At 32.9% G+C, this 144,179-nt stretch overlaps 12 protein-coding genes and 1 long non-coding RNA gene across 16 annotated transcripts; 6 read left to right on the plus strand and 7 right to left on the minus strand.

Annotated features, from left to right (window-relative positions):
• The first annotated feature begins 294 nt into the window (after window positions 1–294).
• Window positions 295–5,964, plus strand: LOC137809988 (protein phosphatase 2C 29). The gene is made up of 4 exons (XM_068611085.2): window positions 295–2,433; window positions 2,967–3,080; window positions 3,660–3,924; window positions 5,266–5,964. Exons 1-4 carry the CDS (start codon window positions 655–657, stop codon window positions 5,388–5,390), a joined length of 2,283 nt encoding a protein of 760 aa, XP_068467186.2. The 5' UTR covers window positions 295–654; the 3' UTR covers window positions 5,391–5,964.
• A 1,163-nt stretch (window positions 5,965–7,127) lies between these two features.
• ABCI7 (non-intrinsic ABC protein 6) lies at window positions 7,128–10,277 on the minus strand. Its single transcript, XM_068611088.2, has 3 exons — window positions 8,609–10,277; window positions 8,255–8,514; window positions 7,128–7,610 (listed from the first exon to the last, which is right to left on the minus strand). Exons 1-3 carry the CDS (start codon window positions 9,443–9,445, stop codon window positions 7,301–7,303), a joined length of 1,407 nt encoding a protein of 468 aa, XP_068467189.2. The 5' UTR covers window positions 9,446–10,277; the 3' UTR covers window positions 7,128–7,300.
• A 960-nt stretch (window positions 10,278–11,237) lies between these two features.
• On the minus strand, window positions 11,238–15,117 carry LOC137809989 (aluminum-activated malate transporter 12). Its single transcript, XM_068611086.2, has 6 exons — window positions 14,585–15,117; window positions 14,328–14,468; window positions 13,855–14,127; window positions 13,150–13,271; window positions 12,924–13,067; window positions 11,238–12,004 (listed from the first exon to the last, which is right to left on the minus strand). The coding sequence occupies exons 1-6, from the start codon at window positions 14,889–14,891 to the stop codon at window positions 11,390–11,392; spliced, it is 1,602 nt and encodes a 533-aa protein (XP_068467187.2). The 5' UTR covers window positions 14,892–15,117; the 3' UTR covers window positions 11,238–11,389.
• Window positions 15,118–17,014: 1,897 nt separating this feature from the next.
• On the minus strand, window positions 17,015–20,565 carry LOC137809991 (MND1-interacting protein 1). 4 transcript variants are annotated; one of them, XM_068611090.2, is made up of 3 exons: window positions 20,406–20,565; window positions 18,786–20,145; window positions 17,015–17,781 (listed from the first exon to the last, which is right to left on the minus strand). In XM_068611090.2, exons 1-3 carry the CDS (start codon window positions 20,441–20,443, stop codon window positions 17,278–17,280), a joined length of 1,902 nt encoding a protein of 633 aa, XP_068467191.2. In that variant the 5' UTR covers window positions 20,444–20,565; the 3' UTR covers window positions 17,015–17,277. The 4 variants fall into 4 exon arrangements, with proteins under 4 accessions (XP_068467191.2, XP_068467190.2, XP_090154146.1 ...); XM_068611089.2 differs by having other exon boundaries at window positions 18,786–20,325; XM_090298020.1 differs by having other exon boundaries at window positions 17,015–18,532; window positions 18,786–20,325.
• A 3,211-nt stretch (window positions 20,566–23,776) lies between these two features.
• On the plus strand, window positions 23,777–25,997 carry LOC137809994 (protein LSD1). Its single transcript, XM_068611092.2, has 6 exons — window positions 23,777–23,974; window positions 24,091–24,217; window positions 24,774–24,887; window positions 25,007–25,114; window positions 25,276–25,385; window positions 25,592–25,997. Exons 2-6 carry the CDS (start codon window positions 24,160–24,162, stop codon window positions 25,631–25,633), a joined length of 432 nt encoding a protein of 143 aa, XP_068467193.2. The 5' UTR covers window positions 23,777–23,974; window positions 24,091–24,159; the 3' UTR covers window positions 25,634–25,997.
• Window positions 25,998–28,911: 2,914 nt separating this feature from the next.
• LOC137809992 (phospholipid hydroperoxide glutathione peroxidase) lies at window positions 28,912–31,853 on the minus strand. The gene is made up of 2 exons (XM_068611091.2): window positions 31,480–31,853; window positions 28,912–29,357 (listed from the first exon to the last, which is right to left on the minus strand). The coding sequence occupies exons 1-2, from the start codon at window positions 31,705–31,707 to the stop codon at window positions 29,127–29,129; spliced, it is 459 nt and encodes a 152-aa protein (XP_068467192.2). The 5' UTR covers window positions 31,708–31,853; the 3' UTR covers window positions 28,912–29,126.
• Window positions 31,854–42,772: 10,919 nt separating this feature from the next.
• On the plus strand, window positions 42,773–47,859 carry LOC137809995 (AT-hook motif nuclear-localized protein 8). The gene is made up of 5 exons (XM_068611093.2): window positions 42,773–43,540; window positions 43,633–43,685; window positions 43,822–43,965; window positions 46,933–47,094; window positions 47,246–47,859. Exons 1-5 carry the CDS (start codon window positions 43,129–43,131, stop codon window positions 47,528–47,530), a joined length of 1,056 nt encoding a protein of 351 aa, XP_068467194.2. The 5' UTR covers window positions 42,773–43,128; the 3' UTR covers window positions 47,531–47,859.
• Window positions 47,860–52,526: 4,667 nt separating this feature from the next.
• Window positions 52,527–53,151, plus strand: LOC137809996 (uncharacterized). Its single transcript, XM_068611094.2, has one exon. It carries the CDS (start codon window positions 52,610–52,612, stop codon window positions 52,991–52,993), a length of 384 nt encoding a protein of 127 aa, XP_068467195.2. The 5' UTR covers window positions 52,527–52,609; the 3' UTR covers window positions 52,994–53,151.
• A 10,769-nt stretch (window positions 53,152–63,920) lies between these two features.
• LOC137809997 (AT-hook motif nuclear-localized protein 23) lies at window positions 63,921–65,478 on the minus strand. Its single transcript, XM_068611096.2, has one exon. It carries the CDS (start codon window positions 65,069–65,071, stop codon window positions 64,250–64,252), a length of 822 nt encoding a protein of 273 aa, XP_068467197.2. The 5' UTR covers window positions 65,072–65,478; the 3' UTR covers window positions 63,921–64,249.
• A 5,008-nt stretch (window positions 65,479–70,486) lies between these two features.
• Window positions 70,487–72,426, minus strand: LOC137809998 (uncharacterized). The gene is made up of 2 exons (XR_011080830.2): window positions 72,222–72,426; window positions 70,487–70,896 (listed from the first exon to the last, which is right to left on the minus strand). It is a non-coding gene; the product is annotated as an uncharacterized LOC137809998 (long non-coding RNA).
• A 36,938-nt stretch (window positions 72,427–109,364) lies between these two features.
• Window positions 109,365–111,088, plus strand: LOC137809999 (uncharacterized). The gene has a single exon (XM_068611097.2). It carries the CDS (start codon window positions 109,687–109,689, stop codon window positions 110,449–110,451), a length of 765 nt encoding a protein of 254 aa, XP_068467198.1. The 5' UTR covers window positions 109,365–109,686; the 3' UTR covers window positions 110,452–111,088.
• Window positions 111,089–128,341: 17,253 nt separating this feature from the next.
• On the plus strand, window positions 128,342–133,467 carry LOC137810000 (Peptidase M20/M25/M40 family protein). Its single transcript, XM_068611098.1, has 10 exons — window positions 128,342–128,794; window positions 128,879–129,123; window positions 129,279–129,387; window positions 131,863–132,001; window positions 132,075–132,132; window positions 132,216–132,233; window positions 132,412–132,534; window positions 132,715–132,868; window positions 132,951–132,984; window positions 133,071–133,467. The coding sequence occupies exons 1-10, from the start codon at window positions 128,471–128,473 to the stop codon at window positions 133,172–133,174; spliced, it is 1,308 nt and encodes a 435-aa protein (XP_068467199.1). The 5' UTR covers window positions 128,342–128,470; the 3' UTR covers window positions 133,175–133,467.
• A 1,806-nt stretch (window positions 133,468–135,273) lies between these two features.
• Window positions 135,274–141,208, minus strand: LOC137810001 (uncharacterized). The gene is made up of 9 exons (XM_068611099.2): window positions 140,589–141,208; window positions 137,438–137,589; window positions 137,250–137,345; window positions 137,092–137,154; window positions 136,498–136,566; window positions 136,280–136,382; window positions 136,119–136,190; window positions 135,677–135,765; window positions 135,274–135,561 (listed from the first exon to the last, which is right to left on the minus strand). Exons 1-9 carry the CDS (start codon window positions 141,016–141,018, stop codon window positions 135,415–135,417), a joined length of 1,221 nt encoding a protein of 406 aa, XP_068467200.2. The 5' UTR covers window positions 141,019–141,208; the 3' UTR covers window positions 135,274–135,414.
• Between the last annotated feature and the right edge of the window lie 2,971 nt (window positions 141,209–144,179).

Below are 144,179 nucleotides of genomic sequence, written 5' to 3' on the forward strand. Positions count from 1 at the left end.
TGAAAAATTGAAGAATTACACTGATCAAAGAAGGAAGTAAAAATTAAGATTTAGAAAAAAATTATAGAATGCATTCATATATTTAATTATATATTCCATATCCAGAGTTTGAAAATGAAGTTCCTTAAAAGTGAAGGAAGTGTTTGAATGGCGTGGCATGGTAAAAGTTTAAATGCATGATAAATAATTAAAAGTGCAATTAATGTTTTGAATTAAGTTTAATGGAAGTGTGATTAATAACAGAAATAGTAATAAATGTGGTATAAAAGTATTAATGAGGGATGAGGTGTGGAAGAAGCGTGTTTGAATATTAGGAAAACTGGAAGAAGAGTAATTGAGGAGATGCCAGCTCACATAACCGTCAAACTCGGACAGTGGCAACAAAGTGCACAGAAGACAACAAATGTTTTGATTTGAAAAAAAAAAAAACCCGCAAAAAGGGATATAATATTATTTAAGAGATTTAAGTGTGTGTATTATTTTGGTGTTTGAGTGAGGAAGTGAGTGAGTGAGGGAGAGTGTGTGAGTTTTGTTTAGAGTTGCTGCTTCTTACTTTGTTCTTCTTTTTTCTTTGTTTGTTCCTTTTGAATTTTATTTGATTGTGGAGAGAGAAGGTGAAGTTGGGTGGGGTTTGGTGGAGGGAACTCAAATGTGATGGGAAGCAATGGACTGTGCAATCTCTTTTCTTGTTTCAAAGCTTCTTCAAATCACAACCATGGCCATGGCCATAACCATAACCAGAGTCAGTTGGTTTTTGCGGAGACAGAGCCATTGGACGAAACCCTAGGCCACTCTTTCTGCTACGTGAGATCCTCAGCTCGCTTTCTCTCGCCTTCTCATTCCGATCGCATCCTCTCCCCCTCCAACTCTCTCCGCTTCTCGCCCTCTCATCGCTCCGATTTCCCCGAAACCGCATTCAAGGCCATTTCCGGCGCCTCCGTCAGCGCCAACAGCTCCGTGCCCAAAACGGTGCTGCAGTCTGAGGACGACGACACCACCGTCAATGGCTTCAGAGGAACAGCGTCCTTCAGCGCTCTCCCTCTCCAGCCGGCGCCGAGAGGAGGAGAGACTCTTGCCTCGGAGAGAGAGCGGAGGGCGTTCTTTCTCTCGGGGCCAATTGAGAGCGGCGCGCTCTCGGGACCCCTCGACGACGCCGTTTCGGGCTCAGCGGGAGTGCCTTTCTCTGCTCCGCTCGGGGGTGGAGTGTACGTGAAGAAGAAGCGGAAGAAGAGCATTGCCGGGTTGAGAAAGGCCTTCCAGCGGAGTCTCTCGGAGAAGAAGCGGCCTTGGGTTGTGCCGGTGGGGCGGAAGGGGAAGACGGAGGCGACGAGCGAGACGGAGAACGAGAGCAATGTGCAGTGGGCGCTGGGAAAAGCGGGGGAGGATCGTGTGCATGTGGTTGTATCGGAAGAACAGGGTTGGTTGTTCGTAGGGATATACGACGGTTTCAATGGCCCTGATGCGCCAGAGTTTCTCATGGGTAATCTTTACCGTGCCCTCCACAAAGAGCTCCAGGGTTTGTTTTGGGAACTTGAAGAACCGCAGTCGCAGGTGCAGGGAACTAACCCTGCACCTGAGGTGGAGGATAATGAAGCTGAACCCCGGGACGAGGTGGAGGTGGAGGAAGACTCTAATTCTCTCCGAGGATCGGTTAAGAGAGTGACGTTTCAAGCGGAGGGGACTGAGAGCAGGAGGAGAAGGCTGTGGGAGTTTCTGGCTGAGGAGGATGATGCGGAGAACGGGCTCGATCTTTCCGGGTCTGATAGGTTTGCGTTTTCGGTTGATGATGCGCTCAGTGCTAGCAAGGAGGATTCGGGAGGTAGTAGACGGTGGTTGATTTTGTCTAAGTTGAAGCATGGGTTGTCGAGGCATAAGGAGGGTCATGGGAGGAGGTTGTTGCCGTGGAGCTTGGGCGTGGGGGTGGTGGAGAAGGAGAAGGAGAAGGTGGAAAATCCAACGACGGCAGAGGAGGAGGAGGAGGAGGAGGAGGAGGAGGAGGAGAAGGGTCACGGTGGGAGGAAGCGGAAAGTGGGGCCTGTGGATCATGAGTTGGTTTTGAGGGCGTTGTCTAGGGCGCTCGAGATGACTGAGCTTGCTTATTTGGATATGACGGATAAGCTGATTGATACCAACCCGGAGCTCGCTCTGATGGGGTCGTGTCTGTTGGCTGTGTTGATGAGGGATGATGATGTTTATGTCATGAACGTGGGGGATAGCCGCGCCATTGTGGCACATTATGAGTGTGAGGAGGTTGATGCTACTAGTAAGGAAACGGGGAGTGGTGGAGGCATTGGGTCAAGCGGGGAGTGCATAGTGGAGGAGTCGTCGGCTCCAGACGAAGGTGGTGTCGTGTTAGGGAATGAGGGTCCTGCCCGGGAAAGGAGGTTGGTTGCATTGCAGCTGTCCACTGATCACAGCACCAGCATTGAAGAGGCAAGTTTGTAATTGGACCACACTCCCTGTTTCCGTTCAGACTGTCACATTGCAATACTTTTTGTCTTGTTTTTTCTATATTCATCCTTCCTCTGATAATATATTTTCTACAGTGTCCTTCAATTATGTATTTCCTTTGGTAGCTTTCTTGAATATCATACTTCTATTCATATATTGCTAATGATGCTGCATTTTCCCTTAGTTTTACTACTCCTCATGTGCTGTGATGTGTGCTTGCTTGTTTTGTGTCTACTTGTCTTAGCATATCCCAAAGATCAGGGATGAGATTGTCTTTTGAAGATTTGATCTAAATTCAGCATTCTGTTTTTTTTTTTATCAAGCGGCATGTTGTTTTTGACTTTGTAGCTTTCATTGGATGTTGTATTGGATTTAGATGTTTGCTTTGTGCTTATATGTGGTGTCCTTAATTATAGAAGTTCTGCCTCTATTAGTTTTTTTCCTTTTCCTTCAGTCATGATGTTCTGATCAATTCGTATTCCTTGTCTTGAAAATTGAAGCTTAATGTTTTGCAGGAAATTGTTAGAATTAAGAATGAGCATCCTGATGATAGCCATTGTATTGTAAATGATAGAGTGAAAGGCCGTCTTAAGGTTACTAGAGCTTTTGGTGCTGGATTTTTGAAACAGGTATTGTGCCTTTTAATATTTAAATACTTTCTACTGTCAGATATGAGAAGAATAGTGACTTTGATATCCACTATTATGTGACAGGAGCACTGATTGTTATTTTTAGGCACTGTATAATCTATTTACGACGAATTTGGTCTCTGTAAAAAAAATTCTTTGCATAGAATAGGTTAGAACTTAATGTCAACAAGAAAAGCTTACTTGAAGTTTAAATTATTTTGAATAACCTGCAGCAAATTTTTACATTTTATTTTAATTTTGGACTTGGAGAACTAGTGCATAGCTTTTATGTGTATATGGTTTTTGTGATTGGTGTTTAGATGTGTGGTTGGGTCATCCTTGCTTTTTAAGACTTGGTTTTAGAGTAAGCCAAACTTCCTTCTCTTGCTATGGAGAGACATTTCATTTCGTGCTACCTGACTTTTTTTAGTGCCTATGGCACTGCTGCACTTGCCCATTCTCATTCACACAAAACGGAATCCTGCTTGTTTATCATCCCTCTTGTTCAAGGAAGCAATTCTTAGACTTAAATATTATAAGAAAGTGTATGCTGACTGGATAATTTCCATGTTTCTGCAGCCAAAGTGGAATGATGTGGTGCTAGAAATGTTTCGTAATGAATATATTGGCACTGCTCCATACATATCCTGCTGCCCTTCATTACGTCACCATAGATTATGCCCTAGAGATCAGTTCTTGATCCTCTCATCTGATGGTTTGTATCAATACCTAAGCAATGAAGAAGTGGTTTCTCAGGTCCAGAGCTTCATGGAAAAGTTTCCGGATGGAGATCCAGCCCAGCATTTAATAGAGGAGCTGCTCCTACGTGCTGCCAAAAAGGCTGGTAAGAAGATCTTCTTCATGAATCTTTCTTATATCTTTGCATATGGTCATTTGAACATGTTCAATTTGTTTTACGACAGAAATGGTGGAAATGACAATTCATTTATAAATTTGAATTGATACTTCATTTATATAATTAGTAAAAGCATTTGTCTTCTCTCAATGTTTGCTAAAAGATAGTCGAACATTAAAACTTCTTGGCTAAAGTCTAATAATTGGTCCTTTTTTAATTTGTCATATGTGATTTTGGTTGGTTCCCTTTTTTCTCCCGTGATTTTAGTCAATATTTGCATTTTTGGTTTATTTCTCAATTTTGCATACGTGTTTTTTTTCTTTGATTTTGGTCTAATTGAATCTTTAGATCAAACATTTATTTAAGGTACTTTAAAGAAATAATTGAATTGATTAAAATTAAATTATAAAATAATTAACGTTTGCAAAAGTGAAAATTGGATCAAAATTTTGATTTTTTTTTAAATGTAGGGGACTAAAATTGGAAGAAGATTAAGAGGACCAAAATTACATATCAAGAATTAATAGCGGACTAAAATAGCAATTTAGTCAAACTTTTTTATTGGTTGACTTGGTGATCTATTCATATGCTATATTTCTGGCCAAAACCAGTCATTACATCTGTGATGTGACTCTTCCTTTTGACATTGAGGATATATTTATTTTCACTGGATTTTGCTTGAAAAACAAAGTAATGGATATTTGAAGTTGTCGACACAAAAGTTGCAGTGTATATATTTTGAAAACTTGAATAAACTGTATCCCCCTTATATCTCGAGCATGTGATTTAATGCATATGGTTTTCTTTTGTCTTTAACTGCTGTTCCGCACCCTATTTTTGAGCCCTTTTTCTTTTTTAAAAAGTTGTTTAAAAAATGTGTTGCCTTATTAGTATTGTGTTATTCATAGGGTGATGCTACAACAATATGCTTAACATCTTGGTTTTCTGGAACACTGCTTTACTTGTTTGTGAGCTCTGTGTAGCTACTTTACAATTTTTTATTCTTTAGAATTATCTGACTTTACATATTCACATTTTTATTTTATATCTATATTATCCCTCTTAAGGACATATCCTGGAGGGTTGTCTTGTCTATGTGCATAGGATTGGTTGGTTCTTGTAGAGAAAAGGTTTGATGCCAGTGGGTCAGTTTGTATTTTACAACCCCAGCCTGAGGTGGGGGTTAAGTAAAGTTAGCTAAGACGAGAAAATAAGATGGAAAAAGAAAATTATTAATGCAATATTGGAATTAACTTTTTGCTCAAATGACTGGACTTGTCAACTACTATTTAGAGATTTAGAGTGGTGATTTTTATTCAATTGTTGCAGGAATGGATTTGCATGAGTTGCTGGATATCCCTCAAGGAGATCGGAGGAAGTATCATGATGATGTGACTGTTATGGTGATATCACTTGAAGGAAGAATCTGGAAATCGTCAGGGAAGTATCCGTGAGACTTTGCTCAACTCCCAGTTGGCTATATACATGTGATCGTAATTGAGGGTGCCTCTAAGCCCGTGTCTAAATTTCAAAGTCAAACTCATTTTTGGATGTTCATTCTGGTCTGCAACATTAGTTGTGAATAGAAGAACCGTACATGTTAATGGCAAGAAGCCACCGGTATAGCTCCATTCAGAATTGGGAGATGCGAAATGCAATTAAAATGAGCTTAGGAATGGGCTTGGGAAGTCTCTTAAGGAGAAAGAACCATGTAAAGCCTTTTTAAACTGTTCTTTTTTTTGTTCCGTCATCATCGCAGTCTATTTCTTTTCCCATCTATTGTCCAGCTTTATAGAGATGAAAAATGATAGAAATTTTTAGTAGCGGAGGCCCTTTCCATTCTTTTCTTTTCTTTTTTTTTTGCTCCTTTTCTTTCTCTGGTTCCAGCCAAGAGATGTGGGTGTATATTGGTGGGGATACAAATGTACTGACTGAGCTTAGAGCAGTCACTAGTCAGAGAAGAAAATATGTAATTGAAGGTGGATTTCTACCATTTCGGATTAACATGATTCTGAATTACATGCTCAATCTAATCATGCCATTTAAGTTGTACAATGAAACATTCCCTGCCCGAAACAATAGAGAAGAAAGAAATAAATTGAATGTTTAGTAAAATCATATGAAAAGTAAAAATAAGGCATTCCAAAAAGTTGTATAATTTGATTGATTTGATAGAAATTGAAGAGATGCAAAGAGAAATAGAAATAAAACATTGAGTTTCACTACTTTTCAAAATTATTTACTTCATATTTTTATTCAATCAACCAAACTAAATAAATTATGTCCCTAATCCACCTCTACCAAATAAATCACAAACAATGAGAACACACATTTTTGGGGTGTGTAAACCTTTACATGCAAGACCCTCATTTTGACCCAGTTATATATGGCTTCATTTATGGGAATTGCATATAAGCTTGCAACAGTTAGTTCTGAAAAGAAAATTCTGTGTATTATATAACTGTCATCATGGATGTGATAATAACTACAAACTTAACATCAAGCGAAATTGTTAGATTTCGCTAACGTTATGAACTTCATGTAATTTTTGGATCAGAGTTGTTGTTAGAACCAAACTGGCTTTGCAGAACTGATTCTTTTTATTTTGTTGTTTGAAGCGGGAAAATTGTGTTTGAGATATATAAAATAAGGCAGCTGAAAGCACCAAAATTTTCCAACCCAGAGGCCATCACAACAAACCGTGAATACGTGAGTCTATTTGCACCTTAGGATTTGAGTAAAGGAGAAACGTCAGCAACATAATCCATTAACATTCTTCTTTTCACACACCTAGTGAGTGAATTTTACATGAATCCTATTAAATACCAGATCTCACTCATTTGGTGCTCTAATGTTCAAACTAAGGAGACTCGTTGGAATTTTAATCCATATAATATAATGTGCTGAGAAACAAAACAAAAATGTGTCAAAAGTATATATCACCAACATTCCATTCCATGTGACCTAAAGGCAAAAAAACGGGGCCATAGCTGAATGCAGTAACAGCATTACAGTATTCTGAACACGCTAATATTTCATGATTTCACTAATAATTTCATGGTTCTCAATAAATTTGGGCTAATTAGAGAAGTTTATTTTAGTTCTCCTAGTAAATACCATAAGGATTGTAATTCCTACAAACAAATGCATTATTCAGTAAAAGAGCACATCCACATATCAGTCCTACACGGTGAAGCATCAAGCACCAATTATTTCACTCATCAGCTACATCCAGTACAAGATTACAGTTCAATGTTCTCGAAGAAATGAATTCTGATGAAAAGAATTTAATTTTGATTTCAATTTGTCATTTCATCGGACAACTTAAGATGTGTTTACATTTAGCAAAGGCCTAATATGATGGTCAATTAGAAGATGGATCCAACAAATTTTTAATCTGGCTTCGTACTCTGTCTCTAATGGAAGAACAAGGAAACTTATCAATCACCTCTCCTCCAAAAGCAAAAATTAGAACTCTTCTAGCAGTCTTTTGGTCGATGCCGCGTGCCTGGAAATACAGGAGCTGACTTTCTTCCAGATCACTTATTGCAGCCCCGTGAGAGCACTTGACATCATCCGCCACAATTTGGAGATTCGGTTTGACATTCACGGTTGCACGAGGTTCAAGCAGAAGACTTCTTGTTAACTGACCTGCATCGGTCTGCTGAGCATACCTACACCACAATAGTACATTGTTCATATATTATTTGAAAATAACTACTTTGTTTATATTAAGAAGTGGACTTTAAGTCTAACTCAACTCATAAAACCGGCTTATAAAGTAAAATTTATAACTATTTATATAAAATGAAATATCTTAATCTCTAGTAGGATCTCCAACACACCCCTCACGCCGAGAGTGATAACTCGTGCGTGAGACAACATATTATGAATGGTCTGATAATGATCCCAACAAACACTTACTAGAATAGACTAAAAAATGGCCATGATACCATATTCTTTAATAATTTAGCACTATAAATCAATGAAATCAACTTTTTCACCAAGGATCATCTGTTTGTTTCTCTTCTCAGCTTCTTTTAGTTTTGGAAACCATTTTGTAAAACAATTTCACACTATTATTCAGCAATCAACCTCTCATCTAAAACCGAAAAACAAAAACTGGGAAATTCTATCTCATTTTTTTCCTGTGTTAAAATCTCTCCTTCAATTCCACACTCTCCTACAGCCTCCACCATTTGTCATGTTTAGCAGCATTTTGGAAACTAAAAACATCTTTTGGAAAATAGAAATCAACCACAACCTTAACGGAACTCATTTGAATCACATATTGCAGCACAAGTGCATACATACATACCTGTTAACCTTAACGTTTCCGTCAAAAACTGCCTGTCCCTGGGAATGAGTAACAATGCATTTGTGAAGTTGACGAGAATAGCCCCGTGGATGGTCCAATACAAGAGTGCTATGCAGGTCCTGCGTTTGATCACCCACAGACAAGTGCAGAGAGGATAAGTCGGTGACAGTATCAGGACCCAATTGCTGGATATGAAGATTGTGCCTCCCCAGTTTTCCTCCCGCACTCACCTCTGTAAGTTGATAAGTACTAGACGATTCCTGCAAGAAAACACTTGACACAGAATCTCACAACCCGATCTGGTAAAGTCCACGAATATAAAAGGCAATGATTTGACGAATCCAAGGTTATGACCTGGCGAACGGAGGTCCATTTGATGTGAGCGGCACGGAAAGACTGTGTCTGGATGTAAGAATGAGAAAGCTTCGCACCTTCTCCGATGACCGCCTCAAAAGCAGCGTTACTCCAATAGCGCTCGTTGTCGTTCCCCGGCGCGGCAGAAAAGTCTTCAGTTATATGGGCACTTGCGCCTTTCTCGAGCACGACGAGAACCCTGGGATTGGAAAGGAACATGGTGTCGGAAGAGTGGGTGGAGGGGGGCTGCGGCGGAGTGTATTGGAAGTGGATGGGGTTTTGGAGGTGGCAGCCCTCGGGGACGTAGACGAGGGTTAAATCGGGAGCGGCGATTCCGTTGATGGACCAGAAGAGGTCGGCGTCGGGGAAGGTGTGAGGGAGGAATTGGGAGACTGTGTGGAGGAGGGGGGAGGAGGAGAGGGCGGAGAGGGGGCCGACGTAGACGCCGTGAGGGAGGTGGGAAGTGAGGATGTTGATGGGAGAGGGATGGGAGAGGGGGAGGATGCGGGATTGACGGATGAAGGAGAGGTCGTTGAAGCGGAAGGGCTCTTCTCGGCGGGAAGGCCATGGAGTGGAGAGGAGGGATTGGGAAGAAGCGTTTCGGAGGTTGTGGAGAGGGATAGGGATGGAGGCTGTGCTGGGGATGCTCTCTTCCAGGGTTTCGGCCAGTTCCAGAACGTAGGGGTCTGAGGTGAAGCCCTTGTTATGGGCTTTGGGTTTCACCAATTTCTTCTGAGAAACCCAAGAGAACGGAGAAGAAGAAGAAGAAGAAGAAGAAGATGAAGAAGAAGGAATCAGGGAACTCCATGCCGCCGGAGACAATCCTACACCGTTCATCCTCTCTTCCTCTTACTATCCTTTGCTTCCACTGAATCAAAAACCACTATTACTCATTCCACCTAACTTCATTCAACCTATTTAAAATTTAAAATTTATATATATTCAATTATAGAGTTAGGTTTCACTTGGTTTGATCAATTTGGATTCCAAATTAAATTACATGGTTCAATTGAAATTTCTCCTCAAATAAAAATAATAATAAATTTGACTCAACTCGACTCATAATAAATACTAGAACAGAAGCGAAATCAAAATGAACAATTCATATCTATTAAATATTTTTAATTAAAGATGAAATGTATCAACTCTTCCATTGATTTCAACCGTGAAAAATATTTATAGTAAATAATAAGGGAGGTTTCAATCATAAATAAAGAAGAAAACAAAGGATAAAATAAAAATTAAATTGAGAAGTTGTGAAGGATAAAAGAATACATCAACCTTTAATTAATCAAACCATAGGCGCTCATTGTTGATATATTAGTTGAAAATAATAATTATAGGTAATTGGTCAATCTAGTTAATATATCGTAATGTTTTGATATTGAGGAAAAACTTTAATATTGAGGAAAAGGTTATGCATTGCATGAAGAAAAACCTTCTCAATTTTAACTAAGTGGGGTGACTACCTTATTCAATCCAAATCATTAAGAAGACCATGCAAAGGTTTAAACTTTTCATGAAGAAAAACCTCACATCGGTCTTAACTGGGTGGGCTGCCGACCTTGTTCGATCCAAAGCAATGAAGACCATGTACACGTCTTAACTTGACGTGAAGAAAACCCATCCACAAGTCTTAACTTGATATGATGTCGACCTTGTTCGATCCAATTAGAGTTTTTAAATTTACATCGTGAAGGAAATGCCGACCTACTAGGTGAAGGAAATGTCGACCTCGCTCGGTCTTGTTTGTAAATGAAATGTCGATCTCACTCGTTCCAGTTTATAAGTTTTAAATCATATCTATAACAAGTAAAGAAAATGTCGACCTATCAGGTAAAAGAAGTGTCGAGTCCAAGTTCGGTCCATTATCAAAAGTCAGCTGAAAGGTGGAATCAAGTAATACCAACGAACTTATCAGTCTCATTGGCTTATGCCTGAGGCTGGGGGAACTTTGAAGTCATGGGTTGAACACAATAATAGGGTGAAAGCGGATCTGATACCGATATTTGAGTTTAATGGTTATGAGCTTTTTAGCCTCATTGGCTTACGCTTGAGGCTAGGGGGTTATGAGGGGACTGATCTTGTTAATATGGTGAAAGGTTTGTTGATCTTGGAAGCTTTTTAAGCCTCATTGGCTTACATCTAAGGTTGAGGGGTTGTGGGGTCATGGACTGAGTCGGATGAGGTTGAAAAAGGTGGGCTAATCATGCTAGGGGAGAGAGGGATGTGTTGGAGGTCTATTAAGCCTCATTGGCTAACATCTGAGGTTGAGGAGCTATGAGGTAATGAACCAAGTCAAATGAGGTTGAAGGAGGTGATCCGATCATACTAAGAAAGAGAAGATGTGTTGGAGGCATGTTAAGCCTGAGAATACATATTCAAAAAAAATTCTAAATAAGTAAAAAAATTAGAAAAACTATAATTAGGACAGGAAAACCTATAATAAGTAATTGTCACCTCATAGAGAAATTACAACTCCATTTATTAAAAAGGTAATTAGGACTTTTTGATATTCTTTTATCGTATGCATATGCTTTTAAATAAGTAAATATGGATATTAAAATCAGTATTTATATAATAAAAAAAGTTAAAATAAGATGTATTTAAGAGATAAAAGAAAACCAAGTAATGTGTAAGCATTTTTATAACCTGAAATATATGGTGATCCTGAGAAACATTCCTATATATATGAAAAGCCTAAAACATATATTATTTATATTAATATCCATAATGATTGATTGATGAAATAACAGAGATGATAATGCATGAAGTAAGGGCTCAGTCGACTCCATGAGATGGTAAATGGTTGTGAAAGACGTCAATTCGAGGTTCATCACAAGTGACAACAAACTCATCACCAGGTATGAACTCTTTAAAGCATGCTAATCTCCCCAGTTCCTCAACTTCCTCTATGACAAGATCAAGTTTAGCAACTGTTTCCACAAGCAAAGATGCAAAGGCAGCAAAAGGAAGAGCCTCAGAGAACTCAAGGCTAGTGATTGCAATTTTACTCAGTTGGGGCCTTAGAGACTTTCGTTCTGATTCCTTTGTCTGTTCAGTGCTAACCCTTTTGTTTTTCCACTCCAGCAATGCTGAAGAGTCCGTTTTAACACTTGAAAGAGAGGTCTTTCCATGTCCAACTTGTTCTGCAGCTATTTTGAACATGTTGCTGGCTTGGTTGTGCCTGTGTTTGGGGCCTAAGAAGAGCCGTGGTTGAGATTTTATGGCAGTGTTCAAGTCCTGCAGGGCTTCGTGCAGATGATCAGAGAGTATTTCTGGAGAGCAATGCCTTCGATTCCTTATGCTGTTGGAAAGTTCTATCAGTACTTTCGATACCTCTGCTGCAAGCCGAATGCAAGGGTCCTTGAACATGGCTCTCACAGATCGTGGTGTCTAAAAACATTTTCAAATGAAAGTGTACAAATCATAAGTGTCAGTGGGATTAATTACGCTTAACTATTTCACATTACAGCAGTCAGAATAAACCTCTGTGTGTGTGTTTATTAACAGTTTCAATCCATCAATAAAGAAATAGAAATATTCTGATGTACATATTATTTACAACCTTCTGATGTCATGCTAAATCCTTATCAATTTCAATCCTCATTTTTAAAGATGAAATAATTACTATGTGTATTTAGTTTGGTATCTATTCTTTATTTTGAGAGAAGGTCTTACTGACATCAATTAAAGAAAATAACTTTCAATTTTCTTTTCTAATTAATTCTCAAACTTGTTTACTAATGTTGGAGATCACAACATCAAATAAAGATAAAGACATTTCATAGTATATAAGTGGATGTAAATTTTATCCTAAAAGTTGGTTTTATAAGATTGAATTAAGCTTAAAGTCTACTAAGTCTACTTCTTGATATGGTATCAGAGTCACTCGCTATCGTAACGAAAGTTTATTGACTTTATAAGGTCACTCACTATCGGGCCGCTAACAGACCACTCATAATATATAGTCTCAGACGTAAGTTGGGTGCAAACCTCACCTAAGGTAAAGTTAAATTTAAAGTTAATTTCTTGATATGGTATCAAAGTCATTTATAGTCTATCATAACAAAAGTTTGTTGAATTTATCAGGCCAATAGATGCAAACCTCACCTTATAAGCCAATTTTATAAAATTGAATTAGACTTAAAGTACATTTCTTAATAACTAAAGATTAAATGTAATAAGATATTTACAAATATCAGTACTTCTTCATAACTAAAGATTAAATGTAATAAGATATTACAAATATCAGTAGAGTATAATACAGTGTTAATTAAACTTTTTTTCAGATGTAAAATTTATGAAGCATTACCTGGATTTCTGTTCTCAAACAGCCATGTAAGGCCACCACAGTATAACCAAATTGACGCAGAACAGCTCCAACTTTTACATATTGCTGCCATGGAAATCTATGACAGTACCTCGAATGCCTTGGCTCCCAACTTGCATGCAATGCCTGCCCAATTCAAAACAGAACTGAGTGATTCACTGCATTCAAAGAAAATGAATGTATTTGAATGACTCACTCACTGCCTTACCAGTGTCTCATCAATGGATTTTGAATCCAAAACAGCCTTATAACCTTTGTATATTGGATCCTCAGACAATTTTATATCTCCAGAACCTTCTATTTCTCCATAAAAGTATTCATTCACACAAGCTGCAACATTTTAATTACCTTTCAATGTGTTAATTTAACAAGAAATAGTGAAGAAAACAAGTATCACTAACTAATACTATACTACTTTTGTACCAAGCTAAAATTGCATTTGATCATATAGCTGAATACACTTCACCTTTTAGTTCCCATATTTACAAGAATTTATTTTAATCTTCAAATATGTTATTTTTAATCTGTGTAATTTTAGATAATAAAAAGTAAAATAGAAGTATGACTACAAATGCACACAAAATACATTCACTTTCATAGAAGAAATTATTACATGGTCAGAAATGATAAGATTTCAAGAATCTCTACATGACAAGTTATTAACTGTTTTTTCACACATTCAAACATAGATACTCACAACACACATGCAAAAATTCATCAGCCATGTACATAATTTATATAAATAGAGTACTAATATTAAATTAAGAAAGAGAATATGTGTGTTGTTAGAATTAGTGCAGATACTGTAAAAATGATCAAATTCAAATACTGTTATATGTGTCCAACAGATGTATATAACATGGGATGAGACTATTTTGTAAAGTCCAATTAGTAGTATTAGAAGTTTGTATACCTTCTATGGATTTGGCAAGGCCTTCAAGCTTGTAAACAGTGGAATTATGGAGGTCTTCTCCTGACCAATTTGGAAATACCAGTAGACTCATGAGAAGGCAAACAGCACAGCCTATGGCAATGGTGTATACACGCTCATGTGCAATCTTCAACACATTATCAACCCGGTAGCTTGACACAGCAATCAGGTTGAAAGTCAAGAGAAATATAACTATACCATAGTCATAATTCTTCTTTATATAGGGAATAAACCTCATATATGTAGCTAGAGCTCCTGCAATAAGAGCATTAACTTTTAGTCGTCATCACATTGAATGTATTAGTTATTGTGATAAAAATTTGAAAAAGCCAAGAATGAAGTGAAATTAATCAGAATGTTAACATTGGTAGAATCATTTAAAGACAACCCTTTTGATCAGGAACCTCAATTTTAAGCCTTGATTTCTCATAAAGTTATAAAGCAAATCTGTGCACCTATAGAAAAAACTGCAGCTCCAATGATGATAGCTTGAGAGACTCGGCCACATGCATTTGCAACATACCCAACAATGAATGCCAATAATCCTGCTAACAGTGTTCCCAATCCTCTGTTGAGACCTTTGCACAAAGTTGCCCCTGGAACCATATAAAGATATTAAGCAGCAAGGGCATTATTATACATAGGAAAGTGTCAAGTAATGAGAGTAGTTAATTTTGATCACATAAATTTGATATTTAAGAGAATTACTTGCCTGCTGTGAATTCCAACACAACCACCACAGTCATGACAGCCCAAATAGCACTCTGTCCAATCGTCTTGTAAAATGGCTCCAACAAATACAACAAAGAAACCAGAGTGAGAGACAAACCCACTTTGAATGCATGGATCAACCTTCTTGGATCTTCACGCCCCACCCTCCATGTAGTTTGACAAGCCTTAGTAGGAATTCTCCTCACCCTCTCACCAAAAACATGCACACGTTTCTTCCAGTTACCATTCATTATGCAACTCTCATTCTCAACCACCATTTCCTGGCCAGCATAAACTTTTGGAACCATTTCTTAAGGTGCAAGTTATAGAATGAGACGACACTGTAGTAAAGACCCTGACAACTCGAAATGCAACAAGTTAATAGGCTTCTCAGGGTGTTTCATATTTCAGTAGCCATAACACAAGAAATAGTTTTATAAAAGGGAAAAGGAACTGATATTTTTGTCATTTTGTGGGATAATGGGGAGTCTAGATGCATGAAAGAGAACCCCAATTTTTGTCCATGAAGCAAGTGTGAACTTTATAAGGAGGGTGAAAGCTAGAAGCTGGCAATGTCATTTCTACCTTCACGTGCATTCCATTAAAGTGGCAACGCTTTAAACTGAACATCTCTCTCAACTCTTAAAAAGTTGAAAAAGAGAAGAGAACTCCAATTACACTATTACTATTTTTTGTGGTGACTGGTTCCCTGTTACCTTGATGATTATATTGTCTGTGTATTTTTTATGGAGGTCAAATTATGAGGGAACATTCAAACCATTAAAAATGGCCAAAGAATGCTTCCAATTTTCTCCACCACAACATGCAAGATTATATGTAGAAATACTTGAATTTGATGCTGAATACGGTGAAGGTGACAAGTTGCACCGACCATGTTACGTACATAAAAGTACAATGCAGAACTTAAGCGTTGGTACAATATTTATATTTTCAAATCCCAGTTTAACTGTCTACCTCTGGTTGACCTAGCTCTAACACATTGAGGCTGTTACCAATCACATTTCATTTGCAAAGCAAGCAGCTATGAAATTCTTCATTGAATAATTTCAAATCACATAATTAGGTGCTATTAATCTTTCCTCTTTCTCATAAACTTGAAATCAGAACAGACATAGAGATTGATGAAGACTATAAGCACATAACAGATGTTGAATTAGGTAATAATTTTAGGTTGATAGTTTGATTTCATTGGCATTAAAGAGTGCTGCTGCCAGCTGCAATATGGCAGTGTGCAAATGATAGAGTGATTGTGGCATCGAAAGTTGGTGTTGACTCCTTGTGCTTCACGGGAATACAACCAATAATAGCCATAATATGGTATGAATAAATGGGAAGAACCGTGTGAACTGTTGTATATATTTGATATTTAAGGTAGCTTTTTTGAATCTAAATGTAGTCCTCAAACAGTTGGGGTTACTAGATTTCTTTCTTTTTCTTTTGTTTTGTTATATTAGTAAGCGGTTCTCTCGTGCATTTCCAACTTCTCCATGACTCCATCCGTTTGAAGCTGAGATTTCAACATCTGCCTCCACAAACCAATTGCCATCTGTATTCTTCAATTTTCTCCAACATATTGGGAGAGGGTTGGATCCTATTCTTTCACTTTGGTGTGGAAAAAAATTTATCCAAAATGAGATCATCCTTGCGTACTACTTACATAACTCAGCAAAACAAGATTTAAGCTTCATTTTAACCCAACCTGACTTATGTTGTCAGACCTAAAGTTATCTTTGTGGAGATCAAAGTTGTACACTGTCAAAATAAAGAGATCAAAAGTAAAATTACGTTTTATTGTTTTTATGTCATCACGTACAAAAAAAGCTTTTATATTTTCTCAGTCTTGGTATGGTGGTAGAGGAGGTAGGATCGTCAACAGCTGCACGTGATCCCTAAAGCCATAAGTCGAAACCCAAAATATAATTAAGTCCATGCACAAGCCATTTCCCATCTTCAATGGGTTCTCATCTTAGAGAAAAAGTGAAAAAGAAGAACAGGTTAATCAAGTATAACCATGTTAATACATGGTTTATCATCGTAAAAAATTTCCCAATTCATTCATGTTCTTAGTTTTACCGATAAAAAGCTGAGTGGTAGTCTATTTCCAGATTTTACATGTGATTACTTCTCATCATCACAGGTGAATATTAACTACTCAGTGAAATGTAAAATTCATTTTTTTTAAAATAGCATTTAAAACTCTATTACGTTTAAGTGAAACATTAGATTCTATAAGTTTATTTTATTTAACTATTATTTTGTTTTAGACTTATTAACCACATATATGCCATTTTATTTAATTTTACACAAATTTATAAGATTTAAGGGGTAAAAACCGTAAGCAGCTAACGCAGACAATGCAGCTGCTTATTTCTTAGTATCGTGCCCATTAACCATACAATACAAGAATAGCTATCAGGGAATCAAAAGATCAAATAGTATTTGATACCAAATTAACATTTGTTGCGTTAATAATTCAAAAGTCTTTACTCATTAAATTTTTTTATATGTTATAATCCTTGACTAGTAGTGCCTTCAAAACACTTTTTTTCCCATTTTCCTATTTTCTAGCTAATATCAGATATTAAGACCTTCAAAACGTTTAGTTCACGGCAGAACAAAGCTTTAATGTAAATAAACTACTCCAGATCGTGCTCACGCCCCACGGTAAAAAGACTACGAACTTGCCCCAAATATACGAATTCTCTGTTCGATTGGAACCCAACAGCATGGACAAATAGCTTTGCCATTTCTCCCATACTCTTTACTGCAACTGGCACACATAACTTGGTGTGCACATGGCAAGAAAATTACGGAAACCTCATCTTTTCCACATATAATGCATTCTCTATCAGTATTACCGGTGGCTTCTTTTCCAGAAAAATCTGGCACACTATCTAATTCTTGCAGAAGCTTAGCAATTATCTCTCTGTGGGGCTCTGCACCCTCAGACTCACTTGTAGGCAAAATAGCCAACTGTGCAGATGCTTTAAGACACGAAATCTCCTGCTCCAGTCTTAGGAGATCATCCTTGCGACGCTGGAAATCTATCTCCATCTTCAGGCTTAAAGCCTTAAGATTTCTTTTTCTATTAGCCTCAGCTGCTTCCACAGAACGGCGTTCCTCTTCAATCAGTGCTAAGGCTTCCTCCTTAGCCTTTAACTCTTCACCCTTCATGACCTGTCAAAAGTTATTATTACACAGAATAAAGGATTCAAGACAAGCATATGTTCTGATACATAGATAGTTTAATTATAAAGTATTTCAAGAAAAGAGAAGGCCCACCGAGCAGAAAACTAAGAAAGCACCGGGCAAAAACTGCCATTGTCATAGAAAAGAGGTTGAATGGTAAGAAAGTTGCATTGAGTGCATTCAATGCGGACAAAACTGTATCATACTTATCGATCAGAATGCAATGAACTGAGGAAAAATTAGGCATAACCATAACCAAGACAAAAATATATGATTCACTTTCAAGATTACGAATAAGAAGACACCAAGAAATTGAATGCGTGTATTTAGGATCATCATGGACTAAAAGACATGAATTCTCCACATATCCATCAACGGGTATACAAATACACACTGCTATACCTGATAATTTGGAGCAACTTTCTAATTAACGTAAGCAACTCCAGAATATTAGTATAATTGATGAATTCATTCAAGACAAATCACTTCAATTTTAATTGATTTCAAATAAAAATAACAGACAAAGAACAAAATCCAAAAGCACCAAGCACTTGTATATGCTTTTATAAACATGTCAAGAAGCATATATACACCCAATGTACGAGAGGTATTCAAAGCACCCTGTTGAAGTTGTGGGTGCCATGCTGTGTCTTGCACAAATATCCAACTCAGATACGTGTCTCATTGAATAAAGCTCCTCCTTTTTGCTTTCCATGATTCACAGTGCACATACACTGTTCTGTTACAAGCACAAACATCCTAATGTATGATGAAATGGACAAAAAAGAAGACACGACAAATTTATCAAGTCCCTGATGGTAAATACTACACCAAACCAGTAATATACAAACACAAACTCGATAAACATAAGACAAGTTTCAAAATCACTCCACAGACTCCAAATTCAGATTAGATATATTCAATGGTTCATGAGAAAATAGTTCAAAGCCTTTATGCAGAAAATGTAGATTTCAAAAATGATATGAGCAAACCTCAGCTTCTTTTGCACGTTTTTTAATCTGAGCCAACTCTTCTTGTATCTCCAAAATCTTCTGTTTTTCATCTGAAATATCCTGTTTTATCTTCGCTTCCTGTTTTTCCCAAGCCAGAAGCTTCTTTAAGCACTTTTTCTCCCTTTTTGCAATTTGCAAGCAGCTTGCGACTGACTCTGATGCACTTAATTTACAAGCTTCTAACTCTGCTTTGATTTCAGCTTTCTGCGCCTCAAGTTTTCCGACTCCTGCAGCTGCTAGATCCATTTGACCACAAGCCTTTCTCAAGGCCTCCTCCATTTCTAAGAGTCTCACCATGGTAGGGTCCTCAAGCTCCTCATTTTCCTCTTTCCCCTTCTTCAGTCTTTGATTCTCCTCTTTTTCTATCCTGAATGTTTTCAGCTCAATTAGATAGCTGTTAAGCTTTCTTGCAGCTTGGATTGCCTTCTCATGAGCCCAATCTTTCCGCTCCTTTACCTGTTTCTCAAGATCCTTTATCTGATGCAATAGAGTGACTATCACCGAATTCTTCTCATCTTCTGCCACAAACTCCAAGTTCTCATCAATATTTAGATCATGAAATTTACTCAGCACAGAGTTAAAGTCATCCTGGTCATTCATATTCTGAGAGTCACCAGACAGATCACCAAGGACTGCAGTCACAGAAAAAGACGAAGAGTCCAATTTCGAAACAGTGCTAATCACAGGATGTTTTCCTGCATTTGACTGGACCTGTTTTGAGCTGGCCTTATAACCATCAGCAAACGCTGCAACATTGCTTTTCAGCGAACAAATCATCGCAGGAGTAAGATCAAATCTTTTTGGGAATTCAATATCTCTCTGTAACCGTACAGTCATCTCCTTACCACAAAAGAACCCTTTTAAAGGAATATCTGAGCCTCCCTCTTTTCTAAATCCCCCTTCCTCGCTCTCAAGCTCGGTTAAAGGAGGAGGACACATGCTTACAACAGGAATATGGACGGTAATTGCCTTTAACACATTGTAATCGCTCATGAGAAGACACCACATAGCATCACCCTCACCTAACTCGAGCCTCACTTCTTGCAACAAAAACACAAGATTCATCAGAGTGTACTCCTCAAGCTTCTTCAAATCAGAGAACGCAGGCTTGGACTCATACATGTCCAAGCTCCCCTTTGTCAAACAAGCCAAAGTATTGTGCAACAGGTCTGTTGCCAAATCGTTGGCGCCATAACAATGAACATTGTGCAGAATCGCTTTCACGGCAATATCCTCATTGTGCCCCAAAGCAACAAGCTTTGACACAGTATCGTTGTATATAATTTCCATGCATTTCAACGAAATGTCTTTCATTTGAACCTCGTTGCACAAAACCCATCTGGAGGAGTCAACATTAGGGTTTGAATCAGAAATGGGACCCTTGACATGATAGTATTTATAGGGCACCATCCATCCATTGTCCAAATTGGAAGCTGAATCGGATTCGGATTTCATCCAAAGAGCTTTCCAATTAGCTTGATTGTTTTTATTATTCACACTGAAACCCGTGTTGTTATCCCTAAACTTTCGTGAATTAATTCAATACATAGAGATAATGACGAACTGAAAAGGAAAATGAATAAGAATAGAGACACTCACAGAGGGGTATCGGAGAGAACATTATCCCTGTAATTCATTGCTCTCTTCTATGTTCCGTTGAAGATAGAAGAGAGCAATGAAAATTGTGAGTGCCGAGTTCAGTTTCTATCACTTCTTTCACTCAACTTCACTGAAGCTCACTGAAGCTCAGTGCCACCGCAAGTTTTCGTTTCGGGTTTGGCCAATTTATAGCTTTCTCTATGTGGGCCCACACCCTCAAAAATATTTGGGCCATCCTTCACTCTTGCTTTTTAGCACCTACCTAATTGTTTTCCACACTTCCCTATTCCAGTGAATGACGGAAATATTATTAAACTTTTTCTGAAAATATTATTAAATATTTTGGAAAATATTGAAAAATAAAATATATTACAGAATTAAATTCTAAAATACATTATAAAATATATTACAGAATTAAATTCTAAAATACATTATAAAATATTTATGTTTTAATTTTTCTTATTAATATTAGGAGAGATTGCAATTATGTTTCTCTTGTATATTATAGTAAATAGTAGTCGCATTCTTTTTTAATTTTGTAATAATTTTTCATATTTTATGAACAATTTTCAATACTTAAAGGTACTCAATAAACCATTATCTAAAACGAAAAATCAGTAAACTAAGTAAAATCAATAAAAATAAGTAAAATCAGTAAACTAAGTAAATTCATTTTCAACTACCTCAAATCTTTTTTATCCTTACTTATATGTCTACTTTCTTAATTTTTATCTCTTACTATATTATCACTATTATTTTAGTTTTTTACATAACTTCTAAAGCATATTTTTTTAATGAAAATAAATAATAAAAATTATCCATAAAATAAGTATAGAAATATTTTTGGGAGAAAATTGAAACAAAAGAGTTGGTGGTCCTGTTTTTTTAGTGGTAAGTTTATCCATGCTTCTTCACTTTCTTCCCCATTCAAGTCTAATATTTTACTTCCCCCACGTATATATGCATTTTTTATACTTTATTTTATTCCTTCATATTCCGGAACCCATAAAAAATTCCCTTTTCTTTCTATTAATTATTCTTATTAGATAACTTTTCTTGAGTGAAAAAGTTCTCATTCCATGGAGAATAGCTAGTCAATTTATTTTACTTATATAAAAAAGGTAATTGTGTATGAGACACACAAAAAGTTATTATAATTTTCTCGTACTTACTAAAGTGTAGAGTTTTAAATGTGTGTAAGGATTTTCATATTGAATTTGGATGGTTGATCAGTAAAAGATTATTATTTTAAGATATGATTCTTTATTTTCAAACGAGAAAGATATTTGTAATAATAACTTTAATTTTCTCCTTCAAATGTAAACATTGTTGTTTTAGTTTGTTTTCACCAATTGTGTAATATTTTTTTTTTCTTGTTGTCTTTACTTTATTGATGCTCCGTGAATTGGAAAATTTTATTTCGCTATTTATTATTCCATTATTACGCAACTTTTAAAGTAAAAAAAAAAGGTAGGCATTGAAAGTGGTAAATATTAATGCTACATTGGATTGTGCATAGGAACACCCTCCCGTGATGGAGCCTAAAATGGATTTGACCCACCCACCCACCAAATCTATCGTCAAATTTAGCCCAACACCAATGTTTTTATAGGAAACATGAGAGGGTCACTAATTATTCTTTCCATCTTAGTAACTCAATGTTTCCACATTATTGAGTTTCATGCTTCGTGTGTGTATATATATATATATAGTACTGCATTATCATAACCAAAAGGTTTTAGGTGTGTGGTTTTTTTTCTTATACATTATTTATCTTATTTGTTTCTACTTAATATAAGAGTTTATACTCTAATGGTGATTTCGTCTAATGTGTATATCGGTAGGGATCGAACAATTTTAGAATTCTAGTATCAGATGTTGGTATATCGATATGTGCAAAATGTGTCAAAATAAAAAAAGATAATTAGCACACCTTAAACCGTATAAAGAAGGAAGTAATACACTCTTAAACATGTTATGCATGTTAATCCTTGTCCAAGAGTAAGAGAGCACATCACATCCATATAAATAGACACAATAGACAAAATAAATATATATCATTATTATAGTATTAATTACACCCGAATACTCATTTGAGCATCAGATAACCTTTAATCGGGATATTCTCAACTAAAACTCGAAACCGAACATTAGAAGAGGAAGAGGAAGAAAAACATGAGCCAAAAGAATGAACCAATTCTTCACTTAATAATAATTTCTCAAGAAAATGAATCAACTCTTCACTCAATAATAATTTCTCAACCCCTTATAAAAACAATTTGGTAATAAGTTCTCAAACCCGAAAAATTTGTTTGTTGTAATAAAAAAAATGTATGAATATGACAATTAAAAAAACTATTGTTAATGTTATGAATACTATTAAAAACCTTATCCAAAGTGAAGCGTATATATTAGAAAAGTAATAATGTTAAGTGGGAAGAAAAGGAATAAAAAAAAATGTGAATATTTTTTTGGGAAAAGAGAGAGATTGGAATTTAGGTAAATGGAGTGAGATAGAGGACCACAGTTTTAGATTAAGAGAGCCATGGTCCTTATTTCTCATCTTGTACCTTAGTAATAATAATTCCGAAGGAGAGTCCATGATTTGATTCCCTCTTTTCTGTGTTCCCACTGTTTTTGCCCAAAGGAAATGTTAAAAGTGGTCCTTTACAGCTTCACTCATCATGCAAACTTTTACAAAGATTAAGTAAATACTAAAACATTTTACTAAACAATACTTACCTGGTTAATATGATAACATGAAAGGTAGATCAATTAACGTGAACTTTTGTACTTTAATTAAACATAGTCTTAGATCAAAGTTTTAGACACACTAGGATGTTTTCTTTGCCATTGTTTTTGTTCTTCACCTGTGAAGCTCGGATAAAGTCAAAATTGAACCATTTGCGCTTCCGACACGCCGGCGACGCGGATACGTGACGTGTGCGTGCATGACACGGTGTCGGACGCAGCTGTATGGGCCAGATACGGCCTTCTTTCAGGACACGTCGGAGGAGACACAGTCCACTCCTTGGACACGCCAGAGATACGCGGTTCACTCTGTAAACCCTTATTTCACACAAAATCTTAACTAAAATCTCAAATAAAATCATAAAATCTTAAACAAATCATTTAAATAAAAATATATATAAAAAAATTAAAAAAAATCCAAAAATAATTTATACATAGCCGTGTCCTCTGTCCTATAATTTTCAATTTAGCCATATTTTTATATCCGTATCTGTGTCGTATTCATACCCGTATCCGTCTGGGCTTCATAGTTCTTCACATCTCCTCCTACATATGCTATTACTCACTCACTCACTCTCTCTCTCTCCACTTTCACTTTCAGAGTAACAAGTTGTCAGGCTGTGTTTGCCCCACTTGGGAGTTGGGGACGCTATTTAATTTCGTTTTTTTGGTGAGAGTGTCTCAACTCTTTCTTCTTCTTTATCGCTACTTTCAAGTTGCTTCATGCATGGCTCCCTAAGGGAAAGAAAACTTATCGTTTGACTGTTACGTTATCCTGTCTGCAAATTTAGTTGCTTTCACAATCTGCTTCATAAGAGGTTTTCTCTCTTGCTCTGATTCTGCTGCTGTAATGCCAAATTATAGTTCATTTTCCAAGCTTTTTTATGCCATCTTTATGCTTCATGTGCATGACTTTACAGGATTTTTTTTTCAGGTGTTCAAATGGGGGGAGAAAGAGTTTTATTCTCTAAGTAGAGTTTGGTAAAGATAATATTTTGAGATAATGCCCGTTCCGCTTGCCCCCTACCCTCCACCACCTCCATATACGCCTCCACCAAATGGTATCTTTGCTTACTCTACTCTTTCTTTCTTTGCTCATTCATGTTGGAGGTAGAATGATAACACACTTGATTACTACTTACATAAAAATGAAAAACTCCAATTTTTGCTTCTGATAGTTAATGGAAGAAACGAGTTATTGTTTTCACGACCAAGTCCTTTAGAATGATTCGCATATATAAAATAGAAATGCTCAATTCACTCAAAGGAGGAAAAGGAGAAAGAAATTTCGTTTCCCAAATGGTGGATTGAACATGAAGATGTGTTTAGTAAAATTCCTTTGAGACTTTTAATTTGTTTGTAATGTGTTGGTTGGAGATAATTTGTTAGAATTTAGATGTCTTTTTCACGTACAGTTCTGTATTCTAGTCCAATTTCTCTTCTCACCAGGCTTGCCATTTGAAAAATTGGACCTGTATTAATGGCAGTATGAATGCTAGAACATTTATTGCCATGGCATCAAAGAGAAAAGTTGAAAAAGAAATTGGACTAGAATAATTTATGTCATTTATTTGATACATGCAAATAATTTATGTCAAAACCTTCCTTGGTAACTAGGTGCGCAGAGTCAAGTTGTCTGTTCTGGGTGTAGAAACCTTCTGCTTTATCCAGTTGGAGCCACCTCAGTGTGCTGTGCTGTTTGCAATGCAGTCACAACTGTGCCACCTCCTGGTACGGTGCACTTTCTCTCTCTAATTCTTGTTATTTGGAAAGTTCAACTTGTTACCTATTCCAATTTTTTCAATCTACCAAATATAAGTAAGATGAAATCATAAGTTGCATGTGCACAGAAATGGCCCAGTTAGTATGTGGAGGCTGCCACACTCTCCTCATGTTCATCCGTGGAGCCACAAATGTCCAATGCTCTTGTTGTCATACAGTCAATCTAGCTTTGGAAGGTATTGAACCACAAATCACCAGATGAACTTTAAAAAATAAATTTTTCAAGCGTTTGTGTGTTTTGTATACATATTCATGTTTATATATGGGCAGAGTTTCTTTAGTGTGGTAAGTTGTTATTATTTGAGTCATTACTTTGTGTGTATGAAAATTGTAACAGCAAATCAGGTGGCACATGTCAACTGTGGGAACTGTGAGATGCTACTCAGGTACCAATATGGAGCAAGATCCGTGAAATGTGCCATTTGCAGTTTTGTAACATCAATTGGGGTCAGTACAATCTCTTCTTTACATACTACGAAGATTTCTGCTAACATGACTCCCAAATTGATATGAAATGATCCTTATAAATGTATTTTTATAGAGAAAAGGTGTATTTTTGTTATGCACTCTTCCTTTCTTAGCAACTTAGTGCGAGTACTAAATAAATGTCATACCTGAACGTTTGCTTACACTGTTGTTACTGAATGATGCAGACCTCAACAATCACCACCACAGAGCAGAAATTCAGCACCTAAATGGCTGAATCTATCTTTAAAATTCCTTACAGACACCACGACCTTGGCTTTAATTGTCACATCTCATCATCCTTGAGGAATAACAAGTGCATATGTGATATCAGAGAAAATTCTCCTCAAATGTATAGAACTAATTTTCCCTTGAATGAAATAATTACATAATTTTGGTATCATTGGTGTACCATGTACTGCTTTAGTTGTAAGCAGTGTAAGCCACTAAAAGAATCGATATCGCCCCCAACAGTGTCAATGTCAGTGCAGTTTTTAAAGTTCTCCAATATCAAAGGCATTGTCTTCCTTAAAGCTATTTGGAATAACTATTTGTGACAAGATTATTGATTCTGAGTGCTTTAGAAATTTGGCATCTTTAGACAAGGTTTATCTTCCTTTGCTGATATTTGGTTTATGAAGTTGAAGCAGAATCAAACACATCATTTATTTCTTTCATACAAGAATTTAGTGTCTTTTGAATCAACCAAAGGTCCAAATACACCTAAAGTGATATCAGAAAATTTTAATATATAAGTTTGGTGAAAACCTTAACTTATAAATACAAGACAAACTCATGAAATGTTGCACCCTATTCAATGTATTCTCTAACATTTATTTTAATGTATTTTTTGTTTGAATAAGATTTATAACAGATTATAATTCATGAATTAAAGTTATTAGAGAGTAGTGGTGGACCCATGGCAGAATTCAAGGGATGAAGATGCACCCACTATTTTTTCACCTCCTACTTTTGTAAAAACTTTTTTAGCCGTTGTCAAATTTCGTGATAATGACCAACTTTTTTATGTTTCCTTTCCTTTAACACTCATTAGGTATTTTGCTGCTTTATTTAGTTTGACATCTCAGTTCTTTTTTCAGTTTCCTGCACTTAATTTCTATACTTATATCTTTATTTTCACATATACAATCCTGAATCTGTCACTAAAACAGAGTAAAGTTTCTACTAGAAATACAGAAAGATGCCTACAAATATATATATAAAAAGAGAGGTTTGAAAGGAAAGATGTGCTATGAGCTCATACAAGTCAGCAACATGACCAACATCTTTATCTCTGAACATAGTCACCCTTTTTGGAAGATTAACTCAAGAAACGTGCTATTGGTTATTCAACTTGAAGCTTTCTGAGATAGCAAAAACCGATGAATGTGAATACTGATATAGACATCTCTTCTTAAGTTAATATTGCCCCGTGTTCTTCAACAGCCTTGAATATGTCACTGCTCACTCGGCTTAAAATGTCACAGTCAATGAAAATTAGTCTTTGGTAAGTATAAGACGTGCATCATAAGGTACTTGCCAGTAGTTGTCTCTTCACTATTTCTCGTGTCTTGCTACACAAGATAACAAAAGTGCTTCTGACTCTGGCTGCTGCAAAGCAGTATCTTCTGGTTTGGATTAGATTTGGTTTAGATCAGAAATGAGTGTTCCTCTCAGCTCTATTTTCATTGATGGAACAATCATTTTTCAAACTCGAAGGTAGAAATCTAATTCCATTAGTCTGTTTAATTGGTACAAGGTTAGTGAACTAAAAATTGGATCCTTCATATCATTTCTTCACCAATGCCAAACTTCAACTTGAGTTTTGACTTTGCTCTACTTGAATTCCATAAAAAAAATGTCTGTAAATTTCAATTATCATTTTATTGTCTTTGCTCTACTAGAACTTCACCATCACATGCCTCTATTTATTTATCTTTTTGAACAGGGAATTTCAATAAGGTAATTTTTATAGAAAATTTGAAATCCTTTATAAAAAACATATATGGTTTGGTTAAGGAATTTTTAAATAAATTAAAATTTTAGAATTTGAGGAGAGAAATTAAATTGCTTAAAATAATTTAAATTTCTACTCAAATGAGAATTTGAAATTTTTTTCATATTATTAAATTTGTGTTTTTTTTTTTATACTTTCTTCCTAACATGATTATAGTCGGGTCGCTAACTTGACTAATATTAAGACATATTTAAGATGATTAATTTTTTTAATGATTGTTTTGTTTATGTTGTAGAGGAGGGTTATTTCACTCCTGATATTATTTAAGATTTTTTCGATTAATGTCGATAAGACTATTTTTTTATGTGAATTAAATTTTTTAAGTTAATGCTTGTCATGATTATAATTTTTTTTTATGTTTGTAGTGTTTATTTTTTATCATTGATACTAATGTTATTTTTTTTTTAAATAGTTTATTAGGATTATTTTTATAATGTTAATTTTGGAAATTTTTTAAATATTAACTAAGAGTTACTTTTGCTAATGTAGACTAGCGTGATTTTTCAGTCAACATCAATCGAAAATTAGAAGAAGAAAAAACTCTAACAAACACCGTCATAAAAATAATCTCAATCAGATTAATCTAAACAATTATTGTTGATATCAATAGAAAATAATCTCAATCTATAGAGAGAAAACTTTGTCAATGTTAGTAAAAAAAATATTTACAAACTTTGATAAAAAAAACAACATTAAGCAATATCAACTAGAAAAATCATAAATATTAATTTTTTAATTATTAACAATTGTTTGATATTTAAATTTTAGTGATAATTAAAAATACTTTCTCCAAAAAAAGTAAAGTAATAAATTTAAATTGTCTAATTTAAAATAAAATATTTTAAAAATGAAAAAATTTAAAATGAGATAATTTTTTGCAAAACAAATAAAGAAAAAATAAAATAATGAGAATAAAAACCACGAACCACTTTGAAACTCATGTTTCCACCTCCATGGTTCCTTCCTACACCTTCATATAATTTAAAAAGTCAAATATACCCTTAGCAGTAGACCAAATTAATTTGGACACCTCTTTCATTATTTTAAATACAATCTGATAGTTGAAATTGAATTCGAGATTCTATATCAGATTTTACAAATTAGATTCTATATCAGATTTCACAAGATTGTTTTTATCATTTAAAACCAGCTTCTACGATCTAATTGTAAAAGCCGATATCTAAACAAAAAAAATTGAATTCCAAAATGACAAGTGGAGAACCTTGTCTTCAAACGGCCACCTCGAGCAGAAGTGCTGAACAACAGATAACTAATCTTTATGATTGCAACTTTTCTCGAACTAAATTTCATTTTATTAATTTAATAAGCATGGCAAACAGTTTAAGCATTAGCTAATAGTAGCCAGAAAGGAATAGCAAGTACAAACTTTCACAACGAACTATTAAATGCGTCCACTTTTTTTAAAGTTCAGAATTTAAAAACCAGTAGATCTACAAACCTGACAGTCTGTAATATAGCTTGAACATGAGATTTGGAAGTTAAATTTGTTGGGTGATATTACCTAACTTCCTTAAATTGTGCATTTAACTCCCACACACATATTCATAGCTAGTGAAAGATAGCTAAAAAGCAAAAAGGAATCATCAAGTAAAGCCCAGTTAAAATGTTAGTGTTTAACTACAGATTCCACAGTATGCACAACTAAACAGAAAAAGGCCAAACCAATCAATACTGACCAATGTTTACTACAATCTGCCCTGGTGTTCCACACAATGAGGAATAATTTTCCCATCTAATAGGATCTGTTTGTTCACTCTTACTGCCTTAGTCCCATTCTTCACTTTAAACCTTGCCTGTGTTTTATGATGATCATCTGCAAGTCCTTCTGGCATCGTTGACGACACCTCATCAAGGAATTCATCTGCCACATCTCCATCTTCGTCCATCCTAAGACGCTTAGCATACCAACCCAGACCCTGATGAAGAGAAACACAACAGCCAGAAATATTAAACACCTGCTGGCAGTAAATTACTAGACAAAGGAAAATTTATCTGACCATGATACTTCCTGACTTAATTACTAGGCAATGGAGACAACAAAATGTAAAAGGCACAAGCATAAGGTCATGAATGCCCATATTCCTAGTTTGCAACTATATTTGCTCTCCCCTCTTTCATCTATCATTGATTGGAGTCTTGTGCCTTAAATTCAATATCTCGTACATACATAGTACGTCTAAATGTTGTGAATGTAAAAACAAAAGCTATTCGGCACCAAAAAGGCTGCTATGACAATTCCCAATCATGAAACAAGGACAAGATTCACTGATTATGAGCAGAACAGATTAGATAACTACTTTTGAAACAAGACATGGTACAAAGCAAACTGTCTAAGAATTTGCCATTACCAATTTCAGTTTTAAATAATCCCCTCCTCATACTCCCCTTTGTGTTTGGGTTGAAGAATGTTAAGTACATCCATTCATGTACTCAAGTGAGGGAAATTGACAGGAGATTTAAATTTTAATACTATACATAGATGAACTAATTCCAGTGGATTATGATAAGAATCACCCCTCCTTCAGTGGTAGGACACCTCCAACCTGATTTTGCCATGTTAAAGTCAGTTCAAATAAAAGCCAAATGTTGTCAATTTCATTCTTATGCTTACAAAAATGTTCAGCATCCCCCAAGCTGCTAGAAAGAAGATTGATCCTCAGTAAGCAGAATGAAGCAAGAAAATAAAGACAAAAACAGTATCCACATTGGCACTGCAACATTCCAAAGTCAAACCAATCTACTATTTTCCTGATGAAATCAAATATCTACGACTTGGATAACATCCTCTCAAAATAACTGAAATAATGATACCACATCCAGAACTCGAATTTCAGCTTTGGCAGTAGGAAGTCCAAGAGAAAACAAAGGTCTGCATTATCTTTCCCAAACACAAATATTATAAGATACTCCTTTCAATCTCAAATATAAGAAAAAAATGTTTTTGATAGTTGGATTTAAGTACAAGCAAATTTCAAATATACCTATCTCTAAAATGTCTTCCTTTTAATTGAGATTTTATTTTTCTTAAGAAGTGGACTTTAACCTTAACTCAACTTTACAAAATCGGCGTGTAACATAAAGTTTGCATCCACTTATATATTATGAAATGTTTTTATCTCTATTCGATTTGGGATCTCAAACACACGACCTCACGCCAAGACCAATCAACTCATAGATGGGACTATATATTTATAGATTGTCCGATTGAAACTCAATAAACAAACTCACAATTATATACTGTGAAATGTTTTTATCTCTATTTGATGTGAGATCTCCAACACACGACCTCACACCAAAACCAGTCGGATAGAAACTCAATAGACAAACTCATACTAGGATAAACTCTAAATAAATTTAATACTATATTAAGAAGTGAACTTTAAACTTAAATCAATCATACAAAATCGGGTTTAACTCAATCTTACAAGTCAAGGGGTTTGCAAAATGTCTTTATTTCTAGTGGATATCAGATCTACAACCATTCCAGTGACTCTTATCTTTATTTAGTTTAGGAAAAATGTCTATGTTTCAAATGAAATTAGAACAATTAACTAAACAGATTAACTTTTTTTGTATTCAAGGCCCAAGGGAAGTACTATTTAAAAATAATTATCCATTGGAGTTCCAATCGAAAAAAGGGTTCCATTGTTGCGTACGTACATACACAAGTACTCTACACAGGAACTATAGACTCGTGTTATTTACAATCCTAATAATAAAATTTTAAACGATGATTAAAAAACATTATTAGCATCTGCACAGTCCCAACAATTCACAAGGGCCTCGATGTCCCAAATACACAAAAGTAAGCACACAAGTTTGCTATTTTCCTTTATCATATCCGTGCATTCATGCTAGATTTAATCCCTTTTCTGTAAAGCTCAATTGTGTAGAAAAAAAGGTCAAAATTTACAAATGGGGTATAAGATCGAAGCAATTGTGGTGTCGCTAACATGAAATTAATTTTTAGGTTTCCCAAAATTTAAATGCATGGTCATAAAACCCAACAGAATTGGAACGCTGAGAGAGAGGAAGGACCTGAAGTCCGCCGTCGCCGGACGTAGAGGGAGTGAGAACGGGTGCTAGGTGGTGGCGATCGACGACGACCTGGGCAGGGACGCTGAAGCCTTTACGAGGACCGGTTTCTCTGACTCGATGCGGTGTCGTACGGGGATGGACGTCGTGTTCATCGGCGGCGGCATCCTTGGAATCGTGATCGTGGTTTCCAAACCCTAGAAATCCAACAATCTTTCGCAACAGTCCCATGACTCAGGGAATAAAAAAAAAACGTGGTGTTCGTTTCAGCAGGTAAAGGACCCCCCTGCGCTGCACGCTTTTGCTTGCACTTTGCAGCTGCAGTTATTGCGCAGAAAATGAGATACCATGGGACGCTATATACAACAACCAACCAATCCTTCACTTTCTACGCTGCATCCCTTCATCTTCCATTCTATTTGCTTTTCATATTTTATTATTCTATTTTACAGTTACATTTTATTCTTTTTCTCAAGTAATATGTGATAATGATCTAGATTATTGAATTAAAACTCTATCTATTATATAATTGTATCTAAGCTTTTACTTCATTAAATGTTATTTTTACATTTTAATTAATCTTCTATGATTTTATATTTTTTCATTATTTTTGTTCAATTTTTTATTATTATTACCCCCGGGATTGTTTGTACTATGTTGTAAAATAAAATTATCTAACTATTATATTATATTCGAATACCAATTGAGCATATATATAATCTCATTCCTTCAATATATAATTTGCATGATGAATGGAGTTTGAGAGAAGAATTTTCCATAGGTAGCCATATTTCATCAATATATTACTAGGATAAAAGAAAATAAGAATATACTAACCATTACTTTTCCTTGCCTTCTTGTATTAATATCTATAAATAATGTATAATATAAGGTTAAAAATGTGGTTTTACTATCAAATTAAAATGATAATCAATCTAGATTGTCTAATTAGTGTTATATTGTCTAATATCAAAGAGATGACAATATAAATAATGTTACATGATTTCAAATCGTTTTCTAACGAATCTAATAATGAAATCTATCTATTTTACACAATGTCAAACTTAATTAAATAAGTGTCAATCAAATTTAAGAGCCTTCTTAGCAAAACAAATGTCCACTATATTCAGTATCTTCAACGTCTACTCATGATATGTTTATCTTCTACCTTTTGAATTAAGCAAACAAAAGATTGATTAAAACTAATCGAATTAATCAAGAACTTCAATCAAAGAAAAGAATTGAATTATCAACAAGCGTTCAAAAACAACTCTTTGGACATAAACCAAATTTCAAAAAGGCGGTAATGCACAATTTGTTACAAAGAATTTAAGAACAAAACTTTATTGAACTGGAACCTCAAAATTCATTGCGAAATCACAAGAGAATCAACCCCAAGAAGTTTAGCCTTCCATACGTAGGCAAAACAAAAAGGATTACAACGAAGAAAACTTTATGTTGTGGTTTTTGAATGTCGTTGTCAAACTTTGAATTCCTTCTTGGAGCTTGTATCTTTTTATAGGTTTTTCTACTCCAAAGCTCTTGAAAAAAATATTATGGTTCATATTTGGTTAACAGATTATCAGTTTCCAAGTTTCCAGAATTCTTGGATTTTATTTCTAGTTTTATCACGATTCTGTTTATTCGTACTTTGAAAAGATTTGCTTTCAATTTTGTTTTTGAGATATTATAAATTTTATTCTCCTATTTTTCTCCTTATATTTTATTTTTTATTTTGATTCAAAGAAGCAACTTAGGCTTTCGCATATTGGACCCATTCATAGTGGTAAACGCTTTCTTCAGACCGTCAATCCTGAGAAATATTAGATCGTCTACCCTAAAAGCACATAATTAAGAGAAATAACAGCTAAAGCCCAAATAAATCCAATTAGATTAATTTTAATTAAGACAATGAGTTTATTCTTGATTACATTCCAATAATTTATTTATAAAGCTATTAAGAATACCCCCACACTTATCCTTTTGCACTCCTGGGCAAAACACTTTATAGACTCACAATAAAACTAGGGGTGGCAATGCGGATTGGCCTACCCCGCACTTGGCCCACAAAAAGCGGGTCGGGTTGTCCCGCCCCACATAGAATTTGCGGGTTGATTTTTCTAGCCCGCCCCGCATAAGGATTGGCTCGCGGGCCAACCCACATAAAATTATTTATTTATTTATTTTAAATAATTTTTTAAATAAAAAAAATGATTTTTTTTATTTGGATGCATTAGGTAAATAGTTTCATAATATTATTTGCATTAGGTAAAATGTGAAATATGAGGCTTTATAAAGAAAATATGGGGGTGCAGAAAAAAATTTATGCATTTTAAAGTTATGCGAGTTATGCAGACCAGTCTGTCCTACCCCGCACTTGACCTGCACGGGCTGCGAGTTATGCAGGGCGGACCTAAACGAACCAACGAGTTGAAATAAGCAACCCGTCCCGCGTATTTTTCAGCGGGTCGCGGGCCGGTCCGCACGGCTCGCCCCACTTTGCCACCCTTAAATAAAACAAAGGATTATAGTGCAAATAAAAGAGAAAAATTACAGTAGATTTTAGGAATGCTTAACATCAAGCATGTTATAATTTCAAGAAATCAAATAATCAAGACAAATGTGAATCGAAATTTCTATATTTTAATACACAAACAGTAATTAAAATCAAATGATAAATCAAGAATGACATAACTTTCACAAGTGTTTAAGTTTGTATTTATACTTAACACTCATGTAGAAAAATATTATCATATGCTTAGTAAGACTCTAATATTCACAATAGTTGAAAAATTTGCAATCAAAGATCAAAAGGACTTCATAATGGATATAATGGGGTAAAGGTAAGTAAAATGGGTTTAAAAACCATAGATTGTTATTCAACAAATCAACAAAAGAAAATAGAAACTAAAAATACAAATCAACAAAAGATAAATCCTAAAGTATCATTCTCCTTCCACACTTAAATCTCACATTGTCCTCAACGTAAAAGTAAACAAATAAATATGTATGGTAAAAGTGGGAAAAGAAAAACTTCATCGTCAAGCTTGAGGGAAAGGAAGAACTGCAACAAATCTCCTCAACAATCTCCTCTACAATAAAGACCAATATGTTTGTTAAAAAATCTAGCCAAGGCATACAAAACCTTGTTGTAGCAGTGAATTATGAAGGACATATGTTATGAAGAGCCTTATGCAGTACAGTGGGACTGGCATGGGTCAGGAGGACGAATGTAGGGAGGGTAGAGATGGTTCCATGAGTGGGTGGTGGTGTGTAAATAATAAATGAAAGAGAGAGGCTATACAGTGTAGATAGTCTAATGAGTTTCCTTATATGGGATTGTCTAGGGGTGGCTGTGAGTTGGTGTTGATGGAATCTGATCATTTAATGTTACGCTCAAGTGGTAGTGAAGATGGTTGGTGGGATGATAATGGTAGGTTTGACTAAATGTCTAGCTATTGTAAACGGTTTGGTTGGGGAAGGTTATGGAGAGAGAGGTATGTCATGAAATGGTAGTGGTTGCGCATGAGGGTGTCTAATGCTTAGAGAGACTTCAGTATCTTGCAAATTTTTTGAACTATACGTGTTTGTAGCTGCTTTAGTTGAGCCTGGGCATTTTAGCACAATGATCTCTGCTAGTGCGTGAAAATATGCATTACAACTATTATAACAATCATTAAATGATATAAACTTGTCTATTTGAGCATTTGTACAATCAATTGGATTAGAAAAACTAAAATCTCCAAGAAACGCAAACACATTTTCGTCCTCAATGTTAATATGATATACACAATGATTCTTACCATAATGTCTCATAACGTCTAGTGTCTCCTGATTAAGAAGTTCCAACTCCATCAGTGGTGACTGGACAATAGATGGTAATTGTTCAAAGATCTTAGCAACCTGCAAATCAACTAGGTCAGCATTAAAAATAGTTGTTATGGATGCATCTATGCACTCTGGTTCGTTAGAAGATACTAGTGTAGTAATACCAACATCTTTAGTGAAAATCACATCTTGAGACGATATGCATTTGTTAATCTCAACACATGCTTGATAGATGAATGAACCAATACATGAATCACTAGTAAAAGTATTAGTAGAATACGATAATTCAAATTCTCTTGAATATTCAAGTAAATTATCATCCTTAAAACCTGTAAGTTTGTCAATGCAAAGAACATAGTGATTATGGACTGGTTGTTCTACAATGTCTAGGACAATGGTAGACACTTCAAGGTTAGACATTACATTTAAATCAATGCTTGCACATGCATATGTATTAACAAAATCCTCCTTGACTTGAGCAGTCATATGCACTTCGGGAGTGTCTTCAAAAGCATAAACATGATTAATAACAACATTAGGTTCATCAACATAATTATTAACTTTAGACAATTCATCCATAATTGTTGTTATGACATTTTTTTGGAAGATAGTCTATACTTGGGTAAGGGTTTATACTTAGTGAACAAAATAGAAAAGAATTAGTCTAAAAAGATATATTAGAATCACAAGTAAAGTCTGTATCAAATTTTGAGAAATTTGCTAAATCTAAATTAGGATCATGAAGTGATTTCAACCTTTGCTTAACAATATCTTTAGCCTGTCTAGCCAATTGACCAATTCTCTCTTCTAGTTCTAAAGACTAACATATATGCTTTTGTTGATAATTCATTGTATTTACCATTAATTGTTTCACAAACTCCTCTAAAGATGATTTTTCAAAACAAGGAGGAGTAATGTCAGGTTGCACAAATTGTTGAAAGGGTGGTTGGCTTTGCTCATATTCATCATAATATTATGGCTCATAATAGTATTGACAATATGGCTCATAAGGCTGTTGCAAATTTAGCACACAAAATTGTTTGGAATATGACTTACAAGATTGTTGTGGCTGCTAAAAGTAAGGTTCATTTTATTGCAAAGGATGCTCATAAAATTGTGGATTGCTACAAATATGATTCACAATGCATCACATAGTTGTACTCTTGATCATGATGAGATGAAGAATAATTTCTAGATGAAAAATAGTTTTAATTCATATCAATTTCAGAATAAAAAAAATTAGAAGAAATATGTCATGAAAAACATTTAAACGTTCTATCAATAGATCATTTATTTAGAAAATATATTTCCTTTTTTTATATTGATGTGATCACTCTGAAAACTGGAAAACTAAAAATTAGAATGTAAAAACAAAGTTATACATGTAGAAGAAGAAAAATTATGCAGATACATAAAAAATTATGCAAATAAAGAAGAAAAATGATGATCAAATTCAAATTGGATTCCTCAACAATGACGCCAAATTTGATAGTTGTCATTTTGCTGTCAAATTAAAATGATATTCAGCGTAGACCATCTAACTAGTGTTAGGCCATCTAATACCAAAGAGATTATAGTATATATAAGGTCAGATGACCCAAAGTTGTCTTCCAACGAATCCAATAGTGAAATTAGTCAAACAATGTTCAGAATCTATCTATAAGCAATATTTTTCAATCTTGTGTGCACGAAAAAAAAGAGTCCAAGAAGAAAGAACAATATTCCATGATGAAGAACATCTATCACATATAAATACTCAGAAAAAGGCTTCAAACTTCATCAAAATTCAATTCAGATTTGAAATTTCAAATTTGATTACCTTGTTTATGTAACTGTTTTTCTTCCCAAATTTTCAAATTTTGCAACAGCCCAAAAGCACTTCATTTTTTGATTACCTTCTTTGGGTGCTATGTGATTATGATGCAAAATCTTACCAAAACACTGTCAATTGAAATCATAATTGCTCCATTAAATTAAATTAAATAACATAAACAGATGAAAACAAAAATACAATTTCAAAGTTTAATCAAATGAACAAATGAGATGAAAACAAAAATACACTTTCAACCGTGAATAGACATGAAAATAAAATAAAATGGATGTCGAAATGATACCAATGAGACGAAGAGATCACAATACAAACGAAAAAATGAGATGAAAATTTCACAATACAAATGAAAAAATTGATAGAAATGGCTTTAACAATCTGAACCGTTTTGATATAAATGTAAACAAAACGGATAAAAAAACATTAAAAAAATGCAAAACCAAAAAAATGAGATGAAGATTTCACAATACAGATGAAAAAACGGATAAAAATTGAGCTAACAATCTGAACATAAATTATATAAATGCAAACAAAACTTAACAAAAAAACATTAAAAAACCGCAAAAAAAAATAAAAAATGAGATGAATATTTCACAATACAAATGAAAAAACTGAGAAAAATGGAGCTAACAATCTAAACAAAAATCATATAAATGTAAACAAAATTGAACATGGAATTACCTTCTTTAGGTGCTATGTGATTCTTATGCAAAATCTTCAGCAAAAACATAATTGAAACCTTAATTGCTCCATTAAATTAAATCAATAAATAAATGAGATGAAGATTTCACAATATAAATGGAAAAATTGAGAAAAATGGAGCAAACAATATGAACAAAAATTATATATATAGATGCATCTCAAACGAAGGATAAACACTTAATCCCAAAAAATAGTGAAAAACAAAATGCAGAAAACAAAAAAATGCAATGAACATTTCACAATATAGATGGAATAACTGACAAAAATGGAACAAATAGAATAATAAAATGAGATTAAGGTATCAAAAATTATTTGGTCCAAGGAAAATGGAAAGAAGAAAAGCGAAATCAAAACAATAAATGACTCAATGAAGAACAACCTATATATAATGAAAATCCATCGTTTATGCAATTTCAAAATTCAAGAAATAGGCGTTAAATAAGAACTATCAGAAAAACAAATGTGTAGTGGTGGTTCTTCTCTTCTCAGAATGTGCAGTTGCCGAATTTGTGAATGAGGAATTAGGATTTTGGAAAGTGAGTACATAAGAGAAGAGAAGCAAGAGTGTTGGAGAGAGTGTTTGAGAGGCATTAGGATTTTGGAGAGTGAGTAAAATTGGACCTTTAATAAGTGTCACGTGTCTTCATAGAAATGACCCACGTGTCGATACTTCATTGATTGTTGTTTGCTATTTTGGATATTAACTTTTTGATATATTTTTTTCAAAATTTTCTTTGATTGACACGTGTCAAAAAATTTGTCTTTGAAGTGGTTAGAATTTGTATTGTTTATTGATTTATTGATTGATATTGATTATTTATTTATTGATAAGTTAATTATGATCAAATATCTAGATTGGAAGACATAAATCAATGTACGAGCAACAAAGACAGCAAAGCCTTCATCTCAAAGTTGAGGAAGGATGTAACGAAAAAGGCCCACGTCGTGAATCATACTTTTAACTATAAAATAAGTTACATATCTCAACAACAAACTTGAAAGCGCACTACGCTGACAACAATCACGATGTAAACATTGTTGATCTTGATGTAAACATGGTTGATCTTCATGTAAAAGAAAGAGCAGTCACCAATCTCCCTCACGAGTCATATTAAGTTTGAATGCACAAACAAGAGAAATGATTCGCTTTGATTTTAATTCGTGGTGTTCGAAATTCACATCAACTAGAGATTAGAGTCTTTTATTGTGTATAAGTGGGTGTAAACCTCAAATTTCATTATCTCTTTTTTATTTGCAATTAGGTTCATCAAAACTTTCCTTTTCCATTTCAAGTGTATCCTAACGAGAAAGAAAGCGAAAGGAAATAAATATTATCCAACATCGTCCCAGTAGAGGTGATTGATGAGAACGTCGCCGCGGAGGTTCAAGAAGTATATGGCGGAAGCAGCCACCAACATCTCCGATCCGGCGTATCAGCTTCCAAATTCTCCGACGAAAAGCTTTCGAAGAAGAGGAATTAACGGAGAAGATCTGAGACTAGGACCAGCAGCAAGGCAACACTTCAACCGTGTTCAGCAATGTTCTTTTACAGCACGTGCATCTCCCGTGAGTTTGTTAGGGAACTGATATCTTTTATTTAATTCTAAAAAAAATACAATCATGCTATAAACGTGCTTCAATTCTACTGTTTCGCGTGAAAAATCTATGTAGTTGGCATAAAAAAATGTTTATTTCGTGAAAATTTAACTAAATCATTAATTTAATTCTTTTATTATTTGTTTGTTTAATTTAATTTCTTTATTATTAAAATTTTGAGTTTAGTCTCGAATTTTTTTAAATTACTCCAACGCTATCTTTTTTATCCTGACAAATTAATATTGTTAATAAATAATTATTGATATTTTTTATTTATTTATACGTAACCAGCGAAAGTTGTTGTGTTTGTGAGTTTGTACTAAAAAATAAGTTATTACTAGTAAATATTTAATTATAAAAAAATTATGTTAATGATATATTGAAAAATAAAATTTTAATGATCTTATAGAATAGCTAGTAGTAATGATATAGGAGATATTGAAAAATAAGTAAACGTATTTGCAAAAAAGGTTACAATGTGATTATTTATGATATATTAAGAAAATAAGTCAAATAAAGATGTAGTAGGAAAGTTAATTACGTAGAAGTCTTGGTTATATACTTCCAGGTAATTTTAGAAAAATATATGTACATCAAATAATTAAAATTTTAATATATATATATATACACACTGATATTATCGAAAAATAAGGCGTTAAATTTATAATATATTTTAATTTATCTTCTCTGTTTGTTTTATTTATAATATATTAAAAATAAAATTCGAATAAAATACTATTAATAAAGTTTATACTATACTCAATTTATGTGTGAATGAAAAAATAATTATGATGTTCTCAATCACAAAATTAAAATAAATAAATAACGACAAAAACTATAGTAACTTTTTTAATAGTTATGGTTATAAAAAAATTCAATCATCATTAAAAATATTTTATAGTGTGTTTAATTTACAAATTAATTAAACAACCCACAATAAAAATTGTTGTTAAATAAATATTATATATAAATTATTTTTTAGTTTTATATTGGTTAAAATTTTGATGTAGATTCTATCGATATAGAAGGAAAGTGACATGTGTTTTACACTGATTTCTAACTAATGTAAGATATACATAAAATAAAATACAACGGTTATATATACTAACGGATGTAATATTCGATGTAAAATGAATTAGAATTAACCGAAGTAATATCTAATATAAAATAAATGAATTAGAAATAGTCAATGAGACAATTTAAATTAGTTGGGATCTTAAATCAATGTAATATATTCACTTTGTGCGAAAATAAATAAAAAATTGTAACATATTATATTAGTTGAATCCTAACGAATGTAATATGTTGTAGTTTTTATTAAAATTTGTTGATTTTGTGTTTTTCTCAACTTATAATTGTAAATATACTTTACACAATATGCTATATATGTTTCAATGTTGATTTAGCATAATGAATATCAAAATTTATTTAATTAAAGCACACGGACATTTCAATGTAAAAGCATAACTAAACAAATCATAACTCTTAATAAAAACTAAAGTAACAATGTGAAATAACAATATCTAAGTAATAAACGTAATTCAAATTAAAGTTAGTATTAAATCGTAACAATTAATAATATAAAATTACAACAAATATCAATTAAATTATATTCATATTTCATTTAAACTTTTAATTCTAGTTTGTATTCCATTAAAATTTAAATCCTGTTTTACATATTAATGTAATTAAAAATAATTACAAATTTTTTACTAACATTAATTTAATTAATGTTCTACTATCATCTAAAACATAAATTTTAATTTCATCTTAAATTTTAATATAAATTCATTTTTTTCAAATAATAATTTTAATTTTATTATTAATATTAAATTTAAAATTTCTTAAAATATATATAAAAAAAATTTACATTGTAGCATTGACATCTTCGTATATAGTGAGATTACGGGACATAATGGTGGTGCCCTCTCTATGGGATTTTAGGATTGAATGACACGCTAGGCATGATCTCACTGCAATTACGAAGTGTGATGGTATCCTACAACAATAACTTTGTGAAAGAATGAGGGACCAATGTACAAATGATGATTGTTCGCGAACGATGATGAATAACAAACAATGACGAAGAGTGAATGATATCAACATAGAGCAAACGACGACGACATAACGTATTACATCAGTTATAAGACGAAACAAAAAAACATAAAGTAAAAAGGGACACATGTAACGAAAAGGTGAGGAAGAATATAATATAAAAGCATAATACATTAGTTGTGTTTGTATTAGACTATATTACTTTTGTATATATTATATTTGTTCCCTTTATAATTAATGTGATAGGTATCTCAAACATTTCACTTTACATTGGTTTTGATATAAATAATGTAATAATTGATGTGATCTTCCTCTAATACATGTTGATTCATGTCGATAACAATTAGGTTGATGTTTTGCTTTGACATCGTTGTCGATGTAAAGTCGAGTGCATGCTGGTTCGTGTTGAGAACATTCAGGCCGATGTCATATCTAGATTGATGTTTTGTTTAAACATTGTTGTTGATGTAAAGTCGAGTGCATGTTAGTTCATTTGGAAAACATGTGTCAAGAATATCTAAGTTGATGTTTTACTTTGATATCATAATCAATGTAAAACTCGATGCATACTAGTTCATGCCGATAACATCTAAGTTGTTTGAAATATGTTCTATTAATAGATCCCAAACTTTTAAAGTTTTTTTTTAAAATTCGTGTAACTTGACAATAGATTTTTTATTTTATTTTATTTAAGTGTGAGATATACTCTTATATTTACCCTTATAGAAATAATTATATAATAGGTCTCATATTATGAGTAAAAAATATTATATATTAGATATTTTCCATGCGTTAAACTTGTATAATAATAAAAAATATTATTATTACTTTGTATAATAATACAGTTTTCAAACACATTTTATAACCTACTGTTATAAAATGGGTATGATAATAATCCATACACAGTGCAAGTTGTGCACTAAGTATGGAGTAATTTTTCATGATGAACTTGCTATATCTGTATTGTCTGTAATTAATATAAAGTGAGGATTGCATTTTTAGAAGTAGTAAAACACCTAATAACATTTATGAAGATGATTAATTAAATAATAATGAAGATGATTATTAAATGAACAGAAAAGAATTTTAATATATTATAATTATCTACTACCTTTTGAGTATTTAAAATAAAATATAGTTATGGTAAAAAAGTTTTTGACAGAAAATAAAGTGAGGATAAAATAAGAAGTGGGGAGAATGAAAGAGGGTTAGGGGTAGAAAGGGAAGAAAGAAATTGACAGGAAGCGGCAAATGGGTAACTATCAGATCATATCCAAATAGAAATCTTGAAAGTGTGAGGAAAGTGTGAATAATAAATTGGGAAAAGGGAGGGAATGAAAACCAAATCTAAAAGTAAAACCCTAAATTAATACTATCAGCCCAAAGCCCACATCGGGTATTCCATCTCTGCCCTCTTTCATTCTCTTTCTTATATATACCCTTCCCCCTTCCAATTTCTCTTTTCTTCTTTTCCTCCTTCTTCTCTCTCTTCCCTTCCTGCACTCGCGCACGCACCTCCTTCTTCAATCACTGCGTTCTTCCTCGATCAAATCCAATACCCGTTCTCTCCGCACGCATTCCGAACCCACCACCGCTCTGCGATCCGCATTTTGCTTTCGCCTTTCGCTCTCCGTACACCCGCCATGGATTCTCGGGAACCGCACCAGCAACCGCAATTGCCAAACATGATGGTGGGACCCACCTCCTACCCTTCCATGTTGGCCCCTGCCACCGCCCGATTCCCTTTCATCAACACCAACCACCACCACCACAACCACAACCCTCCTCCTCCGCCTCCACCACCTCCTCCCGAGCCTCTCAACGACATCAACAACAACAACACGTGCGAGGCTGCGCTGAAGCCGTGCGCGCTTGGAGTGGGTTCTTCGGAGTCCTCGAAGAAGAAGAGGGGCCGGCCCAGAAAGTACTCGCCAGATGGCAACATTGCGTTGGGCCTTGTCCCCAACCACGCCGCCGCTTCTTCTGCCGAACCTCCAGCCAAGAAGCACCGCGGACGCCCCCCTGGTTCCGGCAAGAAACAGATGGACGCCCTTGGTATCTCTTTTTCTATCCTTTTCGCTGTTTCATTTCATCCCTTTCCTTTCACGTGTTTTGATCGTGTATTTTTTCTTCTCTCTGTTGTTCAGGAATCTCTGGAACTGGTTTCACGCCCCATGTTATATCAGCCGAAGCTGGCGAGGTATATACTAGGATCGCTCACTCGCTTGTCACAATCACAATGATAATGATAATAACGGGACATGTAGGGTGTTGTTGGTTACTACTTTTGTTGCAAACTATTCTCAGTGGTTACTTCTATGTCTCTCTGTTTGCAGGACATTGCTGCAAAAATTATGGCCTTCTGTGAGCAAGGACCACGAACAGTTTGCATTCTTTCTGCGATTGGTCCTATCCGCAATGTCACCATTCGACAGCCGCCCTCTGCCTCCACCCTGTCTGGCCCTGATGTGTCATATGAGGTATCTTTTACATTCCTTTACCATTGCAATCCTTTAAACACCCATTTTCAACTGTTTGTAAGGTTTTCAATTATGGTTGCGATCCTTGGTTGTGGAAGTTCTGGCAAATGGGGCCACAATTGTGGTTGTGATGCAGTTTCAGTCAGCCCCAAAACCATGTCAACTGTTTAAAAGTTTTGTTATTCTATATTGATTGACAATGATCTCAAGTACTATATATCTGTTTGGTGTGCTTGTGTGCATATTAACTGTACTTTGTCAAGCAGAATTTGAAGAAATACACACACCTATTATCTTCCTGTCCATGTGCTTAATTAAAATTTCGATATTTGAAAACAGAGTATGATCTACGTTTTAAAAACAAAATCTATCGGAAACATTTACTTGGGATTCCACATTTTCCCTTTCTTTCCTTTTTATTCTCGTATCCCTAATTTAATTTCATTTTCCCTTTAATTGCATATTAACTGTACTTTGTCAAGCAGAATTTGAAGAAATACACACACCTATTATCTTCCTGTCCATGTGCTTAATTAAAATTTCAATATTTGAAAACAGAGTATGATCTACGTTTTAAACACAAAATCTATCGGAAACATTTACTTGGGATTCCACATTTTCTCTTTTTTTCCTTTTTATTCTCGTATCCCTAATTTAATTTCATTTTCCCTTTAATTTCATATTAACTGTACTTTGTTAAGCAGAATTTGAAGAAATACACACACCTATTATCTTCCTGTCCATGTGCTTAATTAAAATTTCAATATTTGAAAACAGAGTATGATCTAGGTTTTAAACACAAAATCTATCGGAAACATTTACTTGGGATTCCACATTTTCCCTTTCTTTCCTTTTTAAATTAACTGTACTTTGTCAAGCAGAATTTGAAGAAATACACACACCTATTATCTTCCTGTTCATGTGCTTAATTAAAATTTCGATTTTTGAAAACAGAGTATGATCTAGGTTTTGAACACAAAATCTATCGGAAACATTTACTTGGGATTCCACATTTTCCCTTTCTTTCCTTTTTATTTTCGTATCCCTAATTTAATTTCATTTTCCCCTTTAATTTCATATTAACTGTACTTTGTCAAGCAGAATTTGAAGAAATACACACACCTATTATCTTCCTGTTCATGTGCTTAATTAAAATTTCGATTTTTGAAAACAGAGTATGATCTAGGTTTTGAACACAAAATCTATCGGAAACATTTACTTGGGATTCCACATTTTCCCTTTCTTTCCTTTTTATTTTCGTATCCCTAATTTAATTTCATTTTCCCCTTTAATTTCATATTAACTGTACTTTGTCAAGCAGAATTTGAAGAAATACACACACCTATTATCTTCCTGTTCATGTGCTTAATTAAAATTTCGATATTTGAAAACAGAGTATGATCTAGGTTTTAAACACAATCTATCGGAAACACTTACTTGGGATTCCACATTTTTCCTTTCTTTCCTTTTTATTCTCGTATCCCTAATTTAATTCCATTTTCCCCTTTAATTTCATGTGCTATATTTTTGGGGGATTGTACAATTTTGAATCTATCAGTGGAACTATTTCGGTAGATTTACTCTAAGAATTGTTATGGAAAGAAATATCAGCTGAATTTTGTTTACTCAGTTAGGTTCACTTAAATTCCTTCAGATAATCCTGATTCAACTGTGTGAATGAACATATATAAAGCCATAATAACACAATTGGAGGAGGTTATCTGTTTTGTGAAGGGAGTACCTTCTTTAATGGTTTCCTTTTTATTTTAAAATACCTAATTTGATCTGAAAAAACGTGCCTTGAAAATTATATTTCTATTGTTTTTTATGGAACTGAATGGTTTAAAACATGCTATAGCTCTATAGGGATTCTGTTTCTACTGTTGAATCTATTGGAACCAAATGATCCATCTGTTGTATTGTTTAACAGGCAATGCAGATGAATTAAATTTGATCTGTATTCATCTTGTAGAATAGTATAATCTTTTAGGTATTAAAAGAACAGGAAATATATAGCTATGTATGCCATCTGATTACTAGAAGCTGCAGGCAGGAAATTAGCTGGAAATCTTCTATGTGGAGTTTGGTTCTGGGAAATATGGGTTTTATCTAGTAAAATATGTGTTGGGCCAAGGTAACAGTTGGAATTGGATTAATTTAGGGGATGGTGAAGATGGGTTAAGTACATTTATGGAGTCTGGTCTTCAGTCCTGATCTGTTGGTTGGTTATAAGAATTACTATTTATTTATATTTAGATGCTCCATAATTTCCTAGTCCTTGTAGGTGTTATTGGCCTTCCTCAAACCAAATTCTACTTTGGGACACCAAAGAAGAGCCGACATTTTGCATTAGTTTATGACTTTAACCTAATAAAGCTTTGACGCATCATATCTTTTACTGAACAATTACGTAAAGTTCTGTATAACATAATTACCATGTTCAAAATGACAATGTGAATAATTTTTGAGCTCAGTTTATATAAATTTATATTAACTATGTACAAAAGTTTTCAGACTTCGTGCCTTTCCTATGAAATGAGAAACATGTTTCTAGCAATCTTTAATATTTTATATTTAAACATTTCTTCTGATTTGTTATTTACCATTATTTGTTGTCTTTTTTAATTAGGGCCACAAGTACCCTTAGTAAAATATCTCTTTTAATTGTCTTGATGTTATAAAACATATCTTGTGCACATTTTCTTTTATTCGCATTTATTGAAGGCTACTTCCTCACTTCCATGCACTGTCCTCATTAGTAAAGGTATACTATATAGTGATTTAATTTATTAATGGGGTTTAAACAGATAATAATATTTTTTTTCTGGGAATGAAGCAAATTTATCTGCATCTTTAGTTCTCCTTATGTTTAATTTTACATAATTTCATTGTCAATGTTATTATTTTTACATTGTTGGTTTGTGTTTAAAGTTTAATTCACACCATTTGATGTCTTTTTCATTACAGGGTGAATTTGAGATCATATCACTTTCAGGTTTTACTCAACAATCTGAAAATAATAGTGGTCATAACGGAATACGTTCCTTGAATGTGAGTTTGGCAGGTCCTGATGGACGAGTATTGGGTGGCGAAGTTGCTGGGGCTCTTACTGCAGCGTCGGCAGTGCAGGTATCACTCTCAAATGTTGAGAAATTTATGTCAAATTGTAAACAATAGACCTATATTGGAGCATTTATAGAGAACATTGTGTAGATGGGTTCTTGGCTATTGGAGTCTTTTTCTACAAAAGGATGGATCTAACTTCGATGCATATCAACAGGTAGTTGTGGGTAGCTTTATTGCAGATGGAAAAAAGTCTAGCTCAAGTAACCTGAAATCTGGACGTTCTACGACGCCATCATCTCAATTGTTAACTTTTGGTGCTCCTACGACTCCAACCACTCCTACTTCTCAAGGGCCTTCAACAGAGTCATCTGAGGATAACGAGAATAGTAATTTTATTAAAGGCCCGGGAGTCCCGGGACTCTTTAATAATACCAGTCAGCCTATTCATAACCTGCCGATGTACCATCATCAACTGTGGACTGGCCATACTCAGCAGTGATGACTCCATTTTAGTTTCAACACTGCAGAAGCAGGACATTGCCATAATGATTCTTCATAGTAGTGGCTAGAGGTCAAATTCCAAAATCTAACATGCATTATTGGTTCTGGGACTGATTTTAGGGGAGTCTATCTTAAGGTCTAAATCTATTTATCTTCATTTTTCTGCTGATTAGGATTTTTATCATATTTGAAAGTGTTAGCCATGATAGTTCTTAATTATTTGAGCTTGTTACAGAGTTGGGTCTGTGTGTTCATTAGATATATTATATGCGGGTTGTTTCTCTCTGCACCCCCATAATTTAAGAAAAGGCCAGTGTCCTTGTCTTTTGCGTGTTAGTTTCCCAATTAGACTTTGGGATCTGATGATTGGAGAGGAAAATTGTGGTATGCATAATACAATTTATAATTATAAGGTCGACAACTCTAGATTAAACTTTTAGGGAAAAGTGCATTTTTGTCATAGATTCTGGAAGAGTGGATCTGGATTTTTTTTTATTTCGGAAGAGTTGATATGAAAATATACTTTTTAGTTTTGAAAGACTTCATCTGAATTATTTTTTAGTTTGAAAGAGTTGATCTATAAATATTATTTTTCATGTTCTAAAGGGTGTGACTGTTTTGTTGTGAGTTTTACTAGTTGGATGAACTACATCTCGTATATTGATGCTGTCGATGAATATGATTGCAATACTGAATACTGCAGCTCAAAGTCTTCTGGATCACAACTCTTTTCGATTAAAAATAAATTCCGGATGAAGTCTTTTAGAATTAAAAAAAAAATCGAGATCAAATTCATGACAATGACACCTCTTTTTGGGGGAGTTGAAATCAATTTTATAACAATGTATTAATCAAAAACATAATTACTGTTCTGATCAGACATCAGGAAAGATTCATTTAACATTTTGGAAAAGTCTAATATGAAATTAACACGAAAAAAAAATGAGTGTTATATATATATTTTTAAATTATGGGGGTGCTACTTAGGAAGATTGGAGGAAGAAACGGCCCAATATGAGTTCTGTTACCTTTAGGTTGTTTCTTCCTGCACCTCCGTAGTTTCTCTGGGCACTCCCATAGGTTAGATGAAAAGACTATTTTGTCCTTCAAATGTATATTTTATTTTTTATTTATGTAACTGTCAAATTGTAAAATCTGGAATATATATATATATTTTTTAAAATATTCTTTAATTATAGAATTTTAAAGTTATTTCTGGATCTAGTAATTTTAAAATGTATTCTTAAAAGATATTTTTGGATCACGAAAAAAAACATTAAAACATTACAAAACTTAAATAAATAAATAAAATAATATAAAGAGGTGCATGGAGAATTTACCTACCTTTATCCTACAAGCTCTTTCCTTTCTAAATAGTTTTGATCCGCGTGCCTGTGTGCTTGAAGAGGATAAACAAATTATAGTTACGATAAAAAATAAAAATTAGATTCAAAATCAGATTTTGTTTAAAATATTTAGTGGAAAAGAGATTAAAATTTTGTTTAGATACAACAAAAAGACCAGCTTATATTTAATAAATTTCATAAAGGGTGTGAAGTTGTTGGAGAAAAAAAAAGCAAATTTTTGGATGATTTTATATTAATGTGTTTTTGGGGAAATACTTTTTTGAGAAACAATAATGAACAAATTTTGAGATGTGCACAACATAATTTATTTACAATGACATTCACAAATATATGGCAGCACTCGATTTTCTTTCACCCTTGATTTTTGAAAGAGGAATGCATATTAATATAGTCCTAAAGTGAATTAATTGGTGACACCTATTCATCTGTCAATACCTTATCACTTTAAAGAGGAAATTAAAGTACAAATTATAGAATAGCTGATACAATTAATTAGGCCAATTTAATGAAGTCTTTTAACCATTTAAGTTTCAGGTGATATTTGTTAATGGTTTTTTCAGGAATATTAGTAATTTATTGCCTCCAATTTCTGAGAGTGGTAGGTGATATCTATTTTATCAGTTGCAGTTAGTTATTGAATGATTATCGAATGCAATAGAGGGAAGAACCAAAATATTTTAATATTTTAATTTTAATATTACTTTTGACTTTTTTTTTAATTTTAAATGATATACATGTAAATAGTAAATATCTTCTTTCTTCAAAACAAATAGATGTAAAGGGAAAATCACATCAACATGTATTATTTTCGAATTTATCCTCATTTATTATACTGTTATAATATTTTTATTTTATATTTTTTTTATACTAGCGAAAACACAGAAGCAACCGCGGTTGTAACATCGCAGACGAATTTATTATTATTTTCTCTTGCAAGGATGTTATTTGATAAAAATGTTTGATTTTATTTTGTGTGTGAACATGTATAAATATTAGATTTTGATAGTTGAGAAATTAAATATTGTTTTTGATGTTGGAAAGGTTCTTGAATGTTATGAATTTTTAATGTTATGTGATTGAATGATATGTATCATATATGAATGATGAAAATGATATGAAATTGAATTCATATATTTGAGATAATGTATGAACTCATGTTTGTTTGTTTATTAAGTATTGATGCCTATGTGTATCCTAGCAATATCTAATTCATCAAATATTGCTAATGTCTTTTTCTATATTTATCTCCATATCGATTGTTTTCACTTTTTTATGTACTTTAAAAAATCTTAATCGTTGTTTTTACCTTAAAGAATAATGATGAGAGACTATATACCTTCATAGGAAATAGGTGGACCTATGTGTGGATCAACACTATGTCAAACTTCAATATTCTCAATTTCTTAGAATCGTTAACAAAAAAATCTTACTTGACACGAATTCCTAATAAGTCAATTTATTTGGATTGTGACACTCAATAACTTAGAATACAAGAACATGATATTCTTGAAAACTAAGCATAAGAGACATATGTATCCTAATAAATAAGAAACAGCTAACTATAATTCTTGTTCTATATATAAATAGGATGAATATTTTATTAATTTCTAAATCTTTTTATTATAATCTTCTTGAAAGACTTTGACTAGAACACAATACGAATATGTTTCAAACTTAAACTTTTATTTTCATTATTTATTGAAAAAACAACTTCTCATTTTAAGTGTTGATTTTTTTTTTCAAAAAAAAAAAAAGGATATGAAAGAACAAAGTTTGAAGTTCATTCACCACACTTAACTTGCGAGATTCCGATAAAAATATAATTAAATCATTTGTATTATTAATAAAATATTAGATAAAACAAGATATTTAAATTTTGTTATCTTTGATAATATATTTAAACTAAGAGATGAACAAATAATATATTTAAAATAATTTCTTTATTTTGTTGGGAAGATAATGATGATTCTATTGTATAGATAATATATGAGAATACCAAATAATTATTTTTATTTTATTATATTCTTATATTAGATGAAAAGAATTGTTTGATATTAATATAATTCTTATATTATTTAAAAATGGAATCAATAACAATTTATATATACATTTTTCTCTTAATTTTTCTAATAGTACATACTTATTCAATTATTTGAAAATTTCAAACTGTTGTTTTATTTTTCTTTGAATTAAAGTAATGTGTGGATGGGTTCAAAGTTGAAACACCCATCCAGCATGCATTTATGCAGGATAATACGCGGAATTGACATTTCCAAATTTTGATCACCGACAAACTAAATGGTAACTCCACTCTATAACGCGTTTACCTAATTTCCTAACCACTTCAACTAAAATCACTTCAAATCTTCCTTTTCATCCATTAATTAATAATTACGACTGAGTATGCATGCACATGATTATGTAACAAAAATTGCTCATGTCTCTTTGTAACTTCAAATCTACTCTGCTATGCTAATAGTAATCTCATACCTTAGATAGGAGTAATGGTATCCTATCAACTATCCAAATAGAACAATATTTTGGAGATCCTACATCGATTAAAAATTAGAGTATTTTATTGTATATAAGTAGGTGCAAACCTCAATCTCATTAACTGATTTTATGGGATTGAGTTAGACTTAAAGTTCACTTCTTAATAATAGGGATAACATATTATGAATGATCCGATAACGACCTGATAGCGGATGGTCTGATAAGTCTAACAAACACTCACTAAGATAGACTCGAAAGGACTCTGATACCATATTATAAAGTATGATCTTCAACACAATATTTTATTTTTTTCAACAATGGGAACAATAATATTAATACAAATAATTTCTAAGGGAATAATTTTTTATGCGTTGATAATATATAAATCTGATTTTAAAATTAACGTTTTATAACTTTGGATTAAACCGTACAAAATGAGTATAATTATATTAGATTATTTGGGGTATATTAACGTTTACATATCATAAATACAGTTGTCAACTGCAAAAGAAAAGACGCCCACTACCGATGGTAACATCTCAGTTGGGAGAATAATCCAATGTCATGACTTGTTCACCAAAGTCGGCAGACCAAACTACACCCACGCGCCACCACTACCCCCACCTCTTTACAAAATTAAAAAATCTATTAGAAAATGGACTTTAAACTAATTCAATCCTTAAAATCAGTTTATGAAATAAATTTTACATCCACTTAGATATAATAAAATATTTTAATTTTTAATTAATATAAAATTTTCAAAATACACTTTTTATACTAGGAGTGTCAACTCGTGATACAACTAGAAGTGTCAACTCGTACGTGATAGAACATGGTTAAATTTTAAATCAGATCCAATAGAAAATTAGTTAAAAGTTCACGCGTGCACGCGCTTGTTGACGAGCTTAGGGTACCTCTGTCCTCTTGCAGTCGAAGGGATCCTTTCTCCAACGGCTACTTCCCATTTGCAGAAGTCATCATCCAAAGTATACATCTAAAGTAACCCTTTCTTTTCTCTGTGGTCACCTAAATATTAATATAATAATAATTATAGAAAACCAAAGCTTTATTATTTAATATTTAATATGCTGCAATTAATATTATTGTATGTTTTATATAAACTCGTTGGCAGATTCTAGAGCCACAAGAGATCATCCACTCTCTTCTTCTTCTTTTCTTTTTGACCTGGAACATCGTACCTTGCTTTTGTTGCATCCATGGATTGTTTGGTGATGCCAGTTTCATTGATCCGGCGTCGTTCCACGGGTTCTCGTTACATGGTGCTTCCGAAAGAGGGGTTGGAGGAAGAATCAGAGAAGACGGTGATGGTGGTGGTGGGAAAAGAGAAGAGGGTGTTTATGGTGGAGCCTTTCATATTGCAAGAGAACCCCTTTCGCGTTTTGATGGATATATCCACGAAGAAGGACCCTGCAGCGGAGAAGGAGCACTTCCATTTCACGTCCTCTCAAAGAAGAGTAATCTTTGTGGACGTGGATGACATTTTGTTCGAGCACATGTTGTGGCTCATGCACAATGATGCTTCTTCTTTGTTCCAGCTCAATTTGAAGGAGATTATTGACTTCTATACTCACGATGTGTAAATCTTTGTAATCAATCACTCATCATCTTATAATCACACACTACCTTCGTTTTTCATCGCACCACACCCACTAATCTCTCTTGTAAATTTCAGATACGGAAAAAACACACTTTCTAATATATATATATATATATATATCTTCCCTTCTGTTTCATTTCACTTCTTATGCTCATCTTTAATGAGACCAGATTTAGAGTGTAAATGTTTGGTTTGATTGAAAAACTGGATTCAATGGTTAATTGTTCCATACCCCACCTTGTTATTTCTGCTGTTTGGGACAAAAAAAGTTCCATTTACATTCATTCACCACACACAACAAGAGGTTCGTGGATGTGGGGGAGTAGGTGTTCTTCCAAGTTTTCCTGGCTTCTGATCTATGTTGGTTGAAATGTGTCTATCGACATCATGAACTTGCTGACATGTTTAATTTAAGCCTAATTAGTGTATTTCAATTTTTGTTGCTGACTTCTGAAGGCTTTTTCTCCTGTTTTGTTTACATGATTTTGTATGTTCTGCACTCGTGTTGATGAAGGATGCATTTCCTCTGAATTTAAGAACTGTATTGTGAGTGTTCATCACTCAGAGAAAAAAATATCATAGTGTCTAAAATGGATTGAGAATAACTAAATCCTTCTTTACCATTTCTCTGCCAAAGATGTTTCAACAGAGACACTTGAAAGACATCTTAAAATGTAACTGGCCTCTACTTGCCTTCAAAAGATCTTGTGTTTCTTTATCTTTTATTTTTCCCTACAAAGGCTACAATTTTTTTTTGTGTGGTGTGAGGGTGGTTGTTTTTACAGAGCTACAATTGAAAAGGAAAGAATTTGAATGTTTTTTAATGGTTAAAATTTAGATGAGAGAATAAATAAATATGGTGTCTTGTTTCACCTTTTTTTTTTGGGATTTAAAAAAAAATCAACCAATTAGAGAGTATATACAGAAGGAGTGTAGTTCCAGCATTTCTCAAATTCTAAAAAAACAAAATGTATCTTTTATCTCTGTTGGGCCTAATTCTGGAAACTTGAACTGGTCTTCTTCAGGTAACCAGAGTTTCTTTTTCATAACAGTTAGTTCATTTGGAGGCTATTGCTTCCTGCACATATCAATTGAGACTTCACCCAACATTGTATGGAAAGACAGAATTACCCTCCAGGTTTTGCCTTTCTTCTTTTCAATCGGGTGATTTTGGTTCTCATTTTTTCTCCGTCTTGACTACGTTTTTTGAACTCACTATTCACAGTATTTTTCTTGTAACTTTTTGCATTAATTTTAGGTGCATTCCGTTGTTGCAGAAAAGTAAAATGATTTTTTTTTTAATTCTGGAATGGGAAATAGTGTAATCCGAGAATACATTAGGGAATCCTAAAAATCATGCACTATGTAATCCCATTTTGAAAATACATTTTCAAATCCTAAATCTGGAAGTAAAGAAAAACCCAATCTCACATTTTCGTAATGATGAAATGGGTGTCAAAAACCACCAAAAATCATCACGAACCACCACAGGTCCAACCAAACATAGTAGGTCCAGAAAACGCAGACAAGACAGAAAAAAAATGAGAATAAGGAAGAAGGAAAGTCTAAAGCCAAAACCTGGAGGACATTTTTGTCTTTTCGTATAGTAATGGGTGCAGATCCCATTTCGTATGGTGCAGGAAGCAATAATCTCATTTTGAATATAATGGGATTGAATTTTTCATCCCATACTTTTCAAGTCGCAAACATCTGATAGTGGAATGACAAACTATTTCTTAAAAAAATACATTCTAAATTCTATATTTTAAAATATATTTTCTCAACCAGAATATAAATTTTAGAATAAAATAAATAAAAAAAATACATTTTGAATATACATTCTAAAATATAAATTATGTATTTCAAAATATATGTTATAAAATATAAAATAAAAAATATATTTTGAATTATATATTCTATAATATAAAAGTTGTATTCTGTGTTATATGTTTCAAAAATATAAAACTTTTATTTGATATGTATAATTCAAAATACAAAAATATTATTTTTAATGTTTTATAATATAGAATTCAGAAGGTTTAATACGAAACTGAAACTGCAAATACGAAAACCCATTGATTGATAGTTTATTAAGAAGTGTAAAATTAAAATTTCTATTTTTACGGGGATGCAACTTGAAAAGTATGAGTATGTATAATGTAATACCCTGAGTATCATCTACAATACAATTGGGTCCAACGAAATATAGCTTCACAATTTTTTAACCCATAAAATACATTTTAAATCTAAAATCTAAAATATAATTTTATTTTTCAAATTTTAAATATTTTTTGGATTTAAAAATACTTTTTGAATTTTAAAATTTAAAAATAAAATTGTATTATGAATTTTAAAGTTTAGAATACATTTTTGAAAATAAAATATCTTCCAAACTTATAATTTAAAATACAAAATTGTATTTCAAATTCTAGTGTCAGAAATTTTAGAATTCAAAATGTATAATTTTTTTTATAACTTTTTTAATCAGTGCACACTCCTTTCTTATATAATAAAGGATTTTGTTCACAAGTATCTTCTACCATTTTTTCTTCTTCTGAATAGGGCTTAAGGCCCAATACAAACATAAAAGCTGATCCTGGTTAACATTTGACTATAATAAATTATAGCTTTAATTTTTCAAAGTAAAATTATGTCTTTATTCTTTACACACTCCCTTCTGTTCTAGTCAAACACATTATTTTGGTTTCAAAGTAAGCCACCTGAAGTTTTTTAAATCAATTTTTAACTATTTGCCTTTTTTTTCTTATTTATTCTAATTAGTTACAATCCAAACACGCTTACATAACTTTCATATTTGTATAATCAATTTATTATTTACTTAATTATTTATTATTTATATATAACTTCTTTTGAATAAAATGGTATACTATTGATAATAATAGTCAAGGTTACGTGTACGAAAAAATCGTCTTCATATATTATTACAAAGTGGACTCCTCATTCCATGAACCGGTTTTATGAAGTTGAGTTAGACTTAATATCTACTTTGTAATATGGTATTAGAGTTATTTTGAGTCTATCCTAACGAGTGTTTGTTGGGCTTATCAGACCACTCGCTATTGGACCGTTATCTGACCACCCATAATATGTTATCCTACGCATGAGTTGTCACTCTCGGCGTGAGAGAGGGTGTGTTGGAAATCACACGTCGACTAGAGATGATGACAATTCATTGTATATAAGTGAATACAAACCTGATCTCGTGAGTTAGTTTTATGGGGTTGAGTTAGCTTTAAAGTTCACTTTGTAATATATATATATAGAAATACATTTTATCAAAATTAACCCAATTTTTTTTTTCTAAAAACATTTTATACTTAATTTTATATAAATATTCCAAAATGTATATATACTCTATTAAATTTATACGTTGTGAAATAGTATAAAAATAAAAAAATTAAACCATATTGTTGTAATTTATGAAAATACTAGTGTAAGTAATCATATACACTTAAAAAAACTAACTCTCTCTCTCAAGTAGGTCTAAAGATAAAGTATGTAATCTTCGGTCCTCACAAACTTTATAAACAAATCTGAAGTATCAAGAATCACAAGATTATTCTTTCTTTAAATTATTTGGTATATACTTATTACAACCATGTTTTTGTGGATATAATAAACAAGTTAAAAAACTCTATCATTACCAAAATATTATGACATAAAATCATGAAATTTCAAGTTCTTGTTGATACACGTATATAGCAATGAACATAATTGTTCATCATGGCTTAAATTTAATATTACACTCACTGCCTTTCTAACTTGACCTTTGATTGAAAGGCTCTCAAAGCTACTTCGCAGTGTTTTGACATCATTAGCATTGTGGCCTCATCCATGGTCACTATGCGACAACTCCATTTTTATATAAATAATCCTCAAAACGTGGTTATGTTTAATTACTATATATATATAATTAAATTCAAACACTAAACACTCACTTGTTTAAAAAATATAAAATTCAGCTGCTGCTATAAAGTATTATTATATGGAAATATATAAAAGAAGTTGACAGCTCAAATAAATGGGTGTAAACAGTAAGATGCAATATTATATTGCACCATAAGACTTAGTCAACCTGATTCCTTTATCTAAACCTTATTATATATTTTATTACTTAATTATTAACCACACTTGCACCAATTGTTTATGTTAATTTACAAGAAACAGGAATCTTTCTTCCCAACTACCTTCACTATACCTCTTCCATATATTCTTGGATTGCTCGTTAACCTTTACCTTAATATTATAATTAAGATTTTCATAAATTTGGAATATGTTCCCAAGATAAAAGGTCATTAGTTTTTGTGGAATTATTTCTGGAAACTTATGCGATTTAATTTAACTTTCTTATATAATTCGTTTAAAAAAAATACAAATCCAAATAGCCGTCACTAAATAACTTATATATATATATATATATATGCATAAAAAAATGTTAAATCTTTTACATGAATAAAAGATGTTGTAGTTATAAAATATGTTTTCTTTATATGCACAACCTTAATACATGAGTAGTTCACTTCAAATGGTTATTTCGATTTTATTTGTCTATAAAAAAAATAACATGCTTTGAAAAATAAGGAAAGTTTGACTTTTAAGAATTCCAGATCATAGCTAGCTTAATGGGGATGCAAAACTCTTATTTCAAACTCTGCTTAAAATAAAAAAGGAGACAGAGTCAAATGTCTGCAAATGGCTAATGCTTTTGATATATTTTCAGAACCTAATTGGAAGTGGCCTGAATTGGATGGAGTTGAATTCCGCAGTAAAAATGGAACACTTCCCCTTCGGCCTCTTCACAAAATTGGAATGTTTCAAGTCATAATTTTTCTCAATGAGAAATTTTTGTTCTTTTTGTTCTTTTTAGGGAGATGAAACCTAAAGAACGGTTGAAATTTTCGTCTTCCTCCTTCCTTCGAGCAGGTTGCTAAACTTTGTTGTGATCCTTTTGGTCTTTACGCTACTCTTTCGGCTCTCAGTCTCGGGTGAATACCAAATGGGTGAGATACTTGCAGAAGGCACTCCGACGCTCAAGTCAATAAAGAGGGTGTTCGACACTCAGGTGTGTACACTGATAATGACGTACCTTATTCCTTAGAATGTGTGCTAGTGGAATTGATCGCACTTATGGTTACATTACCTAATTCTTAATGGTAATTTAGTTTCACTGACCTTGGTTTGAACGATAATGGTTAAATGTGTCAGTCGACCAGGCCGTCCGTCTCGGTCAAGGAGACTAAGTCTCAGTCATCTCGGTCTCGTTCCATACCAGTACAATTTTCATTTTATTAAAAAAAAAAAACTAAATTTTGGAAGAGCTCACAGAATTGAAGATATATGACATCTATGTGGTAATATTAAGATATTCACCACAATGTTTAAAACGAATCCAAAATCTGTCAAGTAGCCGTAGTGATATCTCATTCCGTGAACACATGGTGCAAAACTTGGCAATAAAAGCTAATATGGAAAATATTTTTTAATCAAAGTTGTTTGATAAATATGAATGTGGAAGACAGATTTCTTCATTCAACATCGAAATTCTTTGCTTGCAAATTAGGTCTAAAGAATTTTTACACATGGTACCATGTGATTCCAAGGGAGGCCATCTCTTGAAAAATAAATCATGGAAGAAGCCCTATTTAATTATACAAATTGCATGTTCTTTCAGGATGTGTACGGACACATTTACAAACTGCTAATAAACACATACTTTATTACTTTTCAATTATTCACAACTCTCTCTCACCTAACATCTATCATTGCCAACAAAAAAATATATTGAATAAGAAAACACATGAGAAATTTCAATTCATATACAAACATGTACAAAATTAAAAGGTAGATAAAGTTATAGAAATGCATTCTTACACAACAACTCGTATACAACCAACCTACAAAACCCCTCTCTCCAAAACAAAAGTCAGTTTGTACCCACATAACATAATTGGGTAATTTACATATTTAGGATCATTATAGGTTTGTACTCCTAATTTTCACTATCTGTCACACACAACATATTCCTATTGTAGCAACAAATTGGTGAAGATGTGTTGAACTTATTTTAGCTAACTAAACATATCTTTATCATATCTTAAATTGTATTGTTGAATATCGAATGAACTTCTCGACATACCAATCATTTGGCTTAAACTGCACAACAAAGAATGATTCGGCCTTCGGACACAATAAGATGAAATCTTTATAATAAAGATTAATTACAATACAAGTAACTAATCACTTCTAAACAAGATTAAAGGAGTATTAGGACTTCGTAGGCCTAGGATAATCCTCAGGTTCATAGGAAAACTATAAATAAGTGAAGATCCAAAGGTAAAAGGTAATGATTCATTGACTATAATACTTGTGATCTAGACATATTCACTATTGACTTGAGTGTCAGAGTGTATTTGCAGGTACCCATCACCGAGAGACATAAATGATCTTATGCTAAGAAATTAATCTTAGGTATTGAATCCTCCAAATGAGTAACTAGGAGTGAGAGAGAGTTGGAACTGAGATTGAAATAGCTTGTATTTTAGCATTAATGTGTGAAGATGACACTCATGTGACATTTTCTAAAGAAAAAGTCAGGAGTTGGGAACTTCTTGGCCAATAAAAAACATTTAGGTTGAGTTACAATGGCTATACCTGGTGGGAAGGTCATGTTAGTATTATGGTATGAGAAGAATCTTTTAACTCTAATCATCAATCAATGTTCTTTGCTCTCTTAGTATGTTTACCTCAGCTTCTAAAATGAAATCAATGAACATGGTTTCAGATCCCTAATGTTTTTTTTATCAGCAAATAGCAATGAAATTAAATAAGACCACTTCAGGGGTGGTCCAACCCTTATACAACAAAACAGATTTTCTCAAAGAGCCTTTCCATCTACATATCAACCAAAAGACCTCCTACTCTCTATCCTATCTCAATCAATAATAAAGATCCCTAATGTATATTGTTTAATTCTTTTGTCAGTAATGAAAGGTGGAAGATTTTTTTATATTTACTACACATTTATCTTCTTCACAATTCAAAAATAAGAGGGAAGAATCAAATGTCCAAAAATCCTATACAGTAAGACTAAGTTTGAGAGCAATTCATTGCAGAAAAAAAAAGAAGAAGATGGAAAACAACTTCTATTTTATAATAGATTGACTCTAAGATGCAGAAAAACCCACCTTGAATGTTCCCCACAAACATGGAATGTTTTGAAATGTTATTTATCTTTGTTTGATCTTTGATGTTGGATTATGAAATCTTATAGATAACGTTTTGTAATTTGAAGGCATTTAAACTTATATTTGTACAATCTTGAACTTTGATTATAAATGGGTTGAGTACCCCCAAATACTTTTTTATTTCAATTTATTCTTTTTGTTGATAAAAAATATAGAAAAATAAGCGTTTCATAACAAGAATTCATTTATCTTTTAGAAAAACATTTTAACTAGTAGATATCTATTTTTAATAAAACTAAAAGTTAATAATATATTCATTCTTTAAAATGAAATACAATATACTATTACATTACATGTAATATGTAAAAACACTAACAAAAATTATTAAATAGAAATCAATTTTAGAAACAAAAATAATTAGTTACTATATTGATTAAATTATATATTATTTTAGAAACTAAAAAATTAATTGGTATCTAAAGTAGTTTGTATTATTAAAATCTATAAACTAGTTTCTAAATTGATATTAAGATTTAACAGATACCAATTTAAAAACTAATTTATAAATTTTATTAATAATAAAAATTATTTTATATATAAATACTTTTTTTAATCTTTTAAATAGTATCTATTTTAGTCAATCTGATAACTAATTATTGTTTATCTTTAAATTATTTTTTTTTAAAATTCTTGTAGTGGAATGAAAGAAGATAATTTTTAGTATATCAACATTTTTAAGCTATACCATATTTTAAGTAGTATAACAAAGCAAATACAGAAAAGATAAGAGATACATGTTGAGTTGAAGGCTTCCTTGAGACCAAAGGGGTAAATGATAACGGTGTTGGTGAGTCAAAACCCATTAACAAGGATTTGAGTAAGCTTCTTTAGTTGTATATAAGAATTAGAGTAACCAAGTACTTCGTATATAATATAATATAATTTCTTAGCCTATTAAAAAAATACTAATAAGTTGATATCACTGAAAAAATTACTCACACTAATATATTATTATTTTAATCATATTTTTATATTTTAATAAATTATTAATATATTGTTAGAATAGATTGTAAAGTATATCCTTTATGAGTACCCAACTAAATTTTTTTAAAAAAGATGTTGAGTAATGAAATGCAATTATGGGAGAATTAAAACTTGTTGAAGAAAGAGTGGTAGGGCTTCTTCACTCTGGAGCGCAATGAACAATCTCAAACAAGGTATATTATATAATATATTAAGTGGAAATAATTCACACATCACTTTGCAATATTATAATATTAATTTATTGTTTGCTAAGAAAAAAACTTTGCAATATTTTAGTTTTCAGCGCCGGAAACCTAGCTACCTTATCCAATCAACACTTATGATTTGCTGTTCATGGATAAATATATATAATTAATTAACCCCTTCAAGCTACTCAATGAATAAGATCAGAGCGATTTCGGCCCAGAAAAAGGGCTTAGAATGCAATCAATCCCTCTATTTATAATATATATCTTCACAACTATAGCATATTCCAAATCATTAAGCAAATATCAATTAACCAAATCTGTAGGACAACCCATAACCTTTCTTATTGGATGCTAACTAACCGATTTGTAAGAGATAAGTTACGATAAAATGGATAATTAATGCGTGATAAATCAATGATGTGTTTATTAATTATGATTATGCATTAGGATTTGGCAACAAAAGAAAGAATAGAAGCAGCTTAAATATTAGAATTAGAAATAGGAGCCTTTTCTCTGATATAAATCTGGGACAGAGGTAGAAAAACACAAAAGATGAAGAAGGAACTGCAGGAACTACGTGTACTTAAGAATGGAAATGGTTGCAGTTAGTCTGGAATGAGTTTTGGTGGTACTGGTATAAGAATAGGTGCCATAGGAATAGTTAGCACTAAATTGTTATGTGTTTAGTCGAGGATGGTAATGTTTAAGACTATTTTTTTTTTAAAGGGTTAGAAGACTTTTTAAGTGTTTCTTTATTTATTCATTTGTAAAAAAATGGTTATTACAATTGTATAATTATTAGATAATAAACTAAAAATATGTGATTAATATAACAGTAATAGTATTACTACAAGAAAATCATCAAATAGAAACCAATTTTTAGATACTAAAATAATTAATTACAATAATAACTAAATTATAGACCATTTTAGAAACTAAAACAAAAATTGGTTTCTAAATTAGTTTCTATTATTGCTAAATAGTTTCTAAATTTGTATCTAATTAGTAACCAAGTTTTTAACTACCAATTATTTAGTTTCTAAATTTGGTCTCTAAAACCTTGATTGCTAATTAGATACCAATTTAGAAACTATTTAACAATAATGGAAACTAATTTAAAAATCAATTTTTATTTTAATTTCTAAAATAGTCTCTAATTTAGTTACTATTGCAACTAATTATTTTAGTCTTTAAAATTTGGTTTCTATTTCATAGTTTTCGTGTAGTGTATTAATACTAAATAATTACTTAGCATCAGAAAAAAAATCTTTTGCAGATATATTAACATGAAACTTGAACATTAGAAAAATAAAATAAAAGAAAAACATGACAGAAGAAAATAAATCAATTATTTAACTGATAATAATTATTCTCTTAAACCCTTAAATAATATATATCATAATTACCATCTCAAACCACTGTATGTATGAAACACATTTTAAGTACGAAACACATTTTAAGTTTGATTTCGTCGCCACAAGATTAATTGTCCAAGTTTTACGTTAAAGTTGGCCGAAATCGCTCCTTTTTCCTCAGTCAAAAAAAGAAATGTCTTATCAGAAGTTTATCAATTACTAGTAGCCAGCAGCAGCAGCTGAAATTTATAAAGGTTAATAAATTTTGCAGGTTCGACTATATAAGAGGAAATAAGGAACCAATTAGGAGGTAAAGCGAGTGAAACTTCGTGTATAAATAAAAATAAATTTATATATTTTTTAATCTCATTCTCCATTACATTAATGTTTAATAATTGAAAGTTCTTGTAAGCTAAAAGTTAATCAAATTAAGTCACATTGGAATTTGATATGCATGCATAATAGTTGTGAATTTGTGTTTCTAGCCACGATAAACATATACATTATAATTTTAAATTTAAGCTTTTATTATTAAGACTGATGGATGCAGAGTAATCAAGCATAGAGAAGTAGTCACAAGTAAAGACTCGCTGAAGCAAAACAGCTAAATTCATGTTTATGTATGATATTGAGAGCATAATTACGTAGCTAGAAATTCTTCTACACTGACAAGAAAAAACCTTTCTCTTATATATTACCCACTGTTCATTTTAATCAATAAATTCTATGCCGAAAATGGCTTTGTTTGAATTTCTTTAAGAAATATATTAAACAAATCTCACAAGACACCGATAATAGCTATTTTATTAGGGTGCATCTTCTTATGATTTTTAATGTAACTTTAACACCATCTACAACCGGAAAATATTTATTAATTCATATATCTAACAAGACCCGTAATTTTCTTAAAATCCTAAACTATACTTATACATACATACAATGTTATCGTAACTCGTTAAACTAAGTAGAAGCCAACTAAGAAGTTGAAATGGGTGGTTAAGAAGTTGGAAGTTATTGCTTCGTGTTTAACAATTAAGTCCCTTGAAACACGAGGCTAGCTAGTGCACATGCCTGCTTCAAATCTGAATCCCTCAAATTAAAAGAAGAAAACAACAACGAAGCAACTCAAGACATTACATATCAGTCATATTTCATATACATGGCTCCACAAAAGAGAAGGATCTCAGGGGAAAACTCAAAACCAGTGAGACTTAAACTAAAAAATTTAACGACTACAACAACAACACACATCCTTCGTAACAGGAAAAAAAACAGCAAATGTAAAACAGCATATAAATTTATGTTAATACATGAAATGGCTGACCTGAATTGAACCAAACACATCTTCATCGATTGGCAACATCTAATGATATATCAAATAATCTGACATTAGATTAAGATGTCACAGACGCCACCAAATGTCGAAAACGACTCCGTTTAGGAGTGATCAAAATGGTGAACGAGAAGCTGAGTTTCCCGTCCAACCATCCACCGGGAACTGAACATTCATTGGCAAACTGAAGAAAGGGAGTCCCGAAGAAGGATCAGGAAAAGGGTTATTGTTAATAATATTATTATTACTATTATTTCCCACACCAGCACCACCAGAAGATATCTGAACCTGTTCCTCTTCTTCTTCTTCTAAGGGTAACCGTTCATAAGCCACGTTGGTGAACGACGCTGCCATCACAATCACCGGTCCCGCCGCGGTCAACTCTCCCACCACACTCCCACCCACCACCTGTCCCTGGCCTCCGGCCAGGTAAACGCTCAGGCTTGTGGCGCCCGGTGGCGCCGGCGGAGGAAGGAACGATCCCGTCAGGGACAGTATCTCGAACCTCCCGTGAAGAGTCACCACCGCCCCCGACGCCGCCGGCTGCCGCAGGCTCACATTTGTCACGGTGCCGCTGCCGCTCAAGATACAGATCCCGCGCTGCCGCCGCCGCGCGTAGCTGGCAACGCTGTCGAACACGTCGCAGCCGCTGCCCACCTCGAGGATGTGCGCGCGGAGCGTGTTGGCGCTCTCCCTGGTGATGATCACAGGCGGCTTGGGCTTGTTTTTCGACCCCTGCGGCCGCCCTCTTGGCCGCCGCCCGCCCACGTCGCCGGGGCTGCCTTGTTGCGCCCCATCTTCAGTCGAGAAAGGGTCTGACTGTTTGGCGTCTTCCTCGGATTCTTGCTGGTGGTGGTGATGGTGGTTGAAGTCTGGTCTTTGGAGACTTTGAACGAAGCGCGAAGCCGTGCCTAAATCCAAACCAGCCATAGACATATTCACATGAAAGGAAGAGAGAGGTATTCAATTTTTATTGAAAGAAAAGGAAAAAAATAAAATATGGTAGTTTATTGTTTTGGGTTGTTGATATAAATAAATAGTAATACTAGGAGGGTGTTCTCTTTTAAAACTGTTGTTTTTCACTTGCTTTTGTTTATGGTTATTTTAAGGGAAGAGGTATAAATAAGATATATGGATGAAAGTGAAGGAGGTTGAGGTAGCTTGTGTTGTGATTAGTTGAATTGATAAATAGGGAAGACAAAGAGAGTGATGAAGGAGGATGGAGTGCAGGGAAAGAAAAGGAAGATGAGAGGAAGAAGAAGAAGAACCAACCCAAGGTAGAGAGAGAAGGACACAGATACCAAAATCGCAGTCATTTGTTTGGACAACAAAAAGTTCAAAAGAATGGACGTAAAATAATACTAATAATTGGGTCAGAATTTCAATCTTTGATACTCTTCCTTATGGTGGCATGGGAAGAATAGGTTGCAAGTGATCGTCACTCCTATTCCCGGAGCGTGGGTGCTACGCGATGGATCCTAAATTCATTATTGGATAAATTAATGTCCTTAACTTAACTACAATTAATTATTCAACTAATGGATTTTGCTAGATAGATAGATACCAATTACCCAAGTATTCAATCCCAAGCTTGCTGTGTGTTGCAGTTTTCTCTGTGACAAAACAATGGTTGGAATGAAAATAACAAAATTTGGCATAGAAAAGAAAAAGAGAAGAATATTAAATGAATAGAATGTGTGGATGGGGTTAGCCTGAGAACAGTTTTGCACGAATTTGGGGAAGGTGTCTTTGGGAGGTTGACATCAACCATGGTTTATGTAATTTAAGTTGACCATATAGATTGATTGGGTTTACTTAACTTGAATTACTAACTCTAAAATTCTAATTACAATTATTAATAATTAAAAAATTAAGAGAGAAGGTGATGGTTGTCGGTTCCATCTAACCTCATACTCTTCTTTAAAAAAATTGTATTCTCACAAATAAAGGTTAGATTAGTTTGAGTTGATTTGTAAATTACTTTTTTTTTTATTTCACTCATATATCATTAGTATTTTCAAAACACTCTTCTCACATCAAGATTGAGTATATAAATAATGAGATTAAATACTTAATTCTAACAAACTTTATAATAGGTTTTAGCATCATTTTATGAGGTAGAATTTAATTCAATTTCACATTTGAATTTGTGTGGTTATACGTATATTTTTTAAAATATATATGAAAGCTAACTTTTTTTTCAATAATAATAAGAGTTTTATGCATACTACTTTTTTTATTTTAGCATAACAAAAGCTTTTTTTTTTAAAATATGAAAAATAATATTTTTCATTTTACCTCTTCCATTGATAGGTAAAAATTAGTAGAATCTAGACATACTCGTACTTTAAAATAAATACTTGTACTTTAAAATAAATACTTGTACGTGTTCTATGATATGAGAGTTTTTTAATCTTATGTATTACTTATGTATATTTATCCACTACTCACATTTTAGTTATGTATAAAGTCAATAATTAATAATAATAATAATAATAAAATATTTTTATATAGTTAGAATATATATGAAGTATTTTGTTTTATGTTATTTATTTTTTATTGATAAAAAAATAATTTATCCTTTCTTCTCTTTATTGAAAATTCCTCCTGAGACATCTTTTCTAGAGGGTTAGAACACCTGAAAGCTATGTTGTTTAATATATTTATTTATTTTTGTCATTTTTTTAATAAAAAATACACACACAAATATATGTATAGTATTTAGTATACTTAACTTTATACATTAATTTGATAGTTTATACATTTGAGAGTTAATACTACAACTAAAATTTTATATTATTCTTTTATAACATTCAACATGTGATTTCTTCTATCTTGTTGGAGATCCCACATCGATTAGAAATAAAAATATTTCATTGTATATAAGTGAGTGCAAACCTCATCTTATGAATTAGTTTTATGAGGTTGAGTTAGGTTTAAAGTTTACTTTGTAATATTATTCATTGTATATAAGTGGATGCAAACCTACTAATAATATTTATTTATATTTTAATAAATATTTTTTTTGAAATTAAAATCCTCTCATATTACAATAAAATATCTTCGTGGCTTAACTTTGGCTTAGTTAACAGTAGTTTGGAATTAGAAGGAAAATAATTGTCAAATTATTCTACCACGATAAAGGCTTATTAGAACATTTTCGGAACTAGGTTCTTAAAAACAATGGAGTTTTTTTATTTTATTTTAAATAAAACTCATTTTTTCATATAACTTTTAAATAACTTATGTCAAAATTTTACAAATTTAGTTTTAGGTAGTTCTTATAAGTATTCACACTTTTATAATGTTTTATTTACACTTCACCTTTTGATAATTTTAAAATATTGTAATAATTATAATTAAATATTAATTCAGTAAAATATAATAGATTAGATCTCTACTAAATGAGTTAAACATGACATCTTATAAAATTTCTAAAATGTTAAAAACTCTTATTGTTATGTAAATAAATTTACAACAGTTTCTTATAAGACACAATTACCTTTTGTTAAGTAATAATTAAACATTCTGCACTAAAAGTGTTCTTATAATTAAACTCAAGATTGACACAACTACATTAATAATCAAAACCTATTCAAATCTAGTCAATCTGGATAAACTCAATGATACCATCAATTTGTTTTTAGTTTAAAGCATATAAGATTGGATCATAATAAGTAATTTTAAATATTATAATAGGATAAATTTAGTATAATGAATACCACACCAAAGAGCAAAGAGTATAATGAATATTTATGAAAGAAGGAAGTTAGGTTTTTTTTTCAACAATAGAGAAGGAGGTTAGATTAGGCTTGAAACAGTCTATGATGGAAAAAACGATGTCTTCTCTCAATAAAAAATAATAATTTTTTATATAAAGGGTTGTTCCAATCCTTTTATTCTAAACACCTTATGGTAAAAACAAATTTCTCAAACCGCATAAAGATTAACGTTTTGTTGTAAAAAAAAACAAGTAATTGAACTTTATTTTTTAACCAAATCCACATCGATAAAAAGTTTCACTTACATAGAAAGTAGAAAAAAGGGTTTCCGAGGAATCAATTTTCCACCTTCCCCTCTGATTGTTGCCAAAAGTGAATCTGACTTTCACATAATTGCCGTTTCCATACCTGAAACGACAATTTACCAACGAAGAAATTAGGTATCAACCAATCAATATACATCCATTGGTATTGTTCAAAGTGTTCTTCCACATTTTTCCTTATGTTTTACGTGATTCCTCACAAAAGACAGGGGACAAAAATTTACCATTCTCGTAATGATCCTTCTAAAAAAATCATTTTTACTTTAATTATTGGAGCACCGAAGATTTTGTATACATGATATTTAAGTTAGAAAAGTAGAATCTATTTGTAGGAAATGTTGAACAATATGTTTTATGCTAAAATTTGGTAAAAAACAACTACAACTATACGAATTTATAATATGTATTATCATAAGAAAAACTTCGTAAATGAACACTAGATTAATTAAATTGGTTGTTCAAAGAATACCCTTATTAAATACAGTCACCTGAAAATCTCTCTTTATATATTGTGACAATAAATTAGATTTAAATTTACTTTTTAATATAATGATACTTTTATCTTGATAATGTAACTAATCATTATAGCGAAGGGAACATCCAAAAGCATGCGTGCAATTTTGGTACTTCTGAGATAGCTTCGTGCTTCCTAATTGTCGCTACAAATACACGATAAAGGGATAGAAAGAAAAGTTAAAGGCTTAGATATTTGATTTAGTAAATTTAAATTTCAAAATAAAGAAGGGTTATTCTTGAATGGATGAAGTAATTGATATAAAGTAATTTTAAGTTTTAATTAATGATTTCGAATTTAGATTTTAAATATGTATTTTGTATTAAGTATTTTGTCATAGTCATGTTCATTTCGAAGAGGAATAACAATTGTAATCTATTTTATTATATTCTTTGTCCATAAATAAAAAAAGTAATTATAATTTATAAATGATGAATAAAAAGAGGAAGAAAAAGAAATGGCCTCAGTTTTTTACTAATTTTGGCATGTTTGACAAGCAATCAAAATCTGCCTACGTAAGCTGATTTAGCAGTTTGATAAGGTTTGTTGGTGGACTTCTCTTGATGTTGGCTCGGTCTATTCTTTTTTATATTTGTAAACTTTTTTTTATCGGCAACTTTGTAATTTTTTTAGTTAAATATTCAACTATTCATTTTATTTCTTTTGATATATATATATATATATATTGTCACGTATATTATTATTTTTAACTTACTGAGTTAGAAATTAAATTTCATCCGTAGTTGTTGAGTTGATTTTAAGAAAAACTTATTAACTATTTCAACTATAAGCTTGGAAATATGAGGATTACCATATTCATATTGTGAGAACAATTTGTTTAATAAAAAATATTATATTCGATTTTACTATATGCAAAATTTTATTAATTTAAAAACAAGCAAAATATCTCAAAAGAAATTAAAACTATCGAAAATCTGTGCTGGAAACAAAATAATAAGTTTGGGGAAATATGATCTAGAGGGAAAAAAATTGATCGCGATAGGAATTTTTTTTATTTGTGAACATGTTTTGGTATTGATAATATTTGGGATAATTTAATTTTACTATATTATTATCATTTGTTTAAATATTTACTTCATTAGAAATTCTAAATAAAATATATATACGAAGCATGTTATTGGAGAACATGAGGTGAAACATCATTTTTTTTATTGGAGATCATCACGAACAAAAAATCTAAGAAAATGTGTCTGTTTTGTCGTTATTCATCTTTGGTCATTTTTCTGTCAATATCTAAACAAAGCATTAGTGATTATGTGCACCAGGGAAAATTCTTTGTGTTTGTTTGTGTGTGGGAACTGTGACAATAATCAGTAATCAGACCCTTGAATCGGTTAAAAATCATTTATCAGATTTGTTCCTCATACATACACACACCTAATCTTTCTCTCTCACCGCCGAGAATCATAATTAGTTCGAATACTACTATCTTAGGTGTCATGTATAGTTCAAACTATCTGACCCTATTATTCAAAAGAAAAGTTATGATTCTTGTATAATCTAAAAAAATAAATATCCAATAAAAGTGATAGTTATCACTCAAGCACGTAGCAACACACTTTCTAATTCACGTACATTGATGCTATCCACGAAGGTTTGGAGATTTCATATCGATTAGAGATTAAAATCTTTCATTGTATATAAGTCAGTGCAAACTTTAATCCTAAGATTCGATTTTATGGAGTTGAGTTAGGCTTAAAGTCCACTCCGTAATATGATATCATAGCCATTTTGAACCTATCCTAACAACTATTTGTGTTGGGATTATAGAAAAAAATAATAAATTTGAAATATTATAAGGATGTTCTAAACAAAAGTCCTTCAGAACAAAAAAATGCATAAAAGGATTACCGACACAAAGATTGCTCCAAAACAACATGGCTAAAACTGTTGCGTACAAAGAACCACATAGTATTATGCAGAAACCATGTGGATAGGAACGATGATTAGGACCCCCCTTCTGGCTCTACTTCTGCAGATGCAAAGAAACTTAGGGACACCACAACCAAAGTCCAGAGTTTCCAGACATGAGTTCAGGATTCTGCAACATTCTCCCGAATTTCCAACCCCCGTACGTTGTCCCCTTCCAGCTGCTGACCCTGCTATGATCCTTGACATCACCATTAAAGAACGTTTCCTACTTCAACAATTTCTGCATTTGCAACCAACTACTTTCCGCCCCTTAACCAGCTCAAGTGAAAACACATCATGAATTTACAACAACCAGAAAATATAAGGCAATCAAGCAACTACGTAATATCATAAGCATCAATCTGAAAAGGTGTGATTAAAACAAGATAAGATATATTTCATGCATCTCCATGTTTTCAAGTGGCCACATATAGAATATCATCTGCATCTATTCTTGGATCCTTAAAAGTTATATTATTTGTATGATTTCATATTCTCCTTACTATATCAATTAGCAATCCTATCCACACTCTATTCTGTTTCTGGTTTAGTAAAAGACACGGTAAACTGCAGAAAGTGACTGATTGGTGAATAATGGTGAGAAATTTGAACTCCAATTCATCTATCCATACGTACTATTGCTATCCATATATACTATTGCGCTATGAACCGAGTAAGATATTACGTATAAAAGATATTTATATTTAAAAATATTAATGTTGTATAGGTGTAAATAATTTTATTTTGGATAATTAGACTTAAATAAAAGCCGACATTTATTATTAAATTTCGTCAAGCTAGATACAAAGAGGTAAGGTTCAAAGAATATAAAAGAAAGAAAGACAAATTATACACTAGTTAAAAGTTCAGATTTTCTTGACTACAATAAATGTTATAGGTTTGAGATCGCAAATACTCTTGTTTAAAGCAAGTATCAAACAAAAAAATGCAACACTACATGGAAAAAAAGAGATTTATGGATTCCTTAATTCTTTATATTTCAAACATAAAGTATATCTCGATATGTATTTAAGATATATTTAAGTTAATCCCTCTCCTCACATAAAAAGACTTTTGCTTGTTAGTGTCGATCGTTAAAAAAATGTTTTTCTTTTCTTTTATAAGTTTTTACTAGGAGAATGATAGTTTGACAATTCTTGAAGTTGTATACGAACTTTGATGATGAGTTTAAAAATAAATATATATAATAAAAGATAAATTTATAATTAAATAATATAAAAAAGTATTAAAATAATAGTATTGAGAGTTATAATGTTATTATATAAAAATTTGGAGTTTTCAATATATCATTACCCTTCTCAATAACATCTTTAGTATCACCTTTTCTTATTAAAATATGATGAAGTTGCTTAATTTATTTTTGTAGGTCTCTAATTTTTTTTAATAAACTTTATCTAAATGGTGTAATGACTTAAAATTTAAAATACACTCATTCTCAGAAGGATTATAAGCAAACAGTTGGATATTTTTAGGAAATTTTCATTATTGAAACTAATCAAACATTTTACTTTAGAAAATAAACTTATCAATCCAATCATCAATAAATATATAATTGTAAATTATATTGATCTGACCTGACTTGAGCAAGTAAGGTGGCATGGGACGGTGAGTGAGACCTGGACTACTATTTTGGTGGCTAATACTTGCTCTTTTTTAACACTTTTTTGAGCAGAAGAGACTTTTCTCCTTCCACCAAACCAAACTATACCTTTTGCAACATGAGAGATAGTTATGTGTATAATAACTATGTATAATCCCTGTGATGCATGAATGGTGCTTGCATAATGCAAGTGAGGTTTGGGCTTGTTTAAGAAGATAAAGATAGAGATGAATAACGTAGAAAGAGGGTGAATTTGAGGAATAGAAATTAGGAAAGGAAAGTTCCCTGAAATTTAGGCTTTCCTAAATTTTGATGCAGTCACGCTCAATTGTGACCTTCCAACAATGAAGACAAAAAAGAGGACGAGGAAGAGGATTGTTTCCTTATCATAAACTGTAGAAGAAATTGATGAAAAAGAAGAAGGAAATTAAACAACCACCACCACCAGCCTTGAGATTATGATTGGACCCTTCTAATTCTAATCCATCCTTGGAAGGTCCACAACTACCAAATCCCCTCTCCCACCTCTTACTATTTTCCTATTTTCTCATATCACCCATTGTCAAACTTCATGTCAATCCCACATACATGTACATGAATTGTTCACTTTACCAAGAGCAGCAAATTTAGATGAAACCACTTTTTGAGAATAAAGATGTTTGAAATTTGTGATATATGTATAAAAGGGTTGGAGATGTAGTATAGATAAAAATATTTTATTGTGTAAATTTTATGTTATAAGTTAATTTTATAAGTTTGAGTTAGATTTAAAATTTATTTTTTAATTTGGTATTAAAACTATTTAAAGTTTATTATAGTAAAAATTTATTGAGTTTATCAGGTCACTCGTTATTAAGTTACTATTTTACTTAGAGTTGACATGTCTAGTGAAAAAAATATGTTAAAAATCTCACATCATCTAAAGATAAATATATCACCTTATAAATTTATATATAAGATTAAGTTCAATTTAAAGTTCTGATTTACCCTAGCGATGCTATCTCTGGGACTTGAGATCAGAACATTGGCGTCTACCGTGGGGCCGAAGAGACTCCTTAGCCCCTTAGTTAGGGGGAATTCACTTCCCTTAGACCTCTACTAGGGGGTTGTTCCCGTATGCTAATATAGTCTTACATCGTTCAGGAGTCGAAGTCAATGACAATTTATATACTCCCTCATCCCTCAACTCACCGAAACGCCGTTTAAAGACAAAACCGTGACAGAGCACCAACCTCCAAAACAAACAATATCTCGAATGCGATGATTTACGATAGTGATACTATCTTTCGAACTCGAGATCGAAACAAGTTATTTTATTAATAAAAATGAGGGACTCATACGAAACCATAGTCTATCCGAATAACAACATGAACATTGTGAATACAAGCTTTAGGATGCCTTGACAAACAGTGTTTTACAAATAAAATAATAAATGTTGTAAAATTGTCTAACTAAGAAGCATTAAACCAGTAGAGCCACAACCCAAAGATATTGAAAGGGTAAGATTGAAGGAAGAAAATGGATGATAGAACACAATCATGCTTTAGGTTTGAACTTATTTTTTGAACCATTGTAATTAACCGGTACGGTGTCATTTTAGTTTTTTGGGGGTAATAGGAAGAAACAAGAAATGAAAAGTCAAGCAGTAATATTTATGTAATATTATTCATTTTCGTACGTTAGCTTTACTCAAGTGGTGAAAGAAAAACAAAAGGTCACCAAATATATGATCCTTTCAAATATTTAAAAGTGTTATCTATAGTTTTATGCTTACGTGTATGACGTGTTCGTTTAATACTATTTCTTTTCATTTAATTAATGAAGATTATGACAGTGGCTGCAACTCAACTTACACTGAGTGGATCGATTCATTAAACTAATCCTTTTCGGGTTTTTCAAAGCAAATGTTATCTCTAATGCAAATTCACATCACAAAATGGTTTGTCGTTTTATAATAATAATAATGTAAATTAAACATGTTATTGTAATTTATAATGTCAAAGGTTAACATCAGCATTCGGAAGCCAAATAGGTATTAACTTAACCTTATAACACATTTAAATCCGAGGGGTTACCTGTGCTTTAATTATTTTATCTATATTTAAGAATTAACACAATGCTATTATCTTAAATTGGGTCACCTTAATTAATTAAAATGCTAGATGTTGGAGTACTCTTAAAATATTTCTATTAATTTTATTCTTTCTTTATCAATAAAATAAATTATTGTAAAATTAAGAACAGATGTATCCAACATGTAGTTAATATGTTAATTATAACTCAATGACTTTAGTAAATCTTTTAAGAGTAAACTTTCTATATAAAAAGACATTTTATAATAAACAGTAGTTACGATTTTCTTTATGTGTTTCATCATTGTTGTTGGGATGACAGAAATGACATGCCTACCTAGGATATTTCCTCTTTAGGATAAAACATTATAAAAATGCCTAACATAAGTATCCAATGTTGTATTATAATAATAGATAAAAAAAGAGAGAAAAGAATAAGCTGTCAGTTGACTAATTGAATATTTCTATGCCAAAACTAACATATAAAATCATCTTTCCTTTCTGTAATAAAAAACATATTTATCGGTAATTAGTAATTTAGTTCTATTTTTTTTACTTAATTAAATTTTTTAAGTCTATCATAAATTTAGCTATTTTTAATTGAATATTTAGTAAAATTTTATGGTAAGTGAAATATTTAAAAAAAAATTATATTCATCAATTGAGTTTTTATTGTTTAATTTTTTTAATGGGATAACTTTGTTGTTATGTTGTTTATTTGTATCTGCATATTAAATATTAAATATTAAATATGTGAAATTTTATAGTTAATATTTAACAATATTACGATAAATGTAATGAAAAATACTTTTATTAATTTCGTTGAAAATATATCAATAGTAGTGACAACGCGGAGCTCTATGACAATAAAATAATAAAAATTATTTGTCATTCTATATTAATTAACTGTAATATCATCTCATTAATTTTAAAATCGTAAAAATGATAGGATAAAAATAAATCACGTTTGAAAAAAATTAAACGATATAAACATAATTGAAAAATATAAAAACTTTTAGAATTTAATAGACCAACAAAAATTAATAAAAATTAATTAAATATATTTAAATTTATGAGAAAATTCAAATTTAAATAAGTTTTTTTATTATATAATAAAAAATTAAATACATTGTTTTAAAATAATTTTCACCTTATCATATTAGAATTTTTAAATTTTAATTAAGAACGTATTTTCTTTTTAAAGCACTAAGGTAAGTATGTCATTGATATATAGCTTGACATACACACAAAAAAAACATAATTTTTTTAAAAATACCCTAGTTTAGATCATTAGTTTCGTTTGATGTACATAATTAGGTATAATAACCTTCAGTATCATGTTATAGTAGAGTATTTATAATAGGGTAACATTATTATATTTCTTATCTTGCCCTATTACTCTAATATATTTATTATCTTAAAAGAAATATGAGCTAGGTTTATCAGATAAATTCTCTCTCATCTCCTTTCTCTATATGTATTATTTACACATAAATTTATATTATAATAATGATTAAATATAGAAACTATTTTTTATTATTTAAATATATTTAAAGAAAATATTGTGTTACAATATTAATTTTAGAAAAATATTATAATTTTAAGAAAAAGTAACTATATACAAATTAAATTTTTGTATAATTTTATTAGTATTAATTGATATGATAACATATCATAAATTTTTATTTAACACATTATCTATGTATATATATTTATAACCATGGTAACACATAAATTTAAATTATATTATTTATAAAAATATTATCATTTTTGCAGTTCTATTAATTAGATTTGTTCTTTAACATAATCTATATAGAATTAAGTTACACAGTTATTCTGAGATTATGAAAAGTGGTAGCCTTTTGAAGATGTGAAAGAGTTTCATAACTTCAAAGTTGAAATGCAAAATAAGATTAACTGTAAAATCAAAGGGCAATCATCCATATGTGCAACTGTAAAAACAAATCCAATTGCAGAACCTATTAATTAAACTGTGAAACACGACACAGTCTAGAAAAGTCTGTTTCATTGTAACACGTTAATGGCCAACTTGTTAAGAACATAAATTAATAATCTATTGTTCCTTGTTCTTTCCGAGAAAGGGCCACACTTTATTTATTAAAAAGTGCTAAGCACCATAAAAACAAGAGATTAAAGAAAAACAATGGATGCAAACAGTGGACCTCTTGGTGATAATGACACCACATTGTCGTTTAACTATCATAATTAGTATTGGTAGACCTTCTCAATTTGTGTGTTTTTTTTACATCGTTCTTCTGTTGGCACATGCAACAATATTGTTGTATTTATTTGGAAAATAGTTAATTAATTAGGTTTAAGAAACTGAACTCATTATGTACTTCATTTTACAATATACATGTATACTAAACTCAGCATTTCTTGTATAAAAAGTAAGAATGTAGTTTAAACATTTTTATTATCGATTTGGACTGTTTCTTCATGTACTTTAAAAATACCTTCTGTAATATTTTGGATTACGTAATTCATAAATTTTTTTCCAAATTCATAATTAGTTTCCGGATTGTATAATATTGAAGTCCTCTCTCATATGCATGACTATTTTTAGATTATATAATTCAGAAATTTTTTTTGACTTCTGAATTATGTAATCCGAAAGTCTTCTTTTAAATACGTATCCGGATTACATAATCCGAAAGTTACTTTATGATAATGACATAAAAAAAATAAAAAGTCATTTTTCATGTAATAGCAGAAAAACCTACGAAGAAACAGTCTCAATTTGTCAGAAACTGGACTTCTATAAGATTTAAAGAACGGCCCACAGAGTAAAGAGACATAAAGGCTAAAAAGCCCAAAGATGAAGAAAAGCAGAGCAAACATTACACAACCAAATAACAGATGTTTCTTCTTCTATCTCCATAACTTTTTTTCTTCTTACATTAAGATAGATCAAGTAAAAGATCATTTTATCCTTCAAATGTATATTTTAAAATTTAAATATAATTTTTGTTTATTTATATATTTTTATAATTTTAAAAAATATCTTTTAAATTATATAATTTGATTTTTTTTCTTTAAAAAAGTACATTCCAAAATTATAGAATATGAAAATTTGTTTAAATTTAAAAATACTTTTCAGATTCTATGAAAATAATTTTTAAATTTTATAATCTAGAATATATTTTTTAAAATATAAATAAAAAAAATTAATATAATAAAAATATTTGTAATATTTTAAAAAATATGGATTTATTAAAAAAAAATATGGAGGTGGAGAAAGAAACAGCCCCAAAGAATATTTTGATGGTATATTTTGACTAAACGCACATTTTTGTTGCATATTTTGAAAAAACTTTTGTCCAAATGCATAATCAAACATATCTTTAATATATATTTTAATAAGATTTTATCAATATTGTTTTTTGAAAGACAAAAAAAACAAGTTTACACTAACTAGATATGACAAAGTAAAATAAAGTAGATACAAGAATCACATGTTTTAATATTCCAATCCCACCAAAATAAAAATAGTATTACATTGTATCCTCTAAGGACAATGAGTTCAAGCATGTTCAAAGGTAAAGTTTAGTATGTATGTTAGGTTTAGTGTGCCCAGAAGAAGACATTATATTTAACCTTCAATTAGCGTAACTTAATATAAAAACATATATTTTTTTTCTATATAATACTAACTAAAATACACGTGTTGCCTAGAAGGAGACATATGTTTTTATATTATTTCTCTTTCACAGTTTTTTTATATATCACTCTTTTGTTTAAAAAAGAGTAACCGTCCATAAATCCACATTTCACCCCTCTCTCTCCACTCTTCCCTAATAAAAGGCACAAATCTCTCCACTTTCCTGCCAGTTAAGTGAGAACAAATAAAATAAAATTTTAAAATTAAAAATATGCTTATTTAATAAAGAAGAATATCAGTTTAAAACACAAAAGTAACCCATCTCTCCACTCTCTGGCCAGTTAGGTGATAACAAAAAATAAAATTAACGTACTAATCTCTCCATTAAGTGAGAACAAATAAAATATTTTACTTCCAAATGATACTCACAAAAAAAATGATCTTTAACCATAAAAGCTTTTCATCTATGACATCAAAGTATATTAATTTTTCAAAATAATATTAATTATTTATTTTAAAACATTAATAATCAACATCCTTTTTAACACTACCTTAATAATCAACACCCTTTTTCTATAAAATCCCAAACTAACAACGAATAAAAAAAATTAAAAAAACAAATAATAAACTTCTATCTATTGATTTTATTTTATTTTGTTAAATTCTTTTTGTTTTAAAAAAATTAAAATCTACTAACCGTTTTTGTTATTACACAACAATTAAATATACACATTTTTATATTACAAAAATATTGAACAAAAACAATTTAAAAAATGAATGATCCCATTAGAACTCAAATCAACTCAAAGATAATGGTATTTTTAAAAAAGGTTGGTATAGTTACGGAAAAGGAGAGAGACGTAAATAATATATTATTATAAAAGAACGAAAAAAAAGATAAAAAGGAAAGAGGAGAGAGAGACTAAATAATAAATTATTATAGAAGAACCAACAGAAAGAAAAAACGATAGAAAATGAAAAGAAGAGCGAGACGTAAATTATAAATTATTATAAAATAACATTATTATAGAAGAACAAACCGAAAAAAAAAGATAGAAAGGGAAGAGGAGACAAAGATGTAAATAATAAATTATTATAAAAGAACGAACCGAAACAAAATAAAAATAGAAAGGGGAGTCCTTATGGCATTATTAAGCGTCGCCTTGGTTTTTCACAAAATTTCGGAAAAATTGTCCTGGAATAATTTTTTTCTGAAATTCCACGTAAGAATCTGGACTGAATTTGGGACAAAACGCCACAAATTTCACGTCAAATGGATGAGTATTCACATAGGAAAAAAGTCAAACAGTTTCACACACAAACGACCCTTCCTTTCAACCCTGACAGTGATGAATAAAAAATTTGTTGAAAATCTTGTGGGACGAATCTGGGGCTCAAATCTCAGCCAAAACTCAATAAACACAATGACGAATGTCTGGTAAAATTTTCATACCAAATAACGAAAGGAATATGGTGTAGTAAGACCCAGACCGAGAGTGAACAAAACCGGTTTTCCGAAAACAAAATGTCCTAGCTTTTCTTCCTTATATCTCCTTTTTGTGATTTGTTTTTGGACGTGCCTCCTACGCAGGGTGCAAACAGCACATGAAAGTACTTGTGTGAATATTTCAACGCAATTTTTCAACACAGAATAAAATTGTAGAAAGTAGTGCGAAATTTAACAAATTTTACTAGATGATAGCCTTGGTTTTTCACAAAATTTGTCCCGGAATAATTTTTTCCTGAAATTTCACGTAAGAATCTGGACTGAATTTGGGACAAAACAAAACAACTTTCACGTCAAACGGATGAGTATTCACCTAGGAAAAAAGTCAAATAGTTTCAAACACAAACGAACCTTCTTTTCAACCCTGACAGTGATGAATAAAAAATTTGTTGAAAATCTTGTGGGACGAATCTGGGGCTCAAATCTAAGCCAAAACTCAATACACACAATGACGAATGTCTGGTAAAATTTTCAGACCAAAAGACTTAAGGAATAGGGTGTAGTAAGACCCAGACCGAGAGTGAACAAAATCGGTTTTCCCAAAACAAAATGTCCTCGTTTTTCTTCACTATATCTCCTTTTTGTGATTTGTTTATGGACGTGCCTCCTTCGCAAGGTGCAAACAACACATGAAATAACTTGTGTGAATTTTTCTACGCAATTTTTTAACATAGAATAAAATTGCAGAAAGTAAGGCGAAATTTCACAAATTTTGCTAGAGGATAGCATTGGTTTTTCAAAAAATTTCTCCCGGAATAATTTTTTCCTGAAATTCCACGTAAGAATCTGGACTGAATTTGGTTGAATACGTCACAAATTTCACGTCAAACGGATGAGTATTAATCTAGAAAAAATATCAAACAGTTTCACACACAAAAGAACCTTCCTTTCAACCCTGGCAGTGATGAATAAAAAATTTGTTGAAAATCTTGTGAGACGAATCTGGGGCTCAAATCTTAGCCCAAACTCAATACACACAATGACGAATGTCTGGTGAAACTTTCAGACCAAAAGACCCAAGGAATAGGGCATAGTAAGACCCAAACCGAGAGTGAACAAAACCGATTTTCCGAAAACAAAATGTTCTGGATTTTCTTCCCTATATCTCCTTTTTGTGATTTGTTTATGGACGTGCCTCCTTCGCAGGGTGCAAACAGCACATTAAAGTACTTGTGTGAATTTTTCAACGCAATTTTTCAACACAGAATAAAATTGCAGAAAGTAGGGCAAACATTCTAAAATTTTGCTGGAGGATAGTCTTGGTTTTTCACAAAATTTGTGTCGGAATAATTTTTTCCAGAAATTCCACGTAAGAATCTGGGCAGAATTTGAAAAAAAACGCCACAAATTTCCGTCAAACGGATGAGTATTCAACTAGGAAAAAAGTCAAACAGTTTCACACACAAACGAACCTTCCTTTCAACCCTGTCAGTGATGAATAAAAAATTTGTTGAAAATCTTGTGCGACGAATATGGAGATCAATTCTCAACTAAAACTCAATACACACAATGACAAATGTGTGGTAAAATTTTCAGACCAAAAGACCAAAGGAATAGGGCGTAGTAGTCCCAGACCGAGAGTGAACAAAACCGGTTTTTCGAAAACAAAATGTCATGGCTTTTCGTCCCTATATCTCGTTTTTGGGATTTTTTTATGGATGTGCCTCCTTCGCAGGGTACAAACAGCACATGAAAGTACTTGTGTGAATTTTGCAGAAAGTAGGGCAAAATTTCACAAATTTTACTAGACGATAGCCTTGTTTTTCCACAAAATATGTCTCGAAATAACTTTTTCCTGAAATTCCACGTAAGAATCTGGACTGCATTTGGGACAAAACGCCACAAATTTCACGTCAAACGGATGAGTATTCACCTAGAAAAAAAGTAAAACAGTTTCACACACAAACGAACCTTCCTTTCAACCCTGGCAGTGATGAATAAAAAATTTGTTGAAAATATTGTAGGACGAATCTGGGGCTCAAATGTTATCCAAAATTCAATACACACAATGACGAATGTCTGGTAAAATTTTCAGACTAAAAGATCCAAGGAATAGGGCGTAGTAAGACCCAGATCAAGAGTTAACAAAACCGGTTTTTCGAAAACAAAATGCCATGGTTTTCTTCCCTATATCTCCTTTTTGTGATTTGTTTATGGACGTGCCTCCTTCGCAAGCTACAAACAGCACATGAAAGTACTTGTGTGAATTTTTCAACGCAACTTTTCAACACAGAATAAAATTGCAGAAAGTAGGGCGAAATTCCTCAAATTTTGCTAGAGGATAGTCTTGTTTTTTCACAAAATTTGTACCGGAATAATTTTTTCCTGAAATTCCACGTAAGAATATGGACTGAATTAGGGACAAAATGCCACAAATTTCACGTCAAACGGATGAGTATTCACCTAGGAAAAAAGTAAAACAGTTTCACACATAAACGAACCTTCCTTTCAACCATGACAGTGCTGAATAAAAAATTTCTTGAAAATCTTGTGGGACTAATCTGAGGCTCAAATCTCAGCCAAAACTCAATACACACAATGACGAATGTCTGGTAAAATTTTCAGACCAAAAGACAAAAGGAATACGGCGTAGTAAGACCCAGACCGAGAGTGAACAAAACCGGTTTTCCGAAAACAAAATGTCCTGGCTTTTTATCCCTATATCTCCTTTTTGTGATTTGTTTATGGACGTGCCTTTTTCGCAGGGTGCAAACAGCACATGAAAGTACTTGTGTGAATTTTTCAACACAAAATAAAATTGCAAAAAGTAGGGCGAAATTTCATAAATTTTGCAAGTAGTTGGCCTTGGTTTTTCACAAAATTTGTCCCGGAATAATTTTTTCCTGAAATTCCACGTAAGAATTTGGACTGAATTTGGGACAAAACACCACAAATTTCACGACAAACGGATGAGTATTCACCTAGGAAAAAAGTCAAACAGTTTCACACACAAAAGAACCTTCCTTTCAACCCTGACAGTGATGAATAAAAAATTTGTTGAAAATATTGTGGGACGAATCTGGAGCTAAAATCTCAGCCAAAACTCAATACACACAATGACGAATGTTTGGTAAAATTTTCACACCAAAAGACCCAAGGAATAGGGCGTTGTAAGACCCAGACCGAGAGTGAACAAAACCGGTTTTCCGAAAACAAAATGTCTTGACTTTTCTTCCCTATATCTCATTTTTGTGATTTTTTTACGGACGTGCCTCCTTCGCAGGGTGCAAACAACACTTGAAAGTACTTGTGTGAATATTTCAACGCAAATTTTCAATACAGAATAAAATTGTAGAAAGTAAGGCGAAATTTAAAAGATTTTGCTAGAGGATAGCTTTGGTTTTTCCCAAAATTTGTCCCGGAATAATTTTTTCCTGACATTCCACGTAAGAATCTGGACTGAATTTGGGACAAAACGCAACATTTTTCACGTCAAACGGATGAGTATTCACTTAGGAAAAAAGTCAAACAGTTTCACACACAAACGAACATTCCTTTCAACTCTGACAGTGATGAATAAAAAATTTGTTGAAAATCTTGTGGGACGAATCATTGGCTGAAATCTCAGCCAAACCTCAATACACACAATGACGAATGTATGGTAAAACTTTCAGACCAAAAGACCCAAGGAATAGGGAGTAGTCAGACCAAGACCGAGAGTGAACAAAACCGGTTTTCTGAAAACAAAATGTCCTGACTTTTCTTCCCTATATCTCTTTTTTGTGATTTGTTTATGGACGTGCCTCCTTCGCAGGGTGCAAACAGCACATGAACGTACCTGTATGAATTTGTCAACGCAGTTTTTCAACACAGAATAAAATTGCATAAAGTTAGGTGAAATTTTACAAATTCTGCTAGAGGATAGCCTTGGTCTTTCACAAAATTTGTCCCGGAATAATTTTTTTCTGAAATTCTACGTAAGAAGCTGGACTGAATTTGGGACAAAACTCCACAAATTTCACGTCAAACAGATGAGTATTCACCTAGGAAAAAAGTCAAACAGTTTCACACACAAACGAACCTTCCTTTCAACCCTGGCAGTGATGAATAAAAAATTTGTTGAAAATCTTGTGGGACGAATCTGGGGCTCAAATCTCAGCCAAAACTCAATACACACAATGAAGAATGTCTGGTAAAATTTTCAGACCATAAGACCAAAGGAATATGGCGTAGTAAGACCCAGACCGAGAGTGAACATAATCGGTTTTCCGAAAACAAAATGTCCTGGCTTTTCTTCCCTCTATCTCATTTTTTTGATTTGTTTATGGACGTGCCTCCTTCGCTGGGTGCAAACAGCACATGAAAGTAGTTGTGTGAATTTTTCAACGCAATTTTTCAACACAGAATAAAATTGCAGCAAGTAGGGCGAAATTTCACAAATTTTTCTAGAGGTTGGTTTTTCACAAAATTTCAGAAGAATTGTCCGGGAATAAGTTTTTCCTGAAATTCCACGTAAGAATATGGACTTAATTTGGGACAAAACGCCAAAAATTTCACGTCTAACGGATGAGTATTCACCTAGAAACAAAGTCAAACAGTTCACACACAAACGAACTTTCCTTTCAACCCCTGGCAGTGATGAATTAAAAATTTGTTGAAAATTTTGTGGGAGGAATCTGGGGCTCAAATCTCAGCCAAAAGTCAATACACACAATGAAGAATGTCTGGTAAAATTTTCAGACCAAAAGACTCAAGTAATAGGGCGTAGTAAGACCCAGACCGAGAGTGAACAAAACCGGTTTTTCGAAAACAAAATGTCCTGGCTTTTCTTCCCTATATCTCTTTTTTGTGATTTGTTTATGGACGTGCCTCCTTCGCAGGGTGCAAACAGCACATGAAAGTACTTGTGTGAATTTTTCAACACAGAATAAAATTTCAGAAAGTAGGGCGAAATTTCTCAAATTTTGCTAGAGGATAGCCTTGGTTTTTCATAAAATTTGTCCCAGAATAATTTTTTCCTGAAATTCCACATAAGTATCTGGACTGAATTTGGGACAAAACGCCACAAATTTCACGTCAAACGGATGAGTATTCACCTAGGAAAAAAGTCAAACAGTTTCACACACAAACGAACCTTCATTTCAACCCTGGCAGTGATGAATAAAAAATTTGTTGAAAATCTTGTGGGACGAATCCGGGACTCAAATCTCAGCCAAAACTCAATACACACAATGACAAATGTCGGTTAAATTTTTCAGACCAAAAGATTCAAGGAATAGGGCGTACTTAGACCCAGATCGAGAGTGAACAAAACCGGTTTTCCGAAAAAAAATGTCATGGCTTTTCTTCCCTATATCTTCTTTTTGTGATTTTTTTATGGACGTGCCTCCTTCGCAGGGTGCAAACAGCACATCAAAGTACTTGTATGAATTTTTCAACGCAATTTTTCAATACAGAATAAAAGTGTAGAAAGTAGGGCGAAATTTCACAAATTTTGCTAGGGCATAGCCTCGGTTTTTCACAAAATTTGTCCCGAAATAATTTTTTCTGGAAATTCCAAGTAAGAATCTGGACTGAATTTGGGACAAATCGCCACAAATTTCACATGAAACGGGTGAGTATTTACCTAGGAAAAAAGTCAAACAGTTTCACACACAAACGAACCTTGCTTTCAACCATGGCATTGATGAATAAAAAGTTTGTTGAAAATCTTGTAGGACGAATCTAGGGCTCAAATCTCAGCCAAAACTCAATACACACAATGACGAATGTCTGGTTAAATTTTCAGACCAAAAGACCCAAGGAATAGGGAGTAGTCAGACCAAGACCGAGAGTGAACAAAACCGGTTTTCTGAAAACAAAATGTCCTGACTTTTCTTCTCTATATCTCCTTTTTGTGATTTGTTTATGGACGTGCCTACTTCGCAGGGTGCAAACAGCACATGAACGTACCTGTATGAATTTGTCAACGCAGTTTTTCAACACAGAATAAAATTGCAGAATGTTGGGTGAAATTTCACAAATTCTGCTAGAGGATAGCCTTGGTCTTTCACAAAATTTGTCCCGGAATAATTTTTTTCTGAAATTCTACGTAAGAAGCTGGACTGAATTTGGGACAAAACTCCACAAATTTCACGTCAAACGGATGAGTATTCACCTAGGAAAAAAGTCAAACAGTTTCACACACAAACGAACCTTCCTTTCAACCCTGGCAGTGATGAATAAAAAATTTGTTGAAAATCTTGTGGGACGAATCTGGGGCTCAAATCTCAGCCAAAACTCAATACACACAATGAAGAATGTCTGGTAAAATTTTCAGACCAAAAGACCAAAGGAATATGGCGTAGTAAGACCCAGACCGAGAGTGAACATAATCGGTTTTCCGAAAACAAAATGTCCTGGCTTTTCTTCCCTCTATCTCATTTTTTTGATTTGTTTATGGACGTGCCTCCTTCGCTGGGTGCAAACAGCACATGAAAGTAGTTGTGTGAATTTTTCAACGCAATTTTTCAACTCAGAATAAAATTGCAGCAAGTAGGGCGAAATTTCACAAATTTTTCTAGAGGTTGGTTTTTCACAAAATTTCAGAAGAATTGTCCGGGAATAAGTTTTTCCTGAAATTCCACGTAAGAATATGGACTTAATTTGGGACAAAACACCAAAAATTTCACGTCTAACGGATGAGTATTCACCTAGAAACAAAGTCAAACAGTTCACACACAAACGAACTTTCCTTTCAACCCCTGGCAGTGATGAATTAAAAATTTGTTGAAAATTTTGTGGGAGGAATCTGGGGCTCAAATCTCAGCCAAAAGTCAATACACACAATGAAGAATGTCTGGTAAAATTTTCAGACCAAAAGACTCAAGTAATAGGCGTAGTAAGACCCAGACCGAGAGTGAACAAAACCGGTTTTTCGAAAACAAAATGTCCTGGCTTTTCTTCCCTATATCTCCTTTTTGTGATTTGTTTATGGACGTGCCTCCTTCGCAGGGTGCAAACAGCACATGAAAGTACTTGTGTGAATTTTTCAACACAGAATAAAATTTCAGAAAGTAGGGCGAAATTTCTCAAATTTTGCTAGAGGATAGCCTTGGTTTTTCATAAAATTTGTCCCAGAATAATTTTTTCCTGAAATTCCACATAAGTATCTGGACTGAATTTGGGACAAAACGCCACAAATTTCACGTCAAACGGATGAGTATTCACCTAGGAAAAAAGTCAAACAGTTTCACACACAAACGAACCTTCCTTTCAACCCTGGCAGTGATGAATAAAAAATTTGTTGAAAATCTTGTGGGACGAATCTGGGACTCAAATCTCAGCCAAAACTCAATACACACAATGACAAATGTCGGTTAAATTTTTCAGACCAAAAGATTCAAGGAATAGGGCGTACTTAGACCCAGATCGAGAGTGAACAAAACCGGTTTTCCGAAAAAAAATGTCATGGCTTTTCTTCCCTATATCTTCTTTTTGTGATTTTTTTATGGACGTGCCTCCTTCGCAGGGTGCAAACAGCACATCAAAGTACTTGTATGAATTTTTCAACGCAATTTTTCAATACAGAATAAAAGTGTAGAAAGTAGGGCGAAATTTCACAAATTTTGCTAGGGCATAGCCTCGGTTTTTCACAAAATTTGTCCCGAAATAATTTTTTCTGGAAATTCCAAGTAAGAATCTGGACTGAATTTGGGACAAATCGCCACAAATTTCACATGAAACGGGTGAGTATTTACCTAGGAAAAAAGTCAAACAGTTTCACACACAAACGAACCTTGTTTTCAACCATGGCATTGATGAATAAAAAGTTTGTTGAAAATCTTGTAGGACGAATCTAGGGCTCAAATCTCAGCCAAAACTCAATACACACAATGACGAATGTCTGGTTAAATTTTCAGACCAAAAGACCCAAGGAATAGGGAGTAGTCAGACCAAGACCGAGAGTGAACAAAACCGGTTTTCTGAAAACAAAATGTTCTGACTTTTCTTTCCTATATCTCCTTTTTGTGATTTGTTTATGGACGTGCCTCCTTCGCAGGGTGCAAACAGCACATGAACGTACCTGTATGAATTTGTCAACGCAGTTTTTCAACACAGAATAAAATTGCAGAAAGTTGGGTGAAATTTCACAAATTCTGCTAGAGGATAGCCTTGGTCTTTCACAAAATTTGTCCCGGAATAATTTTTTTCTGAAATTCTACGTAAGAAGCTGGACTGAATTTGGGACAAAACTCCACAAATTTCACGTCAAACGGATGAGTATTCACCTAGGAAAAAATTCAAACAGTTTCACACACAAACGAACCTTCCTTTCAACCCTGGCAGTGATGAATAAAAAATTTGTTGAAAATCTTGTGGGACGAATCTGGGACTCAAATCTCAGCCAAAACTCAATACACACAATGAAGAATGTCTGGTAAAATTTTCAGACCAAAAGACCAAAGGAATATGGCGTAGTAAGACCCAGACCGAGAGTGAACATAATCGGTTTTCCGAAAACAAAATGTCCTGGCTTTTCTTCCCTCTATCTCATTTTTTTGATTTGTTTATGGACGTGCCTCCTTCGCTGGGTGCAAACAGCACATGAAAGTAGTTGTGTGAATTTTTCAACGCAATTTTTCAACTCAGAATAAAATTGCAGCAAGTAGGGCGAAATTTCACAAATTTTTCTAGAGGTTGGTTTTTCACAAAATTTCAGAAGAATTGTCCGGGAATAAGTTTTTCCTGAAATTCCACGTAAGAATATGGACTTAATTTGGGACAAAACGCCAAAAATTTCACGTCTAACGGATGAGTATTCACCTAGAAACAAAGTCAAACAGTTCACACACAAACGAACTTTCCTTTCAACCCCTGGCAGTGATGAATTAAAAATTTGTTGAAAATTTTGTGGGAGGAATCTGGGGCTCAAATCTCAGCCAAAAGTCAATACACACAATGAAGAATGTCTGGTAAAATTTTCAGACCAAAAGACTCAAGTAATAGGCGTAGTAAGACCCAGAGCGAGAGTGAACAAAACCGGTTTTTCGAAAACAAAATGTCCTGGCTTTTCTTCCCTATATCTCCTTTTTGTGATTTGTTTATGGACGTGCCTCCTTCGCAGGGTGCAAACAGCACATGAAAGTACTTGTGTGAATTTTTCAACACAGAATAAAATTTCAGAAAGTAGGGCGAAATTTCTCAAATTTTGTTAGAGGATAGCCTTGGTTTTTCATAAAATTTGTCCCAGAATAATTTTTTCCTGAAATTCCACATAAGTATCTGGACTGAATTTGGGACAAAACGCCACAAATTTCACGTCAAACGGATGAGTATTCACCTAGGAAAAAAGTCAAACAGTTTCACACACAAACGAACCTTCATTTCAACCCTGGCAGTGATGAATAAAAAATTTGTTGAAAATCTTGTGGGACGAATCTGGGACTCAAATCTCAGCCAAAACTCAATACACACAATGACAAATGTCGGTTAAATTTTTCAGACCAAAAGATTCAAGGAATAGGGCGTACTTAGACCCAGATCGAGAGTGAACAAAACCGGTTTTCCGAAAAAAAATGTCATGGCTTTTCTTCCCTATATCTTCTTTTTGTGATTTTTTTATGGACGTGCCTCCTTCGCAGGGTGCAAACAGCACATCAAAGTACTTGTATGAATTTTTCAACGCAATTTTTCAATACAGAATAAAAGTGTAGAAAGTAGGGCGAAATTTCACAAATTTTGCTAGGGCATAGCCTCGGTTTTTCACAAAATTTGTCCCGAAATAATTTTTTCTGGAAATTCCAAGTAAGAATCTGGACTGAATTTGGGACAAATCGCCACAAATTTCACATGAAACGGGTGAGTATTTACCTAGGAAAAAAGTCAAACAGTTTCACACACAAACGAACCTTGCTTTCAACCATGGCATTGATGAATAAAAAGTTTGTTGAAAATCTTGTAGGACGAATCTAGGGCTCAAATCTCAGCCAAAACTCAATACACACAATGACGAATGTCTGGTTAAATTTTCAGACCAAAAGACCCAAGGAATAGGGAGTAGTCAGACCAAGACCGAGAGTGAACAAAACCGGTTTTCTGAAAACAAAATGTCCTGACTTTTCTTCCCTATATCTCCTTTTTGTGATTTGTTTATGGACGTGCCTACTTCGCAGGGTGCAAACAGCACATGAACGTACCTGTATGAATTTGTCAACGCAGTTTTTCAACACAGAATAAAATTGCAGAAAGTTGGGTGAAATTTCACAAATTCTGCTAGAGGATAGCCTTGGTCTTTCACAAAATTTGTCCCGGAATAATTTTTTCCTGAAATTCTACGTAAGAAGCTGGACTGAATTTGGGACAAAACTCCACAAATTTCACGTCAAACGGATGAGTATTGTCCTAAGAATAAAGTCAAACAGTTTCATACACAAACGAACCTTCCTTTCAACCCTGGCAGTGATGAATAAAAAATTTGTTGAAAAACTTGTGGGACGAAACTGGACCTCAAATCTCAGCCAAAACTCAATACACACAATGACGAATGTCTGGTAAAATTTTCAGACCGAAAGACCCAAGGAATAGGACGTAGTAAGACCCAGACCGAGAGTGAACAAAACCGGTTTTCCGGAAACAAAATGTCCTCGCTTTTCTTCCCTATATCTCCTTTTTGTGATTTGTTTATGGACATGCTTCCTTGGCAGGGTGCAAACAACATATGAAAGTACTTGTGGGAATTTTTCAACGCAATTTTTCAACACAGAATAAAATTGCAGAAAGTAGGATGAAATTTCACAAATTTTGCTAGAGGATAGACTTGGGTTTACACAAAATTTCTCCCGGAATAAATTTTTCCTGAAATTCCACGTAAGAATCTTGATTGAATTTGGGACAAAACGCCACAAATTTCACGTCAAACGGATGAGTATTCTACTAAGAAAAAAGTCAAACAGTTTCACACACAAACAAACCTTCCTTTCAACCAAGGCAGTGATGAATAAAAAATTTGTTGAAAATCTTGTAAGACGAATCTGAGGCTCAAATCTCAGCCAAAACCCAATACACACAATGACGAATGTCTGGTAAAATTTTGAGACCAAAAGACAAAAGGAATAGGGCGTAGTAAGACCCAGACCGAGAGTGAACAAAACCGGTTTTCCGAAAACAAAATGTCCTGGCTTTTCATCCCTATATCTCCTTTTTGTGATCTGTTTATGGACGTGCCTTTTTCGCAGGGTGCAAACAGCACATGAAAGTACTTGTGTGAATTTTTCAACATAAAATAAAATTGCAAAAAGTAGGGCGAAATTTCATAAATTTTGCTAGAAGTTGGCCTTGGTTTTTCATAAAATTTGTCCCGGAATAATTTTTTCCTGAAATTCCATGTAAGAATTTGGACTGAATTTGGGACAAAACACCACAAATTTCACGACAAACGGATGAGTATTCACCTAGGAAAAAAGTCAAACAGTTTCACACACAAACGAACCTTCCTTTCAACCCTGACAATGATGAATAAAAATTTTGTTGAAAATATTGTGGGACGAATCTGGAGCTAAAATCTCAACCAAAACTCAATACACACAATGACGAATGTTTGGTAAAATTTTCACACCAAAAGACCCAAGGAATAGGGCGTTGTAAGACCCAGACCGAGAGTGAACAACATCGGTTTTCCGAAAACAAATATCTTGACTTTTCTTCCCTATATCTCAGTTTTGTGATTTTTTTACGGACGTGCCTCCTTCGCAGGGTGCAAACTGCACATGAAAGTACTTGTGTGAATTTTTCAATGCAATTTTTCAACACAGAATAAAATTGCAGAAAGTAGGGCGAAATTTCACAAATTTTGCTACAGGATGATAGCCGTGGTTTTTTAAAAAATTTGTCCAGGAATAATTTTTTCCTCAAATTCCACGTAAGAATCTGGACTGAATTTGGGACAAAACGCCACAAATTTCACGTCAAGCGGATGAGTATTCACCTAGGCAAAAAGTCAAACAGTTTGACACACAAACGAACCTTCCTTTCAACCTTGGCATTGATGAATAAAAAATTTGTTTAAAATCTTGTGGGACGAATCTGGGGCTCAAATCTCATCCAAAACTCAATGCACACAATGACGAATGTCTGGTAAACTTTTCAGACCAAAAGACCCAAGGAATAGGGCGTAGTAAGACCCAGACCGAGAGTGAACAAAACCGGTTTTCCGAAAACAAAATGTCTTGGATTTTCTTCCCTATATCTCCTTTTTGTGATTTGTTGATGGAGGTGCCTCCTTCCCAGGGTGCAAACAACACCTGAAAGTACTTGTGTGAATTTTTCAACACAGAATAAAAATGCAAAAAAGTAGGGCGAAATTTCACAAATTTTGCTAGAGGATAGTCTTGATTTTTCAAAAAATTTGTCCCGGAATAATTTTTTCTAGAAATTCCACGTAAGAATCTGGACTAAATTTGGGACAAAATGCCACAAATTTAATGTCAAACGGATGAGTATTCACCTAGGAAAAAAGTCAAACAGTTTCACACACAAACGAACCTTCCTTTCAACAATGACAGTGAGGAATAAAAAATTTATTGAAAATCTTGTGGGACGAATCTGGGGCTCAAATATCAACCAAAACTCAAAACACACAATGACGAATGTCTGGTAAAATTTTCATACCAAAAGACTCAAGGAATAGGGCGTAGTAAGACCCAGACCGAGAGTGTACAAAATCGGTTTTCCGAAAACAAAATGTCCTGGCTTTTCTTTCCTATATCTTCTTTTTGTGATTTGTTTATGGACGTGCCTCTTGCGCAGGGTGCAAACAGCACATGAAAGTACTTATGTGAATTTTTCAACGCAATTTTTCAACACAGAATAAAATTGCAGAAGTAGGGCGAAATTTCACAAATTTTGCTAAAAGATAGCCTTGGTTTTTCACAAAATTTGTCTCGGAATAATTTTTTCCTGAAATTACATGTAAGAATCTGGACTGAATTTGGGACAAAACGCCACAAATTTCAGTTCAAACGGATGAGTATTCACCTAGGAAAAAAGTCAAACAGTTTCGCACACAAACGAACCTTACTTTCAACCTTGGTAGTGATGAATAAAAAATTTGTTGAAAATCTTGTGGGACGAATATAGGGCTCAAATCTCAGCAAAAACTCAATACACACAATGAAGAATACTTAAGAAATTTTCAGATCACAAGACCCAAGAAACAAGGGCGTAGTAAGACCCAGACCGAGAGTGAACAAAACCGTTTTTCGGAAAACAAAATGTCCTGGCTTTTCTTCCCTATATCTCCCTTTTGTTATTTGTTTATGGACGTGCCTCCTTCGCAGGGTGCAAACAACACCTGAAAGTAGTTCTGTGAATTTTTCAATGCAATTTTTCAACACAGAATAAAATTGCAGAAAGTATGGCGAAATTTCACAAATTTTGCTAGAGGATAGCCTTGGTTTTTCAGAAAAATTTTCCCGCAATAATTTTTTCCGGAAATTCCACCTAAGAAATTGGACTGAATTTGAAACAAAACGCCACAAATTTCACGTCAAACGGATGAGTACTCACCTAGGACAAAAGTGAAACAGTTTCACACACAAACTAACCTTCCTTTCAACGCTGACAGTGATGAATAAAAAACTTGTTAAAAATCTTGTGGGACGAATGTGGAGCTAAAATCTCGGCCAAAACTCAATACACACAATGACGACTGTCTGGTAAAATTTTCAGACTAAAAGACACAAGGAATAGGGCGTAGTTAGACCCAGACCGAGAGTGAACAAAACCGGTATTCCGAAAAAAAATGTTCTGGCTTTTCTTCCCTATATCTCCTTTTTGTGATTTGTTTATGGACGTGCCTCCTTCGCAGGGTGCAAACAGCACATGAAAGTACTTGTGTGAATTTTTCAACGCAATTTATCAACACAGAACAAAATTGCAGAAAGTTGGGGGAAATTTCACAAATTTTGCTAGTGGATAGTCTTGGATTTTCACAAATTTGACCCGGAATAATTTTTTCCTGAAATTCTACATAAGAATCTGGACTGAATTTAGGACAAAACGCCACAAAGTTCAGGTCAAAAGGATGAGTATTCACCTAGGAAAAAAGTCAAACAGTTTCACAAAAAAATGAACATTCCTTTCAACCCTGGCAGTGATGAATAAAAAATTTGTTGAAAATCTTGTGGGACGAATCTGGGGCTCAAATCTCAGCCAAAACTCAATACACACAATGACGAATGTCTGGTAAAATTTTCAGACCAAAATACCCAAGGAATAGGGCTTAGTAAGACCCAGACCGAGAGTGAACAAAATCGGTTTTCCGAAAAGAAAATGTCCTGGCTTTTCTTTCCTATTTCTCCCTTTTGTTATTTATTTATGGACGTGTCTCCTTCGCAGGGTGCAAACAACACCTGAAAGTAGTTCTGTGAATTTTTCAATGCAATTTCTCAACACAGAATAAAATTGCAGAAAGTATGGCGAAATTTCACAAATTTTGCTAGAGGATAGCCTTGGTTTTTCAGAAAAATTTTCCCGCAATAATTTTTTCCGGAAATTCCACCTAAGAATTTGGACTGAATTTGAAACAAAACGCCACAAATTTCACGTCAAACGGATGAGTACTCACCTAGGAAAAAAGTGAAACAGTTTCACACACAAACTAACCTTCCTTTCAACCCTGACAGTGATGAATAAAAAACTTGTGGGACTAATGTGGAGCTAAAATCTCGGCCAAAACTCAATACACACAATGACGAATGTCTGGTAAAATTTTCAGACTAAAAGACACAAGGAATAGGACGTAGTTAGACCCAGACCGAGAGTGAACAAAACCGGTTTTCGAAAAAAAATGTTCTGGCTTTTCTTCCCTATATCTCCTTTTTGTGATTTGTTTATGGACGTGCCTCCTTCGCAGGGTAAAAACAGCACATGAAAGTACTTGTGTGAATTTTTCAACGCAATTTATCAACACAGAACAAAATTGCAAAAAGTAGGCCGAAATTTCACAAATTTTGTAAGAGGATAAGCTTAGTTTTTCACAAAATTTGTCAAGGAATAATTTTTTCCTGAAATTCTACGTAAGAATCTGGACTGAATTTGGGACAAAACGCCACAAAGTTCACGTGAAACGGATGAGTTTTTCACTTAGGAAAAAAGTCGAACAGTTTCACACACATACAAACCTTCCTTTTGAACCGTGGCAGTGATGAATAAAAAATTTGAGAAAATCTTGTGGGACGAATCTGGGGCTCAAATCTTAGCCAAAACTCAATACACACAATGACGAATGTCTGGTAAAATTTTCAGACCAAAAGATCCAAGGAATAAGGCGTAGTAAGACCCAAACCGAGAGTGAACAAAACCGGTTTTCCGAAAAAAAAATGTCCTGGCTTTTCATCCCTATATCTCCTTTTTTGTGATTTGTTTATGGAAGTGCCTCCTTCGCAGGGTTCAAACTGCACATGAAAGCACTTGTGTGAATTTTTCAACGCAATTTTTCAACACAGAATAAAATTGCAGAAAATAGGGTGAAATTTCACAAATTTTGGTAAAGGACAGCCTTGGTTTTTCAAAAAATTTGTTCCGAAATAATTTTTTCCTGAAATTCCACGTAAGAATCTGGACTGAATTTGGGACAAAACGCCACAAATTTCACGTCAAATGGATGAGTATTCACCTAGGAAAAAAGTCATACAGTTTCACACACATACGAACCTTCCTTTCAACCCTAGCAATGATGAATAAAAAGTTTGTTGAAAATCTTGTGGGCCGAATCTGGGGCTCAAATCTCAGGGAAAACTCAATACACACAATGAGGAATGTCTGGTAAAGTTTTCGGACCAAAAGACCCAAGGAATAGGAAGTTGTACGACCTAGACCGAGAGTAAACAAAATCCATTTTCCGAAAACAAAATGTCCTGGCTTTTCTTCACTATATCTCCTTTTTGTGATTTGTTTATGGACGTGCCTCCTTCGCAGGGTGCAAACAACACATGAAAGCACTTATGTGAATTTTTCAACGCAATTTTTCAACACAGAATAAAATTGCAGAAACTAGGGAGAAATTTCACTAATTTTGCTAGAGGATAGCCTTGGTTTTTCACAAAATTTGTCCCGAAATAATTTTTTCCTGAAATTCCACGTAAGAATTTGGACTGAATTTGGGACAAAACACCACAAATTTCACGTCAAACGGATGAGTATTCACCTAGGAAAAAAGTCAAACAGTTTCACACACACGAACATTCCTTTTAACCCTGGTAGTGATGAATAAAAAATTTATTGAAAATCTTATGGGACGAATCTGGGGCTCAAATCTCAGCCAAAACTCAATACACACAATGAGGAATGTCTGGTAAAATTTTTAGACCAAAAGATCCAAGGAATAGGGCATAGTAAGACCCAGACCAAGAGTGAACAAAACCGATTTTCCGAAAACAAAATGTTCTATATTTTCTTCCCTATATCTCATTTTTGTGATTTGTTTATGGACGTGCCTCCTTCGCAGGGTTGCAAACAGCACATGAAAGTACTTGTGTGATTTTTTCAACGCAATTTTTCAACACACAATAAAATTGCAGATAGTGGGGAAAAATTTCACAAATTTTGCTAGAGGATAGCCTTGGTTTTTCACAAAATTTGTCCTGGAATAATTTTTTCCGGAAATTCCAAGTAAGAAACTGGACTGAATTCGGGACAAAATGCCACAAATTTCACGTCAAACGGATGAGTATTCACCTAGGAAAAAAGTCAAACAGTTTCACACACAAACGAACCTTCCTTTCAACCCTGGCAGTTATGAATAAATTTTTTTTTGAAAATCTTGTGGGATGAATCTGGGTCTCAAATCTCAGCCAAAACTCAAGACACACAATGAGGAATGTCTGGTAAAATTTTTAGACCAAAAGACCCAAGGAATAGGGCATAGTAAAACGCAGTCCGAGAGTGAACAAAACTGGTTTTCCGAAAACAAAATGTTCTGGCTTTTCTTCCCTATATCTCCTTTTTGTGATTTGTTTATGAACGTGCCTCCTTCGCAGGGTGCAAACAGCACATTAAAGTACTTGTGTGAATTTTCAACGCAATTTTTCAACACAGAATAAAATTGCAGAAAGTAGGGCGAAATTTCACAAATTTTGCTAGAAGATAGTCTTGGTTTTTCACAAAATTTGTCTCGGAATAATTTTTTCCTGAAATTCCACGTAAAAATCTGGACTGAATTTGGGACAAAACGCCACAAATTTCACGTCAAACGGATGAGTATTCACCTAGGAAAAAAGTCAAACAGTTTCACAAAAAAACGAACATTCCTTTCAACCCTGGTAGTGATGAATAAAAAATTAGTTGAAAATCTTGTGGGACCAATCTGGAGCTCAAATCTCAGCCAAAATTCAATACACACAATGACGAATGTCTGGTAAAATTTTGAGACCAAAAGACCCAAGGAATAGGGCGTAGTAAGACCCAGATCGAAAGTAAACAAAATCGATTTTCCGAAAACAAAATTTCGTGGCTTTTCTTCCCTGTATCTCCTTTTTGTGATTTGTTTATGGACGTGCCTCCTTCGCATGGTGCAAACAGCACATGAAAGTACTTGTGTGAATTTTTCAATGCAATTTCTCAACTCAGAATAAAATTGCAGAAAGTATGGCGAAATTTCACAAATTTTACTAGAGGATAGCCTTGGATTTTCAAAAAATTTGTTCTGGAATAATTTTTTCCGGAAATTCCACCTAAGAATCTGCACTGAATTTGAAACAAAACGCCACAAATTTCACGTCAAACGGATGAGTATTCACCTAGGACAAAAGTGAAACAGTTTCACACAAAAACGAACCTTCCTTTAAACCCTAGCAGTGATGAATAAAAAATTTGTTAAAAATCTTGTGGGACGAATCTGGGGCTCAAATCTCATCCAAAATTTAATACACACAATGACGAATGTCTGGTAAAATTTTCAGACCAAAAGACCCAAGGAATAGGGCGTAGTAAGACCTAGACCGAGAGTGAACAAAATTGGTTTTCCGAAAATAAAATGTCCTGGCCTTTCTTCCCTATATCTCATTTTTTTGATTTGTTTATGGACGTGCCTCCTTCGCAGGGTGCAAACAGCACATGAAAGTACTTGTGTGAATTTTTCAACGCAATTTTTCAACACAGAATAAAATTGCAGAAAGTAGGGCGTAATTTCACAAATTTTGCTAGAGGATAGCCTTGGTTCTTCACAAAATTTGTCCCGGAATAATTTTTTCCTGAAATTGCACGTAAGAATCTGGACTGAATTTGGGACAAAACGCCACAAATTTCACGTCAAACGGATGAGTATTCTCTTAAGAAAAAAGTCAAACAGTTTCACACACAAACGAACCTTCCTTTCAACCCTGGCAGTGATGAATAAAAAATTTGTTGAAAATCTTGTGGGACAAATCTGATGCTCAAATCTCAGCCAAAACTCAATACACACAATGACGAATGTCTGGTAAAACTTTCAGACCAAAAGACACAAGGAATAGGGCGTAGTAAGACCCAGACCGAGAGTGAACAAAACCGGTTTTCCGAAAACAGAATGTCCTGGCTTTTCTTTCCTATATCTTCTTTTTGTGATTTGTTTATGGACGTGCCTTTTTCGCAGGGTGCAAATAGCACATGAAAGTACTTGTGTGAATTTTTCAACGCAATTTTTCAACACAGAATAAAATTGTAGAAAATAGGGCGAAATTTCACAAATTTTGCTAGAGGATAGCTTTGGTTTTTCACAAAATTTGTCCCGGAATAATTTTTTTTTCTGAAATTCCACGTAAGAATTTGGACTGAATTTGGGACAAAACGCCACAAATTTCATGTCAAACGGATGAGTATTCACCTAGGAAAAAAGTCGAACAGTTTCACACACATACGAACCTTCCTTTCAACCCTGGCAGTGATGAATAAAAAATTTGTTGAAAATCTTGTGGGACGAATCTGGGGCTCAAATCTCAACCAAAATTCAATACACACAATGAGGAATGTCTGGTAAAATTTTCAGATCAAAAGACTCAAGGAATAGGGCGTAGTAAGACGCAGACCGAGAGTGAACAAAACCGGTTTTCCGAAAACAAAATGTCCTGGCTTTTCTTCCCTATATCTTCTTTTTGTGATTTGTTTATGGACGTGCCTTTTTCGCATAGTGCAAACAGCACATGAAAGTACTTGTGTGAATTTTTCAATGCAATTTTTCAACACAGAACAAAATTGCAGAAAGTAGGGTGAAATTTCACAATTTTTTCTAGAGGATAGCCTTGGTTTTTTACAAAATTTGTCCCGGAATAATTTTTCCTGAAATTCCACGTAAGAATCTGGATTGAATTTTGGACAAACAACCACAAATTTCACGTCAAACGGATGAGTATTCACAAAAGAAAAAAGTCAAACAGTTTCACACACATACAAACCTTCCTTTCAACCCTGGCAGTGATGAATAAAAAATTTGTAGAAAATCTTGTGGGACGAATCTGGGGCTCAAATCTCTTCCAAAACTCAATACACACAATGACGAATGTCTGGTAAAATTTTCAGACCAAAAGACCCAAGGAATAGGGCGTAGTAAGACCCAGACCGAGAGTGAACAAAACCGATTTTCCGATAACAAAATGTCCTGGCTTTTCTTCCCTATATCTCCTTTTTGTGATTTTTTTATGGACGTGTCTCCTTCGCAGAGTGCAAACAGCACATGAAAGTACTTGTGTGAATTTTTCAACGCAATTTTTCAACACAAAATAAAATTGCAGAAAGTAGGGCGAAATTTCACAAATTTTGCTAGAGGAAAGCCTTGGTTTTTCACAAAATTTGTCCTGGAATAATTTTTTCCTGAAATTCCACGTAAGTATCTGGACTGAATTTGGGACAAAACGCCACAAATTTAACGTCAAACGCATGAGTATTCACCTACGAAAAAAGTCAAACAGTTTCACACACATACAAACCTTCCTTTCAACCCTGGCAGTGATGAATAAAAAATTTGTAGAAAATCTTGTGGGACGAATCTGGGGCTCAAATCTCTTCCAAAACTCAATACACACAATGACGAATGTCTGGTAAAATTTTTAGACCAAAAGACCCAAGGAATAGGACGTAGTAAGACTCAGACCGAGAGTGAACAAAACCGGTTTTTCGAAAACAAAATGTCCTGACTTTTCTTCCCTATATCTCCTTTTTGTGATTTGTTTATGGATGTGCCTCCTTCGCATGTTGCAAACAGCACATGAAAGTACTTGTGTGAATTTTTCAACGCAATATTTCAAAACAGAATAAAATTGCATAAAGTAGGGCGAAATTTCACAAATTTTGCTAGAGGATAGCCTTGGTTTTTCACAAAATTTGTCCCGGAATACATTTTTCCTGGAATTCCACTTAATGATCTGGACTGAATTTGGACAAAACGCCACAAATTTCACGTGAAACGGATGAGTTTTCACCTAGGAGAAAAGTCAAACAGTTTCACACACATACAAACCTTCCTTTCAACCCTGGCAGTGATGAATAAAAATTTTGTTGAAAATCTTGTGGGACGAATCTGGGGCTCAAATCTCAGCCAAAACTCAATACACACAATGACGAATGTCTGGTAAAATTTTTAGACCAAAAGACCCAAGGAATAGGGCGTAGTAAGACCCAGACCGAGAGTGAACAAAACCGATTTTCCGATAACAAAATGTCCTGACTTTTCTTCCCTATATCTCATTTTTGTGATTTTTTTATGGACGTGTCTCCTTTGCAGAGTGCAAACAGCACATGAAAGTACTTGTGTGAATTTTTCAACGCAATTTTTCAACACAAAATAAAATTGCAGAAAGTATGGCGAAATTTCACAAATTTTGCTAGAGGAAAACCTTGGTTTTTACAAAATTTGTCCCGGAATAATTTTTTCCTGAAATTCCACGTAAGTATCTGGACTGAATTTGGGACAAAACGCCACAAATTTCACGTCAAACGCATGAGTATTCACCTACGAAAAAAGTCAAACAGTTTCACACACAAACGAACCTTCCTTTCAACTCTGGCAGTGATGAATAAAAAATTTGTTGAAAATCTTGTGGGACGAATCTGGGGCACAAATCTCAGTCAAAACTCAATACACACAATTTCGAATGTCTGGTAAAATTTTCAGACCAAAAGACCCATTTTAGGGATGCTTCAACCCTATTACAAAAAACAGAAAAAATTCATACAAAACCCCAACCACCACCAAGAAAGATTTGCCTTTTAATCCCCATAACCATGCACCAACAATCCTGGTATACAATCTTCAAAAGCATGTGTAAATAAATGAAACACCACCATATAACATGTCTTTTGATGAGATGTAGACTCATAGAGAACTTAACACAACATAAACCAAACTTCTACTGGAAAAATAACTTAATTGTGCATTGATGACTTTTTAGGCAAGTGCACCACATTTGTCAGAAGTCATAATTGTCCTTAAGGACGAATATCGATCACACAGGGAACAATAAATTATCGAGTACAATATTCGCTAAATATAACAATAGAACAATAAAAAGTGTTTTGAGTTGGTTATGTTGGCACTGATCAATAAGAAAACAAACGAAGAATTAGTTGCTTCAATTGGAAAAATAGGGATTAGGTTTCATCTGTCTCACTCTCATGTATTTTGATTAGCATGTTAATATTATGTTCTTTGATTGAATTTGATGCCCATAGAAAATTCATTTATATCGATCTCTCGCATATAAAATGCTTAATAATGTTTCCTAAATATCAATCTCTCGCATACTTATAAAAACAACTTAGAATCACACTCAGACTTTAATTTCAAGTCTATTTCTAGTACTCAAATATATGCTAAGTATTGTTGTTTAGGTTTGAACCCTAAAAATACCTCTCTGTCAAATTTAAGATTTTCAATTTGTCACGAAATTTAAAAGTAAAACAATAATATCAATAATCAATCAAGAACTGAATATTAATATATAAGATATCACCTGAATACATAACAGTTTGAGCAGATTACTCCCAATCCCGAAGATAGTATTAGCCACGCATACTTCTAGCACCTTCCATTTTCCCAATTGGGTTACAATTCACTCTATGGTGTTTTTCTCTTAATCTAACACACTAGGGTTGAGCCACTAGCCCCCTATTTATCTTAGTTTTCTAGGGTTAGGTCGTTTTCTGTGTCGCGCTAATGAGCTAACTGATAAAACATAAAAAATGTTCAATCTATCTCTGCATCTTTTTTCATTCTGGTACCTTCCAACTTTCTCTTTTTAACTCAAATTATTTTCCTTTACTCCAAATCTTCAATCCTCCTTAAAAATCTACAATTAACACCAAATTTGGGAATAAAACGCTCTTATTCAAATAAAGCTCATCCAAAATGTAAAAAAGTATAAATTCATAAATTATGGATTATTTTATATGTAAATTAGCAATAAATCCTCATAAGTACTTATATTTAATATGAAATATTACTGAAATTAAACACTTATCAGACATCCAAAGATAAACGCCTCAAATTTTTTGTTCCAAAAGTCTAAGACTAAAACAAACCTACCCACTAAATCGTGTTCTTGTGCACTATATTATGCATAACTAAGACTCTTCAATGTCACATAATCTTTCATTTCAATGGACTCCTTTGTAGCGGGTGAAATTGCTTGAATCATGTAGCCGTATATATGTCCAAGAGAAGAAAAACGACTAGTAGAAAATTTTCCATTCCTTATAAGGTTATTGGATAAAATCTGTGACAGAACATCTCAAAGTCATCTGTAAACATATTATAGGGTTTAAACACCAAATAGGATAAGTGAAAACATATTTTTATTCAGATTTGTGATAATACCCACATTTTTATTTGTGCTACACTGGAAGCTACAAACACATCATGAATCTCACCCAATCTTTGAAATATCTTAGTCATCTCTGTTAGTTTTTTAGAATAAATCAGAGGAAGATATTTTATTATCTTTGCTAACAATTACATTTATAGGACTTGCAGTAACAAACTCTTAACTAATTTTATGAGCAGTTACCTAGAAATATTAAATCAACAATTAAAACAGAATAATAAAATATCACCTGCATTTATTTGCAGTTAAAAAACAGAATTTCCAACACTCCTCCTTGATGTTTTGAACTGCAAATTCCAATCTTTTGTCTTAAGAACTCAAACTTGTTGGTTGGAAGTGGCTTGGTAAACAAATCTGCAATTTTTATTTTTTTTCATCCTCGCTTTGCTTAATCTCCATTCAACACCTTTTGATTTGACATAAGGTGCAGATTCTAAAAGACTTTTGTCAAAGCCTAAGCTGATCAGATAATCATCAATTTGATTATACCATGTTCTGGGAACATCTTTTAAGCCATAAATAACTTTAGACAACTTATAAACTTTGTGTTCTTTTCCTTCCACAATGAAACCTTTAGGTTGCTCAACAGAAATTTTCTCTTCAAGAAATCCATTTAGGAATGTTGACTTGACATCCATTTGATGTACCTTTCTATCTCGAGGTATGTCAACAAGCTCCCGAGTTTTGTTCTTCTCAATCATATATACCTCTTCCTCCATTGCCTTTTCCGCCTTTGGGTCATTGATAACTTCTTTGTGATCCGTAGCTTCTTTGTGATCCACAGGTTCACATGTTGCAACCTTACGTCTATGATATATGTCAGAGAGTAATTGATTGCCTTTAATTGGTGGATCATCTTCTATTTCAGATTTTTGCATCTTAAGAAGTCCTTGATCAGACGGCTCCTCCTAAAATAGATCTAATGAGAAACTTTTGCCTCTCATTTGTACCTTGAACAAATCTTGTCTTGTAGCATCCTTGATCAAACCGTGGTTATCTTCAAAAAACACCTTGAAGCCTTTTTGTAGCAACTGACCAACACTCAATAAATTTTGGTCTATGTTAGGTACATATAACACATTTGTAATAGTTTTAGTACCTGAATGTGTTGCTACAACAATGGTTCCTATTCCTTTTACTGAAATGTGACCCCCATGGCCTATCTTGACCTTTGAAATTTTTGAAGGCTTCAACTCCTTGGAAAGTTTTTTGTCATAAGTCATGTGATTTGTGCATCCACTATCAATTAACCACTATGCACTTGAAATATTGTTGGAGAAACCAATTGCAACGAAAAGTACATCCTCCTCATTTGCAAATTGAGCATCTACGTCTTGTTGCTGACTTTGGTTTACATTTTGTTGCGCACTTTGGTTTCTACAAATGACTGCTTCATGCCCCAGTTGATTGCACTTGTTGCACTTAACATTAGGTCTTCTCCACCACTTAAACGGTGGATGACCTAACTTGCTGCAAAGCTTACAAGGAGGGTAATTTCTCCTTTTGTTGTTATTGTGTGCAACAACTTCTCCACTTTCTTGTTGGTTCTGCTTGATCTTGCTACCTTTGTTTCTCCATCCACCTTCATGTTTGACTGGTAAGGCTCCTTCTATTGCTCCATCTTGTCTCATGGCTCTTCTTTGTTCTTGTGCTTGTAAAGCATTTAAGAGCTCTGCAAGAGAAATTTTTGATAGGTCCTTTGTGTTCTCTAGGGTTGTTATGGTGGCTTCAAACCTCTCTAGAACCATTACAAGCAGTTTTTCCACAATTCTTGAATCTTTTAACACAGATCCAAGCAACCTCACTTTGTTGGCAATGCTTAGAAGTCTGCCAGACTACTCTTTTACGGATTTTGATTCCTCCATTCTCTGCAGTTCAAACTCCTTGATTAGATTCAGCACTTGCATTCCACGAATCCTCTCATCACCTTCATATTCAGCCTTGAGGTAATCCCAGATTTCTTTTGCTGACTTCATGGACATTATCCTTGTGAATACCATAGGAGATACAGCTGCAAATAGACATGCTTTTGCCTTTGATCTTTTCATCTTCTTTTCCTTCTGGTGATTTTATTTGTGCCACAGTAGGGTTTTCTGGAAGGGACTGAATTTCCTCTTCTACAGCTTCCCATAAATTCAATGCTTCTAGGTAGGTCTCCATACGAACAACCCACATTTGATAATTGTCTTCATCAAAGACAGGTGGTGCCATTGTTGAAAAATTGAAACCTCCTTCCATTGATGCACACTACTAACCTCACAAATCCCTCAAGAAGAGAGCTATGATACCAATTGTTAGTTTTTTAGAATAAATCAGAGAAAAATATTTTATTATCTTTTCTAACAATTACATTTATAGGACTTGCGATAACAAATTCTTAACTAATTTTATGAGCAGTTATCTAGAAATATTAAATTAACAATTAAAACAGAACTAAAACAAAATAATAAAATATCACGTGCATTTATTTGCAGTTAAAAAACAGAATTTCCAACCATTTTTTTTCTCAAAATTAATCGAGAAATGAGAGAAGAAGAAAGATGTACATGTTAATCCCACCAGTCTTTCGTTCCCAAATAGCAGCTTCTATTCTGTTGATCCATCGAGCACTTTGCGTTCTATGACACCCAAATGTCTTTTTCTTATGAAACCAAACGTGTTCTTGACAAGAACAGTCAAGGAAAAACTACTTCAGCTGCTCACTCATTTTTTATTTATTTAAAAATTTAGGAGAAAACGGGAGACATTGTCTTACTTCATTCGGGTAACTTTTGGAGTTAAATATTAATTTTGTTTTTAATTTTCTTTTGTTTCTACTTATTTTTAAACATTTTACACACCCTAATTATGAATCAGAGAAAATATCACACGATTGTAATTTAACAGGAAGAGAAATATACAGGAACAATATTGTTTTTTTATTAATAAAAAAGAATTAAATTAATTGAGTATTTAAGAGCGAACTCTATTAAAAAAAAAAGACTTTGTTGCTTGAGACAGTATAATGATAGATAATTACATCCAGCAATGCAACCAAAACAATGCCTAATTAGATCAGAAAAAACATTGCAGCTACGAAAAGCTTTTATCAACAGAAATTTCAGCAGAAAAAATAATAGTATCGATTGTGATAAATTGGAGAGAAAAAATCAGTTTAAAGATGAAGTCATAATATGTTAACAGGGTGCAAGATTAGTTTGGAATTATTCTTTACGATAGATTAGTAAATTAATTTGACAGAGACGTATGCAAGATTTGTTGTCATGCAACTTTCCAAGAATTGTTCCCTTTCTTCTCCTTTTGTCTTCTTTCTGAGCGACCTTTATCATTGTCTTTTATTGGATTAGTAATATGATATCACATACTCATCGAAGTGCAAAACAAGATGGGAGCTGGGAATTAATGACACCAGCCACGAGGAATATACTTTTGGAATGATAAGGCTAATAATCCGATAAAGACTGACATGGTTTTTTTTTAATTCAAATACCCAAACAATTCGTTACTCACTAGACTCAGACAGTGACAGAAATTGAACCTTGCTTTGAAATGCATTATAAACGTAGCGTTATACTTCTTAAACAAGTAGGATATGCAATTGTTTATTTAATTAGAACGTAACATATTGAGTTCTAGTGCAAAGAGGTTTCATGTCTGTCTGGGAATTTAGTGGCATGAACTAGTGGGACGACATGAACAATGACACTACAACGTATGGAAGGTGTTTCTTGGTTTGTTCGTAGGCGAAGAAAGCTATGTGTTCCTCTCAGGAAATGTTAATTTCTTCATTAATTTCAAGTGTGTGTTATACATAACTTTTGGTTTCAATCCTTAAAGGTTTTTCTGCTGGGGCAGTTGCGTGTTGACAAGGAAAAACCTACAAAAGAGAGCATTAGTGTTGCTCTTTAATTATTTTATAAAACAGTTCATTTACTTTATTCCTTCATATATAAAGACAAGCAGACCAAAAAGCTCCCTGACTTTTATAATATCAGGTTTTTTTATTAAATAAGAAACTGAACAAGAAAATATAGTACATAAATAAGGCTTATGTTTCCTAATTATTTTAATGTTTTAAAGGCTGTCAAGTATCAATTCTGCGTTTTGTGTCTCACCAAAGTCATAGCAGCACAGCACATAGTTTAGCAAAACTTCCATGCACACAGTACACTGCATGGACACATATAAGTAAAATAAATTGGGTTATATATATAGATAATATTTTTTAAATTATTTTATTTACTATTTTTGAACTTTAGATTTCTTGATTAGTTGTAAAAAAAAAGTTATTGAAATGACTCGTTAATATTTTTTTTAAGTAATAAACGAATTTTTAGTGTGTGTTTTATTATAATATTAAAATATTTACATCAGTTTATATGTATTCATTATAATATTCTTTTTACTACTAGTATTAATTTAGATTAGAGAATCAATTCCACAAGAAAGTTTAAAAAAAACATATTTAATAAAAAAAAATTAAAGATGTATATGTTAAAATAAAATAAAAAAAATCTATAGTAAAATTTATAAACGTTTTGTTTGTGAACATTGTGTTTATGAAAGAATTGCTTTCTTAGCCAGACTTATAATGGAATTAAGTAATTTTAGAATGCATCATCTTATTTAAAATATTTTATTTTATTTTACTACAAACATATTAAAGATATTAGTTTTTTTTATCAGCAAAAAATAAATAAAATAAAATGAGACACTTCAGGGGTGTCCCAACCCTTATACAAAACTCCAAAAACAAATTTTTTAGCACCCTACCAACTAAGGATCCAACAACATTGCACTACAAATCAAGATAAAAACCCAGTACAAGATATAGAAATCCAACAAATACAGTTACATCAACCCCCAAAGAGGTCACACCCTCAATCAAGGACATACACCCAACAACTAAAAAGGGTCTTTGCAATCAGGCTGAAGTACCATAATCAAGTGTCAAACTCGACAAACCAATACAAGACACAACATGCAACAACTAAGCCATATCTTTGTAGCAAGCTGAATTGTGCCAAATAACTGTTAACATCAACAAACCGATCCTACGAGGAGGGTACATCAATAAGAGATGACCTGCAAAAGGCACACAACAACTTCCCAACCTGGACACAACAGTAACAAAAAACGACACATATCCATTTGCCATAACTCAAACACCATAAAGATTTCAACACCAAATCGATAAGCATACATAAAAAACACTTCATTTACCGCAGTCCAGAACAAAAACATCAGTCCGACCCTGCCAAATTGAAATGACCAAGACAACCTGCACAAACACACAATTCCTTCCAAACCTGGATAAGTATACACAAGAAACACCAAATATTAATCTTTCAAATACCTCATACAACATTGAGGTTTCAAGCACAGTGATGGTGAATGATGAATATGGTAAATAGATGGTGAATATTTGCAGATAAAAAAATAAAAAATGAAAATGGCGAGTCATGGTAATGATGGTAAATAGATTAAGCTTTGGCATGGTTCGTAGATTGCTGAAATAGTTTTCAACTTTAGATCATATCTCAGAGTTTACAACATATAGAACATACATAGCATCAATTAAGGGGTTGTGATGGTTGTTGATTTTAAGTGATTAGAGAAACCAACTATGACATTGGAAGTGGGAAAAGCCCATACCTCTGAACACTAACGTTTTCACTCAGAAGGTATATCCTCTCCAATATGAGATGTGATTTAGATTTAAGATTATCATCATGAATTTGATTACTTTGTAAAAGATTGGTTATAAGAAAGTAAACTAATAACTAATAATTAAATTCTCCTGAAAAGGAGAGAGCTACAATACAACTACATCAGCAAAATCTTATGCATGTCAGAGCGGCGAAAAAGTTTAGTTCATGCCTCTTTCTCAATGCAAGATATATATATTTTGTGAGATTTGGATGGAATGTCTCAGTTGTTGTTTGGGATTTGATTATGTGATGTCGAATAAAGGCAATATGCAATCTTAGCATTTTCTGGTTTAGCTACATGCAACCAAAAGTACCCTCTTCATAAATCATATTGTTCATTGTTGATTTGTTTTTTATAAGCTGTGTTACTAATTCATTCATCTGTATGACTGGTAAAAGATTAAGTAGTGCTTATTCTAACTCGTGGGATTTATTAGAATTTTTTGGAATTAATCAAATTATTAAGTCTAAGTAATTGAAAGTAAAGTTACCTGGTCGTGGTTATGTATTATTTGTGTTTTTAGCTGTAAAGTATATATGTTTGGGATTTTATTGAAGATGTGTTTGTGTTGTGTGACTAAGGAATAAATTGCGTCACTTTGATACTTTGATGATGTGTTGGAAGACTCACATTCTTGTAATGACGTTGTTAAAATCAATGTAAAGAATGTGACAGTAACGCATCATTAAATTTCAGATAAAAAATATCATTAATTTAAAGTATTGTATATATAGAACTATTTTGAACACTTAATTTACAATTCAAAATTTCAAAAATATATAATAACAATCTAAATTTTCCATTGTTTCTCATTCAAATGTTTTACCCCCTTAATTGTTTTTTAAAAATAAATTAATATGAAGTTATATTTATTAATAGTAATTTTTTTTATAAAATGATTGGTATAAAACTAATTTAAATTTTAATTGACAACTTGTTGTCACAAGTACAACATATCCTTAAGAAATTATGACTGGTTATAATTTTTTTTTGTCTGAAAAATTAAAAATGTCAAATAATTTATTTTTCATTGATTGAATATTTTCTTAAGATAAAGATTAAAATGATATATTTTTTTAAATTTTTAATTTTCTAATATAAAGACGGCAGTCTTTGGACTAACATGACCTTAATATGACCTATGTATATCTTTCAACATAAATGATATTTTAATTGAAAAATAAATTTATTAATTTTTATGGATTATTTAAAAACATTTGTAACCATGGCTATTTATTAGTCCTCAGGCATAAAAAGTTGCATAAAAGTTAAACCCCATAAAAAAAACAAGATCTGGTCTATTTGTGTTCTGGTTTCCGTGGTATAGTTTGATATGTTTGTAAGAATTTGAAGTTATGACGCGAAGTTACATATGTGTTGGTTAGCATCTGAGACAAACAGTGTGGGAGGGAAAAGGATTAAAGATTAAAAGAGCTTTTGAGATATTTGTGTGGCGTAGATGCCAAAGGAATAGAAATTGTCCATAGCAAAGGTAAAAACCAGTTGTGTGGACAATAATAAATTAATCTACTGCTACAATGTCAATCTCACTATGTTCCAACTGCTTACTTCAAACATTGGTGATACTTTCGATTTGATGTTTTAAAGCTTAGTTTTGTCCTGACCCAGCTGCTTAATTACCTCATTCCCCTATTTAACCAATTTAATTTGCTTTTAATTTTGCTCAAATTTCATCCCCATTCCCTGTCCAGCTCTTTATCTTTCTATCTATCTTAAATGTCAGTGTCTGTACCATGGCTGCAGAGATTGGCCTAGTCTCCATGACCCAGATCCAAAAATTATCACAATCCCAACACCTCAAAAACCAACAAACTCAACCAAACCCTAACACCACCACCACCACCACCCCTTCCTCTTGGATGTGGAATCCTAGGGAACAACTGCAGCAGCAAGAAGATGATGATGATTCGTGGGAGGTCAGAGCTTTTGCAGAAGACACAAGGAACATCATGGGAACCACATGGCCTCCACGGTCCTACACCTGCACCTACTGCAGAAGGGAGTTCCGCTCCGCCCAAGCTCTCGGCGGCCACATGAACGTCCACCGCCGCGACCGTGCACGCCTCCACCAACCCCCTCCTTCCTCCTCCTCCACCACCACCACCTCTTCTCTTCCCACTTCTTCACCCTACATCAACATCCCTCCTCAAGACCTTGTTGCAAATGCAGGGTTATGCCTCCTCTACCACTTGCCATCAAGCCCTAGTGCACCACCCTTCCCTAATTCCCCCACTTCTAATGGCCCTTCTTCTTCCCCCTCTCCATCCACTTTTCTCTCTATCTCCTCCTATCCTTCAAACAATTTCCTGATGCAAACTTCCTTTAATTTTCCCAGTGCACCATCAGCTGGGATCAACCCTGCTACTGTTTCCTCTTTCTGCTATAATAACTCTAGCAAAGTGGAACAATCGGCAACTTCTTCCTCTTTCGCTACCGGCCACCTGGAAGAGCTTGATCTAGAGCTCCGCCTCGGGCACAAGCCAACACAAACCTCATAAATCTTGCCCCTAGAAACTCAGAAATATAAATATATAGCTTAAACCACAACCATATATAGTGGTATTATCAAGTGAGAAGAGAAAGTAAAGTCACTGAAGTATTAATTGTTGTTTCGCTGATCTCTTTCTCCGCTGTGTGTGTGGAGGAGATCGAGAGTGATATTATTTGTAGATGTTTGTGATATGATACCACTACCATGTCCAGCTCTGAACTAGCTGATGGGCTTGTGGGTTTTGTTTTGGGTTCGATTTTGTTTTGTTGTTTTTCTTGGTTGATTGATTTCTTCTGTGTGTGATTGTTTTGTGACTGAAGGTGCACATGGAGGGAAGAACAAGGCATGGGTAGGGATGGGAAAGAAGGAGAGAGGCACCACATGTAAATTTTTCAAAAGGAAAAAAGAAAAAATGTAAGTTGGTATTAATTTTTAGAGAAATATTGGCAGTAATTATGGGAGGAGACTAGGGTTTTGGAGTAAGACACTGAAAAAGGTTGCAGTGAAGTGTCATTTTCTATTTTAGAGTTGTCTAAGTACATACATATGTCTGTCTGGGCATACATCTCCGTGGGGATTATTTTCCACCATTCTTCACCTCTTAAGTAAACCTAGTAATATAAATTATCTACACTGTGATCACACCTTTCTGTTTACACAAAACTGCAAATTTCCCATTCTCAGTATATTAATTTAGCTTCATTAATGATATATTATATATAATTGCACCTGCCTTTCTATCTATATATATTTATTTGTACCAAACTTGATCATGTAAGTATAAAGAAGAATTAAACTTCCAAATGTTTCTAATTCTAAGAGATTAAATGCTACCAAACTTTTATGATTATGAAATATGGAACCTAATTAATATATGTTTCACTTACTTGGATTACATATATAATGTGAATTCTTATCATACATATCTTATTTATTTATTTTTCTTTTAACATGTCAATAATATTTTTTTACCCCTATCTTCAATTCACTCCTAAGTCTAAAAACAAAAGAAGGCTATACCTTCAATGTTTTCTTATTATATGTATAAGAATATTGTCAATTTTTACATTATTTTTTAGAAATCTCTCAAGAAACCAATATCTGTTGTTCATGCACCACGCTTTTTTTTATTAATTATTAAGCTTAAATGATTTAAAATGAGTTAATTTGTTGGTTTTTTTTTATAAATCTGTAGATAAATGAAAGTTTAAAATTTATCTGCACTACTCTCATTTAAAAAACAAAAAGCAAACTTCTTACAGCAGTTAGGTCATCTTAATATTCTTAAGACACCATTTGCCTTTTTATTTAATGCATTGTTTATTAAGGAACATCACAGGATAACATAAGGTTGTATATATATTCAGTATTATATCCTCTTAAATTTTTATCTTCCAAATCTTTCTATTTTTTTTAAATAATTACATTTAATACTTTAAAAATTGTATGGCATTTATTTTTTTATAGAAGAAAAAAATTGTAAGTATTACAATTATTCTATACAATAAGAAAACATCTTATAAAGGTTAATTTATCCTAGCTCAGCTATATTACAGACAGTAATTTAATATTATTCCACTCCAATCCCATCTTAGCCACTTCCTTTTATAATTAACATTAGCATGTCTTATTCTACTTTAAATTCATGCAGTTACATAGAGAAAGTAATCTGATTTTGGCTATTTTTTCTCATTTTCTTTTCTTTATTATCGATAAAGGGATTAGAACTATTACAGAAGAATGGTAACTTCTTTAAATTTCTAATGTTTACCTTTCTATTCTTTATTAATTTTTATTATGGAATTTTAGATTTATATAATAAGAGTAATTAATAATCACAACAACAAGCACAGTTAAGCTTGTATTAATTATATTTCTTAATTTTTTTAACAAAACCCGGAACTTGATATAATAATAAAATTAGAAGTGATGTCAGATACTTTTTATAAAAATATCAAGTATTAATTATTTTTTACAAAAATATATTTAGTTACGAGTCATTTTTTTTATTTTTAATAAATACTGTTTTAAATTTCTCAATAATATTTTATATTTTTGAGAGTTTGATTTTGCCTGTACTTTAAAAATTTTATTCTGTTATCTAATATTATAGTCAATGAAAAAAAATCTCATAATATTATAGTCAATGAAAAATATAATTTTACTAATAAAATCTTTAAGACATTATTGTTAAGAAATAAAATAAAATTATTATATGAAAGGATAATTTTTTTTCCTATAAAAAAATATTAAAAAAATGAAAGGATAATTTTAAACATTTTAATAAATATCTTTTTAAAATGGGTGTCCCATTGTCTTGTCAAAGAAAACTCCATATGTATATTGGGAGAATAGAAAAATTCATCACAATAAGTTAATTTTAAAGAAAATAATGTATATCATATCAATATTATATACTTAATTATTTTCATATTTATTTCATAAATAGTTTGACAGGATATTTGTTGTAAACAACTTTAACTGGTTCTTTTACTGAAGGAAATTAGTGAATCGTGGTATATAGTTATTAATTATTTACTATTCTTTGTGTTTTTTTTTTTTTGTCTAACTGTCATTATTGTCATTGAAATAATAAACCGGTATTTTATTGAAACAATAAAAACCTAAAAAAATAAAATAAAAAGGAGAAGTGAATAAAATAATATAGTTTTTCATATAATTTTTGTTTTACATTTATACATTTTTTTTGTTAAAGTCGGAAAAAAAATGTAAAAATAAATAAATTATGAAATAAAATGAATTCAGTGGTTAGGTTTGAAAACCATAATAAAATAATATAATATGAATAAAATTAATTATAATATTATATTTTTTAATTAATTAATAGGTATTTTCTTTATAAAAAGATAAATTAACAATATTATATAAGATTAAGTTAATATATCCATTACTAATAATATTTCCAAGTCTTAAATTAAAAAAATAATTAACTAGTCAACTAGTGTTACTATCAATATGTGAATAAAGTAAGTTAATTTAAATACTTAGTCAAATTCAAATTTTTAATCAAATAATATATATTCAACCTATAGAATTAAGAACTTGAGCGCTATTGTTAAATGATATCCCAAAAATCAGATAAAAACTTATTCTATGTTTTTTTTATTTTTGTAGACAAGTTTTCTAAATTCCTAAAAATCATTAAAAGTTGAAGATTTAATTTTATTACTAGCTCACTTATTTAATTAATATTCAATTGACAAAACATATAAAAGAGTCTAAATATTATTTACACATTCATTTATATTGTTGGTATAAAATGTCAGTTGATAGAGCAAATACTTATACATGATAAAACAATATGTACAAATTTAACTAATTAGAGTTGTGAAAAACATTCAATTATGTCTTTTCAACATCAACTTTAATATATTTTTGCACTGGATTATGTATTTTATATATTAATTGACTTACTCATTAATATTAAACCAACAATGCAGAAATTTTAAATTTGATTAGTTTTTTTCCTTTATTTTCTGCACAACCAAACAAACACAAGATGATCCAAAAACATAAATTAACAACTCAATAATATATATATATATATAAAAAAACAAATTCTGTAACTTCTTGAAATGAAAATCATGAAAATGAATTTTAGGGAAAAAGAAGGCCATTACAATATTACATATTTGAGTTAAAACTTACGTTACTGATTGTTTGGGGAAAAAGCTTTTCTAGTACTATCTACAATTGACTATAATTAATTAATTAATAATTTTTGGATTAAGTTATCTTTACATAGTTAGAGTTCAATATCATCCATCAAAATGAATTTTCAGACCGAAGCACATGGTAACAAAGGAGTTTCATGACAGAAGAGATGGAGCACAGGGAAAAAGAAAGAACACAATGGAATAGAATGATGACTGAGATTATTTCAACAGTTATTAATTATTGCCCACTGCAGATCATTTAAAAGACTTCTCTGATATCATTGCACTGATCTATATACAAATAAAACAAATTAATTCATTTTTAATTATTCAGTTCAATATTACATCTTATTTTAAAATTTTTATCATAGATTACAGAGTACAAAAAGACGAGATCCCAACGTCTTCATGGAGGTAAAAGAATCAAAAAAATCAAAAGAAGATATAAACATATGTTCAAAGTTGAAAGGGAGAAAAAGCTGCAAAATGGGTGTGTACATTCTGCTCCGTCTTCAACAAATTAAGACAACAGTTGCGTAACTTGTTTGTTATCGTAATTATAATGTCTAAGTACCCTCTTTAACTGCAGCTACAAATGCTCCACTCTATAGATTTGCACCTATCTAGCTACTAGTCTCTAAAATGCAATATCCCCAAAATAAATTGCAAATACTACAATATACATACATTAATTCATATATTATTTTATCTATTTTTAATGACATAAGATATTAGTGGATGATTATAAATTTGTATGCATGATTAAGTTTATTGAATTGTGTTAATAACTATAAAAATCGCATCTTATGTGACTTTTTTCTACATAGGTATAATTTGATCTTATTCCTTTAATCATACAACTCAAAAGAAAGATTAAAGTAATGAAAATTAGTAGGCTTGGCCTCTTTGTAAAGATCCACGTCATTGTCTTGCACAAATAAATAGACTAGTATCGGTAGAAAGTTCAGATTATTATTTAAATTTCTTTTAGAGAAGTTAATTTTATATTTGAAAAAAAGTTTTATGAGTACTTGATTATGTTGGGAAAAACGGGTAATTTTCCCACTAAAACAAAACCCTAACAGAGCTACCCGACAAGTGGTATCAAGAGCCGAAGGTTCGCCTTGGGTTGTTTGAAATTATTTGTAATATTGAATATTATATTGTGAGTCTGTAATGGCAAATTCGGATCAAGAAGGGAAGGCTCTGCAAGATGCAAATGTTGCAGAAAGCAAAAGTGATGTGTTGATTGTCTCGCTTTCAGCATCATTGCATCCAGATGAGTGGATATTGGATTCAGGTTGTACCTATCATATGTGTCCCATTCGGGAATGGTTCTTTGATTTTCAAGAACTCGATGGCGGGGTTGTTTACATGGGTAATGATAATCCATGTAAGACAGTCGGGATAGGTTCAATCAAGTTGCGGAATCACGATGGATCCACCAGAATTTTGCGGGATGTACGGTACGTGCCAAAGTTGAAGAAGAATCTCATCTCATTGGGGGCTTTAGAATCTAAAGGCCTAGTTGTGACGATGCGAGATGGAATTCTTAAAGCAACTTCAGGAGCACTGGTGATGTTGAAAGGCGTGAGGAAGAACAATTTGTATTACTACCAAGGTAGTACAGTGGTGGGGACAGTAGCGGCAACAACTTCTAGCACTAAGAAGGATGCTGAGGCAACGAAGTTGTGGCATATGAGGTTGGGACATGCTGGAGAGAAATCCTTGCAAATTCTTACCAAGCAAGGATTGTTGAAAGGTACGAAGGCTTGCAAACTTGAATTTTGTGAGCATTGTGTTCTGGGAAAACAACGAAGAGTGAAGTTTGGCACTGCAATTCACAATACCAAGGGTATTCTGGATTATGTGCATTCAGATGTGTGGGGACCTGCCAAGACTCCGTCAATCGGAGGTAGGCATTATTTTGTCACTTTTGTTGATGATTTTTCCAGGAGAGTTTGGGTGTTTACTATGAAGAACAAAAATGATGTGCTTGGAATTTTCCTTAAGTGGAAAGCTCAAGTTGAAAACCAGACAGGAAGGAAGATTAAGGTTCTCCGAACAGATAATGGAGGAGAATACAAGAGTGATCCGTTCCTGAAGGTATGCCAAGATTGTGGCATAGTTCGGCACCTCACTGTTAGAAAAACACCACAACAGAATGGGGTTTCGGAGCGTATGAACAAGACACTTGTGGAGAAAGTTCGTTGTATGTTGTCTAATGCTGAGTTAGGCAGAGAGTTTTGGGCTGAGGCTGTGACATACGTTCAACATCTTGTCAATCGTTTGCCATCATCTGCTATAGATGGCAAAACCCCGTTAGAGGTATGGTCTGGAAAACCTGCAACTGATTATGATTCTTTGCATGTTTTTGGTTCTATTGCATATTATCATGTGATTGAATCAAAGTTGGATCCATGGGCAAAGAAAGCTCTTTTCATGGGCTTTAGTCCTGGAGTGAAGGGATACCGTTTGTGGTGTCTAGAGGCAAAGAAGACGATTATCAGCAGGGATGTTACCTTTGATGAATCTGCCATGTTAAAGAAGGTAAATCCAGAAGGAGCTGATAGTACTCCGCAACAGGTGGAGTGTGCCCGGAAGCAGGTGGAGTTTGAGCCGACAGTGGTGATCCCAACACGAAATACCACAAGTGACTCTCCTATGGCAGAAGAAGAGTCAGATGAGGAAGAGGTTCCTACCCAAGAATCTCAACAACAATCAGCGCCAATTGCAGTTAGAAGACAAAGACGAGATATTCAGAAGCCTGCTCGTTTCATGGATATGGTTGCCTATGCACTTCCAGTTGTTGATGACATTCCATCCACTTACCCAAAAGCCATTCTGAGTTCAGAAAGTGGTAATTGGGCGGGTGCGATGGAAGAGGAGATGCAGTCTTTGAAGAAGAACAAGACGTGGAAGTTGGCACAATTACCAAAAGGTGAGAAGGCAATTGGGTGCAAATGGGTATTTGCAAAGAAAGAAGAATTTTCTAATAAAGAAGATGTTCGCTACAAGGCAAGGTGGTTACAAGGGCCAAGTTTGAATATTGTTTAGACTTGGTTAATATTTTGCACATTTGAAGTTGGTGCCCGGAGGCGCAAATTTGAAGCACTGTAAAGTTTGTTTTTTTGTTATGTTTTGAGAAGATTTGTTTTAGGTGGGACTTGAAATTAAGCCAAGGTGGAGATTTGTTGATTTTGGCTTAATCCCAAGTCCCACATCGGTGGGTTCATTGTTTGGGAAGGAGGTTTGAGGGTTATATATTAACATCCCCTTCTTCACTGTTATATATCCCAATTTGTAATATCTTCTCTCATAATAATAAAAGGGAGTTGTTTTTGCTGTGCTCGGAGATTAGGCTAAAAGGCCGAACTCCGTTAACAATTTTCGGGTGTGTTTTTTTTCCTCTTTATCTCTTTTATTATTCCGCTTTATTTATTCAATATTATTTGTCGGGTAGCTCTGTTAGGGTTTTGTTTTAGTGGGAAAATTACCCGTTTTTCCCAACAGATTACACTCCTGTACTTTCCACTGCTAGTGTGAAGTTTACAGAAGTTTAATGTAAATTCTGATAGCGTGTTAACAGTAGATTGCGCCTCATTTTCTCAGATAAATTACCCATCCTCTTTCCTTAGTTGTCCCCCACTTAAAAGACAAGAGAACTGATGATTTAGAGACATAATTTTAAGGAATCACGATAAAAAAAAAGAAGACAAACTTAACAAAATTGGCACCAACAAATCCATTCAAGAGGGTCAATAAGGAGTGATTTTTTGGGAACAGAAATGTGAATTCTTGCAAATATAGATTTTTAAAAATTTGGTGATATTTAGTTCAATAAATAAGGGTAGCATATATTTTATTATGAGTTGATGTTAATTGAGAGAAGTATGATTTGTGTCTCTTTTGTATTTGTTTCTGAATGGGGATGTGGACAGGCCAATGCATGTCCACCAAACATTTTCCTAAAACAAACTCAAAATAGGGACTATAAATGTGAGTCAGTGGGCTACAACTATGCAGGGGACCCCGTGGTACATGTGCATGTGTTCTTGATAGTTATTAAGAAGCAGCATTGGCGTGCAATCTTTGTTGAGAAAGGCTTTAGCAGAAATCGTACATTCATATAGCTTTCCAGTTTTGTTGCATACTTCAATATGTATGTGTATGTCTTCTCCCTGCATGTGGTCCTAACTCCAACCCAAATATCCTAAACCTGAATCATACGTGAGTAATCATATGACCTTTTTTGGTTTCATATGATGTCGTTTTATTACACAAAACACATGACCCAGCAAACGCAATCAGCACTAACTCCATCTCATAATATCAGATACTCCTCTCTCTGTGTATATATATATACACACAAGTCAGAGTTGTATGTATATGTATATATACATTTTTTAAAACATTCAGGGAAAGTATATTCCATAAAGGGCATGATTTTTGCTTAATTAGTTTGAAGCCTTCAACTTTCGATAGACTAGGTTTGTAGGATCCAGGTGCTGCTGCGTGTGAATATAGATTGGTTGCGTGCGATTTTGACCCTGACATTCACATGTATGTCTTGACTTGAGTCCATGATTAACTCCAAAAGGTATAATTAAATACTCATCTTGATTTGATTTTGTTTGGGTGTATTTAACCCGCAATATATTTTAATAAAAGAAAGTTTGATAATGTTCTGAATCAATATATGTAAGATCATAGGAGGTAAAAGATTAAAATAAAGTATAATTATGAACTTTGATTCATAAAATAATAATAATTCAATTTTTAATTTAGAAATTTAATTTTTTTACATATTTTTGGATTATAAGATGAATGAATGATTTATTTGTAAATTTGTGTTAATTTCAGGATTTTAAGAAAAAATGGAGATAAAAAGGTTAAAGGAGAATGGACAAGTTAAAGACAAGATGAAAAGACAAAGTTGAAAAATTGAAAATTCACCCAAACTCGGCCAAACAATATCACTCCAAAGACTCGTGCAAGGCTTGCTTAAGCGAGTTCACTCCAGTGAAGTTGGATTTTTTTCTCGTAAAACTCGCTTAAGAATGTAATATTTCCTTAAGCGAGATGACACTTAACCCAAGTTCAATTAGGTTAAATAGAAGGCGTGATGTAAGGACCGAGAAAAAATAGTCTTAGAGTAGATATGGTACAATTAAAATGACACATGAATATTTTATTATTAAAAGGGAAAAAGCTATATAAATAGAAATTTAGTTATTCAGGTTTCATTTTAAAAGAATCACCATCTCTCTAGAAGTTTCTTTTTCCTTTCATCTCCCTTCTCTCTAAGATTCTGACATCCTCGCTTATCAGTTTGATGATCGGAGTCTGCCATTGGACTCCTGGAAGTGAACTCTATGAGATTGCTCGATCAAAATCCCAGATAAAATAAGTTCATTCTTGGCTCATTTTCCTTTTAGTTTAAGTTTGCATGTGAGGTTTTTATCTTCAGAATTAGTCTCTGTTAGGGTCCTAGTGATATAGTTAGATTTTTTTATCAGGACTTTGTGGTGTAGGTTAGATTATCCTTGAGCTTTTGGTGGGTTGGAGCTCTTAGTGAGCATCTGCTCAAGTCCAGGTAAGGGAAGCTAGTTTTTTTAAAAAAAAATAGAACCCTGGGTTAGAAGATTATGAATGTGGGGTTGATGTGGTCACCAATTTCAATTGATTTTGCTTGCATGATTGTCTCTTTTGAAGAGTAAAGTAATATATTAACTGAAATAGTTAAATTTTGAATATTTAATATTGATTTTAAGATGAATAAGTTGTTGAAGGTGTTTGTGATTGAGAATTGAAAGTATTTGAATGATAATATAAATGAGTTGAACTATTTTTTAATATTTTGTTGAATTACTTAAATGAGATGTTTGATGAAAAGTGGTTGTTTGATGTTAGAAGATATTGATTTAGAGAGCATATATTTGGAACTTAGTTATGTGTTTAAGTGAATTTTGAGATAGATTTGGATTGTTTAGAAAATTTAAAATATATGGTGTGATTGAATGGTGTATTGATGTGTTACATGATGTGAAAGTGTGGTCAAGACATAGTATTTTCAGGAAAGAAAATACCGTGTTAAGATTTTTGTTAGGGTGTATTGATCTGTCAGGCCCGTAATGAGACATCCTGACTCTAGTGATATAATGGAAATACATAGATGAAGTTATTCAGTTGGTGAGAGTCGATGGAGATTCATATGACTTTGTCTGGGGTTTGAAATATAATCTGGTCTTTCAAGTCATATGAATTTACCCTGTCATACTAGATGATGAGATAATGAGATGTTTATGCGCATGACTATGTGGATTCACAGCGAGTAGTATGACAGGTGCAAGTCTCAGGATTCTAATTTCAATACACGAGTCTTCCGGAAGTAGAGTCAAATGTCTATGTTTTGTGAGTCAGTAGAAGTTTGACATGTGAAAGATGATTTATGAATTTTGATAAACACTTGATGGTTATGTGAAATGTTAGAAAAATTGTATGAGAATTTATGAATTTTGTGTATCAATTTGAAATTTAAATTATATAGAAAATTTTGTTATAGTTAGCTTATATCAGTTATTTGTTTGTGTTTGTTTCTTTATCTGTGATGATCGTGTTGTACACGGGAGCAGATGAGATTGCAGGTAATAGAGCTCCTAAGTGAGCAGTTGGAGGATGGAGGATGTGATAGTTTTAATTTGAATGCTCTGTTTGTTTTTAAAACTTTTGATGTATATATTAAAATCTATGAAGAGGGATATTTTTTTAGATAATTATAATTATATATATATATATATATATATATATATTCGTATGTTAAGTAGATAGTGTTTTTTTTTACTTTTATTTTATTATATATGGGTAAAAATTAGGGATGTTACATTTGGTATCAGAGCAGTTCATCCTTAAGATGACATGTGGGTAGTGGGTTCGTTGTGTTTCTTCTGCTAATAGATTATTGTTTGAGTTTAAATTAGAAATATAGTGAAGAGTTTTCATATTTTTTAAAAAAAGTGTTTTTTTAATCCTATTGTACTTTGTTGTGCTCTAGTTAAATGTATGTTTAAAAAAAAATCAGTATTAAGAATGAAAGATCTTGATAAAAAAAAGAAAAAAAAAACTTTTAACATTTGCACTGATTTACTTTTATTTTGGTTTAAATAAAAAAAAAAGTTGTGATATTGTAAATCTCTGTTTGTGGTCATTGTTTGGTTACCCAATACATATGCTATAGGGGTATGTTGCATATAATTAAAAGAAGCAGTTCCTTTATGTTAATCTCAAATTTAGAAGGAATATATACCTGCTAGCTATATATATATAGCTGCTAGTTATTTTAGGAAATATGAACAACTAATTTTAAGAAGACAAATCCCTATGATTATGAGATTTTTTTTTAATACATAAACCCTTAGTATTAATTAATAGTGAGATGTGACTATTATAGAGAAGAAAATTACAAGAAGAATAACATATAAAACTTCCTAAGATACACAATTACGACCATAATTTTGACATAGTTAATTATGTTGTTCTCTTTCCTGATACAATATAGATTGTTTGTGTTTCAACTTTTATAATCTCTATGCAAGATGGAAATATAGATTGTTTGTATTTCAACTTTTATAATCCTTATGCATGATGAAACTAGTGTTAGAAATAGGTGGAACACCCTTGTTTCTTAAAATAAATAAATAAATAAAGTTTTATTGTTTTTGCGTATTGTTTGTTATCTTAGTTTAGCATTTTAAATAATTTTAAATATGTACAAATGCAATCATGCTTAGGAATCATTGGTCAGGAAACTTTCTCATCTATGATAAATACTGAAGTAATGGATGTTGTTTGAAGTTAACAAAAGTGATTTTCTAAGTTTGCTATAATGTATTATGTTGAAACTTTGCTTCTTTTATTCTTGTGGTATATTTGATTTAAATACTGAAGTAATGGATGTTGTTTGAAGTTAATAAAGTGATTTTCTAAGCTTGCTATAAGGTATTATGTTGAAACTTTGTTTCTTTTATTCGTGTGTTATATTTTATTTAATTAAGTGTTTATTTATTTAATTGAAAGTTGTCCTTTATAGAAATAGGAATAGAAAACAATAGTTTCAAAATCTCTAGAAAGTAAAATGGATAGTTACCCAATAAGTGTAGAGCAAGTGCAAGTTATATTTAGTTGTGTCAAGGTTTAGTTTCAGATACATATAAGTTATGAAGAGTAAATAAGTTGTATGTGGGATGTTACATTTGATGTGGCTTGTTGAAGTTTGACATTTACGGTGGTGATTATGTTTCGATTGTATGATGGTTCATGAAGGCTTGTTCTGATGTGTATTTGTAATTTGTGTATCATTTTACATGTAACTTGATTGTTTTAAAGTTTTAATTGATTTTGTTAATGATTGCTTACCAGAGTGAGGTTGGAAAGGGCACAAAATATTTAATTTTTATTGTCATTTGTTCTTTGACGAGTAATCATACTAAGTAGTAATTATTTAAGTCACTTAATTATACTGAGATAAAAGTAACATTAATTTTTTTTTAAATTTTAACTTGTTATAAGAGTAATTAAGTTTAATATATATGTCTTTCGAATCAAATAAAGTATATATTCCATAATTTTATTTAACAATAAAAGTATTTAATGACTTAAAAGTAGCTATGAAAGGGAAATTTTAGTTTATAAATATAAATGTAATTCATTTTTTCACAATAAAATCTTAAAAAAATATTTAGTAATATATTTGAATAAAGGAGTATAAGGATAATGAGACTATACTAAAATTATTATTAAATTGAGTATAACATGAGTATAAGATGATTACATACCTCACACAAAATCTACTTTAATTATTTCGAATCAGAAAATAAAATTAAATTATAAACCGCTTCCTGGTATGTTAATATTTATACACACGAATCAATTCAGTGATCTTACATATAAAACAGAAGAATGTTATGTAAGTCTCTCATCATAGATATGTAAGCACTATTTTTCTCATTGTTGCATATGTAGATACTTTTATTTTTGTAAAGAATAACAGATTTGGATATTTGATGACAATAATCTATTAATTACTTGATTATTTTTTTATCAGCAATCAAAAATATATATACACAAGAACCACTTCAGACGTGATTCAACATACCAGGTATATGAGCAGTCTAACTGCATAACACCTTTGAATCATCTAAAAAACAAAGCAGCTCCTGACATAACCTAACAAAACCTGACAGAAACTTCCTCCGACAACTCACTAAAACGAATACAAAAAAACCAAAGGGGCAAAACACCAATCAGAAAATGAAAAACTAGCTTAGGGAAATTTAGATGTGAGTCAAGCCCAAACCTTCAACTGAGCCAAAGAAAAGATTTCAGAGAAGTGTAGAACTCCCACATTAAAAACTATCTTATTTCTATGACGTCATATTTCACCTGACCATTGCAATCCAAATATTACCCAAGCCAAAATTTACCGACTTTGGAATCCAAATATTATCCAAACCAAAATTTACCGACTTTGGAGCATTACTCAATCTGAACTCTTTAAAACTATCTATTACTTGATATAATAATAATTAAAAGTAAAACAAGAATAAATTAAAATACATTTAGTTTATATATAAAAAGTTTCAAATTACTTTAAAATTAATTTTTACGAATACTGTTATGTGTTTTCAAACGGACATTTTTATTGATATTATATCCATTAAACAATAAATTTAATTTTGGTTAGATGATGATCTGAGTGATGAGAGTTAGTTAAAGTTTATTTTGGTCCTTTGATGAGTAGGTAAGAAATAGATTTGTGGTGTCCACATATCATTTTTGTAAAGAGTAACAGAGAGAGTGTGTTTGGGTTAGTAGTTTTTGATGACGATGTATTTCAGAATAGGACAGATTGGATAATTAACGTTACCCTGTCGCGGTCCCCGCGAAAACCATAGGAGCGCAGGACAGCCAGCTAAGAGGAGCACATATATTTATGGCCTCTGCATCACTCTTCAACCTTCATTTCCCACCACACTCACCCTCTCTGCATTGGTCCCCCTCTTCTCTTCTCTTCTCTTCTACCTCTATTACCACCATTCTCATCATAAACCACCATTTCTGTCTCCAGTACTACTTTCTCTACGTCTTTGCATTCATATACCATCTCTACTTACACACATACTCATCAAAACTATATTTATAAACCCTCTCTCACTTATCGACTCTGCATGCATGCACTTCTTAATAACTGCACTAATGTATTAATAATACACACCACTGCTAAACCAACCCTAATAATTCACCATATTAATAATATATATATGATTTTGTAGACTCTAGTTGTTATAGGGTGGAGGGTGTTGCTAAAGGAGAAGTTGTGTGGGAAATGGGACTGTGGTTTAGTCGTGGTCAAGGTGTGGGCTCGAATACCGAGTCAGTATTCACAAATCAATAATGATTGCCCTTTCCTTATGCTTACCTTACCTGCATCTGCATGGAACCCTGTCTCTCTCTTTTTTCTTTCCCTTCCTTCTAAACGATTGACTGTTCTTAACAGTGACACTTCCCGCACAGAAATAGACGTAAACATATATATACATACATTCACATTCACATTCACATTTCTCCTCCCACTCAGACTATGACAATTCCCACTTGGTCTTTTTCAATTTTCAATTCTCAATTCTCACACACACCTTCTCCTTTATTTTTTAATCATCTTCATCATATTCCATCCCTTATCATTTTCTTAATACACAACATATTTCTTTTAACTTAAAAAAGGATCACGTAAATATCTTGGTCATCATTCAACAGTGACGCGTTATTACAATGGTTAAAGATTAATCATCACAAGATTAAGAGTTTTAAAATACAGTTGTGAAATAGCTATTACCCTTCGTGTTTTTCCTTTTTCTTAAAAAAATTAAGAGTTTGTTTGGCTTTATTTTGGACCGTTGAGTGGATTGATATTCAATTCAATTTGTGCTTATCTGCAGAATGCAAATTGAGAAATGTTGATCAAAGTTAAACAAATGCAATTCCACGGGTATGCCGCAAACATCAAGGAAATATTTAAATTATATTTTTATTTAAGAAAATATTTAAATTATATTTTTGTGTATTTCTGTTAAGAATAATATATAATTATGGATAGGTTAGACAATTATTTAGTTATGGATTAGATGATTATCATCTATTTTGAATTAGACTATTATCGTCTACTTTATATGCATATATATGACTGTTAATATTTTATACGTTTATGTTAATCAAATGATACAATTCTCTTTTATTTTATTTTATTTTGTCTTACATATCTTAATCAAATGATACAATTCTCTTTTATTTTTATTTTTTTTGTCTTTCATGTATCAATAGTCTCTAATGACTTATTTTTTTCTCTGTCACGCTCAATTTGAAGTTTTTTCATCTTCAACGTTTACCTTTACCATATCCGTCACCCTTATTTTTAGCTTTCGATCTTCTTGGATAATTTGCCAATCCCTCCAAAGTTCAAGACTTGAAGATTCTCATGCCAACTATATTAATCCTGATTTCACGTCATGAACCGCAAGACCAACTCATCTTTACTTGACTTATTGCATCAATTTCAACTCCAATTCACACTAAAATGGTGAATTTTGAAACGTCTTCTCAAGTTTGAACAAGATTACGCACGTATTACACTTCTCAAACGAATCAAGAAACTAAAACTGCAACTAAAAATACCAAAGAAGAATCGTAATATTAATACATATCTTCTTGATATCAAGAAGACGGTTGATATTCTGATTGTTATTTGAGCTTCCATTACTACTAAAGATCACATAGATGCTATCTTTGATGATTTATTTATTTGAAGATTATGACCATTTCATTATGTTTATTACATCTATCCTAGATTCCTATTCGGTTGATAAGATAGAAGGGTTTTTTTTGCTCAATAAGAATGGTTTGATAAATATTGTATTTCTAATCAATCTCCTTTATAAAGCTAATACAGTTTCTAGTTTGTGGTCTTTCTCAAGTAATCAACAGAATTGCAGTTGCAACAACAGTTCTCAAAGCAGGGGAGGACAAATGTTTTTCCGTTCTAACAATTCTCAACACTCAACTCAATGCGTTTTTCTGGTCCTAAGAATAATAATCGTGGTTCTTTGAATCCTTCTTGGCAAAACAACATATCGTAGTGTCAAATATGAGAGAAACTTGGCCATACAACTTTGGATTGTTGAGAAAGATATAAATAAAGTACATTCTCTAATGTTCATGCTAACTTTTCTCAGTTTTCATCTACAATTAATGAAGATCAAGACGACTCTTAATGTGCCTTCCACCTTGGATGATCCGCTTTACTGTCTTGATAGCGAAGTGTCTCATAATGTTACAAATGATCTTACTAGTTTTTCTACAAAAGCATGTTTTACTATACCACAAACGAACATTGCTTTATATTTGAATAATTTGTTAAATGTTCTTGAAAGTAACAAAAAATTATTACTGTTTCAAAATTTGACAACGATAATCATGTTTATTTTTAAATTTTCTTGTTATTTTAAAATTTAAGCCACCAAGCAGATTGTTCTTCAAAGACAAATTAAGGATGAGTTGTATGTGTTTTCTATGTTTCCGCATTCTGAAGTTTCTGCTAATAATACTACTTTAGTTAGACAATCTAGTTTTAATCTTTGACATTCTAGACTTTGTCACTATTCTTTTCAGATTGTGAAGCAAATTTTAAATCAATGTAATATACAATTGTCAAACAAAATTTCTTTTGTGATTCTTGTGTTAGAAGAAAATCTCATTTGTTATCGTTTTCATCATCTATTTACTGTATTACTGTGCATACTGAACCTTTACAACTTGTGTATATGAATGTTTGAGGAACATCTCATGTGCTTGCGTTTAATGGTTTTAGATGTTATATTTTTGTTTTCGGATGTTTCTCTAAATTTAGCCGCACTTGTAAATTAAAGCGATTGATTTACGAGTACAACTGTTATAAATAGTCGTATTTATAAATAAATTTAATTTCAAAAAAGTTACCGTATTTTTTACGAGTGTATAAAGCCACTCTTATTTGTAATTTCTCCACTAGTGAAATATACTTCAGCTTTCTTACTTTACACTAAATTTCATGTTATTGCTGCTGTTATGTTTTCTGAAACCTTTAAATTGGACACATTGACAATGCCAAAAAATTTCTAGTCTTCAAACTTTATCTTAATGACAATTGTATTTCTCACTATTTGACATGTACCCACACTCATGAACACAATGGAGTTATTGATGGAAAACATATGCATATAAATGAGATGAACTTAACTCTTCTAATTGATGCATCTTTATCTATTAAAATTTGGGATGAATCTTTATCATCAATGTTTTGCCTACGCCTGTGTTGAATAATTCTAGTAATTTAAAAAAAAAATCATTCCAAACCTGACTATACTAAGATTCAAGTTTTTTAGTGTGCTTGTTATCCCATATTATAATAACAGTAGTGATAATCTAGTTTATCATTTTACTTGTTTCTGAGTTATAACTTGAAAAGCAAATAATACATATGTTTGTCAGCTACAAGTAAGACTTATATCTCACATCATGTGTTATTTAATGGAAATATTTTTCCTTACTCAGATTCACAATATTTGATTTGTTCTACCAATTTTACATATGTTTTGTCATCCAGTAGATCTTTCCCCTTAACTATGATTAAATTTGCATCTCATTATTTTAATAATGGTAATACATCTGCATATTAATTCCAGGTTAGACAGTGATCATAAACCCTCTTATGATATTTTACCTCTTGCCTTAGAAAGTATTTTTACTCATTAATAATTTAACTACATTAACATTCTATGTTTACACTTGTCTCTTATCATTATAACTATTATTTTTACAATTTAATTTATATTAATAATTATTTCTTAATTTCTTCTTTTATATACTAATTTGTACTTTGCTGGTTGGAATGCCATGTTTTTATTGGGGTGTTTTCAAAGTACAACCAGCATAAAAAAGGAAACATTATCAATTTGTTATTTTGAAAACCCGTTTTTCAAAATAATTTCATGTTAGTTAGTAGTTAATTTTTCATCCAAAAACTTGTTGAGTTTTAAAATTTGTTTCCCTGTAGATATTCATTCCACTGGCCCATTAAGCAGAATCTGGGTGCCTGATTTAAGATGGGCCGTCGAAGCCCAAGAAAGAAGTGTGAATTGAAACTAAACCAGGAGGAGAATCTTGTGACGTAACTAACAGGTAGGAATTGGATTAGAGTGTAAGAAGAAGAGGAAAAGTGAAAGAGGAAGAACAGAAGAGAAAGGTTCTGGAAGTTCCATGGCGGAGTTGTTAGCAACCTTAGGGGATCTGGAGAGGGACTCATTCGTGCCTCTTCTCTCCAAGCTGATTGGGGAATCGAAGTACGTGCAGAACAATCCGCCGGAGCTCATTCCCGAAGAGGACAGAGTGGTGAAGCACGTGTTGGACGTTCTATTACCCTTCAGCACTACCACCGGCGGCGGTCCCTTGCTCGTCAACCACGTCACCTACTCGCCCGGCCGGGGGAACCTCATCGTCGAGTACCCCGGCACCGTTCCCGGCAAAATCCTCTCCTTCGTCGGTTGCCACATGGATGTCGTCACCGCCAATCCCAACGATTGGGTATTTATTCATTCTTTCTTATTTTTCTGCCATTTACCATCTCACATTATCACCGCTACACACAACCATATCGATGTAATGCAGGATTTTGATCCGTTTTCACTGAGCATTGATGGAGATAAACTTGGGGGTCGTGGAACTACTGATTGTTTGGGCCACGTGGCACTTGTCGCGGAACTCATGAAAAAGCTCGGGCAAACCAAGCCGAATTTGAAATCAACTGTTGTTGCTGTTTTTATAGCCAATGAAGAGAATTCTTCAATTACTGGTATTGGTGTGGATGGGCTTGTCAAAGATGGTCTCCTCAATAAGCTGAAGGATGGTCCTCTGTAAGTCTTTAGTATCTCGTTAATGCATGTCTATATTAAAATTAAAGAAATGCATCAGTAACTGTGAATTGATCTCTTTAAAAAAACGTTATTAGCGATTTCAGTTCCAGTTTTAATATTTCTGCTAGTTTTAATCTTGTGCAGTTTCTGCTTAGGTACTGGATTGACACGGCAGATAAACAACCATGCGTAGGGACTGGTGGTATGATACCTTGGAAACTTCAGGTCACGGGGAAGGTCTTTCATAGTGGATTAGCTCATAAAGTATGCTCTTGCATTATTGTCTACAATCATGTTCTTATTTTTTGAGCAATTATGTTTTCTGTTTGATAAAGTCTTGACATAGGATTGACACAAAGTTCTCTGTGCTGATTATCCAAGAGGCTACGACAATGTGACTGATCCAAGCATAATTGCTAGTTGAACTTTACATTTGTTTATGATTGCGTCCGTGCATTTTTTTGGGTAATGGATGAAGTATGTTCCTCTCAACCCCCTGCCCCAAAATTGGTTTACAATGAAATATCTGTAAACATTTGAAATTAAAAGAAGAATGTCTTGTGAATATGGCTATTTACCACTGGAATCTGTGAAAAAAAATGCTCTGCTTTAGTTCAGAAGGCAAGCAAATATCAAATATAGTAAGTGTTTTCCTCTACAACGGCATGTAAAATGTTGAGCAATCATAGCAAACTTGAAGCTAATAAAATATTTGGGAAGGGTTTGATACTTGGACATAGTAGATAGTGTTTGGTTGTGCGGAAATGCTACAACTCAAATTAAGCTTCACATTTATGCTTACTAATAGTTTTCACTTGATTAACTAGAAGGATCTATGACCTGTCTCTTAGAGCTGAGAACTATGGGAGTACCTTGCCAATACAAATTTGTTTTTACGTCTATTTTAATATTAAATTGAGTCATAACCATTATAAGGCCGACCATGCATCAGATATGTTGCAGTAGCTGTTTTGATCTGGTAGCAATAGAAGATATTTACCAATTCTAGGCAGGGATAGAAGCTAACAACTAATAATCTATTCTATTACCTCATGTCTATTTATTATGCATAAGAGTAATAATATATATTGGTTGTTAAGGAATGAATTCTAGTTAAGCTTATGTGCAAATTTTAACATTATTAAAATTTAGAATGCAGGGAAAGTAATGGGATAAATAAGTGGGGATTTTAAATTTTAATTCTATCCTTTATTCGCCATCAGGTTAAGTTATGTAGACCTTTGATGGTTTGAGTGTTATGGGTAGCCATGTATCTGCCATCTAGGCTAGTCTTAAGACATGTAGCTTATTTGGGCTATATGAACTGCATTATAGGAACAAAAGTATTGGTTGGTTTGTAATTGGTGTCAGGACATCCTGGCTAGTTTGTGGCGTCATTGTTTTGGATTTAAAGGGTTGGGCAGTTAGCATCTTAGAGAGTTATAACAAAGGTTTGATGAAAACTGTACTGGGGTTTTATTTGCAGATATTTAGGCTATGCTTATTTGAGCACAAAATAAGCAGAAAGATGGTTAAGTAGTGTGGTAAAAAATTAGCTATAGTACTTCATACTTGGCATAACAAAATTGTGGGACCATTGGAAGCAGATTGCAACTCTACGTCACTCTAACCCAACAATATTGGTACATACTACCTATTTTCTACGAGTAAAAATTAAATATTTCTGTTGTACTACAGTTTCATCCCTGGTTATACACCTTTGCTTTCACTTCCTACCATATTATTGACAAAATTAATTAAGGAGCATAAAATAGTTTAGGCTGCATCCTGTGCTTGATTGTGTGTGTATCAGGTTACAACTGCTGGGTATTCATTCCTTCAAATATAAAGAAAATGCCAATTCTATATTTGTAAGCTTAATTAAGTTTCAAGTCCTTCATAAATTTGGGCATTTTCAGTTCAACCCTATTAAATTTTTGGTCTTATTAAGTACTCCAAATTTTTATATTTTCAATTGAGTTCCTGTCATTTTATTTTTCCGTTAACTAAGTGACATGAATGTTATCTTGTTTCCACGTGTTCAGAAATGTGAGATTTTGTGGTTAATATAAATGATATTGCGGTTAATGTAAAACAACAAGTGACTTTTACTGTTTTCATTGAAAACATATTAGATCACAAGGGATTGTCGTCATCACCTACATTAATGATGGCAACGGCGACGGTCCATTGGTCGTTGTAGGTGATGACATGGAAGTCATAGAGAGTATGATGACCTCATTATCCAAAACGTTTTTAGTTAAAGCAATAAAAATCACTTGTCATTTTACATTAACGACCATATCATTTTATATTAACTACAAAACCTCACAATTCTTAACATTTTGCTTATTAAGTAAGATGATAGGTCAAGATATCAGTCACTGTCACCCAGTTAACGGAAAAATTAAACGGCAGAGACTTAATTGGAAAATATAGAAATTGAGTACTCAGTACAACACAAAAATTTAATAGAGACTTATTGAAAATACCCAAATTTTTTAGGGATTTAAAACTTAATTAATTATATTTGTATTTTCTTTTGCCATATCCATGCTGCCTGAACTGGACCAAGTATCCAAATTCCAGACAGATAATTGTCTTAATGTTGTTTGCAAAAACATATCCTTAACTTTATATAGAGATTATGAATAATGTTGTGAGGCACTAGTCGCTTTCAAGGCATATTTGCTGTAAGTATCACAGTTGAAAACTTATTTCCCATTTGGTTACTTGTAGGCTATAAATGCATTGGAGCTAGGCATGGATGCTCTAAAGGAAATCCAGTTCCGATTTTACCGAGACTTCCCACCTCATCCTCAGGAAGAGGTTTATGGGTTTGCAACTCCTTCAACCATGAAACCAACCCAATGGAGTTGTAAGTTGTCTGGCTTTTGTTTTTATGAAGAACAAAATCTACAGATTTCATAATTATTACATCCTTACTGCAGATCCAGGAGGGGGGATCAACCAAATTCCAGGGGAATGTACTATTTCAGGAGATGTCAGGTTAATTCTCCTTCTTAGAATTACCATGGGTATTTATTAAGAATGGCATGACATTTCAGATATCTCTCGTTTGTTTGTTGCAGGTTGACTCCATTCTACAAGTAAGCTACATCTTACAGTACGGTCAAATTTTTAGTTTTATGAATGAGTTCAGTTTTTGTTCTTTATTTATTTTACTAGCTTACTGTATTTGCAAATTATATATTTATAGGATGACAGTTTCAGTTTTACTTATTTTATGTAAATAATATCATATCCAATGCGTAATGCTTCGGTCAGTGTAAAGGATGTAATGAAGAAGCTGGAAGAATACGTGGACGATATTAATGAGAATATTCAGAAGCTAGAAAGTAGAGGTCCAGTTTCAAAATATGTCCTACCCGATGAAAACATAAAAGGAAGGTGAGACCTGTCTATCCTCCCTGAACTAGCAAATTCTGGTTTAGCGTTCAACTCCAAATTGTCAGTCTTTTTTATTTTAGAATCTTTAATCACTTATATCTTCTTTGATCTCTTGATTCGGTCGTTTTCTTTAATAAAAATTATCTATTACTGATTTGGCTTCCCTTCTCTTCTTTACAGCCTTACTTTAACTTTTAACGAGGTGCTGTCTGGAGTTGCTTGTGATCTTAATTCTAGAGGTTTCCATGTTTTATGCAAAGCAACTGAAGAAGTAGTTGGCCACGTAAAGCCTTACTCGATTACTGGGAGTTTGCCTCTCATTCGGGAACTACAGGTGAAAAAAAAAAACTCTAATTGGTTCATGAAAGGCGTTTGTATTACTCTCATTCTATACTTAAGCCCCCTCTGTGTCACAGGATGAAGGTTTTGATGTTCAAACTTCTGGCTACGGTATGACATGCTTAAGAACAATTTTATGCACATTGAATTTGAAAGTGATTAAAGTACCTTATTGTTATTCACGTTATGTCGTCCAGGCCTAATGGCTACATACCATGCTCAGAACGAGTACTGCCTTTTCACGGATATGTCCCAAGGATATCGGGTCTTTTCGAGAATCATCTCTCAACTGGAAGATTGAGAACAGCAGAGGAACTAATAAAACTGGTGCCCCATGGAGGGCTGTGAAGGTGTTTCTGACTTCTCTTCTGCATGATAGGGGAAACTAGTTCATTCCCCATATACTTCTCCTGCCAAAGTACCTTTTTTTTCATGAAAATTTAGCGTTCCTTGCACTTACAATGGCAGCAAGTAGCCACAAGGTACACAAATGGTTTGGGTAAATTACTAAAATTCCTTATCATTATCTAGCCTAAGTGGTTTTTTTAAACATCAAACATATGCCAAGTAATTGTCATACTTTTTATTGTGAAATTAGTATTTTAGTTTGTAGAATACATATAAAAGAAATATTTATTTTATATATTTAACATTTATAATAAATAAATATTTTTAAACTTACAAATACTATAATTAAAACTCATAATTGCTTGTTAACATTTATATTATACTTTAAATTTATAATAAATAATTTACATTATGAGCAGTATTTTAAGATTTGGACCAGACTAGTTGATTCAATCAAAAATTGGATCTAGGACCGATCATACTTTCAGATTGAAAATGTTATTAACTGGTATTATTACATATGCCACGCACGAGACTTTTTTAGAAGTAGAATATTTTTACTATGATGAACATAGTTTGTTTGTAAAAAAAAATCCATAACATTATGAATCATATTTGTATTTGAATAATAAATAATAAATTAAAAAAACCATGAACTTGATAACTTATTCGTTTGGGTTGGGGTGTTTCTTCCTGCATCTCTATATATTCTTCTTTCACCTCCTCTTTCACCTCCGTAAATTTTGATATTTTAAAAAATATTTCTTCTGTAATATTCTGGATTACGTAATTCGGAAGTTTTCTTTCAAAGTTGTAATTAACTTTCGGATTACAAAATCTCAAGAAGTTTTTTTTATATGCATGATTAGATGGGAGTGATACAAGAAGAATAAAAAGGTATTTCATTTGGGGGTGGCAGAAAAACTTATGCAGGTGCAGGAAGAAAAAAGAATCCTAATGGACGAAAGCCCAAAAGAATATGAATTTACCAATTTGCCCTAATAAAACATGCTACAACCGTTCAGTGTTTCTCTATACTTGGTTGATGCTGCTTTCTCTTTAGGTATCGCTCGAGTCTCTTCCTTCTCATCATTTCTCTCTCGGCTATGCACACTTCACTTATCGCAAATTCTCAAACTCAATCTCTGCATTTATTTCTCCCCAAGTTCTCTTTTTTTAGGTGTCGTTTATGGATTGAAACTTGGACCCCATGCCCTTGAATTGCAAAAGCATTATTACCACTGAATTAATTCTTTCAATTAAGTGTATGCCAAATTTTATTTAAATATTGATTCAGTTTAATCATTAATATATTATTCAATCAATGACCCATTCATTTGAAACCTATATTGGGTCAACAACTCATCCAATTCTCTTGTCTGTTTTTAGGCAACTTCTTCCTGCACCTCTACAAATTCTTCCTGCACCCTCTCATTTTCGAAAAGACTGTTTTGCCCCCTTTAAAAATTGACTTCCGGATTGTTCTTTCTGAAATATTTCCATAACGTCTTTTCCAGAACATGTTTTATGAATTCCAGATTTATAAATCTGGAAATAAAATAAAAATGTGTTTCAGAAAAGATGTTATTTTTCTCTTCCAAATTTTCTATTATGAAAATATCTTTTGCTTATGGAACTACTATTCCAAAAACATCTAAAACTGTAAAAGGTAATTTTGATATTTTAAAAACATCTAAAACTGTAAAAGGTAATTTTGATATTTTTTGAAGAATGTAGGGATGCAGGAAGAAAAGAGGTGCAGGAGGAAACACCCTTGTTTTTACTTACCAATAGTTTCGTTAAAAAAATCTTTGTTTTGGCAATAAAAAGAAGTTGTTAATTTTATTTCAGTACTGTCTTTTCTTTTCAACTGGTCCAAATACTTTTCCATTTCTTTTCATTGTTACCTTTCTTTTTCTTCTTGTAGAATGGACCTCCTCATTTATTATTATTGCTCTTTACGTTCTGTTCAGCGTTTAGTAATTAGAAAATTTGTTTAGCAGTTGCATTTTAAGGGTATTTTACTAGGGGCAAAAAAGGTTACAACTCTTATTTCGAAAATTCTGTAATCAAAACCTGCATATTCTGTATGTACGAGACAAGAACTACAATGAGTATAAATATATATTCTCTTTATACAACAACTCTAATATACACTTCTTTTTAACCAAAATCAGGCATAATATTCAAAATCTAGTTGGTGTTTTTTTCTTCTAATTTTAACTGTTGGATTCTTTGACGTAGTCTACGCCTGTGGTCATGTATCTTCCAAAGCCCATGTCCCAATATCACAGTGGAGTATATGCCATGTGTGATAATGGGAGCAAGAATGTTATCAGTCTGTCAAATTGACATTCCAAACACAAAAAGAAAAAACAAATTAATTTTTGCCTTTGAAATCCAAGACAACAACCAAATAATTTTGAAATAAATAAAATTTTAAGTTAAAGAATACCTTGATCCACTCCAAACCAAGGTAGAGGGCTAGTAGTCCTTCCAGAAGTGGGGAATAGATTTTTTTCATTTGCCGTTTCTCATACCAGGCTGCATGCAAACCAAAATTAGAGTGATTGAGAACAAGACATCATAGGTTGAAGATGAACTTTTTTTAGTCAAATAATAAATGTTGTTTAAAGAAACTTTCTTGATCAAATGTACCATCATTACTAACAGTAAATTAACAAGTCAAATTTACTCCAAATCTTCTGCTTAGATAAGATGAAAAATTATGTTCATGTAAACAACAACAGGCGCCTCAAATGTAAGTACTTGCAACTTTTATTTTAAGAATATAAATCAGCTGAAGAAAGAACTATAATTCAGTCGTCTAGAATGATAACAGAGAAGGAAAATGTGAACTGATTCTAAACTTCTGCTACAGGAGAAAAGAACTGAACCTTCAAACAGCTTTTTCAAATCTTGACGACCAGAGCGAGATTGTGTAACAGGTGCAACAACATAAGTAGGATCTGAAAGAAAAAGGAAAAAAGGATAACCATTAGGAGAGGCCATTTATAATGAGACTGAGAACATGGTAGGGAAAGTGTTAAAAGGTCACCTTTAGGAGAGGCAGCCATGTAATAGAGAGATCCAGTAAGAACTGCTGTAAGAACAGCTGCAAATGCCTGAGCAAATGGAACAAATGGAGGCAGCACACCAGTCTACATTATACCATACAATCATAAGTTAGCCATTGGAATGAAACTTTGATCTTCGAATACTTGTGGTTGCACCTCATAACATAAGAAAAGACAATTTAAAAATTGGTACACATACCAATGATGCCATTCCTTGAGCATCTGATATAAGATTACTGCCTCTTAAAAATATATCAGCCAATGCCCCCTGTAGAATTGCAATAATAAATCATCAGAGGCACATATACAGTGTCCTATGCATAAAACAAGATTACAAAGCCTGCAAAAAAAAAGTTCTTTCATTTTCACAATGAAGAAATTTTCATCGTACAGCTCTAGTTATTCGTCCACTGGCAAGTTTGAACTAAACGAAATATATACAGGATAGGTGTGACTTTTTCATCAATCTCTACAGAAAAGCAAGGTTTTTCTCTATTCCGAATAATCATTAAGAGGAAAAACACTTGGTGACCTCAGAAATGAATTTAGTGACGGGAGATTTCATAGAGCTCAAAACTGTTTACAGGGCCTTATACTATAGAGTTCAAATATAGAATCCAGCTACACTTGGAGAAATGTGCAACATATATGTTCTTCTGAATATATTTGTTCATTATACATACACCCAAAAGACATTTCATTATTCCCAATTATAAGCTTATCCAAACAATAATTTTCAGACATCTCTTGGCATATATAATCAAAACCAGAGGCAGAAGCTCCTAACACAAACCTGAACAGCAGCCCTGTAGAAGAGCTCCTCTCCAACTGAACTCGCAGCAACCATCAGTATAAACTGTATAGTATAGTACAGTCAATTAGATTCTTCTTCGTCATAGCACTAGATTTCAAACAATTCAGTATGTCAAAGCAAACAAGTTTTATCATTACCTGCCAAGGGGACATCCCATAGAAAAAGCTCCACAATTCTTCATCCTCTACATCTCTGATGGCACGGGCATGGGGTGAAAGCTTCACAACTTCATCCTGTTAATTAACATGTCAACTCGTTAATTTGAAGCTTTACACGAGAAGAAAGTTTCTTTTGACAAAGGCTCAATTCATGTGAACAAACTTACATCGAGTATAAACAAAAGGGCCATAATTGGAGGAGCTGCGTATCCAAGCCCTTCCAAAATGGCATCTAATGATAGATGGAAACCCCCCAGAGAGTCAATTCCTGTAATCGAACAAATAAAACTCCCCGCAACAGCCATGGCACCATAAATCCCTGGAACAAGGAAACTCATCACAATCAACCCATTGTTGATTTTGGCTTAATCCCAAGTCCCACATCGGTGGGTTCATTGTTTGGGAAGGAGGTTTGAGGGTTATAAATTAAACTCTTCTCCTTCACTGTTATATATCCCAATTTGTAATATCTTCTCTCATAGTAATAAAAGTGAGCTGTTTTTGCTGTGCTCGGAGATTAGGCTAAACAGGCCGAACTCCGTTAACAATTTTAGGGTGTGTTCTTTCCTCTTTATCTCTTTTATTATTCCGCTTTATTTATTCAATATTATTTGTCGGGTAGCTCTGTTAGGGTTTTGTTTTAGTGGGAAAATTACCCGTTTTTCCCAACAAGTGGTATCAGAGCCGAAGGTTCGCCTTGGGTTGTTTGAAATTATTTGTAATATTGAATATTATATTGTGAGTCTGTAATGGCAAATTCGGATCAAGAAGGGAAGGCTCTGCAAGATGCAAATGTTGCAGAAAGCAAAAGTGATGTGTTGATTGTCTCGCTTTCAGCATCATTGCATCCAGATGAGTGGATATTGGATTCAGGTTGTACCTATCATATGTGTCCCATTCGGGAATGGTTCTTTGATTTTCAAGAACTCGATGGCGGGGTTGTTTACATGGGTAATGATAATCCATGTAAGACAGTCGGGATAGGTTCAATCAAGTTGCGGAATCACGATGGATCCACCAGAATTTTGCGGGATGTACGGTACGTGCCAAAGTTGAAGAAGAATCTCATCTCATTGGGGGCTTTAGAATCTAAAGGCCTAGTTGTGACGATGCGAGATGGAATTCTTAAAGCAACTTCAGGAGCACTGGTGATGTTGAAAGGCGTGAGGAAGAACAATTTGTATTACTACCAAGGTAGTACAGTGGTGGGGACAGTAGCGGCAACAACTTCTAGCACTAAGAAGGATGCTGAGGCAACGAAGTTGTGGCATATGAGGTTGGGACATGCTGGAGAGAAATCCTTGCAAATTCTTACCAAGCAAGGATTGTTGAAAGGTACGAAGGCTTGCAAACTTGAATTTTGTGAGCATTGTGTTCTGGGAAAACAACGAAGAGTGAAGTTTGGCACTGCAATTCACAATACCAAGGGTATTCTGGATTATGTGCATTCAGATGTGTGGGGACCTGCCAAGACTCCGTCAATCGGAGGTAGGCATTATTTTGTCACTTTTGTTGATGATTTTTCCAGAAGAGTTTGGGTGTTTACTATGAAGAACAAAAATGATGTGCTTGGAATTTTCCTTAAGTGGAAAGCTCAAGTTGAAAACCAGACAGGAAGGAAGATTAAGGTTCTCCGAACAGATAATGGAGGAGAATACAAGAGTGATCCGTTCCTGAAGGTATGCCAAGATTGTGGCATAGTTCGGCACTTCACTGTTAGAAAAACACCACAACAGAATGGGGTTTCGGAGCGTATGAACAAGACACTTGTGGAGAAAGTTCGTTGTATGTTGTCTAATGCTGAGTTAGGCAGAGAGTTTTGGGCTGAGGCTGTGACATACGCTCAACATCTCGTCAATCGTTTGCCATCATCTGCTATAGATGGCAAAACCCCGTTAGAGGTATGGTCTGGAAAACCTGCAACTGATTATGATTCTTTGCATGTTTTTGGTTCTATTGCATATTATCATGTGATTGAATCAAAGTTGGATCCACGGGCAAAGAAGGCTCTTTTCATGGGCTTTAGTCCTGGAGTGAAGGGATACCGTTTGTGGTGTCTAGAGGCAAAGAAGACGATTATCAGCAGGGATGTTACCTTTGATGAATCTGCCATGTTAAAGAAGGTAAATCCAGAAGGAGCTGATAGTACTCCACAACAGGTGGAGTGTGTTCGGAAGCAGGTGGAGTTTGAGCCGACAGTGGTGATCCCAACACGAAATACCACAAGTGACTCTCCTATGGCAGAAGAAGAGTCAGATGAGGAAGAGGTTCCTACCCAAGAATCTCAACAACAATCAGCGCCAATTGCAGTTAGAAGACAAAGACGAGATATTCAGAAGCCTGCTCGTTTCATGGATATGGTTGCCTATGCACTTCCAGTTGTTGATGACATTCCATCCACTTACCCAAAAGCCATTCTGAGTTCAGAAAGTGGTAATTGGGCGGGTGCGATGGAAGAGGAGATGCAGTCTTTGAAGAAGAACAAGACGTGGAAGTTGGCACAATTACCAAAAGGTAAGAAGGCAATTGGGTGCAAATGGGTATTTGCAAAGAAAGAAGAATTTTCTAATAAAGAAGATGTTTGCTACAAGGCAAGGTGGTTACAAGGGCCAAGTTTGAATATTGTTTAGACTTGGTTAATATTTTGCACATTTGAAGTTGGCGCCCGGAGGCGCAAATTTGAAGCACTGTAAAGTTTGTTTTTTGTTATGTTGTGAGAAGATTTGTTTTAGGTGGGACTTGAAATTAAGCCAAGGTGGAGATTTGTTGATTTTGGCTTAATCCCAAGTCCCACATCGGTGGGTTCATTGTTTGGGAAGGAGGTTTGAGGGTTATAAATTAAACTCTTCTCCTTCACTGTTATATATCCCAATTTGTAATATCTTCTCTCATAGTAATAAAAGTGAGCTGTTTTTGCTGTGCTCGGAGATTAGGCTAAACAGGCCGAACTCCGTTAACAATTTTAGGGTGTGTTCTTTCCTCTTTATCTCTTTTATTATTCCGCTTTATTTATTCAATATTATTTGTCGGGTAGCTCTGTTAGGGTTTTGTTTTAGTGGGAAAATTACCCGTTTTTCCCAACACCCATGCTAGAAAATGTAAAGTTCAATATAATCTAATTTCCATTTTCCCGAGTGGAAAATTCATTAATTTGATTTACAGAGAATCTTTCAACGCTTTTACTTCATGTGCTACACAACAAAGCAACACTCTACTTCAGTTTAAAGAAAGTAAAAGGGATGCAGAAAAGTTCAGAAGTTTGGTATTCATTAGATTTGAAAACTTGGCGTGATGTCATCATAACTGAACTGAACTCACCGATGCCATAACTGAGTCTGACGACAGCACCAATCTTTTCCCAAACGGGAAAGTCAGCGTCGTTGAAAGTGCTGCGATTGAATGTGGTAACCTCCATGGCAGGTGTAGTGAACCCAGTTCGAGCCTCTCCCTCATCGATTGCATCGCCGCTTCTCTCCGCCGAAGCCTTGGCACAACGCACCGAAAGCTTAGGCGCGTCGAAACACGTGTTGTTCTTCTTCTTCCTGGACTGAAATTCACATAGCTTGGAGCAGTGAGCAAGTGCTGCAGGAAGCGATGAAGTTGAGCTTGAAGGGGAAGGAGTGAGTCTCAGAGACAGCTCCATCATCAACAACGAAAAGGGTTGGTTCAGATGGACGAAAGAGAAGCAAAAGTTTGAGCTTTGTTGTTGTTCATTGATTGCCACCGAGGTTGGAACATACAATAACATATGACAGCATCCCTTGTATTGCTATACCAATGGCCGTGTCTGTATCTATCTGTGGGTGTGGTTTGTATGAGTCGTGAGAAAGAGAGAAGTTTATTTGAAGGTGGAGTGGTCAACTTGGACAGGATTGATGAGAATATCCCAACACCCAACCAAACCCTGCCATCTGGAGATAACGTTGGCAACTCTCCAGTTACGTGAAATTCCATGATTTTTTTATGGTTTTCGATTTGTCTCAGAGCCACCAACTAATTTTTATTTTTTTTTCCATTTCCGTGGCGCTTGGTTAAAACCTTACCAGCTTTATAATCTGTCTTCTTACGTGAAGCTTTCTCCCAACTTAATTTACCTTATTGCACGGTTCACCTAATTCATCAGTAATGGAGATTAGTGATAGCATGCACCCTTCATTAACGAACACGCAGTATACTGAAATCAACTAATTAATACTATTAGGTGTGATAAAAAAAATTCTCTTTTGAATATTTGATACACATTTATTCTTGAAATTATTTAGTAAACTTGTATAAGTAGGGGCTACACGATTTCACGACACCTCGATACCCATTATCATGTATAAAATGTATTAAGGTAACAAGATAACACAGATTAAATGTATGAAAAATTAAATAATACACTTTTTAATCTTGATATACGTGTTAATATGGACCAAAGAGTAAAATATTCATTAATGTCATATAAATATGCAAACAATAAAAAAAAATACATCATTATTATTGCATTTATTATGTCGGTATATCGACTCAACATTAAAATGATTCATCAAAATTATATAAATACACACAATAATCAAAGCAAAGATATATCATTATTATGGTATTTATTATGTCTGTATACTTATTATTTACACTACACGGAAATTATGAAATAAAAACCAATTTTTAGAGACCAAAATAATTAGTTGCAATAGTAACTAAATTAGAGAAAATTAGTTTCTATTATTGTTAAATAGTTTCTAAATTAGTATCTAATTAGTAACCAAGGTTTTAACTACCAATCATTTAGTTTCTAAATTTGGTAGCAAAAACATTGGTTGTTAATTAGATACCAATTAAGAAACTATTTAACAATAATATAAACTAATTTAGAAATCAGTTTTTTTTAGTTTTTAAAATGATTTCTAATTTAGTTATTATTGCAACTAATTATTGTGGTATCTAAAAATTGGTTTATAATTTTTTTGTAGTAGTGTTACTTCAACGTAAAAAAAAAAGTACACATACATTTTTTATGAATTTTTTTTTCAAGAACCAAAGTTCAAACACTAGAAAAAAAACCAAAGAAAGAAACATTCAACTGAAAAGTGAAAGATCAATTACTCATAGGTGTAAACACTAGTCTCTCAACTCTTCACACAAGAACAAGATGTCGACTTTGGTGGAATGAGACATTTTCTTTTTATTGAAATAGCTGCATTATTGGAAATTTTTAACAGCAACTGTGAAGTCATTCGTACATAAATGGTTGGTTTTTAATGATATATTAGTAGTTGAACATAATATTAATTATAGATAAATTTGATTCTGTGGTCACCAAATAAGTCTCTACAAATATATCCTGAATCAATCATCCATGTTGTCTTTTTCTTAATTGGGCTTACTACCACAAAAACCATAAGAGTTAACATGGATTTCAACTTCAACGTGGCAATGTCCAAGTTAGGTTTTAGATTTTCATGTTGTCAAAGGATTTTTTATTTGTTTGTAAAATATATTATAAGTAATTTTCATCTCTGTAAATAAAATATAAGATAGCCTCTTTTCTAAAATACAAGGTCCACATCTTCTAAATAAAAATAAAACTACAACGTTAATTGGCTTTCGGAGAGAAAATAAAGAGAAGTGTAAGTAAAATAGATAATATGACAATAGGTGGAAAAAAACAAAAAGACATTGTAAATGTTAATGAGATATTTATGATGTTGAAATGTTCATATATATCCAATATTATTTTATACACATAATTTATATTTTTCAAAAAAAATAAATAAATAATTTTTAATACCAATAAAAATAAAATAGTAATTAAGTTGGTTAATTAAATTAATTTCGTTATAAATTGAGGTTTTATTCTAAAAATATACATAAACTTGAGTTATTTATATAGGGATTATCTATACCTATGTATTTATACCTATATATAAAGAGAATTATCTATTTTAATTGTTTTTTATTGTACACAAATTTATTCTTATTTTATTCTTATATCAATATTTTATTTTATTAATTTATTTTGGTTATTTCACCATTTTATAATTACTTAAATGTAAAACTAAAAAAAAGAGTTAGTATTAAATTTGAAAGAGTTTGAGAGACAATCATTTTACATATAGAAGGATCATATGTAGACCAAAGATCATATGTAGACCAAATATCATATGTAGAATAAATTTTACACCATCTAGTTATTTATAGTATGGAAACGATTGTTAGCTCTTTCCAAAGATTGTTAGTTTTTTTTTCAAAGTTCATTGTTATTTTGATTCCAGACGGATGCTTACTGTAACTATTTTCAATGGGTTGATGAAGTGAAACATAAAATTGAACAAATTCTACATACAAAATGATCCATTTCCATACTACAAGTAACTGGATGGTCTAAAGTTTAGATCATAGACAAAAACCAACTTCGTGTTAAAATACATTGAAAAAAAACACATTTAAACCTTTCTTTTTAAGTATTTTTCGATTATGATTACCTTAATAATAATTCTTCCTTTTCAATATCACTTCCAACTCACAATTCAATTACTTTATATAAAAGAACAAAACTAATCAACTCATGTGTCTCTAAATTTTGTTTGATTGATCGAGCAATAAAATTTATTATATTTTTTTAATTGAATTCCTATTATTTAATTTTTCTGTTAATTGAGTAATATGGTTATTATATTGCCTCGTCACTTTGCTTATTTTCAGTTAAGAAATATGAGGTTTTGTAGTTAATGTAAACTAATATTAACTTAATTTAAGATGAATGGCAAGTGACTTTTAGGTAACTGAAAGATTAAATAAAAAAAATTCAATTGAAAAATATAAAATTTTAAATACTTAATAGAAAAAAAAATTATAATAGAGACTGAAAATATATAAATTTATGAAAACCTTAAAAATTAAATAAATCTAAAATAAATTAACATTTTT

Source organism: Phaseolus vulgaris, chromosome 2 (genome assembly GCF_051622355.1).
Source record: "Phaseolus vulgaris cultivar YP4 chromosome 2, ASM5162235v1, whole genome shotgun sequence".
NCBI lineage: Eukaryota > Viridiplantae > Streptophyta > Magnoliopsida > Fabales > Fabaceae > Phaseolus > Phaseolus vulgaris.

What these genes read in the sequence shown, in the direction of transcription:
- LOC137809999 (XM_068611097.2), top strand. Translation starts at nt 109,687, where the DNA reads ATGGCTGCAGAGATTGGCCTAGTCTCCATGACCCAGATCCAAAAATTA.
- LOC137810001 (XM_068611099.2), bottom strand. Translation starts at nt 141,018, where the DNA reads ATGTTATTGTATGTTCCAACCTCGGTGGCAATCAATGAACAACAACAA. An exon ending in TCTACAGGGCTGCTGTTCAG is followed by an intron (nt 136,567 to 137,091) that starts GTTTGTGTTAGG and finishes GCAATTCTACAG; the next exon opens with GGGGCATTGGCTGATATATT. An exon ending in CTCAAGGAATGGCATCATTG is followed by an intron (nt 136,383 to 136,497) that starts GTATGTGTACCA and finishes GGTATAATGTAG; the next exon opens with ACTGGTGTGCTGCCTCCATT.
- ABCI7 (XM_068611088.2), bottom strand. Translation starts at nt 9,445, where the DNA reads ATGAACGGTGTAGGATTGTCTCCGGCGGCATGGAGTTCCCTGATTCCT. An exon ending in AATGGACCTCCGTTCGCCAG is followed by an intron (nt 8,515 to 8,608) that starts GTCATAACCTTG and finishes GTTTTCTTGCAG; the next exon opens with GAATCGTCTAGTACTTATCA. An exon ending in GGAAACGTTAAGGTTAACAG is followed by an intron (nt 7,611 to 8,254) that starts GTATGTATGTAT and finishes ATTGTGGTGTAG; the next exon opens with GTATGCTCAGCAGACCGATG.
- LOC137809991 (XM_068611089.2), bottom strand. Translation starts at nt 20,443, where the DNA reads ATGAATTACAGGGATAATGTTCTCTCCGATACCCCTCT. An exon ending in GTTCTCTCCGATACCCCTCT is followed by an intron (nt 20,326 to 20,405) that starts GTGAGTGTCTCT and finishes ACGAAAGTTTAG; the next exon opens with GGATAACAACACGGGTTTCA. An exon ending in AACGTGCAAAAGAAGCTGAG is followed by an intron (nt 17,782 to 18,785) that starts GTTTGCTCATAT and finishes AACTTTTGACAG; the next exon opens with GTCATGAAGGGTGAAGAGTT.
- LOC137809995 (XM_068611093.2), top strand. Translation starts at nt 43,129, where the DNA reads ATGGATTCTCGGGAACCGCACCAGCAACCGCAATTGCCAAACATGATG. An exon ending in GAAACAGATGGACGCCCTTG is followed by an intron (nt 43,541 to 43,632) that starts GTATCTCTTTTT and finishes TCTGTTGTTCAG; the next exon opens with GAATCTCTGGAACTGGTTTC. An exon ending in GCCCTGATGTGTCATATGAG is followed by an intron (nt 43,966 to 46,932) that starts GTATCTTTTACA and finishes TTTTCATTACAG; the next exon opens with GGTGAATTTGAGATCATATC.
- LOC137809996 (XM_068611094.2), top strand. Translation starts at nt 52,610, where the DNA reads ATGGATTGTTTGGTGATGCCAGTTTCATTGATCCGGCGTCGTTCCACG.
- LOC137809989 (XM_068611086.2), bottom strand. Translation starts at nt 14,891, where the DNA reads ATGGTTCCAAAAGTTTATGCTGGCCAGGAAATGGTGGTTGAGAATGAG. An exon ending in TGTGTTGGAATTCACAGCAG is followed by an intron (nt 14,469 to 14,584) that starts GCAAGTAATTCT and finishes ATATGGTTCCAG; the next exon opens with GGGCAACTTTGTGCAAAGGT. An exon ending in AGCTGCAGTTTTTTCTATAG is followed by an intron (nt 14,128 to 14,327) that starts GTGCACAGATTT and finishes CTCTTATTGCAG; the next exon opens with GAGCTCTAGCTACATATATG.
- LOC137810000 (XM_068611098.1), top strand. Translation starts at nt 128,471, where the DNA reads ATGGCGGAGTTGTTAGCAACCTTAGGGGATCTGGAGAGGGACTCATTC. An exon ending in GATGAAAACATAAAAGGAAG is followed by an intron (nt 132,535 to 132,714) that starts GTGAGACCTGTC and finishes TCTTCTTTACAG; the next exon opens with CCTTACTTTAACTTTTAACG. An exon ending in CTCTCATTCGGGAACTACAG is followed by an intron (nt 132,869 to 132,950) that starts GTGAAAAAAAAA and finishes TCTGTGTCACAG; the next exon opens with GATGAAGGTTTTGATGTTCA.
- LOC137809992 (XM_068611091.2), bottom strand. Translation starts at nt 31,707, where the DNA reads ATGGGACTGTTGCGAAAGATTGTTGGATTTCTAGGGTTTGGAAACCAC. An exon ending in CCGGCGACGGCGGACTTCAG is followed by an intron (nt 29,358 to 31,479) that starts GTCCTTCCTCTC and finishes TCTCTTCATCAG; the next exon opens with GGTCTGGGTTGGTATGCTAA.
- LOC137809997 (XM_068611096.2), bottom strand. Translation starts at nt 65,071, where the DNA reads ATGTCTATGGCTGGTTTGGATTTAGGCACGGCTTCGCGCTTCGTTCAA.
- LOC137809994 (XM_068611092.2), top strand. Translation starts at nt 24,160, where the DNA reads ATGCCCGTTCCGCTTGCCCCCTACCCTCCACCACCTCCATATACGCCT. An exon ending in ATATACGCCTCCACCAAATG is followed by an intron (nt 24,218 to 24,773) that starts GTATCTTTGCTT and finishes CTTGGTAACTAG; the next exon opens with GTGCGCAGAGTCAAGTTGTC. An exon ending in AGTCAATCTAGCTTTGGAAG is followed by an intron (nt 25,115 to 25,275) that starts GTATTGAACCAC and finishes AAATTGTAACAG; the next exon opens with CAAATCAGGTGGCACATGTC.
- LOC137809988 (XM_068611085.2), top strand. Translation starts at nt 655, where the DNA reads ATGGGAAGCAATGGACTGTGCAATCTCTTTTCTTGTTTCAAAGCTTCT. An exon ending in ACAGCACCAGCATTGAAGAG is followed by an intron (nt 2,434 to 2,966) that starts GCAAGTTTGTAA and finishes AATGTTTTGCAG; the next exon opens with GAAATTGTTAGAATTAAGAA. An exon ending in ACGTGCTGCCAAAAAGGCTG is followed by an intron (nt 3,925 to 5,265) that starts GTAAGAAGATCT and finishes CAATTGTTGCAG; the next exon opens with GAATGGATTTGCATGAGTTG.